At 46.4% G+C, this 144,179-nt stretch overlaps 1 protein-coding gene across 1 annotated transcript; it reads right to left on the bottom strand.

Moving 5' to 3' along the window:
• Window positions 1-46,360: 46,360 nt before the first annotated feature.
• LOC119167337 (uncharacterized) lies at window positions 46,361-120,110 on the bottom strand. Its single transcript, XM_037418801.2, has 5 exons — window positions 119,984-120,110; window positions 101,146-101,285; window positions 100,993-101,084; window positions 88,410-88,499; window positions 46,361-46,660 (listed from the first exon to the last, which is right to left on the bottom strand). The coding sequence occupies exons 1-5, from the start codon at window positions 120,095-120,097 to the stop codon at window positions 46,518-46,520; spliced, it is 579 nt and encodes a 192-aa protein (XP_037274698.1). The 5' UTR covers window positions 120,098-120,110; the 3' UTR covers window positions 46,361-46,517.
• Between the last annotated feature and the right edge of the window lie 24,069 nt (window positions 120,111-144,179).

Here is a 144,179-nt window from a genome sequence, read left to right as displayed (position 1 = left end):
TTTAAGGAGCTTAGCCCCTAAAAACGCGTGGTGTCTGCGTCGCCGTCCAACGCTTGCTGATGACGGTAGAAGAAGGCTGAGTTGTGGATGACGGCGAGGACGTCGTAGTTTTAGTGGGGACGACGGACGCACGCGTTGTAGGAAGAGGGCGGCCTTCGAGGTTATGCCGCCGGTACCGGTGAGCGCATCTCGCAAACAGCGCCTCCTCATGATCATCGTGCTACTGCCAGGGCTGCTACCGTGTTTCAATGCTTGGTGGCAAGTCACTGTGACGTCAGTTGTGGCCATGACGACAGCTGCCATAATAACTGCTGTCAGGGCGGGCAGCGCGGCTCGGTTGCGGCATGTTTCCCGCGACAGTTGATGTAGCGAAGGTGTTGTGCTTCCCAAGATCCAGAGGCGTGCTTGGCGCTGCAGTGCACGCACCGTTCGTCTCGCGAGTAGGTGGTGGTTGCGTGCTCAAAGCGGCCGTAACACGAAGACTGCAAGGGCTGAAGCTGGCGAGGTCAAACAGGGCGCCTTTCCTTATAAAGCAGCATGCCCAGGGAGACGGTGGTCCCTGCGAAGGTGGGGTTGAAACAATTTCCTCTGCTGACACCAGACACAAGTGAAACTGGTGACCCAATGTTGTCGGCGAGGTCTTCGAACGGGATCGTCTGGTCCACTCCAAAAACCACGCCAACGCAGGTGTTCAGGCCCAGTTGCTTGGCCCGAACCTGGATCTAGCAGATCATCCCAAACTGGATTAGGGTGGCCATATCAGTAGTGGGGTGGGTGTCAACCGTGACTAGGTTGCACCGAAAGTTCACCCGCACACGTTGGGTGGCTGGTAACTCCGAGAGGAAGGTGGCAATCACATCCTTCAATGCAGCAAGGAAGTTAACCTTCTTTTTGATGGGCTGTTAGATTATGGTGGCCGCACGTCCACTCGGTATTAAGTCGCCAACGAAGTGGAGACGGTCGGGGCGCGGAGATGTGTTTGAAGGCACGCGCGCACTGGGGGTGGGCACCGATTGCTCAGCAACCACTGGGCTGCAGAGGCGAGAGGAGCTTATGGTGCTGCGATAAGCAAAACCATTGTAGGAAGCCACGGCCATGAAAGGAGACGAGGGAGCTCCAGTTAGCACCTTCGCTTTGCTCGAATCGGGGGAGAAAGTGGCAGTGTGATGTTCACTTTCCTCTTGGGGATGGGTTTTCCTTTTGGAGCGTGCAGGCATGTAAAGCAGCATGTCCCGCTTCACCGTGTCCCCGGCTTTCTTGGTCGTCTTCTCGGTTGGCTGCGTGTTGCCTGAGTGTGTTCTTGTGCGAGTGCGTTGGGTGGCTGAATGAATCTTTCTTTCCTTCTTAATATTTGATTTTTTACCCATTTCTTTTATGCTCATTACACCATCCCTGTGTCGACCTGTTGAGGTGCCATCGAAAGACCTGATTGTGCCGGCTGCTGCTGAGTTGGCATCAATGTCGATGCCGAAGCTGCCACTATGGCGTCCTGGGGTGGCGTTTATTTTTCAGTTGCCTCTCTGAGTCGCCATTTGTAGCCCTTAAAAAGACTGCGCGGTAAGAACACGGAGCGAGGATAAGGGTAAGGACGGGATTGCAAAAGCACGCATTCTTCTTCGTTGAAATCTCACTCGGCTCCCTTTGCAGCCGTGCCCATGATCGCGACGATCACGACGGCCGCTTCCTCGACGCCGCTGGCCCCTGCCGGCCTCTCGTCGACCACTCTGATAAACACGCTTCTTAGGGCAATTCTAGGTGTCATACCGATGCTACCAGTGGGCAGTCCGGCGAGGCTATTTTATGCTGCAGCCTTGGTATTAGCCCCCTAAAACGGTTTGACCATCGGGAACGAATGTAACTATTTAGTGAGCTTCGAGGTCCCCACTATTCTTGCCAACGTTAAAACGTGTGCATCACTGTGTCCCCGGCTTTCTTGGTCGTCTTCTCGGTTGGCTGCGTGTTGCCTGAGTGTGTTCTTGTGTGAGTGCGTTGGGTGGCTGAATGCATCTTTCTTTCCTTCTTAATATTTGATTTTCTTACCCATTTATTTTATGCCCACTACCCCATCCCTGTGTCGACCTGTTGAGGTGTCATCGAAAGACCTGACCACTACGGACAGCCCTCTCTCCTTCTTTTCCTCATCATAATCACTTAGAGAAAGAGATGCGCAAGGAATATGTCCATTTTCATTGGTTGTGTGTCACTAGAAAACTAACCTCCCGTAAGAATTTTCTGCATGACGATAGAAATTTTGATTGGGCCCAGAGAAGACGCAGCGTAGACGTCTTGCCACCAGGTTAGTGTCACGTCGGGACCACCAGACCGGGCTTGGCGGCCCATTCACACACACGAATGGGCTTCGGTCATGGAGATAAGAGATGTGCAACAGCGGTGCGCACCTGTCTTCGATTAAAGTGGAGCCGATGAATTCTTTCATATCATGCCGCCAATGTTGATAGACAACCTAAGCTTCGCACAGACTAGGCAGTAATAGGCCGAATATTGCTTTCTTTAGAAAAGAATTGAATATGCCACGGTATATAGCGTCGAGAGTTGCTATTCCGGGAATTCACATACTTAAGCGAATTTCGCAGAGGTGTGGCTGCTACTCGCTTTTTGTCCTAATCTTTTAGGCACATCGTGCCAATCATTCAAACCAGTAAACACTTCGCCACATTTTTAGGTTGGTATGCAAGACCATGTTGATCGAACGCCAGCTTCTCGGATACTACAACGAAACACAAAGTAGCAAAACTACAGAATTGACCTTGTCCTCTATGTACTAGTAAACGTCTCGCCAGGCTGCTGGGCTCGGTGGCGCAGCGCGCTGGTCAGCGCGGAGCTTGCCGTCCTCTGGTTGGCCGAACATTTCAGTCACGAGAGTCTTAAAGGAGGACCATTTGGCGATGACGGTTTCGCGGTTGGTAAACGAAAGCTTAGCTACGTCTGCCAAGTAAAAGATAACGTAGGCAAGCTTAGAGTCGTCGTCCCACATGTTGCTGGCACTTACGCGTTTGTACAAGGAGAGCCAGTCATCGACGTCTTGCTCGCCACTGCCGCTGAAGATTGGTGTGTCGCGTTGGCGAGTAGGGCTGGGGCAGGTAGACGGGACAGCCGATGGTACTGGCTGGGCTGAGGTGGGCTGGTTGACGACTGCGTCAGTCATCATTCGCGGTGGTCTCTCGGGCAACTTGCGAGAGTGGAGCTCCAGGTCTGCTTGGGGATTTCAGCAGCCTCCACCAAATATGATGACGTTTAACGAACCTGAGAAGTCGCAACGAGGTCGCAAAAAAATGACCGTACGACAAGCCGGGAAAAGGCGGCCCAGGTTCTCGTGCAATCAGAGCACGGGGTTTTTCGTTCTCTTTGGAAGGCGCATACGCGTTAGTGCGTATGCTCCACTACACTGTTAGAAACAGCGTGCCTAAAAGACTTTTGATCATTTTCTCTGCGTCATCAAAAACAACGTTTTCCGAACTCCAAGCGCATCTGGGTAAACATTACACAGATCCACTCCTCAGAATGTGATACAAAGCACGTCATGTACCGACTGTCCGAAATTGAAGCCAAAAACTTCAAGCATCAAACAAGTCTCTTCTGTATGGCAGACATCACGCATCAGAATAGGAGACCCCACAATCAACCGGTTCACTTATAGCTTTCACGTTGGAAGGCATAGCATTTCTCAGGCAGATGAAGCACAATGAAGATGCAGCAGGGGTACAACGCATGCGCACGTGGAAGCGTGCTTGGAAAGCGTCAATAGAGGATAATGAAAACGAAATCCCAATATAGCATAAAAATCAAAACGCGCCATGTTTTTTTCCAATGAAGGATAAGTAGTCAGGTAAATGTTGAGCATGAACTGCAATTTTTAAGAGAGTTGTACACGTTTAACTTGCGAGGCAGCATATGGAGCTTTTGTTTCTGTGCGCTTACATTCAATCATACGGTTCATACCTCTACAAATCACGTCACTGTAATATTTGTCTTGCATAGCTGACACGTGTTGTTGGAAATTTCAATAAATAGATAGAGTTTTGTTTGTTTAGTTTTATTAGTGTTGAGGTTCTTAATTTTATGTGTTGATGTAGCGTAGTGCTTTAGAAATCCTTGTATATGCAGTGACTACGGCAATAACGATACAGTGGCTTTACAGGACATAAAGTACCATTGCAAGAGTGTAACACGAAATATAGAGAATATGGCTGAGCGTTCTTTACACCATGCCTTGAAAGCCACAAAAAGTAATTTGAAATCGGAGTATGAACTAGCATAGGTGCCAACATTGACGCATGATTTAATAAAAAAAATTGTTTCGTTTGGTACATGTCTTTTTTTTAGCTTTCTAAGACTATTACATGTGTTATGGTGCAGTTGACAAAGCCATTAGCTCTAAAGGCTTGACCTTATATATAGAAAATCGTATACGTCAGTGCTACAGAGTGCCAAATTTATTGTAAAAATTGACTAGGAAAAAAGGCACTTTTGCGAAATATGAATACAAGTCTATTAATCAAGAAAACTAAGGAATATTGTTGCCTAACTATAACGTATTAAGGATAAACGTCATGCCAAAAGGTATTCGTTGGGCCTTCCAATTGAGATCGCCAACTTAGAAGACCACTCTGTGACAAGTGAAAGCAAACCTGTGATGGTGTGCTTAGAAAATGGCTGTTTGCTGTGTCGTGGAACACTTCTGAAATGCTCAAGCGTTTGGCTGTTCCCAGGGCACCATAAACAGCGTTACTTTCTTCGAGACAGTGCCATTGGCAAATAAAGTAAGCTAGAATACTTATGCCGTGCAAGTCATAATTTGCCTGCGCAGTATAAGCGGTGTAGGAAACTTGCTCTTCAATCACTGGTCGAGACAAGAAACTGGAGGAGTAAAGAATGGTCGTATTATATTCAGAAATGTTTGCATAATATTGCATTTGAACTTGAATTCCACTTTTAGTTTCGATCGGAGGTGTAAATTATATACATCCACACATTACTCCGTCAAACATTTCTCATTTCAATTGTAGGCCTTGCGTAAATTATGCTATGATATATTTATTTAGTTCTCAAACAGCTCAACTGCCATTAGCACATCATTAGGAATTCAACAATCTTTGTACATCTCATGTAATATAGCATACTATTAAAATATATTTTACATATTGTGCGCAGTTTTATCCGGAGATAGTTTCATTACATTGAAGATACCACAATAATGGTTTCCGTACGAGTAGAGTAGTCGGACGGTAGATTCGAAAGCTGAGTTTGAAAAAACGGAAAAGTATTTTAGCACGCTAAGCCATTTTTCGCCACGTGATGGTGTTTACACAAATGTGCATGAATAAAATACAATTTGCTTTTAAGGCTTATTTTAAAAGGGTATAAAGTTGACTTTCACTGTTTCGAAGACAGTTTAAGGCGTGCTTTGTTAAAAATGCAGTACAATTTTCCTGCATACTAAATTTAAACTTGTTGAGTTTCTGTGTATTTCGATGGTTTATCATAGCCAACAATTTCTAAGATAAGTGAAACGAAAACCCAGCAACGTAATGAAGGAAACAGGTGGAAACAAGCAATGTGGGCTCTAAAGTATTGCATAGGTTGGAAACGAAGCACAGTGAAGCAAAAAATTGTACTAACAAATAGATTAGGTTTTAGAAAACTATATATAGATATAAGGAATGACAACTAAACAGTATGCCACAGTATTTTCTATTAGGTGAGTGGTACTGTTTGTACATAGTTTTTGTACAAAGAGGAACATCGTTTCTACACAACTAAATAAATGACAGATCAGAAAAATAAAATCTATGAGGTCATTCAAATTGCTGATTTGTGAAGCACACGAGGGTAAAAGCAAAGCAATTCTTCCACTTTTTCAGTCTTCGTAAGTAGCAATTCTCATGAGCACCTTTGATAACCATAGCATAGTAGCCTTGTCATTTCCTCGAAAGAAGTTGTGCTCAATGGGGAAGGCAGCACAGTACAGTGGCTACAAGCAGGAGCTTTTTTTCCGCCCAACTATCTTTCTACTGTTCATGATTCAGTCTATAATTAAGATTGTCTGCAAGCGCACACTAGAAAGCCCTTGATGATGCAACATATGTAGAAGTGACTATGTATGCAGCACAGCTTTCAGATATTGACATTCTTCGTCACACACGCTATGTATCTTCGTGTGCAGTGACTGAAGCATAGAATCGCCACCATTCTATCACACGTCGCTTGCCATCGCACTTTGGCTGCTCTTCTTCTAAACTTCAGCTGACGGAGTCATAATAGACAAATTCGCTAAGTCACAAAACTACTTGTTGTTTTCGAAAAAAAAAAACAACTGCACTACAAAGCTCTAGTTAATCATTAGTGCCATTCTTACATGTTTTTGTGTATGTGTGGTAGCCGAAAGCAGTATTAAAAAAGTTTGCCCGTATCTACAAGTTACACTGTGAATGTCGTCAAAAGACGATAGTCTTGCGTCTGGAGAGAGTGAACAAACGTTTATTTGAGGTTCTGCGCAAGAAAATTGGTGAATGGTATTCTGAAGGCGCTGCGTTAGAGTGCCTCGAGCGTTTACCGCAGGCGAACAAGCGCATCTAGGATGAATGGATGGATGCATTCATATAGCTGTACCCTTTATATCGGGCGGTGGCTAACGCCACCAGGCCGTAATACTTAGTGAACCAAAAACTATATTTATTTCTTTTTTCTTTAAATAGTTAGGTTGAGGACTCGTACTTTGCAATAAAGGATTTAATTTTCACTCCTGCCTTGGCTTTAGCCACTAATCAGATAACCTCTTTCTAGGTAATTCTACCCACTTAGTCTATTTTGCCCTCCCTGTCCAAAACCCCAGTGCTTTGAAAAACTCTGCGCCCTCATCCTGAACCATAAGGTGAAGCCCTTTGCACAACATTATCGAGTGTTCGGCAGTTTCCTCTTACTCTCCACACGCACTGCATACCGTTTCTACCCCTTCGTATTTGGCCCGATATGTCTTGGTTCGCAATACTCCCGTCCTGCCCTGAAACAGTAGAGAACTACCCCGAGTAATATTGTAGATCCTTTCCTTAGAAGTTTCCTGCTTAAATTTCGATAGAACTCTAGTGCGGACGTCCTAATGATGCTAATTCTCCACAAATCGGTCTCAGCTTCCTTCACCTTATTCTTAACCGATAATTCTTTTTGGTTTGGCCCTTTGCTGTTTTCCAAGTATTTACCAGTAAGTTTTCTGGTTCACTTCCTCCATTTTACATCGACATTATTCATGTACAAGTAGGTGGCTCCCTTTCTAGCCCAACGCTCTTCCCCATTTCTCTCAATCGCTTCTCAAATTTCATCTTGCTTGTATAGCTTTCCTGCCCTCAAATGATGTCTATTCCATGTCACCTTGTACTCCCCGATTTGGTGTATTGCCGTGAGCTCCTAAGGCAAGCCTACCTATTTCCACGTTGCTTAATTTCTAATCTTGCTTGAACTTCTGATCTCATGCACAAGACCGCATTGCCAAACGTCAGACCAGGAACCATGACCCCTTTTCATATTCCTCTCACAACATCATACCTAGTGTAATTCCACAGTGCCCTGTTTTTCATCACCGCTGCATTCCTGTTACGTTCAGTCGTCACGTATCTTTCGTGTTCGCTTAGGTACTCGGCCCCATTGCTTATCCATACGCCCAGATATTTGTATTTATTCGTTATCTCTAGCGTGTTATAGGCACGTTATACACAAGCGCCATCTGGCAGTTATCTTCGAAAATGAAGGCGCACGCTACCACGGAGAAAGATGCGCGCCAGTGACGGAGGTGATAAGGTGTAGAATGCAAAGCGACGGGCAGGTGCCACCACCGTGCCGCCGTAGCAAAGCATTGGAAACACCTTCTTGAGCATCGCGTGGCACTGTCTGCGCAGCGCGTTAAACGCTACAGTACTTAGAGTTGATTGTGTGTGCCTCTTCTAGTATAAAGGTAGACATACAAAACGTAGACATGTTGTTATGGCGCCTCAGATATACGCAATATTTGCTTTTTTAATTGACAATCCCACGACTATGAACACTAAAACTCAAACAATATTGGTGGGCACTGTGGATGGGGTTGGCCGTTTGGTGCCGTTTGGGGTGTCGTTAGGGTGGACAAACAGACAATGGTACAGACAGACAGACAGACAGACAGACAGACAGACCAAAATTTTTTCGTCGAAGGTTCCCAAGAAAGACTATCGTCTTTAAAATATTAGCAGATCCTACCTACTGTAATAATTCTTGGTATGTGGGGCAGATTTCATGCCAAGATCATTATGTTGAGATGTATCACTTACCTGCGTCGTCTAATCACGTGACGGAATACTAAATTTCATGCATGTGAAGCTAGTGAAACGGCCGCGATCCCGCTATGAGCATAGCATATAGTCATGTTTTGCATAACACGCCTGTAATGATTACCATGCTTGGACGTGTCATTTTTCTTTTTTGTGTATTCACGTCACGTTATACCTAATTTTCTTTATGTGGAGCTAGCGAAAAGGCCGCGAGCACGCTATGAGCGTAGCATGTAGTCACGTTTCACGTGAGACGCATACCATACTTATCATGCTTGGACGTGTCATTTGTCCTCGTCGTCCATTCACTTCAAGTAATACGAAATTTGGTATACGTGACGCTAGTGAAAAAAAAACTGCGAGTGCGCTCTGAGCATGGTGTGCAATCTTGTGATAAAAAAATCATAACATACATGTCATGATTCTTAATTTAGGGTCTGTCACTTATGTTTGCTATGCAGTCATGTCATCCTATACCAGTTTTGCAAAAGTTCACGCGAAGGAAAGCACCGCAAGTGTAGCAAGACAATAAGATGTAAATCATGACATTCACGACATATATATCATGTTATAGTAAAAAAACAGTGCTTGTCTCACAGTCATGGTATGCTGTACCAATTTTGGTATCGATACCATTATCCAGATGGCCAGGAGAGCTAAAAGTCGTAAGCGGCTGGGTAGATAGGTAGATACGCGCAAAGTGACCGAAGCTTGTTAAGAAATTCTTCGCATATAAAAGCTGGATGACATGGTACTGAAACGCAGATTTTTTTTCTGTTAAATTACTCATCTAGTAAACTATGGTTATTGAAAAGGCAGATATTTGGCAGATAGGCAGATATTTGGCAGACAGGCAGATGGCAGACAGGCAGACAGGCAGATATTTGAAAGTTCAACTGCAAGGGCGCATTAACAAATTTCGTTTTGTGGCGATTGAAAAAAAAAGCATGCGGCCTGTATCTACCTGTAGTGTACGTATTTAGTATAATATGGGGAGGTGCCGACAGGTTCATTATGGTGCGCTTTGCAGTATACAAAAAAAAAGAACTCAAACTTGCGGTGTAGTTTTGGAGTGGCACACATCTTTTTTTTTTTTCCTGAAGACTGTCTTTCTTGCAGTGTATGAATTGTGCTTATATTTGCGCACTATCTGCAAAAGACCTCGTTGAAATTTCGCACTCATGTCTTCACTTTATTTTCTTGTGTCTAGTTCTGCGGAGACTATTCCGAACAAACGACCAATCGAAATGCATTATTTCTGTCTCTTTAAAAGATTCACCGAATGAAGATGGCTTGCGTGGCAAATACACAGGCCCTATGCGTCCCGTGACTTATACTGGAGTCTGTAAAAGACTTTTCTGCTGCTTTCAATCTTTCTTTTTTTACCTTTATACAAGTAATTAGGAGCAACTTAAGACCTTTCACAGGGTAGTAGTTGTTTACTTTGTAACAAAAAACAACAAAAAAAACAAGTGCTTTTACTTCTACCCATCTAGCTTGAACCAGACTACAGCAGAAAGGCATTCGATTTGCAGAGTGGAGATGTCTATTGTGCCCCGCTACCTCCTCTGCAGATTCGCTATTGAGCGAAGAATTTGAAGGCAAACACTTCCGACGACCTAACACTTATATAGCACTGCACCTGTCCGCTAACCTTTGGCCACGTGCTGCTATTTTGGTTGAAAAAAATATCAGTGTCACAAGTGCGTGTGCTTGCTGCAGTGCCCCTGCCTTTTGCAATAAAAAAACCAGTGTAGTTGCCCTCTCCTTTTCAACAACAAAGCTGTTCTTGGTCGAGTTTCTCATGGCAGGGATCCGTTTTAACGCGCTTGTGTGCATCACAAGCAGGTATGCACGAGACATTGGGTAAGCCCGATTTTTTCTACTCGTTCACTAAAAATGAAGGAAGTCACCTCAAGAAAGGTGTATGAGCCACAGAAATATTTGTGACATATAAGACAACTCTCATCATCATAAATGTGTACACACCAGAAAAATTGAGTATATCCGGCTCGAGATTCCCATCCCAGATAAGAAATCAAAACAAGTCGGTCATGTTACGCTCGCTACAGACTTACTCATACCCCAGCCCCTGGGGTATGAAGCATACCGACTCACACTACGACGGACACCAGGTGTGTGAACAGTGTCATGACAGTTTGAATTTTAAGGATATGTTATGTAGTGGCGCATCGAGTGACACCTACGCCACGAAGAAAGAACTGTGGACTAAAATGTTAAAAAGTTCTTGTATAGCATTGAGAGGTTCGAGCTCTCCTGGACAGCCACGAGGCGCTAAAAAGATTCAGGCTCTCTGCCCGAACGTGGAAGACGCCCTCTACACCTGGCACCTTGTTGAGTGTCCTGTACACCTGGTTGTTGAGCGCCCTCTACACCTGGCGCCTTGTTGAGTGTCCTGATGGAGGTCAGTGGAGAGGCGTCGACTGTAGCAACAATCGACGTCTCTCCTTTGACCTCCATCGCAGCACTTTGCCCGTCTTCATCGTATGTCCACGTCAGGCGTGAGTTCTTCTTCTTTCTGCGCAATTCCCTAGCACCTGCCCAGTCAGAAGCATTATTGGCGCTTTAAGCTATACAGAAGACCTCCTTGGATAGCTGTGCCATGACACTTAGCCAGACTCCCGTGGCTGTGCATCACACTGAAACCGATGATTCGGGTGTTAGGTGCCTTCGGCCATATTGTGTCTCACATTGGAAAGGAAACTTGTTGAAGAACAAGTTGACGATATGCTATCACGCAAAATAATACGGCAATCTTCCAATTCCTCGGCTTCTCCGGTCATCTTAGTGGGAAAAAGGATGGTTTCTTTTGTTGCTGCGTTTTATCGTGCGCTAATAAGGATCACGCGCAAAGATCTATATTTTAGGCCTCGATTTGATGACGCCTTCGACACAATACAAGGAGCAAATTATTTTTCCAGCCTTGACCTACGATAGGGGTATTGGCGAATCCCCATGAATGAGGCTGACAAAGAAAAAACCGCCTTTGCTACGCCGAATGAACTGTACAAATCTTTTGTAATGCCATTTGGCCTGTGGAACCCTCCGGCAACATTGTAGCGCATGATAGATACGGCTCGTCGTGGCCTAAATTGGAAGACCTGCCTTTGTTACTAAGACGATATTGTTGTGTTTTCGCCTACCTTTACCCAACACTTTGAACGATTCGATGAAGTAGATAAATTCAAATAGGTACCAAAAGGTGCATGTTTGACAGCAAAAGTATAAAAGTCCTCGGTCACGTCGTTTCCAATGACGGAGTCTGGCCAGATCCCGACAAGATAGCCGCTGTACTGTAGATTTATCGGCCTTCCACCCAGATGACGTGCAGGTTTCTTGGCCAGGCGTTCTACTTTCGTAACTTTATACGCAACTTCGCGACAATAGCGGCTTCCTAAAGAACTTCCCAACGAATGCAATTTCGCATTTAAGTCCTTAAGCATTCATTCCCTAACCACTGCTTCACCACTTTGACGAGAGAGTGCCTACTATCCTCCCCACTGAGGCATGCGCTCAAGGTATCGGAGCTGTACTCAAGGTATCGGAGCTGTACCGCATCTAAAGAGCAGGTTGTGTCATACGTCAAATGGACTCTGTCGGCAGCGGAGAAGAACCACACGATCACGGAGCAAGAGCACCTGGCTATTGTCTGGTTGATACAGGAATTCCACCCTTACCTCTACAGTCGGCACTTCACTATCGTCACAGGCCATCACGCACTGTGTTGGCTGCTCTCGATGAAGAATATCAAAACGTCTAGGGCGTTGGGTGCTGCGTTTGCAAGTATATGACTCTACCATCCAATATAAGTCTGGAAAATGCCATTATATTGCCGGCACGCAGTCCAGACGCCCACTTTCACTTTCTCTTGACAATACACCCTTCGCCTCACATCCTAAGAGCTCCGAAATCTCACCTGCCTCACGACAGCTTTCGATCACCTCACTGGACCAAATTTAACCTTCTTCGCGAACCGATTTTTGTTCACTTCAGTGGGCCGACTCCTGCTGTCCAACTTTCGTTCACTACATTCGCATTATCACTAAACATCCAACAGCCACTTCAGACACCAGCTTCAACAATTTCACCTCGACAACGGTGTGCTCGAATGCTATACTTATCATCCCATGGTTAACAAGTGGGTACCAGTACTTCCCCACTGCCTTCGTCTTTGCATTTTAGAAGCATTTCAAGATAACATTGCTGCTGGTCATCTAGGTTTGCGGAAGACCTACAACCGCATCAGAACCCGTTGTTTCTGGCCTGGCTTGTCAACGTCGGTATGCAAATATGACGGCTAGTAAGTGTCATGTTAGCACAGTAAGCGATCCACGTCTACACCCGCCGGTTTTCTGCAGCCTCTTCCCTGCCCAACAACGCCCTTTGAGTTTGTCGGAATCGACTTGTATGGTACCTTGCCGTTGACGTCACCGTTCGATCGTTACTGCAGTTTACCATTTGAAAAGATACGGTGAGGCTGCGTCTCTTCAGTCCGGTACAGCTACAGAAGTCGCCGACTTTTTCTTGCAGTCCATCGTCTTGCGCCACGGAGCTCCACGCGTTCTTCTGAGCGACCGGGCCGAAGTCTTCATTTCGCACGTCCTCGAGAAAGTCCTACGGGCCTGTAGAACGACACATAAAACCACTTCTATGTACCATCCACAGGCGAACGGCCTTACTGAGTGCTTTAACTGAACGCTCTCTAACATGGTCTATATGTACCTGCGCACAGATCGAAAACTGGGCAATATTTTACCGTCTAACACGTTCACATATCATACCACAACACATTGATCTACCGGCTCTAGCCCGTTCTTTCTTGTGTATGGATGATCTACATCCTCAGACTTCGACATGGCATTCTTCTTTGCACAACCTCCGTCCAGTACTTCCCTACCAGAAGAGTTTGCAACTTGAGTCGCGCAATGCCATAAATCGCTCGGCGCAATACGGAAGCCACTCGAGAAGAACGAAAACGTCACTGCGATAGCAAAAGACGTGACGTCACCTTTTATTCCGGAGATAAGGCCTTACTATGGAGACTTACTCGAGCTTAGGGTATCTGGGAAACATTTCGTCGCTGGTACGTTGGGCCATACCCTGTTCTATGGCAAAGTTTCCCAGTGAACTATCTCGTGACCCTGCTTCAGCCCGTCACTGACCACCGTCGTCGCAGCACGAAAATTTTTCACGTATCACGCAAGAAGCCTTTTATTACACGTTCAGCTTATCTTTGAGCTCTGGCAAGGCTGGCCGCTTAGAAGAAGGGGAGATTAGTGTAAGCACATTTACCGCACTTCATCGTTCTCACTTGTTTATAACAATCATCATCGTGATTGGGCTCTTATGTTGGTGTTCTAAGCCGATGCAATCATCGCGAATTGAACTTTCTTTCTTGTTGGTCCTGCCTGGTGAAGTCTTCTTGCCTCTTTCAATATATATATATATATATATATATATATATATATATATATATATATATATATATATATATATATATATATATTTATATATACTTTTTTGGTCCCGACAACCAATTTCCACCTCACAATGTGTATATATATATATATATATATATATATATATATATATATATATATAGTCTAGTAGATCCTCCGTGAGCTGTCACAACGTGGTTTATTTCGACGTTTCGGCCTAGAGTCTGGCCTTCATCTTTTTGAAGGCCTAGAGTCTGGCCTTCATCTTTTTTTTTATTCCTGATGAAGGCCAGACTCTAGGCCGAAACGTCGAAATAAACCACGTTGTGACAGCTCACGGAGGATCTACTAGACTATATGCAACGCTACGGCCACTCAACCACCATGCCTGCCTATATATATATATATATATTATGAAGTCTTGGTTTGGAGTACCTTTTATTAGGCCCGAGGAATCGGCAGCCGACAGCTACGATGAATGAGCCAAGATGATGATGCTACGCGACAACGATGAGGATGCATGAGCAACACATGATAATGATGATAATGTGCTGGTGGAGAGGATGCGTATACTAAATGCCCACACCAATCACCCCACCCCCCCCCCCCCGTGAAAGTGGCCAGCCTGGCCGCGGCAAGTCAAGGGGACAAAGAACGTCGCAAGAAGGGCTTCATACGGGAGACATAGACGACCTCTGTAGTTCAAAAATGGCGATCTGCTGGGGCTACGAGTGGCGTCACGCGATAATTCACTGGTGAAGTTTCTTCAAGAACTGTGTACGGCCCGATAAACCAAGGCCTAAATTTGTCACACATATCAGGTGTGCGAACAGGCGTCAAAAGGAGCACTTCGTCTCCAGGTTGGAAGGATACAGCACGATGCGATTCATCACAACTAGCTTTCTGTCTTGCTGGCGGGCTTCAGTGTATATACGAGCACGTTGGCGCCACTGTGCGAGTCGTGAAACGTATTCCTCTGAAGAAGATGGACATGAATTTGCTTGGCAGGTAAAGAAAGAGACGTCCAGGAAAGAAGTAGGGGAGCGTCCATAAACTAGGTAAAATGGCGAGTAGCCGGTTGTCCGCTGAATGGCCGTATTGCAGGCGAAAGTGACGAGTGGTAGAACAACGTCCGAGTTTTTGTGGTCTGGTTGATTATAGGTGGCGATCATGTCAGCAAGAGTGCGGTGGAATCGCTCAGTGAGGCCGTTAGTCTGGGCTTGATAACTAGAGGCAGTCTTGTGAGTTGTGCCGAAGGCGTGAAGAAGTTCATTACCTAGTTGTGAAATGAAGGCCCTTCCACGGTCCCTGAGTAACACACGTGGAGCACCATGACGCAGTATAATCGCTCGGAGGATGAAATCGGCAATCTCAGAAGCTGAACCAGTAGTAACGGATGCCGTCTCGGCGTAGCGCGTCAAATGGCCAACGGCTGTTACTATCCACCGGTTTCCATCAGCACTGACTGGGAGGGGGCCATAAAGATTGACGCCTACAGCTTCGAATGGTGTGGCTGGGCTCGGAAGACGCTGTTGTGTACCGGCGGGAGCAGATGTTGGTAGTTTTCTACATTGACAGGTAGTGCAGGACCCGACGTACCAAGCTACACTAGTGTTAATGCCTGGCCAATAAAACCGACTTCGAAAGTGATCGTAGGTTTTATGGTAACCAAGGTGACCAGCAGTCGGATGGTCATGAAGCGCTCTGAGGACTTCGGACCGAAGCGATCGGGGTAGAACGGGAACCCAGCGTTGACCATCAGGATGGTAAATTTTGCGGTACAGCACCGAATGGTCCAGCTTAAATTGCGAGAGTTGGCGACAAAGCCTTGCATTAGGTGGACGGGAACTGCCGGTGAGGTAGCCTTTATTACGTCGACAGTATGGGTCAGCGAACTGTCGAGAAGAAAAATCGTGGGGGTCGTCTGAAAGGAGCTGGTCCATAGAGGCGAGAGAGGAAACGGCCGTAGACGTGGACTCCGAGGGCGTGTTGTGCAAATTGATTGCGGAAACCCCGAGTAGAGTCGCTGGTAGTGGGCGGCGAAAAAGAGCGTCGGCGTCACTATGCTTCCTGCCACACTTGTATACGATCTCAAAATCATATTCTTAAAGGCGTAGAATCCAGCGTCCGAGGCGTCCCAACAAGTTCTTGAGTGTCGAAAGCCAACATAAAGCGTTGTGGTCGGTCACAATGGTGAAATGGCGGCCATGCAGATATGGACGAAATTTTTGTACTGACCAAACGTTGACGAGGCACTCCTTCTCGGTGATCGTGTAGTTCCTCTCGGCTGCGGAGAGGACGCGGCTGGCGTATGCGATGACTTGGTTTCGCGAAGAGTTGTCGCGTTGCAGGAGCACGGCTTCTAAACTTATTAAGTAGCTTATGAAGTGGTGTGGCTATGGAGGCAAAGTTTTGTATGAATCGCCGAAAGTAAGAGGCGAGACCAAAGAAACATCGCAAATCTTTCAGTTTGTCAGGGCGAGGGAAGCGAAGCACTGCAGCAGTTTTATCAGGGTCTGGACGAATTCCGTCCTTGCTCACAACATTACCGAGTACCTTGATAGATCTGCTGGCGAAATGGCACTTTTTGGTGTTAGTTTGAAGACCAGCGCCCGTAAGACAAGTCAGGACCTCGTCCAAGCGTTGCAGATGTTGAGGAAACGTCGAATAAACGACAACAATATCATCGAGGTAACATAGGCAAGTCTTACATTGCAGGCCACGCAGCACGGTGTCATTCATGCGCTCAAAAGTTGCGGGCGCATTGCATAGGCCGAACGGCAAAACATTGACATTGAATTTGTATAGGCCGTCCGGGGTGGCAAACGCAGTTTTTTCTTCATCATCTTTGTGCATGGGAATTTGCCAATAGCTGGAAAGCAAGTCGAGGCTCGAAAAGTATTCAGCACCCTGTGAGGAGTCTAGGGCGTCGTTGATGCGTGGCATGGGGTATATGTCCTTCCTAGTGATCTTAATGAGTGCTCGTTAATCGACACAAAATCGTACGGAACCGTCTTTTTTACGCACCAGAACGATGGGCGACGACCAAGGACTGGTTGAGGGTCGAATTATCTCCGGTTCGAGCATATCGTCTACGTTTTCTTCGATGATTTTTCGTTCGGCTAGAGAGACGTGGTACGGACGGCGGTGCACAATGGATGTTCCGTCGGTATGAATACGATGTGCTGTAGCAGTTGTCTGGCCCAGGGTGGATGAATGAACGTCAAAGGAGTTTCCATGCTTTTCCAACAAATCAAGCAGCTGCTGCTTCTGTGAGTCTGTCAGGTCTTTGTTGATGGCTGCTGTAGAGGCCGAGGAAGCAGCATGATTTGCAGAATGGCCTTTAGAGGACACAGGGGTAAGGGGCTCAATGCACACAGGCTGCAGATCAGCAACGCAGGCGACAGCAGTGCCCCGTGACAGTAAAAGTTTATCTTGTGTGGTGTTGGTAGCAGCGAGGGCAGTTGATCCATTGTTGAAGCGAGCCACACCTGATGCGAAATCTATGCCTTCATTAAGGCAACGCGGTGACGGAGTGACCAAAATGTCACCAGAGTCGACGTCGTTGGACAAAACTGTAACTAATTGATGTTCATTTGGTGGTAAATCGATGGCTACTGCAGCGATGAGTTGAAGTGGCTTGTAGGTTTCGTCGTTGAGCAAGTGGTGCGTGTCAGTAAGATGGATGACACGTTGTGCACAGCAAATAGCCGCAGAAGCAGAGGAAAAAAATTCGCAGCCTAAAATGAGTTCATGGAAGCACGGTGATAGCACAGAAAATTCTATATGATGAAGAATTTCGTCGATTAGTACACGGGCAGTACAGAGAGCGGAAGGGCGAATCATTGTTTCCTGGGCTGTAGGCAGTGTCGGTCCATCATAAGGCGTCGTGACTTTTCGAAGACGGGCACACAAATCAGCACGAATAACAGAAAACGCAGCCCCAGTGTCCACCAAAGCATCAACGTCCACTCCCTCAACTGTGACCGCAATCATATTGTAGGGGCGCGCTGGAGGAATGGGAGTCATGTGTTGGAATGCAGTTTGTCCTCCAAAAACTGCATCGCTTAGTTTTCCGGACGCCGATCAGAAGTAAGGGAAGCAGGCTGAAGAGGAGAAGGAGAGCGACGGTAAGGCGACGGTGAACGGCGTCGGGTTGATCGGTGACTACTGCGCAGTTCACCCGATGCTGGCGGAGATGGAGACCGATGCGGCGGTGACGAATAACGGCAGCCCTGGTACAAGGCTCCTGCGGTATAATCCCGTTCGCGTATGTCATACCCTCGGCGCTCATCTTGCTGGCGCTTGCGGCAAAAGCGTGCAATGTGACCACGATATCCGCAATAATAGCACGTAGGCCGAGTCGATCGATAAGGAGGGTAGTAGCTTGCGTTAACTGCACCGGGAGAGAGAGCAGTCAGAGGGACAGATGATGGCTCAGGCGGTGGTGATGAAAAGCTTGTGGGTGGTGCGGCAGCAACCGACGCGCACGTTCTTGGCGGGGACGTCGAGCTGACGGTGCCTGGTGGTGCGGCGGTGGTGTGCGGAAACGATGGGAGAGTACGAGAGACAGTGGGCTGCAGGTTGGCCATGTGGGTCATGGACGTGAGCTCCTCCCTGATGACATCCCGCAATGACGTTGAATAAGACTGGATGGGACACACTGAAGGTTGCGTAAATCCCATTGATTCTAATTCTTCGCGTATAATCGCCCTTATCGTGTCTCGCAGGTTTGGATCAGTCGTAATACGGGCCGCGTCACTGTCCGGATGTAGGCGTATACACTCAAGTTCTTCGAGGCGCTGGCATGTCGTCGCAACGTCAGCAACGGTAGCCGGATTCTGAATGGCAAGGGCATTGAAAGCGACGGTTGCAATTCCCTTAAGAAGCTGGCGCACTTTGTCTGATTCTGTCATTGGTGTGTCAACCCAGCGGCAAAGTGAAAGAACATCCTCGTTGTAGGATGTATACGACTCCCCGATGTGCTGTTTCCGAGTCGCGAGAGCTTTCTTTCCGAGAACCGAACGAACAGCCGGAGTGCCAAAGGAATGGCAAAGCTGATTTTTGAAGGCTGACCAGTCAGGGATGTCGATTAAGTGGTTGAGGAACCACGTCTTCGCGACACCCGTGAGGTAGAATGACACGTGAGCAAATTTGTAGGTGTTATCTCACCGGTTAGCAGCGCCGACACGTTCAAAATTGTCAAGCCATTCTTCCACATCTTCCCCGCGCATACCAGCGAAGGGATGGGGCTCACGCTGGAGGCTGTTGATGACGTGAGAAGGTGCGGCATGCGGTGGTGGAGTGGGAACGGCTGCGGAACCGGCCTCATGTTGGTGCGACATATTTCCGAACACCTGGCCCAAGCGGCGACCTGAACGTAGCTCCAGGGGGTAGAGTGGGCGAGAGGATGGCGGGGGATCTAACAGCACGCTCCACCACGTACGAAGTCTTGATTTGTATTACCTTTTGTTAGGCCCGAGGAACCGGCAGCCGACAGCTACGATGAATGAGCCAAGATGATGATGCTACGCGACAACGATGAGCATGCATGAGCCACACATGATAATGATGATAATGTGCCGGTGAAGAGTATGCGTATACTAAATGCCCACAATATATATACATTGTGAGTGCAGTCACCAACACTTCTTTATCGATTGGACGTGTCATCATCATTTGTATAATTTCCTCATCTGTAGGTATCATCAGTGTGTGCCAGCTCGAGGTCTTCCTCATTAGTGGTGGACGGTGCTTCTTTATCCCCAAGTCCTCTCGCACGTTACCACTGGAGCTCCGCTCGGGTCGTCGTCTACTAGCACCTGCCATGGCAGTGCAAGACAATCCTGGTCCATCATACACCACCAGCCCAGTGCAGCCTCCACCGTCGACCCTGGCCATCCACAGCCACCAGAACGATCCGCCAGTATTCTCGGGTCTCAACGAGGATGACGTTGAAGAATGGCTGCGCACCTACGACCTCGTCGATGAGTTGGAAAGGTTGGATACTTTTCACAAGTTACGTACGGCCCGTTTCTACCTAACTGATGTTGCCAAAACCTGGTTTTGGAACCACCTCCAAGATCTTCCCGACTGGGACACGTTCGCACGGCAGCTCCGTCAGATTTTCGGTTCCCCCAGTGTTCGCGCTCAAGCAGCAACGAAGAAGCTTGCTGAACGCATTCAGCTGGCGGGTAAATCATACACCTGGTACATTGAGGATGTTCTTGCCTTGTGCAAGCGAGTAAATTCAGCTATGCCTCAAAGCGACCAAATACACCATATTATCAAAGGCACAAATACTGTCGCATTCAACGCCCTTGCGTCGCAAACCCCACCACAACTCAAGGTGTCATCACCATTTGCCAGAGACTAGAAGAACTTCAGTCTCTTCGCCTTTGCCGTGATGCCTCGGACATTAATCTTTCTGCGACCCTCGACATCCGTGCCCTGGTCTACGACATTGTTCGTGAGGAGCTTCATGGGCGCTGGTCTTTCTGCGCTCCACGATCTATTTTGACCTCAGCTCCAACCAACTTGTGGGACATCATTAGGCAAGAGACTGCATCTGCGTCACATCCACCTTGTTCCGTCGAACCTAGACTTCGTCAGGTACCAACGTACGCAGAAGACGCTGCACTCTAAACACCCACCACTGTCCCTACAGCTACACTAGGTGGCCATGTACCTGTGGCGTCAGTGTCACCACCGATGCGTCCACAGCCATATTACGCCATGACGCATCCTCAACGCCCAATCTGTTATTATTGCGGCTATAGGAGTCATATGTCTTGCTTTTGCCGAAGGCGCCAACAGGACGGGCAACGTGGCTAAGCTCTAAAGGAACACGGACGCTTCAGTCCACTCACGAACTACCAGCGCACGCCCTACTGGTCTTCTTTTCAGCATTCACCCTCTCCAGTTTACAGTAGTGGTCTACTTTTTTTCATTTCATTTCATTTTCATTTCATTTCACCTTATTTTCAAGTCCAACATGATCGATCAAGAAACTGTTTGGACCTATAGCCAAAGGCTAGAATGGAGTCCAATGATGCAATAAAAATGGCACAGTATCCAAACGATAGCACAAGGCAACAATAGCACAAGTAGCAAAACAATAGAACAAGGCATTGAACCAGGATACAAGATGCTAAACGTTCCGGATATTGTAAAGAAGGCTATGCATTGTACAGACATATATATTCAGATACTTGAGCTTGGGTAAGAAAACAGAAACATGTAATTTTTATACACAAACAAAAGAAAGGCAATGAGTAATATCAACTACGCAGTAAACTTTCAATGGACGTCGTGGTACTTATATACAAGGATTGAACGATTTTGTTATTAATAAAGGGGTTACAGAGACACTAAAAGGATCCCAAAGGAAGTGTTTTTTTTTACTTTTAGAGGAAAGTTAACAGCCGAATTTACATCCTGGTGCAATCTATTCCAGACTTTGGTACTGACGAACTGCAGACACCGTTCTCCATAGACGTTGTTCGTGAGAGGAAGGTTAAAATTACCTTCCGGCGTGTGTCTGAACTCCCGTGTGTCTCGCCACCTCGAGGCGTATTAGGCATTACGTTTTCAGAACACATGAATTGGACCGATCACGTTGAACTAATCTCAAAATGGTTGTCATCTGCCGCTGGTGTGCTGTCTTGCTGTCGGCATTTTTTTCCCTGAGAAGGTAAAGTTGTAAATATATTACGCCTTGTTTGAATCGCATCGTCACTATTGTGCGCTTGTTTGGGCCACCACTACGAAAGCTAATATTCGTACACTTCGTCAACTTCAAAAAACGCGCGCTTCGACAAAAAGCCAATGTACCCTATTTTCATCCCAGCTTGCAACTTTTTCAAAAACACAATATAATACGTGCAACAAATTTTTACGAATACCGACTTTTATATTCATTTTGTTTCGGCTGCAACAATATCAAATCCTTCTTAAAACATACGTCACGACTCGAATACAAAAAAGTGACTCGCGCACTCGTAGCCAAGACAGGTGGTTAGTACCATTCAGACGCACAAACTATCTTATGCAGTCACTACGACATAGCCTACGTTTGTTGTTAAATAATGTGGAAGGGGAAAGATTTATTCCAAATACTTTGACTCGCATAAGAATTAGAGGATATTTTTGTAAAGCGGAATGAACATATAAAAGACATCGTTATTACATTTTCGCATTTTCTGTTGTGTTATCTACTTCACGCTCAGTGTTTAAATATAAAAAGTATCATCATATTGTGCATCATAGTCACATTTCTTGCAGTGCTTTTCTTAGTGTTGTAAATGCTATTGTTTCTGATGTATTACAATGTATTGTCACATTTATTCTCACATATGTATTACATTTGTATGTTATTTTTAAGTACCATGCGTTCGTAGGAAATCACTAGCGTTATTCAACGTGTTGCTAATTTCTAGTTTCAATTTAAATGGTGTACTACATTTGGATATATGCTAAACATCTGTATGTATGCTAGTTTTAGTGTTACTGCTGCCATGTGAGGGACTTCAGGCACATTCAAGCTGCACTGTACAGCTTTTCGCCTGAAGGACCCCCAACAATTTCATTAGAAAATAAAAGCATTTCTGATTCTGACTTTGATACAGTGAAAATTTATTGTGGAACGATCCCTTTGGTGGGGTGGATGGTGGGAGCTCCTCATCCGAACGACAAAACAAGCTTTGAAGCGCACTTTAAGGCGTAGCAGCCTTAATAGAGAAGGCCTCACGACAACATTATGCGAAGTTGAAGCCGTAATTATCAGCAGACCACTGTCCTACCTCAAAGACGACCCCAATGAATGGCTGCCTTTATCTCCAGCGTACTTTCTGCTCGGAAAGCGAGCCGTCACCATGCCGTAGCCGGGTGCCACAGCACAGCGCTCACGCTGAGCTACAACGATGAGTGGAGTACCGGAAGCGGATCAATTGGAGCTTTGGCGAAGATTAAAAAGTGCCTACTTACTTCAGCTGCGATCAGCACTCGGCCACCCGGAACAAGGTTCCTCACCAATTCACATAGGTGACTTCGTGATGGTGCACGAAGACAACACTTCTCCGACGTTCTGCAAACTCGGGTGAGTGACGTCACTGCATCCCGGGCGAGACGGGGTAGCTAGAGCATGCTCCGTACGTCTGGCTACAGGCCACTTGGTAAACCGGCCGGTGAGAAACTGTATTTCATGAAAGCCACAAAATAAATGAGGAACGTCTTGTTTTCTCCCCCTCAGAGGATGTTGAAAATAGACTAGTGGGTAGTATACTCTTCGTGGTAGGTACTGGTACGAGTGGAAGAGAATGACGAAGTGGGTTTCGGAGCGAACCCTTGATTCAGTAATGACGTGTCCAGCCATAAGATCACGGGTGCTAGTTTTTAACAGAGCTAACATAGGCAGATATTCCATTTAAGACCTCGCAGGACACTGTTGATCATTCTTTCAAACTTAGGAGGCGCTTTGCACAGTCCGAAAGGCATCACAGTGGACTCATACAAGCCATCAGGTGTGACAGAAGTGGGTTTGGGGAGATCAGCTTTGGTCATTGGTACCTGCCAGTAGCCTGACCGCAAGTCTAATGAGGAAAATAATTCAGCACCTTGTAAGCAGCCAAGAGCATCGTCAATGCAAGGCAGTGGGTAAACATCTTCAGTGTGATATGCTTTAATCTCCAAAAATCGACGCAGAACCGAATAGGCCTACATTTTTTGTGACGAGTACCACTGGAGAAACCTATGGGCTCTGCGAAGGTCGAATAACGCCTCAGCGGATCTCGTCGTGCACGTAATCTGCAATAGCCCGACGTTGTGTAGAGGACTCGCGATAGGGTCGTTGCCGCAGTGGGGAGTGAGAGCCAGTGTCGATGTGGTGTTCAACTGTACATGCTCGGCCTAGTGATGCTTGTACAGCGTAGAAAGAAGGGTGGAAGTGCTGAAACACTGTAAGGAGCTGCGATCGCTTCAAAGACGTCAGAGCATCGGCGATGAACGGGCTGATTAGATCCGTAGACGCTGTATCAGGCACGGAGAGGACACCCAGTTTACACACGGCTGTTGAAGATACCTAATCAGGGACGGAGACGATTAATGCAGAGACGATCACCTCGATGTTATCAGGGCACTCAAGACGAAGCAATGGCAGCGGTGTCGAAAGAAGATTGTGTATGGACATTGGGCCAAAACCTCCGGCGAAATAAACAGCAGCAAAAGGCAATGAAAGGGTTATTCGGGTAACAAACTTTTGAGACATCATGAAGAAGACGTTTCAGTCAGATATGGCACTGCACGATGCCTCTACGAATGCCAAAGAGCACGGTTGGATATGGGTGTCTTCCTCCGCAATAAGTTTAGCGGCAGAATAACTGTCGACGAACGTAAAGTTGGTGAGGGAGTGAAATTCAACCTCCGCTCGAGCACAGTCGTTTGGCCGCCTGCCGTACTCTAGGTCTATCAACTCTTCGTGAACGGCCTTCGCTCTAATGAGTGCATCATGTTTGTATCAGCAGGTTTTAGGGTTCCCACTGAATTCGAGAAAAACCTTCTCCGACACAAAATCAAAATGTCATTTGGGTCTCGCGCATGCGCAGAGGCTTCAACGCTAATCAGGTGGAGCCCCCGAAAAACTGCAACCCCTATTGTGAAACAGCATACTGGCAGGCGACTGTGTTCAGCAGCAGTGAGAAAACAGCGCCCATACTAACCAGCATCCTTCGCTCTTTTCGTCCGTCTGTTCCTGCGATCGTTTGTGCGGCCGTACCTCTGTCTGTCTGTTCATCCATCCGTCTGTGCGTGCGCCCCACTGCCTGTCTATGCGTCCGTCAGACCCTACGTCTATCTGTATTTCCGTCCGTTTATCTAGAGAACACTCCAAGTACAGCATTTTACATCTTCTCATTATGCATTCATCTTATACAAGTGCCGCCATCCAGCGGACATTGTAAGGACCGCTCGTTTGGGTATGTGCCACTGGTGGCTACTACACCATCGGAAGATGGACAGACCTCCACCCTGAAAGGCTTTCTCCCAAACATTGACAAAGAGCACACTGATGAAGATGTTAGCGATAGTATGCAAACGCAACGTGAAATTGACAGCTTTAGAAAAGAATTAATAACAAAACTTCGATCACTTAAGAAGAGCATACGGTGCTACAGCCATTTTTTGACAGCGTGACCAAGATGGGAAAAGACATAGAAGTAATGGTGCAGATTCGATTTCCTTAGAGCGGGAAGCTCTTCGAAGTTGTTTAGGTGTGCCAAAATTCACAGCTAACAATGTTTTGTATCAAGAAGCTTGGATACCCACCCTTGCTTGCAGATTCCGTAATTTAACAGTCAATACCTATTTAAAATTTTCTGAATCCACTTTAAGAAGGTGACAGTTTGTATTCTTTTCCGAGCCTGGTGTCTTTTTCAATGAGCGCTGGTCTTGTGTATATAAACCCCAAGTGTTAATGGTTCAAACACTTCTAGATGCTTTAAATGCTATTATATTCGAGACCACATCATCTGACAAACCAATTGGCCAAGTGCAAATATAATTTGACGATATTTTCCCCATGAATGCTAAACACTTGCCCTTTTAATATTTGATTGGCTTATTAGAAGAACACCTGTCTCAATTAGGTAATAATATAGTAATTGGAACGGAAGGATCTATGAGTGGCGAGGAAGCAGATGTGCGTATTTTTCTCTTTTTTTATTTTGGCACTTTTCATTACGCCTCCCAGATTGCACACCAATATTTCAAGTGGAATTAACGACCGTTATACTCGCTTTTCGTAAACATCCTGCGACGCATTCGACCGCTGTGATAGTGAGTGCCTGGTATTTCGTGTGTTCATTTTTAATATTGTCGTCGGCATCCGCAGTGTTACACGACATGGGCAACGAAAGAGCATCATAGACGATGAAGACGATGAAAGCGACCGTGCTCGTGTTGTTGTTGCTACTGTTATTCCATCTTGGCTGCAGCTGCCTCTGACTCTTCCTGTATATTTTGTAAGTATATTTATTTCATTCAGTCTGTCACCCCCGTGACATTTGGTTGTGGTGCTGGGCACAACACTATATAACGGAGCTCCGCAGTGGCCGACGCTTGGATTTTTCCACCATGGCAAACCAGGCACCGACTCCCACCAAGGTGACTACAACAACAACTGTTGTCCTTCCGTGGCTAAAAGATCCTGGTACGTTCTGTGGCACAGATGATGTCGACATCGAAGAATGGTTGCCGTTGTACGAACGTACAAGTACGAATTACCGCTGGGATGAAACTCTTATGTTAGCCAATATCCTGTTCTACTTGAAAGGAACAGCAAAAGTGTGGTTCGAGAACCACGAAGATGAAATAGGAAGCTGGGATGCGTACAATGAAAAGATGCGCGCCCTTTTCGGCAAGTCTGTGGATAGAAAGGCAGCGGCCAAGAAGGAGTTGGCATCTCGTGCGCAAACGTCATCAGAGTCTTACGTGTCTTACATACAGGACGTGCTTGCCCTTTGCCGAAAAGTGGACAGCGGTATGGAAGAAACCGAAAAAGTAGCTCACATATTGAAAGGCATTGCAGATGATGCATTCAACCTTCTCATATGCAAGAACTGCAACGCGGTCGATGCCATCATCGAGGAGTGACAGCGTTTTGAGGCCGCAAAAAGTCGACGTATCGCCCATAATTTCACTCGACTACCAAACACAGCAGCAACCTGGTCGTGGAAAGACAGGCCTACACTACAGACGCCGTTAACTGCAGACCACGTGACCAAGATCATCAGACGTGAACTTGAACCGCTGTCTCCTGCGTCCACGTGCTCCCATGCCTGTGACTATAGCCCTGAGATGGTGCCACTGGTACATGCCATTGTGCGACAAAAGCTTTCCGTTGCTGGACTGGCCTCCGAGTGCACTACAGCTCCCTCTCAGCCAATCAACCATCGTCGACCCCCTGTTTTGTATGTCCAAAGCCAAAACCTTCCAGCGCGCCCTCGCAATCCAGCCGAGTGGAGGACAGCTGACGATCGCCCGATTTGTTTCAACTGCCACGTATCGGACACGTGGCCCGCCATTGTAACACTCGGTGGTATTGGCATCAGGCATCCTATGGGTACCCCCATCGGCCAGAGAGGGATCATGGACGCTTTCAAACTTACCGGGAGTCACCTCAGGCCACCAGTGAAGAGGTTTCTTCTATGCCGCCATATCGTCATCGCTCTCCATCTCCGCATGCTCACCAGTCCTGTTCACTGCTCTCCCGTTGCTCATCGTCTCGCTCGCCCCAATTTCGACGACCAACGTCGCCGACTGACCACCTGCCGCGGAAAAACTAGATGATGCAGCTCCCGGAGGTGATGCTGCATCGACCACTTGCCCGCCAAATCCTCTGACCATGCTGCCGACTTGACGCAACCTTATTGACGTTGAAGTAGATGACACACCCACTGTTGCACTTGTGGACACAGGGGCTCACATATCAGTGATGAATTCAGAACTTTGTTGCCGCCTTAGGAAAGTTTTAACGCCACCTACAGTGCCACTCACCCAGGTCACCGACGGCGGCACGTTTCCAGTGCTTGGAATGTGCTCCACGCGTATAAGTGTGGCTGATCGCTCCACGACAGTGCTATTTGCTGGGCTCGAGAAATGTTCCCATGAACTTATCTTTGGCATGGGCTTTTTATCTGCCCGCTCTGCCCTTATCGATTGTGGAACCGGCATGCTTCAACTTGATTTACCGTGTTACCATGACGACCCAACACCAGTTCAACCCCGTCTGTGTTCTGTAGATAACGTTCGCCTAGCACCTCAAGCCGTTACTTACGTGAACCTGAGCTCTGTCCCTCCTCTTCCCAATGGTGACTACATGTTGACACCTATTGCTGACGTTGTGCTGGCCAAAAATGTTGCCGTGCCTCACACACTTTTGACAGTCACGGCAAATGCAGTATCTCTTCTGATTCTAAACTTCAGCTGGTGCGCTCAAGTTATCCCAGATGGTATGACTTTGGCAAAAGTTTTTTCTATAGATGCTACCATTTCGGCGTTCGTTGTCGAATCTTCTTCGTCCTCTGCTCCGTTTTCATCCTCGAAGAGCGCAGCGGATGCCACCATTGACAAGATGATCGCTCCGGACCTTCTTTCAGCACAGACAGCTGACATCCGGCAGCTGCTGAAATCCTACCACGACATCTTTGATTTTGATAACCGCTCTTTGGGTCAGACATCCTTTGTAACTCATAAGATTAATACTGGAGACGCCAGCCTCTTCCGACGACGTCCTTATCACGTGTCTAATGCTGAGCGACAAGTTATCTAGCACGAAGTTGAAGAAATGCTCACAAAAGACGTCATCGATCCTTCCTGCAGTCCATGGCCACCGCCGGTCGTGCTAGTCCAGAAGAAGGATGGCAGCTGGCGCTTCTGCGTAGACTACCTTCACTTAAACAAAGTAACACGTAAGGACGTGTACCCACTGCCGCGGATTGACGATGCTCTCGACTGCCTACATGGGTCTGCCTACTGTTAATCTATCGACCTGCGATCGGGATACTAGCAGATTTCTCTCGATCATCGAGAGCGTGAGAAAACCGCATTAATCACAACGGACGGACTTTTCCAGTTCAAGGTTATGCCATTCAGATTGTGTATTGCGCCAGCTACATTTGAAAGGATGATGGACTCTCTCCTGCGTGGATACAAATAAACCACGTGCCTGTGCTATCTCGATGACGTCATTGTATTTTCACCTACAATCGAAAGCCACCCTAGCCACCTAACGGCTGTTCTTGAGGTTTTCCGGAAAGCAGGACTTCAGCTCAACTCTTCCAAATGTCCCTTTGGCCGCCGGAAAATCACTGTGCTGGGCCAACTTGTCAGTGCTCGAGGCGTGCAACCTGGCCCTGACAAAGTTCGAGTTGTCAAAGATTTTTCCATACCACGTTCCGCAAAAGATGTACGGAGGTTCACGCGCCTTTGTTCTTACTTTCGACGTTTTGTGAAGAATTTAGCTGACATTGCCCGACCACTTACGGAGCTGCTGAAGAAGGACATGCCTTCTTTTTGGGGTACTGACCAAGCAACTGCCTTCAGCACCCTTACAACATTACTTACTTCCCCACCCATCTTGGCCCATTTCGACCCGTCAGCCCATACTGAGATTCGTACCGATGCCAGCGGACATGGAATTGGTGCTGTTCTTGCCCAGCGGCAACGAGGACAGGATCGCGTCATTGCTTATGCCAGTCGCCTCCTTTCTCCTTCGGAAAGCAAGTTTTCCATAACAGAGCGTGAGTGCCTCGCACTAGTCTGGGCAGTCGGAAAATTTTGATCATACTTATTTGGCCGCACCTTTTCGGTGATTACAGATCACCATGCCTTGTGCTGGCTGTCGTCCCTTAAAGATCCAACAGGACGACGTGGCCGTTGGGCCTTCAAACTACAAGAATACAGCTTCGACGTGGCATACAAATCGGGCCTATTGCACCAGGATGCCGACTGTCTATACCGTCACCTCATGGACCCACCTGACCTTTCAGCACATGATTCTGACCCTTGTGTCTTCGCCATGTCAGCTTTCACCGACATACGCAAGGAACAGCTCAGCGATGTCCACTTGCGGTCTATCATGCCGAGTCTACGCTTGCCCCACGTACACCCGTCGCTACACTTGTTCGTTCTACGCGATAGCATTCTTTACCGACGCAACACCAGCGCTGAAGGACCAGAGCTACTACTCGTAGTTCCTGCGACACTCCGTTCCGCTGTACTTAAACAGCTTCACGACGCCCCAACCGCGGGACATCTTGGGGTCACGCTCACGCACAATCGCGTACGGCGTAGATTCTTCTGGCTAGGCCTTTGCCATTCTGTGTGCCGATACGTTGCTGTATGTGAGTCCTGCCTGCGCTCTAAACATTCCACATTGCCATCAGCTGGTCCGCTCCAACCAAAGACATACCCACCGTTTCCTTCTACCGCGTCGGTCTTGATCTTGTTAGACCATTTCCTACTTCTCTCACGGGAAACAAGTGGATAGCCGTAGCCACTGATTACGCCACAAGATACGCTATCACACGAGCGCTACCGACAAGCTGTGCCCATGACGTCACGGACTTCTTGCTTCATGCCGTAATTTTTCACCATGGCGCTCTCCGACAGCTGCTGACTGATCGTGGTCGCTCATTTCTTTCAAAAGTAGTAAGTGACATCCTTCGCTCGTGTTCGACCCGTCACAAGCTCACTACGGCCAATCACACACAAACGAATGGCCTTACCGAGCGCCTAAATCGAACATGGACAAAAATGCTCTTCATGTACGTTTCCAAAGATCACCTTGATTGGGATAGTACTTTGCCTTATGTGACATTCGCGTACAATTCGTCACGCCACTACATCGCTGGCTTCCCCTTCTATTTATTGTTCGGCCGCCATGCAGCATTACCCTTCGAGACTCTTCTCCCATCAACTACGCAAACGGTTACAGAGTACGCCCGGGATGCCACTGCTCGGGCTCAAGTGGCCCACCAAATTGCACGGGAACGTCTTCTTGGCTCGCAGCTCTCTCAGAAGGCCCGCTACGATAGCCATCACACAGTAGTTTCTTTCTCTTCAGGTTCATTGGTCCTTCTCTAGACACATCCCGCCACGTTGGCCTCTCTTCGAAGCTCTTGTCTGGCTACTCGGGGTCTTACAAGGTTTTAGCCGGCTTACCGATATCACATACGAGATTGCTCCATTGGCAGTCAGTCATCGTCGTCCGCACCCGCTACTGACGTCGTACACGTGACCCGCCTCAAACCATACATATCCCCATATGATCATACTCTTCTTTCGGCGCCGAGACGGCGCTGCCAGCAGCATGGGGTTATATGTTACACGACATCGGCAACGAAGGAGCATCATAGTCGACGAAGACGATGAAAGCGACCGTGCTCGTGTTGTTGTTGCTGCTGTTCTTCCATCTTGGCTGCAGCTGCCTCTGACACTCCCTGTATATTTTGTAAATATATTTATTTCATTCAGTCTCTCACCTCCGTGATAGCAGTACAAGAAACTTTTAAACGATTAATCCCAGCAAACATTCGTCTAGTGCGAAAGATAAGGGCACCAGTTCATCGTAGTATACTTATAAAGGAGATGGCGGATTCACTCGCGCGAGCATCTTTTGATCTTCTGATTGTGCCAATCATGCCTCCTACAGCTTAAGTAACGGCAGCGAGGTTTAGAAAACCTTCCCTTCTTGAAGACTCATAAAAAATTACGATACCGAATCCAGATTTCTCGCACTTTCGCTTCGCATAGAATAATAAATAGTGTCCGACGCGTAAATTCAGTCTCTATAACAAAATTACGTTGCCATGCACCACCTCCTAATTTCCACCTAAACAGGTCCGGTCTGGTGCCATCCCCTGTTTGCTCAAGCTGTAACGAACCTGAACATGTTGGTCATTTTCATATCACATGTCACAGTTTCAAAAATAAAAAAATCGCTTTGAAATTTTATTCTATAAAGTAAGAATATGACTTAATACTCCTAATATTTTGTCTTTTGGGGCCGTTTCATTGGGACACAGCGACAGGAACATATGTAGGGCTCTCTGCGAATTCCTATATAACACAAGAAGATTACCTTGCTGAGCCATTGATTACCTCTTGATTTTTACTAGCTAATCTACCATTTATTACTTAGCTGTTACACTGCAATGATTTAACCTTCAGAAGAATTTCTTATAACGATTACACCTCAGATATTAAACAAATTCTGTTATTTCTCTCCACCACCGCTTTTTTACATTGCGCCAAATTGATTTCACAGTCAAAACAAAGTAATCTTATTCCCCTAGTCTAAAAACCTAAAGGTATTGACGTGCATTAACCACCGGCTTCTTGGCCAATCCCACTTAGTGGGTGAGAACCGCAAAAGAAAGGAACAAGCAAGCAAGCAAGGAGCTAAGGTTTATAAATAAGAAAGTAAAGGATTAGAATGGGAATTTGGCTGGTGCTAATTGACGATTTAGAGTATTGTTCTTGCTAGAATAATGCAGATATCGAGGGCGTTCCTGTATAAGTATCTAGGTGTACATGACATGGTCTGAAAATCGGGTCAGCCCTTTTGCTGAAGCATTATATAAAGGCAATATCAGCAGTTGTCACCGTGTCTTCACCACTAAGCCGAACAAACTATACATTATTGTACGCTTTTTCAGTCGCGAGAAGCGAAATTTTTTTCTGGTGAAGGATTGAAAGTTGCATTCTAACTGGTGTCTTTCTCGGCAGGCGTTCTACAAAACGTTTATTTGTTAATGGACACCTGACGCATAAGCACAAGTACCTAGACTCTGCACTAGGCCAGCGTGATACAACAGTACCACGATATTATCTTGGAGCTCAGGTTTTCAAACTGAGTTCCGCGAAACCCGGGAACTCCAGTGACGGACATCATGTCACTGTTCCAAGAGTGGCCTGAACGAATGCAGCTCAATTCTAATTGATCATCATCAACCTATCTCTTTGTTTAGACGAACAAACTTCAATTTCTTATTCGAGGTAATCTTGCCACCGCACACCTCATTTGCACAAAGGGTGCCTTCGGGTAGCGAAAGACCTACGTAGTAGCAGCCCTAAAGACTTGCCTTGTAGGGCGTGCGATCAAACTTGCACAATTAGCGGGACCGTTGTGGACGTATGCATGCAAAGCTGGTATTAGCTGATGCTCCTCAGGTTCAAACCAGTTCAAGCAAAATTATTGGGCACCTCATGCTCTATGCTTAGCTCAAGGTAGCTCACTGTTCATATCGCACTGTTTGGAGACATGGTAATTTGCTGCTACTCTATGTCTGTTTTATGATCAAAACTGTCAACCAATGCATTTATAAGCATAGCAGACGTTGCTTCACGCCAGCCGTGGCCTCTACAATCATTCACGCTCAGCTTTTCGACTGGTACCAGTCGACGGCTATTTTGCTGTGTGACTGGGATGTTTTTTTTTCTTTTTGCAACAAAGAAAACTAACTCTCTGTTCATCTAACCGTTCGTTTGCATGAACACAATGATCATGGTTCCGTGATTTTATGGTACCGTGATTGTAGATAAAAACAGAAATAAAATCCCAAGGGAGGATATAAAATCAGAGAAGATTTCTAGATTAGAGCTCAACTACAGTCCCTGAAAAAAAAATTTGAGTATCGCATCTATTTTCCGCGCGCCGACGCCGCCGTAAAACCACAGTAATTGGATTCTTTGTGTCACGTGACCTTCCCTCGCCACATTCCTTTCAAGCACGTTGGGCGCCCCCACGCAGAGGCGTTTCTTTCGCTGTTGAACTACGAGCATTGCGGACGGATCTCAACGTGCCAGTTACGTATTTTGGACGGATTATCAGCAAGCATACGTGCCAGAACCGTGCCTGGCTGTGGCGTCTGCGGGTGCAGCAACATAACGGAGTCTGGGAGGGCATATTTTTGCATTCCGGCCGGAAAAAACTACCAGCAACGACGCTGCACAGAGGTAAGTTGGTGAAGTCTCAAAGTAGCGTTATAAGTCGGACGAGGTGGTGATAATAATTTTGCTCTCCAGATAAGAATAACAGATAGGTGAGATAAATGGTACAACAGCTCGTGTGTGTTCGCTTGTGCAATTGCGTCTTAGCACTGTTGTATGAAAGATGCGGTGGTTTGCTGGGCATGCTCTAATGACGTTGGAGTATTTACCCGTTCTGTTAGAGCGTGGCTTGTTCTAGCGATTGCGTGCTACGCTCATACCAACAGAGATTTATTGTGTGAAGCGTTTAACCAGCCGGCATTGACAACATGACAAGCCTCTGAATAATGCGCCCGAAACACAACTGAGAGTGCGCATGAAAGAGGAGTGATTTGAAATTTACGCGATCGCATTGCGGGTATTTATTGCATAAATTTGTGGCGATGATTACCCGGCCGAGAATGGCGAAAAAGTGCCACTAGTGTTAATGTGTCTGCCGACTGCGTTTCGGGAAAGTTGGTTTAGTTGTAAATACAAAGTTTGAATGGAAAGGTGCCAGTGGTTTCCTGCTTTTTCGTCAACAAGTTTTCGCCTTTATATTCCACCCTATAAGACCGAATAAATGTGGACGGCCTTTAGCATAAATTTATTTTGACTGAAGGTGCCTAGTTCATTTTTATAGTGTTGCTTCAACTGTGCTGTTGTTTCTCTCAATGTTGTACAACACAACTCGGGGCCCCCCTTTTCTATGCCTGTCTTTTCATCTTAGATAGCACCCTTTTATCCTGTTTTGCATTTGAAACTAGGAAATAGTGAGAAAGCATACATAAAAATGCCTCTGATAATTTAAAAACGTGGTTGTGGCCCCAACAATAAAAAGTGATATGTTCAAGATTTTGGCAGCAACTATATTTCCTATTCAATGATTTCTCATGTCTATTAAAGCATTTTCAAACAATAGGCCAATGTAACGTCAATCTCATTTTTTTCCTGGCGGACAATCGACAAGACCACTTCCTTTCGGATGATTTTAAGAAACCAAGAGTGGATGGTAAAAAGAAGTTGAAGTGGACCGCAGTGCCAAGCATTTTCCAGCATAGACCACAGAAAACACCCAGAACGCCTCCATTTTATCGTTCGTTCTTAGAACCAGGATGCCAGCAACCAATTCCACATTACCCAGACAAAACACTTGAAGCGCCACGATTTACAGACAACCAAGGTGCACCTCAGAACCCAGAGAAAACCCGCATTGCGAGGGAAAACCTGCGAGCTCAGAAGGCAATGACGAGTCCTGTGTGGATGGAGGCACAGCGATGGAATGCTCTGTAGCAGGTACCTTATGTAATTGCGCAGTTGGAGGCTAATTGGATGAATGAAAGCATTAACGAAGTGAAATCCTTCTGAATAGTGTTTGAGTCTTGATCTGTGGCTTTCATTTTATGGAACTAGAGTTACCAGTGAAGACTACACCTGCGTACGAAGATACAAGTTCTCTGCTGCAAAACCAGTCTACTCTAGAGATTTGCCAGATGAAAAATATGCATGTCCTCTGCATTCGCTGGCGATATTTCTTAACATTTCGTTCTCATTTTTTCATGGTAATACACCGCGGAAACCGGAGATATCGAAAGAACGTGAGCTTGGGCATGTTGGTATTCCATCTTAACAACAATAGCGCACTGCAAGGACAGGAACACAGATACACGTTGTGTCCACATTTTATCTTTGTGTTCCTGTCCCTGCTGTGCGCTAAAGTTGTTAAGTCGGAGAAATCGAATGAAGTCTGAGTCTCACATCTACAAAAACTCTAGTTTGCTATGCTCACTGATGCTTTAAATCTGCATTCAGTAATTGCGTTTCAAGTTGTTTTAAGCATTCAGCCAAATGGCTATGGGGCATTCCTTGTGCAAGAGTTCCCACAGCTTCCAGGTTTTGACGCCTTTGTCAAGCTCTAAGGAATTATTTGTAGTAGTTTTCTTTGCTGAAGCAGCAATCTTTGCACAATCCGTGTTATTTCTTTGTCCGCGTTCTTTGTTTGCGCCAACAACATTGCAGCGAGCACAACAACGTAGAGAATCATTCAACCAGTTGGTTGAACAACACCTATAGCAGTTGTGTGTGCTAACGGCTCTATCTTTTGAGTATCAGTTCTCTCTATTGTCAGTGTAAAGTTACAAATAGAAATTGGTTGTTACTTTTTTATCCAATGTTTGAATGGTTTTTGTTACGTCCACGCACAAATCAATTGGTTCAGTTCAATATTTTTGTTGAAGCACTTTTTTAGATTTGTAAAGCCATCACATTGGTCATGATGCACGTAGCCTTGAATATCTGTTAAGTGCTCTTCTTAATGCTGCCTGTTTACAGCTTTTAGATTCTTGAATGTTTTTAGTGTTAGAACTAATGTCAAGAATTAAACTGTATTTTGCAGCAGAATATGACAGAATGAACGAGTCTTAATCAGTGCAAGAAAGCAAAATGACGGTAGGGAGCAATTTTGCAGACAATGGCCTGTTTAATGAGCTTTAGGTCTTAAAGCGGCAGCTCAATTTGGAGCAGAAGAAATGAGCACAAGCCAAAAAAGAGCGCAGAAGCCTGAAAGAGTCATTTAGGAAGATCTTTTCCGATGATCAACTGCGTTATCATGGTAAAGGAACTATGAGGGGATCTGCATGGAGTGATAGTACAGAGCAGGAATCATTAAACGTTTGACTTGCTTACGGATCGAGAGGATACGAATACCTCCGTGACAATGAATGACCACTGCTTGCAGAAATAATGCTCCAGAAGAACATTGAAAACATCAATTTCTCACCAGGTACGTGCCCTATTTTTTGTACAAGGAACAGTAAAAAAAACAGTCAATCACCATTACAGCAATTTATGGCACGCCTTCTTCAAGTAACCAAAAACCGCGAATAACACACTACCGGGAATTAGGTTGAAAGATGATACGTAGCTCAGTACGAAAAATATCAGAAGTGCCTATATTATGCCACAATTTAGGGACGAAGTTCCTTAAGGCGTGGGTCTGTCCATCCTCGGCGTATGTATGTAGCCACCTCTAGTTTGTAATAGAATCCGTTTGCTGTTGTATGTATGTAGCCACCCCTAGTTTGTAATAGAATCCGTTCGCTGTTGGCGCACGCTCAGAGTTGCCCGATGGATAAGACTGCAGAGTGGCGAGTGCGCAAAGCGGCAGCAGCACGTGCTCGCAGACAGAATCCCGATGTGCGAGCCCGCGAGGCTGAAGCGCTCCGTGAAGCTCCGCAACGCCGCCGCCGAGATCTGCCGTACGAGAGCGGGAGGCCGAAGCGTGTCGTCTGGCTTCGCGACGCCGCCGCCAAGATCCCAGCGTTCGAGAACGAGAGGCCCAAGCGTCACGGCAACGGCGCGATGACCCTGCCGTACGCGAAGCGGCATGGCTGTGGCGCGAAGAGGATCTCCAAAACGTCAAAGAACGGGAACCGGCGAGAAAGCGCGCGTATCGGCAGGCCAACCCCGATGCAGTCAGAGCTCATTAGGCGTCTGCAAAATGCATCAGGCGAGCTCAGCCCCAAGGTGCCGACGCACGGTTTAAGCGAGACTTTCTAGACGTTACGTTTGGACACAGTTGCAGTGTGTGCGACAGATTGCGGTTCTCAAACAGTCTAGTCACAATATGTTCCATCAAGAACGACAAGGCTCGGGCCGATGCAATCGCCGTGCTGCAGCGCGAGTATATTTACACACACAGTGTTTCTCACGTCTTTCTTGATGATGTATTGGGTGAACTTTCACTGAAGAGTCACGGTTTTACGGATGATTTCCCCTCAGGAGCTTCGCCTACTCGTAATCATTCACCCAGTGGATATGCTGTGATTTTTTTCAAGACCTCTTTATTCACCTAAAGGGGCCCTGTAATGCTTTTCATATGCATCCTGCAGCACTGGAGTGTCTGTCGTGCTGAATCCTGAGATGGGTGCAAAAATAATGATCAGAATTGGTGCATGAGAATGGAAGTTAATAGTGCAGTGTAATCGTGAACTTTTTGTTGTTGCAAATACCAAGATGCAAAACTGGTTTTGTACTAGTGGTGACGAGGCAGCGCATCACTGTCTGAGTGTTCACATAGTATTAGGTTAATTCGATTGGATTCAGCATGTCCAAGAACCGTGGGTGGTCAAAATTTCCAGAGCACTCTACTACGGCAAGCCTTATCATATCATTGTTTTGGCATGTAAAACCCTGGCAGTTATTTTATTATTATTAATATTATTGGACTTGCTTCTGGCACAGTTTTGGTGTTGTTTCATTTGGTCCCAAAGCTCTTCATGCATGCCTCTCATTAAAACTGTATGGCAAGTTGACAACATGACAACAGTATGCACAATTCTAGGAATACTTGAGGATGTGTTTTTTGCATTTGCGGCAAAGTTGCAACATTCAAGTCAGAAGATCGGTACGCTGTCATAATGCTTGATTATATGCAGTTCACCCCAGGCCTCAATTAAGGCTGTACTACAAGTTCTGTCATTGGTAAGTGTTCATGCGGGTTCGGTTTTTTGCAGTATGACCTTGGTGTAAAGGCGCAATGCTTACAATGTGTGAAACTTAAGCTAAATTTAATGAACAACATTTTTTTCAGCTCGGCATAAAGTGTGTTCTGAAGCTGGCTTCTTTCGTAAGCTGTAAAACCGATAGCTCACTTTCTATTCTAAATGCTACATGGTGATATGTATATAAAAATGTCCGCTAAAAGCATGTAGACTATTTGTTTTCAAGTGCAAAAGACAAGTTGCCCTGGTAGGGGCTGAACCTGTACCCTTCAGATAATGCGTCTTGTTTTGTTACTAAATGACAGCTAAGTAACGCCTTACAAGTAATTATTAGTTCTATTTAGGCATTACCTGAATCAAAAAAGAATTTCTGCATTCTCCATTTATTATATCTATTCTATTCATTGTATACTGAAAATTAAAATGCTGTTTACAAATATATACTTGCGCGCTACTTTTGCTTGTGCCCAACATCGCCGGGTTCTGCATCCTTATCAGAGCATAATATGTCCATGCTGCCGAAACGATCGCCTGGACCCTCAACTACAAGCTCCACTGTGCTGCCTCCAGGAGCGCTCACTACGGCAAGCCTCCACAACAATCCGGTGACAACCATGCCACAGGCCGGTTCTATCCTAGCGGCGACCCCAAAAGCGTAACCAGTGCTTCGGCGTTCTACCAAACAACGCGAGCCAGTGCAACGGTTCCATTTTTAAAAGAGAAGTGTTGCGAAATGAACTCTCTCACTTCTACGTACCCCCTTTCCCCCCTTCGTGTTTCTGTCGATGGCTGAAGCGATAGCCTTTTCCGACCCCTTTTCTCCCTCTCCCTGCTTCGTAGATGAAACTACAATAGAAGCTAGCGCGGGGAATAAACGTTCATCTCGTTACCTCTTGTCTGCGGTTGTCTGCGTATGCTTACCGTGGCTGAGAGGCCAGCTATGTAACAGGTACCGAATGGCAAAAGATGTGGTACGCCATCAACAGAAACCTCGAAGTGGTGGCCAAGCTATGATACCCACAGTAGTGAAATGAACATCAGCAAATCCGGCGCGGGTCAACGACAAAACTGAGTTTCCGTCTCTACCGACACGTCAATCAGATCCAGCTTCTTTCACACGAAGTGCTCAGAAGCGTACACCTGGCCAGTCGAATGTGTCATGGGCTCCAACTTCTTGTAATAGACCACGTGAGTGCAGCGCTCGACAAGACAATGGGAACATATACTCATTGCTATCTGCACTTGTCGACACTGTGCGCAGGTTCCCCACTCCGATGTCCTCCCCGGTAGCTAAGTCTATTTTGACACTGCTTGATTTTCTGTCTCCTGTTCTGGCACAACGGCGTTAACGGCCCAGCCACCCAGTCTGAAGAACATTAGAGAAAAGGCAGACACATTTCAATGGAATGCCTGCAGTCTCCGCCACTGTCTTTCGGACTTCAGACAATTTCTACACAACCACCACTTTCCGGTAATTGCCATCTCAGAGTCCCAAGTGCGCACCGGCATACGTCTTTCGGGATACACAATCACAGTCTCATCAACAAGAACAGATGTCAGTAGAGCTCTTTTAGTTGTTCGCAAGAAGTAAACTTTCAATGTTCACCACATATCAGCTGACGCATCCAATGAATATGCAGCAGTGACAGTGAACATGGACACTTTGGTATTTACGGCGATTGCGGCATACATACCAACTCAAACCACATTCAACGTGTACAGACTGTAGGACATAATAGATCGAACACCTGGACCTCAGATACTAACAGGGGAGTTCAATGCACAATACCTAGGCTGGGCCGGCAAGAGGACTTCAGTGCGTGGTATACGTCTTTTCGGCATGGCTCATCGAAACAATTTGCTGATTAATAATGATGGGTAGCCAACCGTCTTTAGAAACGACCGACGCAGCGCCCTCGACGTCTCCATAATCTCCGCCTGCCTCATGTTTACGGTGACGTGGTTTGCTGATATCGAAAGTCATAGGAGTGACCACGTGCCCACCTACATCTCATTGGGCTATCCTACACTAAACACAAAGCGAAGGAGGATTCGGTGCACTGACTGGAAAGCATATAACGTTGCAGTCGAGGAGGCAGAGCCATCTGAACTGACGTATGAAGAATTCGTGACTACTCTGACTCGAGCAAACTAAAGCAGCACCAAGCAGCTAGAACCAACTCAAACTCGCTCAATGGTCGATGTGGAGTATGAGAGGCCGTGGGCTATTCGTCGCCGATCTGAAAGACGTGCTCGTAAGAAATTGTCTGCAGATGACATTCGTGAGGCCAGGCGAATACGAAAGCGAATTAAACGCCAACTGGACAAGCTAGATAAGAGGCAATGGCGGCTCTTCTGTTAAAAACTAGACCTAAAAAAGCCGCGGTCAAGAATATGGAGTATTGTTTGTAGCCTGCAAACCCACCGACCCAACTGCATCCATTCAGCTCAGCTGCTTTGTCTCGTAACAGCAACGAGTGGCGGAGGCTTTCTGCTCTAAGATCACTATAGCGGCTCTAGCAACGTTACTTTGTACATCGCGACAAGTTTCAAGGCAGCCAAGCACCACTGAGGTAGATGAACCCTTTACTATCATGGAACCTCTTGGTGCTTTGGCAATGATGAACAAGGCGTCATATTCTGGACTTGATTGCGTCAGCCACGCTGCGTTAACCCATTAGGCAACTAGGCAAAGATGCGTTTACTTGCCATATTCAATGTCATCTGGGAAAGTGGCCGTTTTGAACCTTTCTGGAAACGAGCCCGTGTTATTCTTATTTAAAGCCTGGCAAGACCCCCACAGAGCTCAACTCCTATTGGCCCATTGCTCTTCTCAGCTGCGTAGAAAACCTCAGGGAGAAGATGGTGTCGATATGCCTGGAGTGGTTGCTTATGAACAAGAATGCTTACCCCCAGCAAATGCCTGGATTTAGAATAGGACTAAACAGCATTGACAATGTAAGTAATCTCATAAACTGCGTAAAGTGGAACAAAGCAACCGGCATCATCACTATCAGTGTATTCCTCGACGTCAAAAGAGCGTTTCATAACGCGAGCATCTTTCGCCTACTAACAGGCTATGCCGGTAGCTGTATCGTTAATGCTATGTTACAAATGTATACCCCTCTATGCGAAGGTCTCCTACATTACAGCATTCCTGCGATGCATGGAATTTCTCCAACGAACATACCGGCACGGACTGGAGTCCAGGCACAAGCCCTGAGGATGTGCCTTGGCCTACGAAAAAACACATCAAGCATCGGAACCCTTGCTGAAATTAGGCGCCTTTAAGATCCTGTTTTTCTGCAGCAGGTGTTTCTTCGAGTCCACTTGCATTATTCCAACAGAGCACCGGATCATCCTCCTGCTTCAGACAGTAGTCCTGTGCGGAGCCTCCGCCCGCTATACTATCAGAGAGCATCAATGCATGCAGAACCATCCTGGAAATCTTCTTCGTGGACCATAGTCACCTTGGTGTCTGGGTTCAAGAGCAAAAGACGCACACCCGAACCAGCACTCAGACATTTCACGCTAGAGCATTTGGAAAACTGCTACAGAGCTCACCGTCTTAGGCGTCTGGATTCCATCTGCCAAAGTTACCATCTCTGCCACTCTTAGCCACTGCACCTCACCTACAGCCATTGAACAGGCTGCACGGCGGGCAGCCAATAATTACACCATTGACCAAACAGCCGAGTCCTGGGTCATCTTCAGTGATTCAAGAGCAGCGCTGCAGTCGCTGAAATCTCCATGCACACAGGACCAACTTCTCATGGACATCAATCGCCTATGGAAAAAAGCCTGTGACCTCCATCATCGCATTATTCTGCAGTGGAAAGCTGCCCACTGCGGAATACAAGGCAACGTCCGGGCTGATGACGCTGCCAAAGCAGGACATGACACTTCAGCAGAAATCAGCCAGACACCTTTCTCGAGGCAAGAGGCAGCAACGCTAGTGTCGGCACACCCCTAGCGCCTCCAGCGATCCCACTGGACAGACCCTAAGCAAGAGTATGGGCCTCTGTGCAAGATTGATTCATCGTGTGACTTCAGGATGCAGCGAAATCTCAACAGGCAAAATGAAACGTGTTCACACCGCATCCGAATAAACATTGCATATACGAACTACTCCAGGAACAAAATTGGACTGTCCGACTCAGCATTTTGTGCCCAATGTAACGTCATTGAAGACATCAATTATGTCCTCTGTGAGTGTACGAAATACGCATCAGAGAGGCAGTCTCCGAAGATGCGCTTAAAAATGCAACAGGACACAAATTTGGAGTTAAAAAATATTCTAGGCCCATGGCAGAACACCTCCTGTGCGTTAGACTCAACAAAAGCACTATCGACGTTCTTATGGGCCGCAGGCTTGAACTAAAAGTTGTAAATGGTGCAGTGCGTGTGAGTGACTTTATGTGTTATGTGGCTGTTATGCGTGTATTTAACTGTAGGTGTTGTGTATTTATCATTGTATATATCACTGCCATCACGTCGGAACTCTTGTACCCTGTCAGGTGAAAAACCAGGCAAACCTCTCCAGATTCCCAATAAAATAATTCTCTCTCTCTCGAAGATGAGCACGCAACCTCATTTTGCATTTCAAACAATACCTACAATATATATTACCCCTATAAAGTGGGAAAAATTGCACAAATTTATAGCTTGAGTCTACATAAATTGCTTGCGAGCTAGGCAGCGTGACATAAAAATAAAGTTGTTGCGTCGACTCTTCTGCAGGCAGCTGTCGCCAACGTACACTACGCGTATACGTTTACGCCCAAAATAATAAAGTTCTCTGACCTGCCTTTCTTCTCGAGTCACCGCCACCACAGTGCCATAAATCTGCAAAGCGAGCCATACCCGTTGCATGTTTACCAGCTTTCAATTTTCGGAAGTGTTATGTGCTAAATAAATATTCAACTAAGAGCTTCCAAAACAACTCTCCATGAGGACACCGACATGAACCAGTGGGCGAATTTATATAGCTCTCTTTTGAACGGTGCGTTTCAGATGTCTGGAGCACAATCGCCCGCAAGGACCGAAAGCGCAAAACTGAGTACCCTAGTCACCGGTTGCCGGAGGCCTTGATGCATACATGAAAGCGTGGTTTGGCTGTTTGTGACTCATGGTTGTTTACAGGCTTGCAGCTCGGGGCCGCCGAACTGAAGCTGAAGGGGTGTGTGGCGAAAAGGAAAAGCAGCGACTATGGTGGGGATGAGAAGGTTGAAAGCAATAAAAAGCGAACTTTCAACAGGGCTAACGTCTGTGTGTAAGGTCACTTGACGTGGATAAGGAACATTCTAGTGCTTCATACGCTTCACTTAAGGAGACGTGAGCTTTTCAGTCAACCTAATAAGTTGAATAACAAGTTCAAAAAACACTAAAACAGCGTACACTCCCCGTTATACCGATATGTATCATACGAAAGCCTAATAGGGGCCTGAATCAGGCCCGGCCCGAGTCCAACGCTCAAGGGCCAGACCCCAGCCCAGGCCCGATCCAACAATGGCTTACCTGGCGCGGCGTGGACCGCAGGCCGGGCCGAATTCCGGCTATGGGGCGGGCGCGGGCTGGTGCAGTGCTCTACTCCATATTTTGAATAAGTCTCGCTAGCCTCCACAGCCTTGCACCTGATGTATGGTATGAAACTCGGTATAGTAGCTTCTCAGAATTCTCACATATACATGGGTACTGCGTCTCGCGTGCGCTACATACATCGTTTCTCGCTTTTTTGTTGTGATAATTATTGAGCCACTCTCGGTTGGATTTTGTGGCCTGCGTCAGCGTCGGCGTCGACGTAGGCGTCACTCACCATATATGTATACAAATAGGTATTTATGAAAATGCAAGAAAGAAAAAAAATCCAGAAAAAGACCGCAGCGCGTAGAATCGAAATGCGATGCGTTAACCACTAGTTACCGAGAAGCACGTCTTTTAACGTGCACACGAGAAGCTGTTCACATCTACCACTTAACGCTGGTGATGGGCATCTCGACGCGGAACTATTTTGTTTTCAGTATTACCAGCAAGACGGCGCAATGAGCGCGCAGCGGCGCGCACCCTCACATCCCACGCCTACTTAGCCTCGCGGAAGGAGTGGGTGGTCGTAAAGCTCATGAACGCACCCTCGCGCACCCTTATCTCATGGTTGGGAGCATCTTATGTCTTGGCTCTCCTTAAGTATTCACAGTAACAATTTTGTTATAGTTATCGGGCGCACAAAGATCACTGCAATCGTTGCAGGCTCCTTTTGCAAAAAGAGCACGCTTTTCAGACACTGCGAAGTAACAGCTGAGACGTTTATTCGCGTTTATCTGTACCTCTGAGTACGCTTCGTGCGTTATTTGTTTGTGAGAAACGCGTCGCACATTCCTATCTGTTTGCCATTCTGCACGTGACGTTCCAATTTGTTGCTACCGCGTTTACTGCTTCGCCTTTTGCAACAAAGCTGTGACTTTTGTTAACACGAAAGTATTTTACGCTGGTTTCCACCAAAACTTTAATGACGTACTGTGGTTACGGGAATATGTTATAGAAATACTTAGCGTCGAACCCACTACGCCACCCGAAAACTTTGGAAGTGCTATAACAACGCGCCTTTCATCTCCTTCACAGTGCTTTTTTGCAGGGTCGCTGACAAGAAACGGAAAAATGAAGTTATACATGGCTGCGACGATTATTTCTGCGAACGCACCACTGCTAATATCATCCCGTTCAGCCTCTTTCCAATGGAACTTTATATTCTCAACGTTTAGACTAATCGCGAGGCTGTGTCTTTAACCCAAATCTCACTCATAACACTCATCCATATTTAAATACAGGTATCTGATGCTCTACTGGTTGTCGCATTGCGTTTCACGCTCGTCCTCTGAAAAATCACGGCCGCGCTGCAGGGAACACACGGCGTGCGTCGCCTTTCTCTTTGCTTTCACGGCTCATCGGAGGAGAGTGTACCGAGTAGCAGTGTCTTTTAAGCGCATGTTACCGATACGTTTGCATGCGATGCACCATGCGTGGTGTCCAGATATATGTTAGGAACTGAGGCTACCACAAAGGTTAAACTGCGATCATAAGCGTCACCCATTAGAACGGAAACGCACTGTTGTAGGTGCCAAGGTCAGTGGGTGCACACTAAGTGATGGTAGTATTTGTACTAGCCTTTATACAGGAGGTTTCAAGAAATATGTCGAAAGCCCCGCCACGGTGGTCTAGTGGCTAAGATACTCGGCTACTAACCCGCAGGTCACGGGATCGAATACCGGCTGCGGCGGCTGCATCTCCGAAGGAGACAGAAATGTTGTAGGCCCGTGTGCTCAGATTGGGGCGCACGTTAAAGAACTCCAGGTGGCAGAAATTTCCGGAGCCCTCCACTATGGCGTCTCTCATAATCATATGGTGGTTTTGGGACTTTAACCCTGCATATCGATCAGAAGTGTATCCAAGGTTGTGTAAAAATCAGCAAAAACTGCTATTTGCATGCTGTCTTTACAGTTGCTTTTTTGTGGCGGCAGTCACCTTAAGAAGGTTGAAAACGTAATATGGAATTGTAATTAGGAATGGTAATTAACTTATTATTTGTGTAGTTCAACACTCAGGTTAAAGAAAGAATTGAAGTCTTTGATACGAAAACCCCATTGGCACCTTCGGATTGCAGAAAGCGACCAGTAGGAATAACAACGAAGTGATGCGAGTCTTCTAAATCCTGCAACTAAACCAAAACCAATGGACCGAAAAGCTTGGCAAGCCCACGACTACAATAACGTCAATGTTCAAAACAGTGGTCACAAAAGTGCAGTTCTTTCTCGTTTGATAGCAAATGTGCGTAATGCATGCTGTAGTTGTGAAAGCAGCCCGCACACCCACACAATGAAGTTGGTTGATGGTTGATATAACAACGCTCTCTCGTTTGAGTGGCGCTCTTTCGCATTTCGGTTTCGTTTAGGCGCAGTCTTGAGAAGAATTTTATTATTTCGCAGTTATTGCTACAGACCGGGCCGCTTTTCCGAAATCTCAAACAGCAATCGGTTCTTCGCATGAAGGAGTTCAGTTCTCCTTCATGAAGTATTTTATTTCAAACCTAACTTTATTATGTAAAAAGTTCATTATCTTAGGTTTTCTAATTACGATTAGAAATGATATATTGAACTTTCTGAAGATGCCTGCCCCCACACGAAAAAGCAACAGTGAAGACATCGATGAAATAGCACATTTGCCTGATATTTAAGTATATTGGACACATTTATTAAAACACCCTGTATATCAACGCACTCGAAATATTAAACGATGTCTGTAACGCACGTTGCACTTTCGTGTTATACCGATTCTTATGACAAATTCACCAGCCGTGTTCTTTTGTCAGCGCTGTCAACACAGTGTTCTCATTCTTGACATTGTGATTCAACGTGACAGCACAGCCCAGATTCTTTTCATTCATTGCCAAACAGCGCAAGTATAGTTTAAACCAGCAAGTAAACGACGAATTTTTTTTCATTCATTGTAAATATTCAGTTTAAGTAATCGTTTTGGCCAAGCTATCGTGATGAAGAATGGGAACTTGCACTGCGCATAACGTTTATTGGTTCACTGCTGTGTTTATAGAACATTGTTGACATTCACCTTTGTAAAAATTTAGCACATGTACCAAGACATGGCTATGTTTATGTTGTTGATTACTGTGCTGTCAATTTTGTGGCTCTAAGCAAAATCTCATTTCAACCTTGGCGAGCCTGTAGACAGGTTTTGTTATTCAGCGTTGTAACAGTGGAGTTTAGCGTTACCTTAAGATATTCGCTCATACAATCTTTGTCTACGCTTCCAACCATCGACGTTTTCACACGAAGTTCCATGTACATGCCTGAAAAAAAATTTAATGCCTCATGAAGTTTATTAGAATCATCACATAGAATATACTCTTACTTGTTTCACACGAACAGCAATTTTTCTCAATTCAATGATACTGAACACCTTCTATAGAATATCTGCAAACATTCAGATACATTTCGGCCCAGCATGCTGTGTTTTAACCATCGCTTTCGTTTTACCGCCGGTTGCTTACATTTACTGCACGCAAGTTCGTTAAGTTTACGAACTGTAATTGTAAATGCGGACCACTGTGCATTTCTCTATTTGGCTACGTGGGCATGTTTTGAGCAGCGTGTATTTTCTGCACGAGGCAATCACTCAGCTACAAACTCTATGACATGCCACTCTATACAGACAAAGGCACGTGTATCAAACGTAAGTGTAACACGCTGTTTACAAAACTATTTCATCAAAGTTGATTGTCCGCTAGTTTGTTTTTTCTGTCATTTTTAAATAACTAGCGAAGAGAGTTTTTTTAGGTTCTCATCGGGTTCTGTGGGTTGAATGAGCACTATGAAAAAATGAGAAAATTTTATTACACTAAGCTAGGCTTTACTATTCTGTATAACCATGCGCTACAGGCGCGACTACACTATACACATATAGTGGCACATTTTCTAAATGTATTTGAGGCTGTTTTCGTGAAACGTCTCATCGGCATTATTGAGGATATCATTTTACAGCACACTCCAATAATGGTATTACTTTCATGCTAAGGCAAACTACTTCAACCAAGACTTCCATCCGAGTCTGTTTTTCGTTTTTTTTTCAGTAAGCGTTGACTGTATAGCCTCAGGAATCGGCAGTGCATTGTTTCTCCTCTCATCTCAGCACCTCATTTACGTCACCGCAGAATGGCTGTGCCAAAACATAGAAGCAAACAACGCCACAAAGCGCGTAATGGTGATTTACGCGCACCACCATTGAAGAGTTAGCTCACTTCAAATGTTTTTATGGATGTTTTCAGCGCATACGCCAACCATGTCGGTGACATCTTCGATCTTCTTGGGGTATTTGTAAAAAGCTCTACGCTGTGGTTTTTATATTCGCATGTCATTCTTGCACAGGTACTCAAATAGAAGTTTTTGAATACATCACCGGAAGCAACAAGCTCTGCAACAGAATCAGTCAACAAAGAACAACGTGTCTACAATTCGGACCCTAGTGCAGCCATCCGACTGAGAAGTCCGAGATGCATGGCCATCTAATCGACTCCAACGGCCTTTTTTGTAGATGAACTTTTCAAGGCACTCGACAAAGAAGGTTGAGAAAAGCGAGTGTAGTTTTTCTTCCTTTCTAGTAGTTTCAACGTGCTATAAGCGTGAACATGAGCTACCAACGTAACCAAGCTTACACGCTTCAAAGTTATTTTCATAAACACTGTGGTTTTGCTTCACAAAATGACGCTCATTCTCAAATGCTGCTACAATTTTCAATTACACTCCCACTGCCTACAAATAGCACTAGCCGCTCGATTGGTTGACATTATACTGTTTAGGTGCACTGTCATCGGGATGTGTTGGAGAGAAATAACCGACGTCAAAGGACAAAGAATAAGGTCGCTTCTATGTTGGTGATGGCAGACTTGGTCAAGTGAGGGTTTCGGAAGGGAGAAAGTTCGATGGTTTAAGCGGGCTAATTGCTTGAGCTCACGAAAAGTTACACCCACTCCTTCGAGTATCCCGAATAGAGCCAGTCTGGGCCGGCCATATCAAACCTGGCACCAATATATTAGTGGTCTCATTTCTGTTGCTTCCTGAAGGTACCAGCAACACCGAAATACACAATAAATGGTAAGAAATTTACGAATATATGACCCCGGCAAATATCAATGTCATGGAAACTCCAGTGATTTGAAGTGCGTGGCTGAAATAGCGTCTGTAACGTGGTTATTCAGAAAATAAGACGCAATGCCCGGCGCTCGCCCTTCAAGGTTGGGAATGTCGCTAGCTGAGCTGACCGCGTGTGACCCAGACCTCCAGTCGTGGAAGCTCTTCTGGTTCTGAAGACTCGCATTTCTGATTCGCCCTGTTTTTGGGTCAGGTGTTCGGCCGGCAAGTGCTCGTTCTGTTGAGGCTCAGCCAGATTCTCGCCCTATCCTTGTCTGGGCAGACGCATGGAGTCAATGTCACCGCCTCTCCTAGCACCGGGCCTTCTTTCTGATTGCTACCTGGACCTACCAACAGCGTCCTCGTGGGGCTGACGTGCTGTCCACGTGCCACTGTGTCTACATTATGCCGCTGGACCGTACAAAATTTACAACAGGCTAAATGTACTCAATTGCGTGTGAATCTGTAACGTGTTCATAAATTTCCTTGTGTGCTCCTTATGTTTCAGCGCAAGCAGCACGAATACAAGATGGAAGGTACGGATGCATGGTGCTACAAGCAGCTATATGTACAGAAGAAAGAGCAATGACGTCAAAATCACCTTCGCACCAAAACATCGATTCAGGGCGACAGCGTCACAATCCCCGCGACAAGAACGCTATTTTCTTTTGAGACAGCAAAGCAGATCGGAAGCTCAAACACTTTTTTCTTGCCTTAATTTTGAACTGGTGTACAGCTTGCTTAATAATGTGATCTGATTTTTTTTGCGATTACACAAGTTTCATGAAAAACGGCCTTATAGCAACAGCACTCACATTGTGCAGCTAGAACACCAGTAGTTTTTAGTTTGCTAACGTTGTTAGAACGTCCTATGTTCACATTACCGCGTCTGTATCCTCACGGCGTCGTCCTTGTGTTTCACAGGGTTCAAGTCACGTCATCATCACACCTACTTAGTTATCTAAAGCCCATGCCATTTACAACATTCTCTGTATAAGTGTACGTAAGCTATTGTATAAGCAACACCTAGTACGTGACAAGGTAGGTTGAGAACACCTTAGTGGGATACATCCATTATTAGGAGGGCCTTAAAAAGTAAAACTTCAAACAAAATATTGCAGTGTCTCCAGGTAACTTAGTTTACGTTCTAAAATTCTATCTTTATACCTTGTAGAGCTTTCGAGCTTCGAATAATAGATAAAAAAGAGAGAGCGCATTAGGACCTTGTTTGCATCGCCTTCTCAAATGTTAGCCTGGTTTTGCTTAACAGTGGACACCAATACATGCCGCGGAAAAAGGGACGTCTGTCAACTTGTGAACTGGCCCTTTCGTCCACTGTTTTGGCACGTACAGTTGCGAAGTGTCTATTAATACATAATAATTTGTTTTGTGGGAGAGGTATGCCCACTGTGCCTTCAAAAGGGGAAATGCACACCAGTGCAGCTGAACACACGCATGTTCATATTCATAATTAGCAAATTTATTGAGATTAGTATCAGGGTGTCTTCAAAACAAACCACAATTGATATGTTTTCACAGCTGCTACGATCCCGCGCTGCTGCAACAAAATACTGCATATATGAACAAGCTTTTGCGCACTATATAAAGATCATATAGTGTTTCTTTAAATCAATTTACCTTGGACGTGCTTCTGGGCAGAGAGGAATGATTCCCTCACACAAGCACTCTGTCTTTCACTCGAGCCAAGGTTATAATCAAAGCCTAGTGTACAGCTACACTATAGAACTACAAGCCTTTAGAAAGCCATGTCATGCAGCGCAGTTTCTCAAATCAAACTTAACCGCTTTTTGGCGCTGGGTTCCCAGCCATCCTACTGTCATCTGTAACTTAAAAGCTGTTACACATACAAAAAAGACCTCAATACTGAGGCTTCGCGCTAATATATTGGCCGCAAAGGAACTATATTCATACCCTTTGCGCATGACGTTTCCCGTCGGTTGAAAAAAAGTTGGCTGAACAGTTAGCATGGAAGAATGATTTCAGCGCCGGCGAAGCTATAGCGGCTTTGCTAAGCAGACCCTACCCTATAACCGTGCACCACTAATCAACCAATCACTACACATTGTGTGTGTCTTGTGTTGAGGGGTTAATTACTCAATAAAACTCTTGTCGTAAGAGGTGCGTAGGACTAAAGGGGTGCTCCCTTCTTGAAAAAACAAAAGAGCACCAATACAATGTGCTAAAAGCAATCCAGGAGCACCTTAGAATATAATGGCACCACTGTGGAGAGAGAAATAATTGAAAAGAGACAGAGACGTTAACCTGGTATACTAACTGGTCGGCTTCCCAGTGCAGAGATGGGGAAAAGGGTAGAAAAGAGAGTAGATGGAAAAATGAAACATAGCAAGAAAAAATGCGCATGTAAAACATGCAGGATCTTTTGATCGGAGTCTTTTAAAAAGAACGGTTGAACGCAAAAAGTGCAGCAGTGCCTTCACAGTCTTCTTCTCTGACGTAAGGTTCTATCGGCGGCACAGGAGCCCTCCTTTAGGAGTCAGGCTGTTCAGTCGATCGAGTGTATTGCCGTGCGACTGTCTCTAGGAGCAGTACGGTGTGCATTCGCACGGAATATGCTAAGTTTTTTCGACATTGCCACAATTATTGCAACTGTGGATTGTGTCTGTTCATGTTCGGCTAAGTTAGATGATAGTGTAGCCTTGAATAAGTACTCGTAAGAAACTAAGTGATAAATTGTAAAAGCACATTTTATATCACGGGTTTCAATTGTGTTCAATCATTTTCAATAGTTTCCAAATCATGCTCACGTCCGGACATGCACAAGACACAATTTGATGCAGTTCAACGAACCTTCAAAAGTGTGGTAAACAAACATACATTTGCAGAAGTTTATGCCACTCCAGAACAGGATCAAAAGTCTTTACAACACTACGCACTTTGCCTGCCTCTCCTCGGAAAACAGATTTTTTTGAGCGAGGTGGCTCAGCATGTCTGAATTGTGTGCTCCTCCATAGTGAAAAAAAGGCGCAATAAAGAGAATAAATCATATGGCACATTATTGTTAAGGGTCTTTTTGAATTGTAGGAGCATAACACAAAGAGCTGTAATAGAAATTTTTTTTGATCGCTCTCTTAAGAATGTTGCGGAAATGACACGCAGCACAGTGGTGAATAAAACAATGCTCGATGATTTGAGGCTCGTTGCAAAGTCTGCAATATAGAGACCAGGACAGACGCATGGAGTCAACAAAGAAGGTACATGTACAGGACATGTATATATATATTTTTTCATCAAGCCGCGTCTTTACAGGTATTGTGGAGGTGTGTAGCTTAAATAAAAATGTTTTTGCTGCTGGCGGTAGACACGTCTTGTGCCAACGAACTAAAACCTCTTGAACAGGTCGAGATCCATATTGCTGTCGGTAAACAGGTTCAGGAAAAGGGGTGCTGATAAGCGCAGCAGTAAGTGTCATTCTATCTACACTGTATACATATTCTAAAGTGAATATGGCTTTATAAACTACATGGCCTCAACAATCTCTTTCAAGAAACCCCACAATTGCGAGATTTCAGCCACTCTTGTCGTGACAAAAAGGGAGGGGTAAGCAAGTTAGTTCGGGGTAACAGCTAAACGAAACGGGTGACACACACATTTAAGATAAAAAAATCACACCAGGAGTTGTCGTAAAAACAAATGCACAAGACTAAGCATCCTCCCCTCCTTCTGAAGCGGAAGAAAAATGTTGTCTCTTCGTATGGCTTCCCATGAAGAACTCCAAATGAAGCAGCCAAATATCTTGTGAAATGCCTTGATATGCATGCGAGAGCCATGCAATACTTGTAGTGTGTAGACAAGCTTTGGTGCAAGAAAGACGTTGTGTACTTTAGCTCTCGAAAGAGCGGTAAGATCACGTTCCTTGCAAGTTAACACCATTCGACGAATGGTGGTTACTGATTAAGTGATTTGTGGAGTTTAACGTCTCAAAACCACCGTATGATTATGAGAGACGGCGTAGTGGAGGGCTCCAGAAATTTTGACCACCTGGGGTTTTTTTAACATGCACCCAAATCTGAGTACACGGGCCTAAAACATTTCCGCCTCCATCGAAATTTCGGCCGCCACAGCTGGGATTTCATCCCACAACCTGCGGGTCAGCAGCTGAGTACCTTAGCCACTAGACCACCATTGCGGGGCTGGATGGTGGTTATGGCAGAGGTCCGATGAGGGCCACTATTACGGTGGTTATCAAGATGCACATAAAAATAACGAGCTGGAGCTTCATTGCCACGAATATTTGCAAAAACCGATGAGTTAGTGTCCATGTGTCCAGCCAGAATCCTCTGGTTTCATAAAAATTTAAATTAGCTAGAAAATTTCACAAAAAACGTGTAGTAGTGTTTACTGTTTCCTGAATACTCTTTTAATCCATACAGAGGAAGATAATTTCATCTGCCTAGGCTAGGGCTTTGATTTCCTCGGCTTCATAACTATTTCGTGTAATAGCCCAATTAAGCAGTAAACTTAAACAAAGTGGTTCAAAGTGTACTGCAAAAAGTAATGGCTAAAGTAGACACCCCTGACGCACTGATGAATTTACCTCTAATATACCTGAAAGCTTGCGATTCACAATTAATTCTGTTATGCACTGTTTATACCATAGTGATACGCTCTTGTACAGCATATCTTCTAACTGAACATTTCTGAGCAGTCAAACCAATAAGTCATGTTGCAGCTCATCAAAAGCCTCAGCAAGGTCAATATGACAAAGACCTACCTGATTCATACTATCGTCAATGCACTGAAGGACTTAACGCGCTCCATGATTATTCGTCTGTATGAAGCGACCTCTGATTCTACATGTTTGACGGGTGCCTACAGATTTAGTATTCACTGTTTTCGACCTGTTCTCAAGGGCTGCCGCAGCCGAGCACCTTATAATCAATGTTACATAAAATAGGCTATATCCCGTTATCCTTTTTAAAACGTCACTGTCGGTACTTTTCGCGATGAAAGTAGTGTGGTTCTATTTAAAGAAAGGAGAAAGTTCCCCAAGTTCATAGGCTTTTCTAAAAAGTGTCTCGAGAAAAGGAATGCGAAGTTCTTTATATGTTTTGTAAAATTCCACGCTAAGGCTGTCTGGGCCTGCAGGTTTGTTTCTTTGTAAAGTTATGAGTGTAATCTCAATTCATTTCTTAGTTATGAGTCTAATAATAGTGACCCGATAATCTTCCTGTGAACATAGCAATAAAGCAATAAATCTTAAAGCTTTTTCTTCATAGTCATCTGTAACCTCAGCCGTGGTGAACAGGCTTTTGTAATGATCTTTAAATGCGACTGGTATTTGCTGTGCCCCCAAGAGCTCTTTTTAGACGAATCACACGAGAATGAATTATTGTTCCTCTGTATGCTTCTGTATCATATTTATGTATTTGTGTTCGAACTATATTTATATCTCGGCTCTTGGCTTTGAAAAGCATGTAACGTATTAGGTAAATCACGAGGGTAACGTTTTTTTATTTTCTTTCTTTTGTGCTCGCTCACATGAGACACTAATGCCAAACATGAATTCTTAGGCCTACCATTGAAAAACAAGCTGACCTTCATACCGAGCATCAAGTATTCAAAAGCAAAATGCGTAAAAGTCACGATTGTTCTAAATGTGTTGTAACGTTCAACGTGGGGCAGTGACAGGCAGTGTCTCATGAATTTGTATATAAGCCTCAATCGCATCCACTTAAACTATGGGGCCATTGTTAATCAGTCTGCTACTCAAAGTGCTTTGAAGATGCTGGACCCTGTGCACCAATTGGGCATCCACCTTTTTACGGGTGATTTTCGCACTAGCCCAGTGGAAAGCCTGTCTGTAGAATCGAATGAGTGATCACTCCACTTAAAGAGATGTTACATATCCTTTGTGTACTACCTCAAAGGGAACGCAGACAAAAAAGAGCCCTCTCATTTCACAATTAATGATCGGTCTTATTCTGCCTTGTTTCATAGCCGTCCTTCGTTGAGGCAGCTCTACTCACTTCGTGTGAGAGGCCTCTTTGAGGAAACAGACGCTCTAGTGGCTAAGGTACTCGGCTGCTGACCCGCAGGGCGCGGGTTCGAATCCCGGCTACGGTGGCTGCATTTCCGATGGAGGCGGAAATGTTGTAGGCCCGTGTACTCAGATTTGGGTGCACGTTAAAGAACCCCAGGTGGTCTAAATTTCCGGAGCCCTCCACTACGGCGTCTCTCATAATCATGTAGTGGTTTTGGGACGTTAAACCCCACATATCAATCAATCAATCAATCAATGAGGAAACAGACGCGCCACTTCAAGAACGCTGTTTGATGGCTTCTGCTGCATATCTGCCGCCGTGGCAGTGGCAGCTTATAGACTGTCACATCTATTTTGTGGAAGTCACAAAGCGTGCGCTTGTTTCACACATCCACACATATTTTTATGAAGTCCCACACAAATACAGTTGTCCCGAATTCTACACCGATGCCTCAAAGACGAACACTTCTGTCTCGCACACCGTAGCCAGCCCAGCTTTTTCAGGTGCCGGTACTTTTCATGCTAACACAAGCATCTTTATTGCAGACGCTCATGTGATACTTGCGGCCGGTAAACACTTTAAACAAATAAAACTACAAAATGCAGTAATATACACACATTCCGTAAGCGTAGTAAAAGCCTTTAAAATCTTGAAAAAACAAAAGAAATTGTGTTCTTGTATCCTTTTACTCGAACCTATGCACAGTATACTGACTCAAACAGCATGTCTTAGTTTGCTGGGGGCCAGGACACCGCGAGATAGAAATAAACGAATTGGTGGACCACTTGGCTGCATCTGCCACGCCAACCAATGCCAATACGACATTGGCGATCCTTGCGTTGGACCTGAAACTACTCCTCAAACGAAAGCTCAGGGCTTTTCGGCAGCACATATAAAATACACACACACAAATAAACTGAATGTTACAAAGCCGCAACTCGGTCAGTGGCCAGCAGTATCTAAGTCACGCCGCACACAAGTTACACTACCACGGCTAAGGATAGGACACACATACACGTCACACTCATACCTTTTGTCTGATAACGATCCACCATTCTTTGAGATGTGGTGGAGCACGAACAGTGCTTCACATTTTAATTGAATGTAAAGAATTACACACCCTTAGGAACAAGTCTTGCCATTACGGTACCAACAACAAATACCATTCCACCCTGCACTGTTCATCGGAAGGGAACCACATTTCGAACTCGAGTCATTGCTGTCATTTTTAAGACAGGTGCAAGTTTTTTTTGAAGTGATTTACCCAGGAAACTTGTAGCATGACCTCTGAAGAGAGGTCACTGCTGTGGTTATTACAAAAAACAGCTCATGCCTCCCGACCCTTGTATACAAGGGCGTTCAAGAAACATTTGTGCTAATGCCACTTGTCACCTTAGCTTCATTATCACAATCCCTCGCCACCAATTTTCACCAGACACCTTTGACATCAGTGTTATAATTTTATTACTGCTATGTTTTACCCACCACAATGCGTGAAACTCTAAGGCCCTTATACAGCCACCTTCCATAAACATTGCCCACAACCCTTGTCTCAAAAATTGCCGCTCTGTGGCCATCATATGGCCCTTGTGCCATAAAGCATCACACATAAGCATCATATTTTTCTTTGAACATTCCCTATTGAGCAGATGTTAGCAAATGCCGATATTGAGTTATCGCTAATAGCAATAATTTGACCATTTCAACAAAACATTCCTCATAAATAAGCCGTATGTTTAGCTTCCATATTTCCCTATTAGGCACAATCAAGCGGAGTATTCTAGGGCCCCATGAAGCGGGCACTCAAAAATGGTCTGTGAAAATAATATGCTTGTCATCATAGCTGTGAACGTGTGACCTTGGACATGTGTAGGCATAACACGATCGAGCTAAGCATGACAGACGCCCTGTAAATGCGTAAACCTTAATGAGGTGGGTGCATGCTCACTCACATATATCAGATTATGGTTATTATTTATTTGTTTCAATAAAGCAGCGCGTGCATAGCAACGCCTTTTTAAGTATAATTTATCTATAGAGTCACAAATGCAATTGAAATCTTCTAACATAATCAAATATCTATGAGTGTTTGGCAACGAAGCTAAGGACAAAACGTAAGTATTCCTTTCATTAACTTTTGAGGGAGCATATACACAAACAAATCTCCAATTTTCATAAAGAAAAGAGAAGTCGCAGTTAATATAACAGCCTTCCCCATCAATATGCAGTGACACCAAAGTGCGGCCCCGCTGCTTTCTAGCTAATAAAAAGCATCCAGCGGAAGCAGCACGTGCGTGGCTACTGTACAGATTGTAGTCTGCAAAAGTTTCCAGTGCATAGCTGAAATCTCGATCCGATGAAATCTGTTTCTTGCACTGCAACAACCTCAACGTCATGTCGCCTAGGCCCGCGGTTTAACTGCAGCTGATGCCTTCCATTTCTTAAGCCACGTACGTTCAGTTTCGCTACACATAGAGGAAAGGTAAGCAAAGTAGGCGTTTTGCTTACTTGAAGCTTTTGTTGATCCCCTTTTTCCACTGGCAAGTCTGTGGCTTTAACTCCCTTGCACTGTTTTGTGGCACCTTTTGAGTACGCTGGCACATGCGGTGCGTTCCTCTAAACATTTCCAAAGGACACAACACGCTGTCCACATGAAGACGCGTGTCTTGCTGCAGGTGACGCTGCCACTCTTCCTTCGTCACTATCCGTTGCAGGGAATCTCTTTGCCTGGCAGCTATCCATTGCCTCTTTTACAACTTCTTTATCAGAGGGATTTTCTGGATTTTTTTTCGAGCCACGTTCAATGACAGAGTCTTCTTCCCGAGTATCGTCTATTGTGCTTTTAGCAGTGCCGTCTTCACTGCTTGGCATGCGCTCCATGGCCAAGTGTTCATTATTTTTGATGGCACCCACTGCTTCTCCAGAAGCATCAAAGACCTCTGTTACGTCTATTAGATTGTCTGGATGAGGCTTTTCTGCTCTAGAGTGGCCTGAACGCAGCCTGATTGCATAAGTTGACACGAAAGCATCCGACAGGTGACCGAAGCGAAGGCACTGCAAGCACCTCGGTGTTTTGCACTGCCAACGATGGTATCCCACTTGCTTGCAACGGAGGCAGAGCAGAGGCCTACCAGGAATAAGCACTAGACACTGGTAATCAAAGATGGCCATATTGTGTGGCATTGGGCTGACAGTGACGGCATCCTTGAGCTCTGAAGCCACATTCCGGTTTGTTGTCATTCATTGCTCCACACCGGCATATCTCCATGTCTCTTTCTCTCTATGGACTTCACGAGGACATAAGCTTGACACGCCTCTTCTACCCGTGTAGTTTCCAAGTGATGTGGAAGCTATAGTAGCTTTTGCCTAATACCTTTGGTTTCCAGATCTATGCCCATGCATTTACGCCGTTTCACATGAAGCTCGCCGCGGGCAACAAATTTCGGCTTCGCAATCGAATTTGTGCAGGTAACCATCCATACGTGGCTCACTTGATACTGTCGTACACCTACTACGTCTGCAGTTTTGATTGGTATGTTGGGGTTAACGTCACAAAACCACCATATTGATATGCGAGACGCTGTGGTGAAGGGCTCCGGAAATTTCGACCACCTAGGGTTTTTTAACGTGCACCCCAATCTGAGCACACGGGTCTACAACATTAGTCAGCACTTCAAGCAGTAGTCAGCAGTAGTCAGCGCTTCAAGCTGAATGTCATGGAACTCTGGGGCGTGGTATGCTCTACCACTCAAATCCGCATGGAGGAAAACGAGATTGGAACGTTCTTATTGGTTGGTAGACACGGCAGTAAGATCTTGTAGCTTTGTCTTTCATCAGGAAACGGGGTCGATAATCATAGGCTGGTGGTCGGTACGCTATTCCCAGAAGAGGGCGTTAATACCACTTAAACACTTTTTTTAAACAGCGGAAGAACAAGCAGTCGTCGCACAATGCGAATAGCGTAACGACTGGGTCGTATAATGCTCATACCAATTACAAAAGCTCGTTTTTTGAGCTAAAAACTAGCGCATATTCACTTTAGGCATAGTTCTTTATAGTCGTCAGCCACTGCATGAACAATTGGCACAAAATCTCTCGCGATAGTTTGGCGGATACCACGCTTCTCAGAAGAATGACAAAAATAGGATAGCGAATGCTCACCTACTGCCTTACAATTTTTATTATTAATGCTGTAGTAGGGACCAAGCATCTGTGCTGGCACAGTTACGTAATCAGTGTTTAGAAAGGCATGAGATTGTCACGGTTTGAGGAGATACGTGAGAATAACGACGATAAAGTGCTGAGGGCAATGTTCACGGACTGCAGCAGCGCTTTACGCATCTGCTTGTCATTATATTCATCGCGTATACTTTATTTCACATAACGTCATTAGTGGAAGGTGTGGGGTACAACTCGCTACACAGCCTTAGGAGCTGGATCTTCGCAGTGAACGGCACAATGCAGCTACCACGACGATTGACCAGGCTACTCAAGATCAACAAGATTCGTCAGCCCCGCTGCTGATAGATGTGGTACGACTTCGTGACCCAGGCCCATTCAACGGCACAAGTGGCATTAATGTCGATGACAGGCTGGTTCTGTATGAGCGTGTCAGCAGCAGCAACCATTGACATCAGATGCTTATGTTGGCGAACATCATGTTCTACTTGCATGGCACGGCAAAAGTCTGGCACGAGATGCGTCAAGAAAAGTTAACCAGCTGGGACGTCTGTAAGCAGAAATTACGCTTTTTATTTAGGAAACTCATTGGACGACAAGTGGCTGCAAAGAAAGAGCTTGCGACTCGTGCGTGCTCAGACATCCACAGAGCCGTACATCGCGGACATCTTGGACGTGTTGGCTTTGTGCCGCAAGGTCGACAAGGACATGCTTGAGGAGGACAAAGTCGTACACATCCTAAAAGAAACTGTGTATGACGCGTTCAATTTCCTGCTGTGGAAAGACTGCTCGACGGTAGGTAGAGTCGCTCATCGAATCAAGTCGTCGCTTCGAACAGGCGAAAAGTAGTCGCATCGTTCACCGTTTCGACCACCTTTTTAACACTGGAACTACGTCCTCCAGCGAAAATTTGCCCACACAACATCAACCACCAGCGCCGGAAAACTTCACCAGAAACGTCTGTAGAGAACTCGAGGATATGGCACCCGCTACGTCTATTGTCAGTGCTCCAGGACACAACCTCGCTGCTGTTTCAAAAATAAAGGCCGTGGTTTGCCAAGAGATCGCGAATATGAGCATTTCGCCACCTCAACAAAATGCCCCTGCTACTTCCAGCTCGGCTCCTCCAGTCGTTGTGGCTGCTACTCTGATTACCCCCTGACCCGCGTAGCAACCTTCTTGCAGTTCTAGTTGATGATTTAGCTGTAAGTGCTCTTATTGATACTGGTGCAGAAATATCTGTGATAAGCTAAGACCTCCACCGACGCCTCTAAAAAGTGTTGACGCCTGCAAATGCACCTACTGTTCATACAGCGGATGGAAGTACTCCTTATGTGCTTGGAATGTGCACTGCGCGATTAACGATCTCTAAGCATTAAACTTCAGTCCCGTTTGCTGTACTGGAAAATTGCCCTCATGAACTCAACCTTTGACTCGACTTTCTGACTTCGCACACTACGCTCATTGACTGTTCTGAAAGTCTCCTTCGGCTCGAACTCCCATCCTTCTCGGAGACTGTCCCTATCAGCCCACCTCATCTACGCTCTCTCAATTTCCTCTAACTTCCACCGCAAGCCCCAGTCCAATTCCAACTCTCGCCACCCCCTCCAGTACCCGATGGTGGCTATGTTGCTGCCGCAATTTCTGACGTGTCCATGACATGTAATGTCACGCTCCCCAACACGGTGGTTACCGTTAAAAACAACCGAACTTCATTTCCAGTCCTCCATTTCGGCTTCTTGGCGCAAGGAAGTCCCCACGGCATGTCACTTGCGCATCTGACACCACTGGTAGACCACACAGTTACCGCTCTAACGAATGATTCTTCACCCAATGTTTCGTCAACGTCGCTCTCATCACGTTTTTGTTTCGACCTTTCCCGAAAATGATATCCGACAAGCTCACATCTGAACAAGTCTCTGCTCTCTCGGCCGCGTTCTCGCTCCTTATCAGGACATTTTTGACTTCGGCACCCGTAATTTGGACCATTTATTCGTGGTAACCCAACGCATCGGTACCGGTGATGCTCGACCCATTCGCCGACAGCCCTACCGTGTGTCAGCCTCGGAGCGTGCTATTATACAGCAGAAAGTAGATAAAATGCTTCACAAGTCATCTCCCCCATTCTTCCTTCATAAGTCACTCATCTAGTCCCTGCTCCCCATCCGTTGTACTTGTTGAAAAAAGGACAATAGCGGGAGATTCTGTGTTGACTACTGCCATCTCAACCATATTACCAAGGAACTTGTCTATCCTCTACCGCGCGTTGATGATGCACTAGATTATCTACATGGTGCCAAATATTTCTCTTCAAAAGACCTTCGCTCAGCCTACTGGCAGATCGCTGAGGACGACAAAGATAGAGATAAGACGGCCTTCGTGACTCCTGTTGAACTTTATCAGTTCAAAACGATGTCTTTTGGATTATGTATTGCCCCCACGAGGTTTGAGTGCATGATGGGCTCTTTCCTTCGAGGCATGAAGTGGAGCACCTGCATGTGATATCTTGACGATTTCATTGTTTTTTTCGACTACTTTCGCAAGCCATCTTACCGTCTGTCCACAGTGTTTGATGTTTCTCGACGTGCCAACCTGCAACTTAACTTGTCCAAATGGCACCTTGGGTAACACCAAATCTGCGTACTCGGCCATCTTGTTAACGCTGCGAGACTACAACCAGACCCTGCGAAAGTCCGAGCACTTCGTGACTTCCCCACATGCCGCTGAGCCAAGGACGTCCGAAGTTTTCTGGGACTGTGCTCCTACTTTCGTTATATTGTCGAGAATTTCGCTGAAGTAGCCCGCCTTCTAACCTGCCTCCACGAGTGCTTAGCTCTAATGTGAGCCATTGCGAAATTGCGACCATACCTGTGTGGAAGACAATTCGGGTTTATTACGTACCACCATGGGCTTTACTGGCTCTCCTCACTCAAAGACTCTATGGAACGCCGTGGTTGCTTGGTCGCTGGGGGTGGCGCTAACAAGAGTACAGTTTTTTCATATCCTATAAATCCGGACCAATTCACAAGGATGCCGACTGCTTGTCCCGTTACCCAGTCGATCCCCCTGAGATGATGGAAGGTGGACAAGAAGCCCTCGTTCTCTCAAATACAGCCTTCACCAACATAGCTGCGGAACAACGCCGCGACACCTCTTTGCGTCGTATTGTCAATGGTCTGCGACCACTCACCCTGACTTCTCTTTACAGAAGTTCGTTCTTCACAACGACATCTCGCACCGCTACAACACCCGCCCAGATGGTGCTGAGCTTTAGCGCGTTGTTCCTGCACATCTTCGCTGAGACGTTTTGGCCCAGCTTCATGATGCACCTACCGCTTGGCACCTAGAGGGGTCACGCACGTATGACCGCGTTCGCCGACGATTATTTTGACCTGACCTCTACCGTTCTGTGCGACAGTACGTTGCGGCGTGCGACCTCTGCCAGTGCCGCAAAACACTTGCACTGGGACCTGCTGGTACCCTCCAGCCCATTGAAAAACCAGATGAGCCATTTTTCCGAGTCAGCCATGACCTTCTAGAACCTTTTACAGCGTCAGCTACTGGTAATAAGTGGATTCCCATTGCTACCAACTATGCAACGTGGTAGGCCATTACACGACCTCTCCCCACCAGTAGCGTTACTGACGTAGCCGATTTCATTCTTTATGCCATCATTCTGCGTCAAGGTGCTCCTCGTCAGTTGATCACTGACCGTGGCCGCTGTTTTCTATCTAAACTAGATGACGAGCTCTTGTGATCTTGCTTTACCCAGCACAAGTTCACTACAGCGTGCCATCCACAAACCAATGGCCTCACCAAACGCCTCAAACGTACCCTGACAAATATGTTAGCGATGTAGGTCTCCAAGGAGCACAAAGATTGAGACATCCACTTACCTTTTATTACCCTCGCATACAACTCTTCAAGTCATGATACAGCTAAATTTTCATTTCACCTTTTAAATGCAAAGCATTTGTTAGCGAACTTCGGCAACTTTGAGCGTATTCATTTATCTATCTAGCCGCTTACGTTTGGGTGCACTCGTGGTAACCCCCTTAACTTGGTGTGAACCAAAATTAGCAGGGAAGGGTAAGAAGGTTTGAAGAATATGACGCGCTAGTGAAGATATGAATAATGTCACAATCCTGTCGCGTACGTCATCAAACACTTCCCGCAAGAGAATAGCACATAGTTAGCGGCGGGCATGTGGCGCTTGTTTTCGGTTATGTGTCACAGGTGATTGATACTTAGTATCTACCCGTGAAAGACGTGAACGCGCTTGGGCAATTCTAACGCACGGTTAAGAAATACCCGACATTGGTAGCGTTCACCCGACGAATGCGAAGAATGAATGTTAGAGTCCCAGCTGTAATTGATCCCAAGCATTCTGCGTGGCAATGAAAGATTTTACCACAGAGCTACGCCAGGTCCCAGAAAAGTTCTCAAATATATGCTAATCCCCGCGGCACACCGATAGTGGTTGCAATGCTGCCTTCGTATATTTATAAACATTACGTATGTACACCTTGGATACAGCCGTCACGTCGGGTTAGCGCCTATTGTGGTTAGTTGCCATGCGCTGAAGTTGATTTATGTAACAGTGTCCGGGGCCAGGATCGTCGAGAGAATGAGCACTTCATATCAGCTTTTGGTGTTGCTAATACGCATGTTCTAGTTGGCATTGTTGGGCAAGTGTAAACAACTGGTTTTATAAAAATCTGCAACTCATGAACATATGTCTGTGCGTGCAACCATTGTACAAATCTCTAGCGTAACTTCATGACATTGCGCTCAATGAAAAATTGCAACATGGTCACCTTTCCTGCGCATGCTTCGCATAACGTCGATTCTCAAGTATGTGGGATCTGTCGATTTTTTACCTACTTTTCGGTTAGGACCCGCCTTTACCAAAAAATACCCTGCTCCATTCTGATACTTCATCGACTGCCTATGCTCGTGAATCCCCAGCCCGTGCTGACATCGCCCGTCAAGTCGCGTGACATCGTTTATGTGCCTCGCAGCCTAACCAAAAAAGTGCTTATGATCGCCGGCACCACTACGTATAGTACTCCCCGGGGTCAATAGTTTGGGTGTGGTTACCATCACGACGTGTCGGTCTCTGCGAAAAACTCATGTCCTGTTACGTTGGCCTTTACCGCGTCATACACGAGATCACCAGCGTGACCTATGAGATTGCTCCACTCCATACCCCGTCAGCAACAGCTTCAGTACCAACCGATATAGTGCACGTCTCGCGACTTAAATCATAATACTCTCGCTCCGAGGATTGATTGCACCGGGATGGTGCTTCTGCCGCCAGTGGGTAATGTCAGGGGCTGATTAGATAGCTGAGAATGACGACGAGGAAGTGCTGAGGGGAACGTGCACGGACTGCAGTAGCGTTGTACGCATTTGCTCACCAATATACTCATCGCGTATACTTTATTCTCCGTTACAATATTTATGCTGTAGTGGGCATCAAGCAAGTTTGCTTGGAGCAGTTACCCGAATGAGTGTTAAGAAGAGGTTCTGGAAGGCCGCTCCTCTAGGTTTCGCTGTGACTGTGCTGCGCCTGCTGCGGAGGCCTGGGGTTTTTTTTTAGCTTTGTGCACTAGACTCATTCAGGCGTGGCGACGAGTCATCGGGCTGTCAAGCCAGGCTTTCACTATATCTGGAAATAGCGTTGAAACCAATACGATGAGTTAGTTGGTTTTAAGTCATGAGAAAATATTTTTGGAGGTCGTCTCTCATGAAGAACTACGACAATTTTTGCTTCGTTATTTTTAAATTCATGGTGGTGTTGCACTCGGCGTACTTCACAAGGAACTACACATTGCTAGTTATGCTTACTTAGGCTAATTAAACGTTTCAAGAAACGACCCGAACCAGGCACTTGAACCGGCCCCACCACAACCGCTATGTAACAGAACGACCCATGCTCAATGGAGCAAGGAAAGAGACCCTAAATTGTCGTTTCCGCTGCGAGTGCCATTACCCCTTCAGACCGAGCGACTATAGAAAGGCCACCTTATAACGGCTGGCCAGGCATGCGCACACCAGCAGGCGCCACGTCGCTAGATTGCACTTGGATGAATTCTGCCACAAAGTTTCTGTATACGCTCCCTATCGGAGGACAGTCGCACATAGTTCCGCCACCTTGCCTGGCTAGCAACCATAGTTATGCGTCGAAGCCACACTCTGTTATAGCAACAACTTGCCTGTCACTGACAGACGAGGTGTGTCGCCGATCGCAAGGCGACGTGCCTGCCATGTCGATGACCGGCGACAAAAGAAGGAAGAACTGTTTTGCGGACTATGCCAATGGGAGTTGCAGCGTTGGCAATAAACCACTATCACCCACCCAACCCCTTATCACTAGTTAGCACGCCAGTGGCGATGTACTCGGCTCTCAATCGTGTCTCATGTGGTTTCAGACTATTAAAGACCATGTATCAAGGAATAAAAAATTCAGTTCGTGTTGCCACTACGTTGCGTCAGTGCAGTGGCGACGACGATGGGATCGAGGCCGCCGGAGTTTGACGAGGCAGCGTACAGCTGGGATGCTTACCGGGTGCATCTCGAGGCCTACTTTGAAGGCAATGATATCACGGACTCCTCAAAGCGTCGGGCACTCTTGGTAGCCTCATTCAGTGACAGCGTGGTTCGAGCCATTCAGGGACGATGCCCGTCGACGCCCGTGAACAGCCTAACGTACGAAGACATCTCAAAGGGGTTGGAAGAATACTACAAGCTGCAAGTGAACGAGACTGTGGCAAGTCACGCATGTTTTGTGTGGAGGCAAGGAGACAACGAGACGGCCAAAGATTTTGTCGCCGACTTGCGACGTCTTGCAAAAGACTGCAACTTCGGCAGCTTTTTGGACAGAATGTTACGAGACAAGATAGTGTGCGGCATACGGGATGATGAAGCCAGGCGGTTTCTGCTGACCCAAATTAAGCTGACTGTGCAGGAAGCTGAGGAATTCGCCAAGTCGTCAGAAACAGCTGACCATAGCGTCCGGTCCATGAAAGATGTAATTGGCGAGAACGACACGGGTAGCGTGCACCTGGTTCAAAGGCGTCGTAGAAGCGGACAAAAAAGAGGCAGCGGGTACGACACAGGCGCACCGTGGCAGTCGTGCTGGAGGCGTGGCACCAACCACTCAGAACACGAATGTCATCATGTCGGAAAGGTGTGCCACAAGTGCGGCACTAAATGATACTTGGATAGGATGTGCCAGCGCAGGCGCAGTGGCCGGCAGGGATCGCACGCGCTCTGAGAGCTCTCGGGCGGAGAGGACATTAGGGAGAAAATGCTTTTCGCCCTATATGCCCAGAACAACGTTCACCAGCTAGATACACGCCCCATCGAATGGAGCCTTGTCTGGCAGCAGGACACTGCGGATGCTGATCTACACTGGTTCATCAGTTAGCATGATTTCAGAAAAAGTCTTCAGGAAAAACCGTAATTGGTGGCCAAGACTAGAATAAACGCCACTTCGGCTATCCTGCTTCCTCGGTCAACTTCCAGTGGTCGGCAGAGTCGTCATGAGCGTCGAATACGACAAGACACGAGTGAATAGTTCGCTTGTTGTAGTGGAGTGTGATGGTCCACTATTGTGCGGCCGAAACACCATTCAGGCTTTCCGTGAAGCGGGTGTGTCACTTTTAGAAGAAAGGGCTCTTCCGAGCTTCTACGCGCTGCAGTCGGAAGTTGACTTAAAAGGGCTGCTGGAAGAGTTCTCAGACCTATTTCAAGATCGGTTGAGTTGTTACAAAGGTCCGCCTATCAAGCTGTACAAGAAAGAAGGGGTCATGCCTCAGTTTTTGAAGGCCCGCCCGGTGCCCTTCGCGCTTCGCAAAGCATTCTCGGCAGAAATCGAGAGCCTCGTGCAGCAAGGTGTCCTAACTCTGGTGAGTGTTTCCGAATGGGCTGCTCCCATCGTACCAGTGAAGAAAAAAATGGAGACATTAGATTGCGCGGTGATTTGAAGCTCACCGTAAATCCGGCCACTCACCTGGAACAATACCCTTTCCCTAAGGTGGATGATATTTTTGCTGCGCTTTACGGGGGAGAAGTCTTCACTACACTGCATTTGAGCAATGCCTATAACCAGCTCCCGCTCGATGAAGAAGCGAAGACGATGACTGTCATCAATACGCACCAAGGCTTGTACTCGTACAACCGCCTAGCCTTCGGCATCTCGTAAGCTCCCGCATTGTTCCAGTGGCGCATTGAGTCATTATTCCGGGACTTGCCAAGGGTACGTGTATACCTAGACGACATCATAATCGCCAAGAAAGAACGGGACGCTGGCACACTTCAAGTTTTCAAGAGACTTTGTGACAATGGCCTCCAACTGAACAAAGCTAAATGTCAGTTTCGTGAAAAAAAATGCAGTTTCTCGGGCAAAAGATTGATGCAACCGGCCTTCACCCACTGCGGGACAACCTCGAAACCGTAAAGCTGCTCCAAGGCCAGTATCGGTAAGCCAACTCGTCATTTCTGGGGCTTATAACCTATTACTCAAAAATTTTGCCGAATTTGGCCACGACCTTGGCTCCGCTCTATCGCTCACAGGGCAAGGGAAAATGCTGGCATAGGGGAAAAAGAGCATCAAAGAGCTTTCGAAGGAGCGAAGCGCGCCTTGTTAAAGGCGAATTTTCTGGTTTACTACAATCCGCAGAAAGAGTTGCGACTGGAGTGTAATGCTTCATCAGATGGCTTAGGGGCAGTATTATCGCATCGCATTTATGGCGTGGATCGCCCGATAACTTTTCATTCAAGAACGGTGACGCCAGCCGAAGGCAATTATTCTCAAATAGAGAAAGAAGCGCTGGCCTTGGTGTTTGGAATTTGCAAATTCGGCGATTTCTTGTTGGGGAACCGTTTCACGCTGTTGACAGATCATAAGCCACTCACCGCGCTTTCCTACCCCAACAAGCCCATCCCGCAGATGGCGGTGGCTCGAATTCAGCGTTGGGCGCTTGTTCTCTCAGCTTACCAGTACAATCTAGAGTACCGCAAGGGAACCCAAAACGGTAACGCAGATGCCCTCAGTCGCTTGCCTTTGCCACGAGACCATGAACGTGGAAGTCAAGAAGTGACAGAATACGTACTGTATACGCAGGCTCTGGACGCAAGTGCACTTCCGTCTAACCAAATGATTACTTTGACCCAGGAGGACAGCACACATTGGCAAATCCGGGAGTGGATCGAGCAGGGCTGGCCATCACGTCTTACAGGGCGGCGGCGGCGGCAGCGGCAGCGGCACTGGCAGCAGCAGTGGCGGCAGCGGAAGCCGCAGCGGCAGCAGCGGCAGCAGTGGCAGCAGCAGCGGCAGCGGCAGCAGCGACAGCGGCGGCGGCAGTGGCGGCGGCAGCAGCAGCAGCGGCAGCAGCGGCGGCAGCAGGAGCAGCAGCGGCAGCAGCGGCAGCAGCCGCGGCAGCAGGAGCGGCAGCGGCAGCGGCGGCAGCGGCAGCAGCAGCAGCAGCGCTGGCAGCAGCGGCGGCAGCAGCGGCGGCTGCAGGAGCAGCAGCGGCAGCAGCGGCAGCAGCCGTGGCAGCAGGAGCGGCAGCGGTGGCGGCGGCAGCGACAGCAGCGGCAGCAGCAGCAGCAGCAGCAGCGGCGGCGGCGGCGGCGGCGGCGGCAGCAGCAGCAGCAACAGCCGTAATCCACGCGCCGACATGAACTTGTCGTGAGCCATAGCCTCGTTTACTAAGGTCATCGTGCGGTCGCGCCAGAGGCAGCCCGTCAGTGCCTACTCAACGAGCTGCACAACACGCACCCAGGTGTTGGGGCCTTGAAAAGGCTCGCTCGCAAGCTGTTCTGGTGCCCAGGATTATACAAAGATATTGAAAAGTTGCTGCAAAACTGTCCTCAGTGTGTGCAAGGGTGGTCCATGCTGGCGGTGCATGTGGCATCACCTTGGTCTAAGACAGGGAAGCGGTGATTCCGAGTGTTCACATGGATTTTGCAGGTCCTGTTGATGGGTACCTAATTTTTGTCCTAGTTGACGCCGAAACAAAGTAGATGAAAGCAGTGCCGCTAAAACAGCTACCACAGACACAACTATTCACTTGCTCAAGGAAATTTTGGCTCGTTTTGGTATCCCACAGCTTGTGGTTTCTTACAATGGCCTCAAGTTTTCGAGTGCGACGATGCCAGAGTTCATGCGTGAAAATAGCATTCGCCATGTCCGGACGGCGCCGTACCACTCTCCATCAAATGGACTAGTGAAGCGAGCAGTACGAACAATAAAAGAGGGCCTCAAGAAAAACAAGCACGGCACATTGCATGCAAAATTGTCTCGTCTTCTGTTCCGTTACAGATCTACGCATCTCGAGAGTGACAAATCACCAGCTCAACTGCTGCTGGGATTCGAGCCCCGGACAAGGATGTCCGCCCACTTTCCAGTAGGGGCAGTGCCTGCTGGAAAGCGGCGTTTTTCAGTAAATCCGGTTATGGAGGCGTAACTTTGTGCCAATAACATGTGCCGCCGTAGACCACGTGAAATTGCGTCAGCTATGGAGAACAAGAAATTGACAAACATGTCATATAAATCCTCCGAGATTCCAGAAGTAGAACCATCGCGCCTCGCTAAGCCTAGAAAATTGAATATTTTAGCGTGTTTTTTCAAAAATGGCGCGGAATGAACACATATACTTTGCTGCTGAACCTTAAAGACATGAATCATATGAAAGTACCAGTTCGTACCTAACCAGGTCACACGACAATGACATGATCAGATCGAGGTGGACAGCACCCGCTTGCAGTGGCGCAGCGATTATTCCTAGTTGTTACGCTTCATTTTACGCGAACCCCTTTGGGCCCAAATGCAAGACCACGGACAGCGTGCGAACGCTCCCGGGCCTGTAAACGTATCGGGGGTAGAGGCGCAGAAGTGTATGCCCAGACGCCGAGGAACCTGAGACGCTGCTGCCGCGAAGGTCGTCATGTGCTGTGTGCGAGAACGCGGTGAGCTCATGGCTCATTCGCACCTGGCTCTTGAGTGTGGGAACGCCGGTGGTGTGATCCGTGGCGCGATCAGTCGCGTGATCGGTGGCGTGACCAGTGGCGTGGTAGGTGGTGCGCACACAAGGTGATCCATATTTGGTCATGTCTGGAGGCGCCTGACGTCACACAAGCAACTGGAACCCTTTAAAAACGCGCAGGGAGAGACTGGGTGGAGCAGTCTGGATTGGGACTCTGCCGGAACTCTGCTCCTCGGCTTCTTACCTTTGTTTGTAAACTTGAAATTCCACTTTGGTCTAACTGTGTAGTATTAAACTCTTTTGATTTGCTGTTCTGCGCCGTCTCGCCGGTACTTCCCTTCTCGTCGGTCCTGATGCAAGTTACGAGCACAACCTGCTAACGGCGGCGGTCAAGAGACACCCCATAACAACTGGTGGCAGCGGTGGGATGCTGCAGTCATTTCGACGACTCGAGGGCTGAGCTGCGACACGGATCCACGAGCCGTCTCGTCTGCCAGGCCGCAACCAGATGCAGTGTTTGCGAGGGTCTACGCGGAATTCTTGGCTGTTGAGTGGTGAGTGCGGGGCTTTGTCTGCTGAGTTTTGCCAGGCTTTTTCAGTGGGAAAGCGTAACTGGTAATTCGAACTATTGTTGTCGCCAAAGTGGGCTGCGGCAAGATAGTTGTGTACAGTAGGAAAGGTCGCACTAAACACAGCCATGAATTTGAAGTTGCTGCGTAAAGCGGAGTTATTACAGCTTGCAAAGGAGTTGCGTTTGGATGTTTCTGACGCACTCCGGAAACCAGATTTGATCGAGGCTATTAGTGCTCTGGAGGCTGAGGAAGATGAGCTGACGGAATGCCTTGAGATAATTCGAGAAAGGGAAGCCGCAAAAAGACAGGCAGAGGAGCGTAGAGAACAGCAAGAGAAAGAGCGTGAGGAAAGGAAGCTCGAATTAAAACGACTCGAGTTTCAACGTTCGAGAGAGCGCGAGGAACGCGATCACGCGCTCGAGTTAAAGCGACTCGAGGTTGAAATAGAGCGCGTGCGAACGGCAGGGCAGAGAAGCGAGGCAAACAGTGCAGGGGTGCACATATCGCTCAAAATGACAGAACTAATTCGCCCTTATAAACTCGGAGAGGACATTGGGTTGTTCTTGGTGAACTTTGAGCGGACGTGTGAGAAGCAGGGGTTCTCCCGTGAGTCGTGGCCACAGCGCTTGCTCACACTTTTACCTGGCGAGGCAGCAGAAGTAATCGCTCGTTTATCCACTGAGGAGGTCGACGATTACGATAAAGTAAAATCCAGTTTGCTTAGGAAGTACAGGCTGTCCGCGGAGGCATTCCGGCGGAAATTCCGTGAATTGGAGAAAGGAAGGAGTGAGTCATACACTGAATTTGCCTATAAACTGAAGTCAAACATGGTGGAATGGCTAAAGGATGAGAAGGCCTACGGTGACCACGCAAAGGTTATTGAGTGTTTTTTACTAAAGCAATTCTACAACCGGTTACCAGAGAACATTAGGCATTGGGTGCAAGACAGGCCAGATGTTAGCTCTGTAGCCAGAGCCGCAGAGCTAGCAGAGGAATTCGTCACACGTCGGGCTCGCGAAGGCAGTGACAGTGGTCGAAAAGGGGGTCCCGATTTTAGGTTCAAGCCAAAGAGAGGGCCTGTGAAAACGAAAGAAGAGCCTGAAATTGGGAATGCCCGAACCGTAAATACGTCGGAGTCGGAACGGAACACCGAACCTGCGTTAGAACAGCAAAGGAAGCTAGAAGCGAGGAAACCGTTCCTTTGCTATAACTGCCATAAACGCGGTCACATTGCGGCGCACAGTAAGAAACCAAAAGTTGTGTTTCTATCCATCAGTGGTAGGGACGAGAATATCGAGCTTCTCGAACCTTACATGCGCGACCTTGAAGTGAACGGGAAGCCATGCCGCGTACTGCGCGATTCTGCGGCTACGATGGACGTAGTTCACAGCTCGTACGTTGAAGCGCAAATGTTCACGGGTGAGTGTGCTTGGATCAAGCAGGCTGTAGAGTCGTGTAGTGCATGCCTTCCCGTCGCAAAGGTAACTATCAAAGGTCCTTTCGGCACGCTCGAGACGGAAGCTGCCGTGTCGCCGGCACTCCCTCCGCAATACCCTTACCTGTTTTCGAATAGATCTGACAAGATGCTGCGCGAGAGAGGGCAGCTGTTTGGGGAGGCAAATGTGATGGCGCTAACGCGTTCGAAAGCACGGGAACTCGCTGCGAAGGCAGTTGCCGAGTCTCCTTTAGCTGAAATCGGCCTGACGCAGGACTCCCCAGCAGAGATCGAACTTGCGCCAGCGTTACAACAGCAGGGGGTCCCATCCGTGGAGGATGAAGCTACGGCACGGGCACCATCAGAAATAATGGAAGAGCATTCCAGAGATTTACTTGTAGCGCCTACGTCGGAAAGCTTACAGCGACTGTTATTGGTAGACAGCATGGCCTTGAGGAATCAACAAGATAAAGACCCGAGCTTGCGAAACATCCAGAGCAGGGTAAATGAAAAGATAGCCCCGAAAAACATAAGTTATTATGAGAAGGATGGCATACTGTACAGGATGTATGTTGACAAAAGGGGTGTAATGTTTGATCAGCTGGTCGTGCCTCAAGCTTATCGAGAGGATTTACTGCGCTTGTCGCATGGAAGTTCTTGGGCAGGTCATTTAGGCGTCAAGAAAACGAAGGGACGGTTGTTGCAGGAGTATGATTGGCCAGGCTGTTTCCGCGACGCAGAGCGATTTGTAAGGACATGCGACACGTGTCAGCGTGTAGGTAAGCCGGGTGACAAGTCGAGGGCGCCGATGAAGCTGGTGCCTATCATCACAGAGCCGTTTCGGCGGCTCGTAGTGGACACTGTAGGCCCACTGCCGGCGACATCGTCGGGGTACCGCCACGTGCTGACCGCGATATGCCCAGCGACTAAGTTCCCCGAAGCGGTTCCACTTAAAGAACTTAGCTCTGTGGAAATAGTTAACGCGCTCCTTTCCATATTCGCACGAGTTGGCTTTCCCGCCGAAATACAGTCGGATCAAGGCTCTGTGTTTACTAGTGCTCTTACCACTACGTTTTTGGAAAGGTGCGGAGTAAAACTAATTCATAGTTCAGTCTACCACCCTCAGTCTAACTCCGTGGAGAAGCTCCACTCCGTTCTGAAGCGAGTGTTGAGGGCGTTATGCTACGAAAGGAAGACGGACTGGGAGCTATGTTTGCCAGCTACCATGTTCGCGTTAAGCACTGCCCCGCATGAAGCAACGGGGTTTTCGCCAGCCGAGCTCGTGTACGGCCGCTCGTTGCGATCTCCTCTTCGCTTGCTTCGAGAATCGTGGGAAGGCCGAGCCGAAGACCCAGTAGTGCTCGAGTACGTTTTGAAGCTACTGGAGCGTTTAAGAAGCGCTCAACGGCTATCAGAGCAAGCCATGGCAAAAGCGCAACATAGGTCAAAGGTGTACTATGACCGCACAGCCAGAACCCGTCGATTCGATGTCGGGGACAAAGTTATGATACTGCGACCGTCGCAGAAAAACAAGTTAGAAGTGCAGTGGGAAGGTCCCACCAACGTAGTTGAAAAGCTTTCTGACACAAACTACGTGATACGCCTGCCCGGAAAGCGAAAGATACAGCAAGTGTATCATTGCAATCTGCTTAAGCCATACCGAGAACGGGAAGCAGTGGTATGCATGATGGTGAACATCCCCGAGGAGATTCCAGTTGAACTTCCGGGGCTTGCATCAGTCATAAACGGTGAGGATGGTGAACCACTAATCAAAGAATTAATATCGAAAGCGCAGTTAGAGCCGGAGCAAAAGATCGAGCTCCAGGATCTTCTGAAAGAATTTCAGGACTTATTTGTAGATAGGCCTGGAAGAACCTCAGTTGTTACTCATGACATCGAGCTGACATCCTCAGAACCCGTGCGTAGCAAAGCTTACCGAGTGTCACCGTGCCAACGAGAGATTATGGATTCCGAGGTGAAGAAGATGTTGGAATTAGGCGTGATCGAGCCTTGTGAGAGCGATTACACTTCGCCCTTAATCTTAGTTGAGGTGCCGGGAAAAGATCCACGCCCTTGCGTGGATTATCGCAAGCTAAACTCGATCACCAAAGATCAGATCTACCCTATACCAAACATTGAAGAGCGCATTGAGAGGGTTAGTGGAGCTCGATATATTTCCACGCTGGATCTCGTTCGAGGCTACTGGCAGGTTCCTGTAACCGAAAGGGCTGACCGATATGCAGCGTTCATATTGCCGTTGGGAACGTTCCGCCCTAAGGTATTAAGCTTCGGTTTGAAAAATGCACCATACTGTTTTTCAAGCCTTATGGACAAGGTGTTACGAGGACTAGGGGAATTCGCTTTACCCTACTTAGACGATGTGGCGATATATTCGTCCTCTTGGTCGGAACACATGCAACATCTGCGAGTGGTTCTAACGCGTTTGCGTGAAGCGGGACTAACTGTGAAGGCACCTAAATGCCAACTCGCTCGAGCTGAGGTGATCTACCTAGGTCACATAATCGGACAAGGACGCCTCCGACCTTCTGAGCTCAAGGTGGCTGCCATACGCGATTTCCCGCAACCACGCTCAAAGACAGATATCCACTCATTTCTGGGGGTTGCAGGTTACTATCAACGTTACATCCCGAGATATTCGGAAATAGCTAGCGCTTTAACTGACGCGCTCCGGAAAACTGAGCCACAAACTGTCATCTGGGATGACCGTAAAGAGGAGGCTTTCAAAGCATTAAAAGCCGCCTTAACAAGTACACCTGTGCTGAAATCACCTGATTATTCGAAAGAGTTCATAGTTCAGTGTGATGCTAGTGAGCGAGACATGGGAGTAGTGTTGTGCCAACGAGGAGAGGACGGTGAACACCCAGTTCTTTATGCCAGTCGTAAGCTGACTGTGCGAGAACAAGCGTATAGCGCAACCGAGAAAGAATGCGCGTGTCTTGTATGGGCAGTGCAAAAAGTTGTCGTGCTACCTTGCAGGCTCGAGGTTCATAATAGAGACAGACCACTGTCCTCTCAGATGGCTGCAGTCCACTTCTTCCAAAAATGGTCGCCTCCTGCGCTGGAGCCTTGTTTTGCAGCAGTATTCATACGAAATACGGTACAATAAGGGGAGTCTCAATGGCAATGCCGATGGCTTAAGCCGAAGCCTCTAGGTCATGAATTGGCCTCGATTGTTTTTCTTCCTGACATAGGTTTTCGTGTTATTATTTCTTCCGTAGTTTTGGAAGACCTGTGCGTCATTAGGTGGGCAACGAAATTAGGGGTGTGTTTAGTACTATGTACGAGTAATAAGATTGAGACTTTTGTGTTTAAGGTAAGCCTGGCGGGACTCAGTGGATACGTGTCTCGCGCTTGCTTCTTCAGTGGCTTTGTTATCCTGTGTTTTCCCGTGGATTGTTTGTTCAGTCGACCGGCTCTACCATGGCGAGGATCTTGCCCTCCCAGAGAGAGGACTTCGTTGTCATCTGGCATCTCTTTGGACACCACGTCGGTTCCAAACTCTTGGCAGGAACGCCGGAAGAACCTGTGGTTTCCCTTCTTGCTGATGAAAGACCTGAAGCGGTGGGGTGTGACGATTTCACCACCCGGAGCTGCCTGGCGACCAGCCCCACCGACGAGCCCCTGCGGGGTCGCCCCGGAAAGGAGCTCATACCATTGTCTTTGGCCACTTTTGACTGTCGCCATTTGCTGGATTCCATCGTATGGTTTGCCTCCAGCCTCCGGCGAACCTCGACAACATCAGGGAAATCTGGCGGAACTACCTTACGAGACGGAACAGGGCCTAGAGCCAGGTATCACGTACCGTGCTCCAGGTTAAGAAGGCTACGAGTTTCGACGACTGATCCCTGTTGACAGTGGATGCTGTCCCCTGCCATTCGGGATCTCCATCCGCGAGGGGGCAGTCTGTTACGCTTCATTTTACGCGAACCCCTTTGGGCCCAAATGCAAGACCACGGACAGCGTGCGAACGCTCCCGGGCCTGTAAACGTATCGGGGGTAGAGGCGCAGAAGTGTATGCCCAGACGCCGAGGAACCTGAGACGCTGCTGCCACGAAGGTCGTCATGTTCTGTGCGCGAGAACGCGGTGAGCTCATGGCTCATTCGCACCTGGCTCTTGAGTGTGGGAACGCCGGTGGTGTGATCCGTGGCGCGATCAGTCGCGTGATCGGTGGCGTGACCAGTGGCTTGGTAGGTGGTGCGAACACAAGGTGATCCATATTTGGTCATGTCTGGAGGCGCCTGACGTCACACAAGCGTCTGGAACCCTTTAAAAACGCGCAGGGAGAGACTGGGTGGAGCAGTCTGGATTGGGACTCTGCCGGAACTCTGCTCCTCGGCTTCTTACCTTTGTTTGTAAACTTGAAATTCCACTTTGGTCTAACTGTGTGGTATTAAACTCTTTTGATTTGCTGTTCTGCGCCGTCTCGCCGGTACTTCCCTTCTCGTCGGTCCTGATGCAAGTTACGAGCACAACCTGCTGACGGCGGCGGTCAAGAGACACCCCATAACAGAGTGCGACCTGTTCATCAGCTTTTCTAGCTGCGTTTGCTGCATTGGCAAACAGATGCACAACGCTGCTACCTAAAGGCAGCATACAGAGTAACTCTATTCTGCCACGTCATGAAGGAAGAATAGACTGAGGAGAGCCATCACTCTCGGTGAACATTTGGTGAAGCCGGAAGTCAGCCATATTGACAAGGCAGATTATAATATGATGGAAAGGTGGGCGAGTTGCTAATTCATAACTTTTCAGTGAGCTGAACTCAGATCATATCTTATTCAGACGTGATTAGTGAAGTAGAAGGTAAGCCTCCCCCTCTGGCTCAAAAACCACATGCGCTGCACAGCACGCGTGTCGCCGCAGTCCGAAACCACGATCCTGGCCTGTACAACCTGGCCCAGCACGATACCGTTGGCAAAATTATGTCGCCCGAGTGACTTACAGGCTTGCTGAAAATGGAGCAAGCAGAAGAGAACCCGTGCTAGACGCACTTACTATGGCTAACGTAGTGTCAACGCTTTCGCAACATTTATTTATACCCTGAACAGACAACACGACTGGAAAGGCGCTACCATTAATAGTTACATTACGTTTTTCACACGGCCGAGGCTGCGACCGGTGACCATGTCCGTGATTCATGTAATATTTCACCGGCATCAGTGTTGTGGAATCGTGGTGACCGTGTTCATGGGGTTCAAGAGAAATGGTGGAACATCAACACGGTAGTTCTATCGCCAAGGCTACAGTGCTAGGGTTCGAGCGTATATTAAGCGAAATAGAAAACGTGTTCTATTACACATAATAAAATTGTTACTGTACACAAATCGAAAACGAATCTACCCATGTGAGCCTCATAGTGTCTGGCGGGGCGCAAATGTGTTATTTGTAGTCACAAGCAGGAGCACTACACAACCGTCACTGACCCTGAAGGCCTTCGCCGTAATTGTGTTTTGTCATGGTGCCGAAGCCCAACTTCGCTTAGCATTTTATGCGACACATGGTACATGAATATACGCGCTTGTTCTACGGACTGTTCTAACCGAGTGGCTAACAATATATATAGCAGGCCTCGCATACCACCTCCGTTCACTGATAAACCAGCTACACTGCACAAAACTTAACCATAGCAAAGCCGCCATTGCGCCCAATGAAAATGGCCGCCTCTACGTCATTTCCACTACACTTTTCCCGTACCGTAACACTTGGGCACGCCCTCTCCTTTTGTTGCTTCCTTCGCATGTCACCTGATTGTGTGGTCTGCACAGTTTTGATGACGTCTGTACATGCGTGTCGCAGGCCGAACGCTGGCGGCCCGCGGGCGAAGCAGCCACCAATTCTCGCGTCTCTCCATGCCAGTCTCCGGTATAGGGGCAGTGGTAGTTTGCCGCTAAGTACTCTTACGCGGCGATGGCGTAGTAGTTAGAGCATCCGCCTGGCATGCAAGAGGTCCGTGGTTCAAATCCCGGTACCGCGCAGTTTCCAACCGGATTAAAAAAAATCCGCGTGTTGATGGAACTACATTAAGAGGCCTGGGGTGCGGCCTCACCGGAAAACACCACCGAGAACGCACTCCCTCACCAGAGAAGGATTGGCCACCCTGCTGCAGTATCTGGCCACTACCTCCCACATGCTTACGTCAAATAACTCACGGCCCTCAGTCCCCAGCAGCTGCGAAGCAACCGACCACGGTGGCGGTCAGATCTGCAACGCAGCAGAGGGTGCTAAGAATCTCTGGATCCGGACAGGCCGCCATTGGAACCTGAACTTGGCAACGTTTAACGCTAGAACCTTATCTAGTGAGGGAAGTCTAGCTGTACTATTCGAGGAGCTAGATGATGTTAAATGGGATATAAGTGGGCTCAGTGAGGTTAGGAGGACAGATGAGGCCTATACGGTGCTACAGAATGGGCACGTCCTTTGCTACAGGGGCTTGGTAGACAGAAGAGCACTGGGAGTTGGGTTCCTAATTCACAGAAACATAGCTGGCAACATAGAGAAATACTATAGCATTAATGAAAGGGTGGTAGGTATCGTAATTAAACTGAATAAAAGATCCAAGGTGAAGGTAGTACAAGCTTACGCGCCTACATCCAGTCATGATGACGCTTCAGTTGAAAGCTTCTATGAAGACGTGGAATCGGCAATGAGTAAGGTAAAAACACAGTATACTATAGTGATGGGCAACTTTAATGCAAAGGTAGGGAAGAAGCAGGCTGGAAACCAGGCAGTAGGAGATTATGGCATCGGTACTAGAAACGCCAGAGGAGAGCTACTAGTAGAATTCGCAGAACGCAATTATTTATGGATTTTAAATACGTTCTACCGAAAACGTGAAAACCGCAAGTGAACATGGAGGAGCCCTAATGACGAAAATAAGAACGAAATAGACTTTACAATGAAATCACACCCTGGAATCGTGCAGGATGTGGAAGTGATTGGCAAGGTACGATGCAGTGACCATAGAATGGTACGGTCTCGAATTCGCCTAGACTTGAAGAAGGAACGACAGGAACTGATACGCAAGAAGCCAATCAATCAGCTAGCACTGAGAGGGAAAGTACAGGAATTCAGAGTGTCGCTGAAGAACAGGTACTCGGCTCTTAGTGAGGAAACCAACCTTAGCGTAGATACAATGAATGATAATCTGACGAGTATCATTACGGAGTGTGCAGTGGAAGTTGGAGGCAGGGTAGTTAGACAGAACACTGGCAAGCTTTCCCAGGAAACGAAGAACCTAATTAGGAAGCGTCAAATCATGAAAGTGTCAAGTACAACAGACAAAATAGAACTGGCAGAGCTTTCGAAGTTGATTAATAGACGTAAGGTATGCGATGTAAGAAGGTATAACAGGGAGAGAATTGAACACGCTCTGAAAAACGGAGGAAGTGTGACAGCATTGAAGAGGAAACTTGGAATAGGCAAACGTCGGATGTATGCACTAAGAGACAAAGAAGGCAAAATAACTACCAGTATGGATAGGATAGTTAAAATAGCGCAGGAGTTTTACAGAGATCTGTACAGTAGCCGAGACAACCACGACCTTAATACTATAAGAACTAGCAGTAACCCAGATTACACCCCAACAGTAATGATAGAAGAAGTCAGAAAAGCTTTGCAGAGCATGCAAAGGGGCGAAGCTGCTGGTGAGGATCAGGTAACATCAGATCTGCTGAAAGATGGAGGACAGATTGTGTTAGAAAAAATAGCCACCCTGTTTACGAGGTGGCTCCTGACGGGAAGAGTACCAGAGTCTTGGAAGAACGCTAACATCATCTTAATACATAAGAAAGGAGATGACAAGGACTTGAAGAATTACAGGCCGATCAGCTTGCTCTCTGTAGTATACAAGCTATTTACAAAGGTAATTGCTAACAGAGTAAAGAAAACATTAGAATTCAATCAACCAAAGGAACAAGCAGGATTTCGAACAGGCTACTCAACAATTGACCACATTCATACTATCAATCAGGTAATAGAGAAATGCTCAGAGTATAACCAACCACTATACATAGCCTTCATAGATTACGAGAAGGCGTTTGATTCAGTAGAAATGTCAGCCGTCATGCAAACACTGCGGAATCAGGGCGTAGATGAAGTATATATAAGCATTCTGGAAAAAATCTACAGGGGATCAACTGCTACCATAGTGCTTCATAAAGAAAGCAACAGAATTTCAATAAAGAAGGGTGTAAGGCAAGGGGACACAATCTCCCCAATGCTATTTACCGCGTGCTTACAGTAGGTTTTCAGAAGCCTAGAATGGGAACAGTTAGGGATAAGAGTTAATGAAGAATACCTTAGTAACTTGCGCTTTGCCGATGACATTGCATTGCTGAGTAACTCGGGGGACGAATTGCAACTCATGATTACGGAGTTAGACAAGGAGAGCAGAAAGGTGTGTCTTAAAATTAATCTGCAGAAAACGAAAGTAATCTACAACAACCTCGGAAAGAAGCAGCGCTTCGAGATAGGTAATAGTGCACTTGAAGTTGTAAAAGACTATGTCTACTTAGGGCAGGTAATAACCGCAGAGCCAAACCACGAGATTGAAGTAACTAGAAGAATAAGAATGGGGTGGAGCACATTCGGCAAGCACTCTCAAACTATGACAGGTAGATTGCCACTATCCCTCAAGGGGAAGGTATATAACAGCTGTATCTTGCTAGTACTTAGCTACGGAGCAGAAACCTGAAGACTTACAAAGAGGGTTCAGCTTAAATTGAGGACGACGCAGCGAGCAATGGAAAGAAAAATGGTAGGTGTAACCTTAAGAGACAAGAAGAGAGCAGAGTGGATTAGGCAACAAACGGGGGTTAAGGATATCATAGCTGAAATCAAGAAGAAATGAACATGGCCAGGGCATGTCGCGCGTAGACAGGATAACCGCTGGTCATTAAGGGTAACTGACTGGATTCCCATAAAAGGGAAGCGGGTTAGGGGGATACAAAAGGTTAGGTGGGCAGATGAGATTAAGAAGTTTGCGGGTATAAATTGGCAGCAGCAAGCACAGGACCGGGTTAACTGGCGGAACATGGGAGAGGCCTTTGTCCAGCAGTGGACGTAGTCAGGCTGATGATGATGATGATGATGATGATGATGATGATGACTCGTATTTTAGGGCGGGCCGTTGTTAGCATCAGCCGCAGTCGTAGCCGAGAGTAGTCCGACTTGGCTACCGCCTTGGAGACTATGGTGTCACTGTGGTGTGCTTCTTTCGCGGCGTCAGCCACATCTGAGAGGGCTTGTTGGCGGTGGCTCTTTGGACGGAGAGAGTGGATACGCATTAGCGGCATTTTTATGCTTTTTTTCGTTGCGCCCGCTCTCACGACAAACCGTCGGTGCTGAATTTCGCGCTGCTGCTGGAAACTGGCGACGCGAGCTTAGTTAGATGCTTCTTTCGCTCTGATTTTTACCAAACTTGTCTGAATCTCCGTCAGCGTGATTTAACGCGTTCACCTGAAAAGCAACAACAATTATATGGGACAAACAGGTAGATGCCTAAACAAAACAGTGAGAGCACCACTATGCATGCGGACAGATCAGCGTGCCACAAATTATGGTCTCTCACAGCAAATAGCGCTGATGAAGCGCTTCGCTATATCAAAACGTGGCCTCTTTCCACATGAAAACACAGTAGAAGAGGGAAAGAGTTAAGGCCTATATAAAGGCATCTGAATAATTCGGCCTATGCGTAAGCACTGCAAATTTTTCGCCAAGCAAAGCAGAAATTCAATTCTTGGTGAGCCGTTCCAGCCGTTGCAAAGACGGGGAGGGAATCTGAGGAGCGCTGCGCAGCATTGGCCTGCGCCCAATATTTTAAAACAATACCACTTTTCTAGTTTTGTTTGTCACATTTTGTGTACATACTTTCACGTCATTACTCGTTCTCTTTCACATTCTCGTGGGATGGCCCAAAATGGCCCCTAATGAAAGGTGTGCAGATTGTAGCCTGCGCCCACGTGTACCGGTTGAGAGTGTTTTTGCTGTGCGTTGGTCAGTATCCTCTTGTTACACGCAATCGGGCCAACATTCTGCTGTATATATCCGAAGATTTATCCATCGATTTCATGAAGGCGCTCACGTGGCGGTAGATGCGGCTCGTTCACTGCCTTAAGCGGTCATTTTTATCTCAAGGTATTGGCAGTGCGTGTGCGTGTAGCCGGCTTCTCAGCAGTGGTGCAAATAAGGCAGGGGCGGGAGGTACACCAAAGGCCAGTCTTTCTCGGTGGGATGTGCTTGTTGGCTAGAGGGAAGGGGGAGAGATAGCGTCGTTGGTGGTGGTGGTATCTCACGTTGGGACTGGACTGATGTGGCATGTTTAAGTTGCACCGAAGGGGAAAAATGAAAATAGACTGCACTCAAATAGCTAACCAGTTACACCTTCAACTGTCCTGGCCGAGCACTGCCAAGGGGCTGCTGGATTTGCTTGCGTGCAACGTCAGCAATCGACGCCATTTATGGGCACCAAAAACATCCAATAAAGTTGTCTGAGACAAGGGTATGACCAGCTGCACTGTCTGGTATTAAATAAATCAGTAAAATAAATAAAGTCCGATAGTTTTCATCACACGAGGTGCGGTAAGAGGGGATTAACCATTGTCCCGTCTTAACATTCGTTGATTATGATGGCGGTGCCTCAGGTGGCCGCTCGAAATTCTTGGACCCGGTGGCATCTTCAGCTTGCCAGACGGCCCAAAGTTGATCGGCCAGCTCATCGCTGGTGAGTGCCGCCTCCCAGCGGCAGCGCAGCTCATGCCACCGATGCGCAACAGTCACCGAAGCGCCATTTATTCGCCACGTGCACCTTTCGAATATGTTAACAATCCTCGTTGCTGCGGAGACAAATTTCGAAGAGATCTGATCGTATATTTGAGCTGAATTTTAGGGACCTGAATTGAGATCCGCAGGCAATCCACGGTTTCATGGGCAGGTGCAAGACGACTATTGTAGGAGAAAGAGCAGTCATCATTTTGGCTGTTCTCATCATCATTTTGGTTCTTGTGCTGTTGTGTATGAAGGGTCTGTGCTCAGCTGGTTGCTCTTGCTGCCTTCACGAAAGAATGGCTCTTTTTAGCCACATTTTCCTTCCTGGGCTTAGTTATGAATTTACAAGCGCGGGTGGAACATTAAAAAGGTCGTACCTACACCAGATACCGTTTGGCTACTACGGTGAAGAATGCAATCACAGCCAATGAAGGCGAAACTTTTTAGGGGATAAACTTGTGACCAGGATATGAATGATATTCAAAATAGAAAAAGGCTCGGTGCATTAAGTGGCTGAATGATCTGGTCAACGGTAAGGTGCATTGTACTGAATACATGTAGCCTGCCGGCAAGAATATGTGTTATGGTTGGCCACCAGGATAGTTGGCGTAGAGCCTCGTTCGCAAATGGCAAAATCACAGGTATTGTGCCCACTATTCAGTTAAGCCTCCTGCAAAGCAGTGTTTACAAGTGAAATGGCCAGTTTCATGCTCCCCCCCCACACACACATACACACACACGCACACGCACACACACACACACGCGCGCGCGCGCACACGCACACGCACACACACACGCACGCACGCACGCACACACACATACACACGCACGCGCGCGCGCGCAAGAATGCGCAGAATTTTCCCAACAGATGAAATTTAGCGGATATGCTGTAATATTTCGCAAACAATGCTGTAAGGCACCACAGATGAACTTGATAAGAAAAAAGGTGACGCTCCAGCTTTCTTGAAGACTGGGCTTCATCTTGTACGCCTGCCTGTTTATTCGTAGTAAACATATTTACTGCGGATAAACTGACAGACATACAAGATGGAGCACAGTCTGCACGAAAGCTGAAACTTCACGTTCTTCCTCATTTGGTTCAATAGTGGTGCCCCGTAGAACTACGTTCACTGTTTTGCAATATTAGTTTCGCATAAAAAATATTCTAACAGTCATTACGAACGTAAATGTACGTATGATGCGTTGTGTACACTGTATCGTGCTGGGTCATGCTGACCATGACTCATGATGCGCACTCCGGTGCGCACCGACCGATTATGCCTAATATAAGCGGCGACAATAAACCCGGCAAGGCATTGCTGCATCCTGCTTCATCGGTGACCGTCTCAGTCTTTGATCAGCCTACCTGGGTCTGATACATGGTGTCAGAAGTGGGATCGACGGCGGATGCTACCACATCGCTTCGCCGGTGCCGACAATCATGGAACTACTGAAGCCACCGGACCGACTATGCCTGACAGGAAATGTTCAGAAGAACTGGCAGCTTTTTAAACAAAAGTTCGAATTGTTTCTACAAGCAACAGAGCCAGCTACACGACTGACAGAAGCTGCTAGAACAGCCAGGCTCCTGACTGCTGCTGGGGACGACGCTTTAGAAGTCTTCAATAACTTTACATTCGCAGAAGGCGAGAACAAGCAAGACTACCAGACTGTGGTAAAGAAATTTGAAGAGTACTGTGCAGAGCAGCAAAACGAAGTCTACGAAAGATATGTCTTCAGGACAAGGACGCAAGATGAAGCTGAACCAGTGGAACATTTCATAAGAGACCTGCGCAAGCAAGCAAGGTATTGCAACTTCGGTCCGCTTGCTGACTCGATGATACGCGACCAAATCGTATTTGGCTCCTGGAACACTAAACTGAGAGAAAAGATGCTACGCGAGAAGGACTTGACGCTCCAGAAGGCCGAACAAATCTGCAAAGCAGCAGAGCTCGCGAACAAGCAAAACGAAGCATGGCAAGGTAACGAAGCAAGAGTGGACGCCACCGAAAACCTTACCTACATCGCACCCAAGGCCGGAAAGCTCCTGTCCAGTGCTGCAAGTGCAATCGAAGACATGAGCCTAGGAAATGTCCCGCCTTTGGCAAAATATGCCGCGCCTGCGCAGGCCGAAATCATTTTGCGGTTTGTTGCAGAAAGTATGAGGTCGACGAAGTACAAGAGGGAAAGGAAGACTTTGCAATCTTGGACGTCACCGTGTGCGGAATCCAGAAAACAGATTGGATTGTTAAGGCCCAAGTTGGACAGCAAGAAGTTGCATTCAAAGTAGACACTGGTTCCCAAGCCAATTTATTACCACTGTCAGTGTACAAAAGATTCCGAACGAATCCACCCCTCAGGGCAAGTAATTCCGTTTTACGATCCTATAGCGGAAACGCTATCATGCACTACGGAGTGACAACTCAGGTGATTACGATCAACGAGCGTCGGTGCCTTGCAGATTTCTTCGTTGTGAAGCGGGGCCAGAGTATATCAGGTCTCGAACTGGCTGAATCTCTAGCACTTGTCTCCAGGGTGGTTGATTTCGTAACCACTGAAGGGATGACTCCAATGACGCAACGGTCTCTCCCAACGACGCAGAAATTCAGCCACCTCTTCGAAGGCACTGGGTGCGTGAAGCGGCAATATCGTATGGTACTACATGACGATGCGGTTCCAGTGATCCATGCAGCGCGACGCGTTCCTTTGGCCTTACGGGAACCCCTACAGAAAGAGCTGGTGCGCATGGAACAGGCGAACATCATCTGCAAGGTGGACGAACCAACTGATTGGGTAAGCCCGCTTGTTATTGTAAGAAAAAAAGACGGTAGCCTCAGGGTATGCATGGATCCAAGAAGCGTAAACGCATGCTTGAAACGCGAACACTACCAGATGCCACAACGCGAAGACATTGAGGCGGAGCTGTCTGGTGCGAATTTCTTCAGTCGACTAGACGCTAACGCAGGGTTTCACCAAATTCCCCTTGATGAACCTACCTCAAAGATATGCACGTTCGCCACGCCGTTCGGGCGCTACCGATTTCTTAGACTTCCATTTGGCATTGCATCTGCCCCCGAAGTCTTCCAGAAAACACTGAGCGAGATTTTTGACCATTTACCCGGAGTTAGAGTGTACATTGATGACATTCTCGTGTGGGGAGCAACGAAGCAAGAGCATGACAGTCGCCTTCAAGCCGCTCTATGCGCAGCCCAACGCGCAGGGCTAACATTCAACAGGGCGAAGTGCCAGTTTGGAGTGCAGAAGATAGTTTTCTTGGGCGATGTTATCAGCTCAGCAGGAATTCGTCCAAATGCAGCTCTTGTAGACTGTTTGAGCAAAATGCCCGTACCAACTGAAAAACTTGCCGTACAACGTATGCTTGGAGTAATAAACTATTTTGGAAAATATGTGCCAACTCTCGCTGATAGAACGAAGCTTCTTCGAAGCCTGATACGGAAGGACACCGTATTTGACTGGACCGAAAAACACGCTCAGGAATGGCACGCAGTCTGCGAAGCGCTGCGCACTGCCCCGCTCCTCGCTATATTCGACCCCGCGAAAGAGACAAAGATAACGGCAGACGCATCTAAGGATGGCATAGGGGCCGCACTGCTCCAGCGACACTCCAGTGGCTGGCGTCCTATCGCCTACGCGTCACGAGCCATGACCGACGTTGAAAAGCGTTATTCTCAAATAGAGAAAGAAGCGATGGGTATAGCATACGGTTGCGAGAAGTTCCACCAGTTTGTGTACGGTAGGAAAATTGTGATCGACACCGATCACAAACCGTTGCTAGCCATTTCGTCCAAAGATATCGGGAACATGCCCCCAAGACTTCAAAGATTTTTTCTGCGCTTATTAATATACGACTATGTTCTACAGTTTGTTCCAGGCAAAGAATTGGTCCTTGCTGACATGCTCTCAAGGGCCACACCGTCAGAGCGTGAAGACACAGTGGATTTTGGCGACATTCAAGTACACGCAGTGGCCGTTTTGTCATCTTTAGTGAGTGAAAGAACGAAACAGCTTTTGTCTCAGGAAACATCTAACGACCCGGAGCTACGTGCGGTAGTAGAAAGCTTGTCGTTAAACAAAGACTTCGAAGGAACACTCAAGCCGTTCGCCTCTGAACTTTCAGTTGTCGACGGAATTCTTCTGAAGGGCTGTAAAGTAGTTATACCAAAGAAACTGCGTCCAGAAACCCTAAGCCGCATTCACGAGGGCCATCTGGGTTTAAATAAGTGCAAAGCTAGGGCACGGCGTCTAGTATTTTGGCCTGGTTTGAACTCTGACATTGCTGACGTTGTACGGAATTGTGCTGTCTGTAAAACCTATGCGTACAAACAACCGGACGAGCCCCTCTTGCTACGAACCCCTCCTGATCACCCTTGGTACCGAGTGGGCGTAGATCTTTTTTGTTATGCTGGAGCCACGTACCTTGCTGTTTTTGATGCCTATTCCAATTTTCCAGAAGTTGAAAAACTCGAGGAGACATCGGCAACTGCGGTTATCGACAAGCTGGCAGCCATCTTTGCAAGGTATGGAATACCGATGGAAGTCTGCACAGACAACGGCCCCCAGTTCGCAAGTCACCAATTCGCCACGTTCTCCAGACGGTACGATTTCAAACATATAACTTCGAGCCCAATGTTTCCACGTTCCAACGGGCTAGCAGAAAAGGGTGTCCAAATTATAAAGCGGCTGCTTAAGAAGACTGGGACCACACATGAAGATTTTTGGCTTGGGTTACTTGGTTACCGCTCTGCTCCCTTGCAGGATGGCCGGTCGCCGGCGGAACTTCTGCAGGGCAGGCCTATACGCACTAGGATCCCCGACTTCAACCTGCAGCCCAAGAGTCCTGTAAAAAAGCGCCAGCAGACGTCGTCTGGACGACCGCTGAGACCACTCCTACCGGGAGACGTGGTTCGCGTGAAAGGCCAGGCTTGGTCTCAAAAGGCTAAGGTATTGGGAAAAGTAGCCCCGAGGTCCTACAACGTCGCAACAGGAGAGGGGAGAACGCTGCGGCGTAACCGCCAACAGCTGCTGGCAACCTCGGAGCCATTTACGTACTCCAGCGACAGTGACACTGACGTCGGAGATGATGACGCAGAAGAGCCTCCACATCAGAGCCCGCCTCGCGTGACTTCGCCGGCACCTAGAAGATCCGCGCGCATTAGGGAGGAACCAAGACGTTTAGCATACGGCCCCAACTTTGCTCAAATAGTTTAGCGGCTAGTTCCGGCGGAATACTGTTGAATTTGTGTTTTTCTCGCATTGCACTTCTTTTTTACGCCTTGTTAAAAAAAAAGGATGGGAGATGTATCGTGCTGGGTCATGCTGACCATGACTCATGATGCGCACTCCGGTGCGCACCGACCGATTATGCCTAATATAAGCGGCGACAATAAACCCGGCAAGGCATTGCTGCATCCTGCTTCATCGGTGACCGTCTTAGTCTTTCATCGGTGACCGTCTCACTGCACTAACACTGTCAACGCACAGTGTCTTTAAGGCTGCCTTCTTGCATCTTAACAAGCAATACTAGAAGGCTCGCTTAAGAAATGTAGGTGTGCGTTTTGCAAGCGTTATTTAAACGTTGAAGCGATTCTAAGTATGGTGGCGTTACGTCCAAAATTCATATGATCTGTTACATATGCAGCAGTGGAAGGCGTCAGAAACTTCAAAAACCAAGAGCTCTTAATATACAGCTGAACATAAACGCACATGTTCCCAGAGTTTTGCGTCTGTCGAAGTGTGGCAGTCGCAAACTGGATTAGATCCTTGCACTTTTAGGTCAGTTCTAAAGTCTACTTCGGAAGAAAATAGAAGTTCATTTCGTAATGGTGGTTTGGAACACAATGGTTACTTGTGCAACGTCAAAACATATCAAAACGTAGGCAAGTTCAATTTCTTTTTTGCGTACCTTGTTCCGTCCACGGGTATACGAAAAAGATGCCGCAGGTATTATTGCCAAACGATTTCGAAAGTTCTTCGATAGATTTGTTCGTGCCTCCTTAAATTGAACAGAAAGACACAAGAATTACATACAAATAGGCTGTAATGCAATTAGTTCGCGTTTATCTTCTTTTGATTAGCTTACGTTAAACTTCGGTTAAGCGAAAAAAACTTCAGCTGGTTTAGGAACCAATTCGTAGTACTGGTTTTCTGAAGAAAGCCTTCTACTTAGCGTGGCGCACAATGCTCTTTATTGAAGTGTCAGGAACGGGAACATTTACGCAAAACTACTGAAGCAGATGTATTTGCACGATTAGTGGATATATACTTAAAAATTTACAACTTCATTCTCTAGCTACCAATGAGATCGCAATTCAAGTTAGTCTTTTCAGTAATCTTGCAATCTCTTCTGTCTGTGCTCCTTTTTTTAAAAAAGCACTTTAGATGGGTACAGGAAAAAAAGTGACTTTTCTATAATAAATACGCACAACTAATAATCGATGAAACTACAAATGAAGAATAATATTAGCAGTGACACAAGTACCCTGTCTCGCATATAGGTTTTAGCGCAGAATGACATCTTCATAAATATACAGGCTTTCAGATACCTAGAAATGCAACAACAACATGTTCAACGACAAAATCCTAGTGCTTATTTTTCAAACACGAATTATTTGTTTGCTCACCAAAAGTACTTGCATGGTTTCTGTCTGCCTGTAAAGTTGGGCACAAATCCGGGCCCGAACCAGAAATTAACGACAGGTTTATGCGGGCTGACGTTTTATTATATCAGGCCCAGGCCGTGCTCGGGCTAGATTGACTTTGATGGATGGGTCATGCCAGGTGCAAAGCTCAAAATACAGGCGTCTTGCCAGAACTTGTTTCCACCTTACAGAGCCTTCTCTGAAAGCGCACACCCTTCTCTTTTTCGACTCTGTTTTCTTTAACTACTAGGAGAGAGGATGAAATCACACATGATGATATCTGTGTTTATGATACACAAAGTTATCCCATTTCCTATATCTCATGTACTAAACTTCAGGAAGAACGAACATTCCGGCTACCAGTGCAAGCACCCAAAGGACAATAAGTTGGGCAGAATATGTGACGGAGGACTACCGCACTTCACAGAAGCCAGAATTATTTGAGAGCTTATTTTTAAACGGCTAGTAATTGCTTTATACGAAGTGACTGCCATACGTTTTTGCTTTGTTGTTTCACGTTGATGTGTTCATATGTTGTTTTTCACATTATTGGTTAAGGACATGTCTATCAGCAGACCTTCATAGTGCCAGGCGGGACCGGGCTGGGCTAGGGCTTTTATTTTCTTACGTCGGGCCCAGCCGGGCAGACTCGGTCTCCGGCGGGCCTTCGACGAGGTCAGTATGCGTGGGCAGGGCTTTGGCTCTCAAATTCCACCCGTGAACAGCAATATCTGTCAGTCTACCAAGTATTTAGGTGGCTTGCGCCTCTAATGTGGTCTTCTCGTTTATTTGGTATATGCTAAACTTAGCGTAGGACCACTTTTGACATATATGTATGACATGCGATTTAGGATGTGACCTGATATACCTGTTGGGCGAATAAAATGAAATTGTTAGGCATACGTGACACAATCTCACCTGCACACATTTGAAAATCACTGAAGGTACAAATAGCAAGCTTAAAACAACACCTAGCGTGAATGAAACATACCAATACGTAGGCTTTTTTGTAGGACGTGCATTTCGATGACGGAACAAACAATATTGCAACGTAGCTTGTACCTAAGGCATATAACAATCAACGCTGCTTACGTTTTCACTTTTTGTAGGTTACATCTGCGTTATCAGATAAAATTAGCGGCCCTTTAGAGGTCTTTGTTATCAACCTGTTTGTTAAAATTATAGCCCGCTAAGACGCTAATATTCCTCGAAATACTTAGCTGAACGTTCGGAATACCAGAAATCAATTCGCGAAATCAGTGGGTTCTGTAAGAAATTCACATTGACTTATTTCGTATTTTGTCAAACTTTTCACTTTTAACTGTCCCTATAATCCGTAGTCATTAAATGAGTGTTGTTGCAGTATGACAGGATTTATTTTTTTGCCTTCATGTTTTGACGCACTGCGATATAAGACACAGACCAGAAAAATGAGAAACATTGCAGGGTTTCCGCAAGGCCCTACGTTTTTTTTTTGTTTTATTGTGATAGCAATTAAATGGACACTCTAGGGCCAGATTTCGCTTCTGGCGTTGGCGTCGATGAAATGCACCGAATATGTATCAATATCTATATAAATGAAAACGCAAGGGAGAAAAATACTCAGAAAAAAGACTCCGGCGCGCAGAATCGAACGTGGGACCTCCACGCCTTGAATGCGAGGCCTGTCACCACTGAGCCACCGAGAGGTACCCCCGAGAGGTACCACCGAGAGGTAACCACTATGCTTTCAATTCACAGGTCTCTGCTCCTTATTCCTTGTTTACTAAGGAAAATAATGATCCATATTTGCTTGTGTTCCCATGGTCAAGAGTTTTATGTGAAACCGCTCGTGAGTGTTTTTCATAGCATTATTATCATAAAAACGAAGTCGTTATGAAAATCCCATGTTGACACGCGTGATAGCCGTGTAAACTTGTACCGCGCAGTATTACTGTGATATAACATGTACTGTTAGACATGTATACATGGCGCATGCAAATTGTTTTCATTGCATTTTCTAGCAGAGGAGCACGCGTGATTTGCCTGACTTCTGATGAAGTATGTTGTGCGTAGTTCATAATTACTGGTGATGAATTCATGCAATAAAGAAAAAAAAACTGGAAATGTGGCCACACATACTGTTTTTTTAAACACCTGCTATAGAGCACCTGCTTGCCGCGCAAACAGCTTCGGTTCGATACTCACTGAGACCCAAAATCTTTCATCATTATTTTTATTTGCATCTTTTCAATTTTTTTCTTCACGAACAAGCTGACTTATTTCGACTCCCAACAAACGATGCCGGCGCTGAGATGAGAATTTATGTAAAACGAGCTGTCTAACTCTATGGCACCAATAACTATATTTCAGTGAAGCCCCGGGCACTCGCCATCGAAACCACAACTTCACTACTCTGGAGGTCCCTATTTGCGCTTACAGGTGATTGTTGTTTTGCGTTCGCAGAATTTCAGCGTTAGAAAAAAAATAATTAGCGCCGAGTAGGTGTGCCGGCGTTCTTATATGTCAGCTCTTGGGTAGTTGTTACAAGACTACATAACGCTGAAGAAGCAAGAGAGACCACTAAAAACACGACGTGATTCTGGGATGTGGAGCGCGCCCTCGCTTTCTATCTCGGCTTACGCTTGGCGTCGTGTGAATATATCTCAACACTCACCTCGTTTCCCTACGTTCTCTCCCGTAACATTTTGGTGGAAGGTGCTTGGTAGCAAAGCACGACGGAGCTTTGCAGCGAACGCCTAGTTCCCGCTTCCAACATGTCTACCGACAGGGATGCCCATGCACCAACGGCGCCACTGTGGTCATTGTGACCACTCCACCCCACATCCTGGCAACTTTTCGGACACTGACGGCTAGGACGTCGATGAGTGGCTTCAACTCTACGAGCTCGTGAATGAAAATCACAAGTGGGACCCAACCATGGTGCTGGTAAACTGTATCTTTTAGTTGAAATGAACGGCCAAGGCGTGGTTCAACAGCAACGTGAAAGAGCTCATCAGCTGGGACATGTCTAGGACGAAGTTGCGTGAGTTGTCCAGCCAATCTGCCGTGTGCAAGCAGGCCGCTGAGAAAGAGCATGGTACTCATGTCCTGACATTCACGGAGTCTTACCTGGCCTACATTCAAGATGTCTTGACCCTCCGCCTTAAGGTTGATACCGTTATGACTGAAGCCGACAAGGTAGCGCAAGCACTGAAGGGCATCGCTTATGATGCCTTTCACCTCCTTGTATTTTTCATGTTTTCAAGTTTCAAGTTTTAATCAACAACAATGTCAGTTTACAGAAAAGTACGTACAGGATTGGTAATACACACAAAGAGCCCCAAAGTTAGAAACTCTCAGGGGGGCTCCCATATATTATGTTAACGGGAGAAGACACAAAATATACAACATTCAATTGTTACGGTATCTTCAGTAAGAAAAAAAAGCACAGTGCGAAAAAACGAAAATAGAAACTACATATATGTTTCGCAAGGCAAAAAATGAAAACTTTGAGGAACAAACAAGCGCAAGGTATAATACAAAACGTAAGGACAATATAACATGTTCTAATTGTTATCGCTACTTTAAAGGCAGTTGCTAAGATGAAGATAACTGTTGCAAAAATATTTCTTTACTTGGTTTTTGAATGCATGTTCTGTGGTAGATGATTTTATTACGTAAGAAAGGAAATTCCATAGCTTGATTCCCGTAAATGTAGTGATGAACGTGCCGCAGTTTGTGCGAACTTTAGGCAGAAGGCCGTTTTCAAGCTCAGAAAACCTAGTAATAATATTCTTTACAAAGCTTTCCACGACACTGCCATCTATATGCACATTACTACGAAAAAGCTTATTGATGACAACTGATAACTTCAGCTTAAAGAGGTGACAAAGAATATTTATTTTTAAATTCTGATGAAGTGGCGTTGCATTGGTAAGAAATGGCTGAAAGTCATAAGTCGAAATGCTTGATTCTGTAGGCGTTGTAGTTGGTTGAGGTGGGTCGAATATGTGTTACCCCAGGCTGATACGCAATAAGATAAATGGCTGTGAATATGTGCGTTATAAAGGTACTGGATTATGTGTGGCTGAAAATATGAACGAGGTTTGATTATGGCGCGTATTCCAAAGGTTATCTTGGGAGTGAGTGACTGCGCGTGAAGATTGAATTTCATATGGCGGTCAAGAACAACACCAAGAAACGTTGTACCGTCGGACATGAGAATTAAATTATCGTCCACAAGCACAGATTTAGATTTTGAAAGGACGTTCGGGAAGGAATGAAAAACCATAAAAGCGGTTTTTGATGGATAAATTCGTAAGATGTTCATTCGACACCAGGAACCTATATTATGCAGATCCAAGTTAATGTTTTGTTTTAGCTTATCCACATTATTAGCATAAGTAAAAAAAGGTCGTGTCATCTGCATACAAGATACAGTCTGTAGAAGTCAAAACATTAGGTAGATCAATAATAAATAGCAAAATTAGCAGTGGGCCAAGGATCGAGCCCTGAGGAACACCTTGATTTACTTTCTTAGCTGCTGTAACTTTACCGTCAATCTGGACAACTTGAGTGCGATTGAACAGATAATTAGAGATAAATTGAAGTGCAGGGCCAGTTATGCCATACGATTCAAGTTTATGTATAAGAGTTTTGTGATTAATTGTGTCAAAAGCTTTCTTTTAAATCTATGAATGCGCCACCGACTACGAAGCCTTTGTCGATTGCCCTTTTTATTTTATCGGTGAGTGTTAGAAGCGCAAGCTCAGTAGAATAGCCAGGCCGAAAGCCGTACCGTTTATATGTCAACAGATCAAACTTTGTCAGGTAGGATATTAATCTTGTATGCATAAGACGCTCAATCAATTTTTGCTGAAACATAGAATACAAATGGGCCTATAATTACTCAGAAGTTCGCGATCACCTTTTTTGTGAACAGGTGTTATTCTACCAAATTTTAGGGAATCGAAAAATATTTGTGCTTTAAACATCCTGCTAACAATATCTGCAATGACAGGAGATAGCTCACTAGACTAACTTCATGTGAGATGGATGAACAGAGTCAAGATTAGGTCCCGTGGACTTTAGCGAAGTTATAACACAAAGAACTTCCTCTGCACTCGTAGGTCGCAAGAAGAAAGAATAAGGCTGGCAAGGTAATGTTGGTATTGGGGAATTTCTCAGAGATTCTCAGGTACTGCTAAAATACTCGCTAAATGCATTGGCGATATCAGTTGGATGGCTGTACGTTTCTATTTCAATTCGATTTTTTGTTATCTACTCAAGATATTTATTATGTAGGAATTAGTTTGAGACCTTCCAGTTGCGCCTCGTATCATTGCTATTGTCCAAAGTTTTTCTGAAAATATTCTCGTTTTGCCCATTGGATTGCGGCTGCAACCGTGTTGGAATATTTCTTGAAACGAATTTTAAGTTCAGAGTTAAATGGCTCACAAGTTACTCTTTTGTGATGTGGTTCTTCTTCAAGATCATGGAAGTAGCGCCCTTGTAACCCAAGGTTTTCTGGGATTACTAAAATGATGAGCTATGATATGTACCATGATGCATTCGTCAATCATTGTGTAACTGTAGTCAAAAATAGCTGATAAGCCTTTTCAGCGCAGCATTCATTTATTACGACGGTTCAATCAATTGACTGTACCATAGATACGAATTTTTGAGAATTAAAAGATATCCTCTCTTTGTTTTTCTTACACTTCTCATTTTCTGTACCCAAATTCAGGAATATAGAGTAATGATTTGTCATGCTGTGCTCAATGGCTTCTTCTGTATTGTCTGTAGCAAAACTGGGTAATATGTGGTCAATTAACATATTAGACCCTGCTATGTCACATCTGGTAGGAGTGGTTATTGAAGATTCAAAACCGTAGCCATGTAAACACTCGAGATAATCAGAATATGACTAATTAGTAGAGTCGATAATGTTTACGTTGATGTCTCGATAGTAGATGATATTTTTGTTTTCGTTCGTAATAATGTGCAACAACTTATGGAACGGAAAACAGAACTCAGACTGTGAAGATGCTGGCGAATGATAAATGCACCCTAATACTGTGTTTCGGCCATTGCTTGAGCAAACACTCTTGTCAAATTTTATCTATACAGATTCACAGAACATATTAGAAAACGTAAGGTCATTGCGGCGTTTGTATGACAATGACGATTTATTAAAAACCGCGGATCCACCGCCCCGTGGTGTAGCGCGATAGTGGTACTCGGCATTGTACCCTGATAGTGCATGCAAGATTTGGTCGTCCGGCGACAATAACGTTTAAGAAAAACAAAATAAATGAGAAATTTTGAATAATTAAAGAAAGAAATGCAATGACAGTGTTGTAATTTTTACGTAGGCTGCAAATATTAAAATGTGTCAATGATAGCTTTGGGTTTTTATCACTGCAATGTTTTTTCAGAGTTTGTCAAGAAAAGATTGTTGTGTAGGTTTAGAATCCGAAACAGTAAACAGCAGTTCTCGTAGGCTAGGAGAACACGACAAGGTCACCCGTACTAGAAATACAGTAGACGCGACTATCGTCCGTCCTTCTGGCCTTAATTATGCAGTGATCAGTCCAGAGATGTTTCAAGCCTTTAGCTTTTTTCAGTTCAAGTGCCTGTGCAAACAGCCGTTTCATTTCTTGCGTGAGATGATCATTTGCATAGAAGGGCTTTTCATTGTTTTGGGAAAACCCAACGGCCACAGTCGTCAAGCGACCCTTGCTTACCTTTTTCAAGAATTCCGTCTTTTTATAGCGGCACCTGTTCATTCCTCGTAGCCATTGTAGTATGCAACAAGTATAACATATTCACCTCCATGGTCGTGCTGGTGAGAAGTTTCTTCTGTGCGTTGTTGAACAATAAAAAATAGTGCCCAGTGTACATGCCAATGGCTGCTAATGGGCAACGAGAGACAGGAGCATTCGGCTTTTAATTAACACGCGCGCTGTGATTCCCATTAGCAGCCATTGGCATGTACATTGAGCACTATCTGACAAGAAAAAATTGCTACGTTATACTCGCTGGGTGTAACCTCCTTACTTTCAGAAAGGTTTAGCAAGCGTTGAGCCGTAGTGCCATGAATACAATGAACTAGTATATACCATGAATGAACTCGAGGTGGTTAAAGGTGGGAAGTGAATACGAAGCGCAAGCCGTAAGAAAGTAAAAGCCGAATTCTCCTGTCTCTCATTTCGCATTAGCAGCCATTGGCATGTACATTGAGCACTGTCTGACAGAAAAAGGTTGCTACGTTATACTCGCTGGGCGTAACCTCCTTGGTTTTGGAAAGGTTTAGCGAGCGTTGGGCAGCAGTGAATTGAATACAGTTAACTAGTATATACCATGAACTCGAGGTGGTTAAAGGTGGGAAGTAGACCCGAAGCGCAAGCCGTAAGAAATTGTGCATGTGCCACCTCTCGGTTAGTGCTTGGAATGTCCACTGGATGGCAGTGCTTCTGTAAGTAGACCCGAAGTGCAAGCCGTAAGGAAGTATGCATGTGCCACCTCTCGTTTAGTCCTTGAAATGTCTGCTGGATGGCGGTGCTTCTGTATGGGGAATATAAGATGAAAAGATGTGAGATGATGAATTTGGACAGTTGAATAGATTGACGAACGGACACACAGACAGATAGATGCAAGGATGAACGCATGAACGGACTCAGGGGCGGATGCATGTACGAACGCAGGGACGGACGTAAGCAAGAACGAATGTGTGGACGAATGCTTCGCCCCACTTTCCATCATTCACTTCGTGGATATGCTGCCATTTTTTTTTCGGGAGCAGAAGCGCACGATAACGATCGTGTCTTTTTTGGCTGGCATACGATGCACAGTATCAAGATCCTCAGGTGCAATCTTGCATCACCCATTGACTGAACAACTGCCAGACAGCTTTCACCTTTTGTTGCAGGGACGCCTTTTATTTTTACATTATTCAGGCGGGTGTACTGTTCAAGCTCAGAAACCCTTCATATCAGTTGCTTATTTTGAACTTTCAAAGCCTTGTTTTCAGCATCGAGGTCAGAATTCAGCTTCTTAACACTCTCGACAAGCTCGTTGACCATACTAAGGCTGTTGCGCATCGCCGCGACCTCAGCGCGTAAACACTCAATTTCTTTTGCCAACTCGGCGTTCATCGGCATTCTGTACAACAGCACGCGATTGGGCAACAGCGGCAACGATATTCACGGAACAAAAGAAGAAGTATAGTTGGGTGAATAAATCAAACCAACCTGTGACAAAAATAGCAGTAGATTAGTGACTTGTTCGCGACCGCTACCGCTGCTGCCAATTGTGATTCAGCGCCAGCGATGCTTGCTTATATGCGGGAACTTGGCCGGTAGAGGGCAGATGCAGCACACCACAGCCCCAATCACTGTTGTGACGAAACGGTCCGCTGGCAATACACGTGCAGTGACGATATCTTTTCTTTGCTTCGGCTCGTAAACAGTTCCGCATAAACTGTTCTGTGACGAAAGTAGCAGCAGATTAGTGACTTGTTCACGACCGCAACCACTGCTGCCAATTTAAAGGCTGTTTGGCAGTTCAAGATGTCATTAAGCAGTGCTGACGCTTTAAAGAGCCTGAAAGCCTTCGCTATTCCCACCGCTTCACTCGTCTTCTTAACACCGCTGCAACGTCAACTTCTGAGGACCTCCGTTTCGAGAGCTAGCCATATCCACCCTGTGCTGACATTACGAGAGTCGTTCGACAAGAAATCGAAGCGACGTCACCAGCACCTTTGAGGATCCTGACGCCAAACGATCCTCCGCCCACCTAATTCCTCATACAGAGCGTCGCCAAAAACGGCAAATGCGGGCCCTCAGACGATCTGTTCTGTGAAACAAACCGAAGTCTGTCCACATACCTTGACCACCTGTCAGCACGTAAACGAGATCCACGTAAACGAGATCCAAACGCATGTAGGACGCCTGACGACAAGCGATCTCGCTTCGAACCTACGACCTTCGTAGATTCGATTCCTGCTCACAGTTGGTAATTTTTTCATCCACTTTTTTTTGCTCTTATTTACATTCTATTGGTTTTAATAACTTCCCCTGTACATTCCTTGGCATTACTGTCTGTTAGATCTCATTATTATTGTGTTAAAACACGGAAAAACGAGCCCTTAGGTATACACTTCTTTCCCTTATTAAATATATATATATATATATATATATATATATATATATATATATATATATTTCTTGAAAGTCTTCCTCGATTCGGGTCGAGTTATAAGTCACCAGAAGAAGCGAACAAGCAAACGAAAAACGATGCTTTATTGCCAACGTTACGGCCGGGGACTGGCCTTCGTCAGGGAAGACGTATGCCCTGACGAAGGCCGGTCCCCGGCCATAACGTTGGCAATAAAGCATCGTTTTTCGTTTGCTCGTTCGCTTCTTCTGGTGACTATATATATATATATATATATATATATATATATATATATATATATATATATATATATATATATATATATATATATATATAAGCGGTATATGATGGCAACGAATAAAGACCGCTGAGAAAAAACTAAATATTACTTAACCTCATAAAGTGCTGCGGAATAAAACCCTCCACTCCTGGCTTATCGCACACTGTCTACTGTCAGCCACGCCCCCTGTTTGAGACGGTCTGCACAGCCGCTGCGCTGAATCTGCCTACCGCGTCAATCCAGCTCCAGCAAAAAAAACTGGGGAGGATCGAAGGATTGAGGAAGTGGATTTTAGTATCTCTAACTTTTAGAACTGGGGAAGGTCGCAGGACGTAGAACACCTTTAGTTGACACGCAAGTGGCAAATTTTTCGCTAGGAACAAAAGAAACCTATCTATGGCACTACATTACAGGTCAAGTTGTAAGGCCTATAAGTACGAGGTGGCCGCTAAATTGGGCTACGGCGCATTGGCTCATGTGCTCACGTTGACGAGAGAGCATTTCCATAGTCAACGCATGCCGTTCGCTCGCTCTCGCTGCTCTGGGAGTGCTCAGGCGGTCATGAGGGAGACAAGACGGCTTCTCTTTTCCACGCAACAAATTTGATCGCCATTACCAGTCATGCAGCTAGAATTTTTTTTCAGGGGGAGGGAAGCACCACCTTAATTTTGGGAGAGGAATCATTTTGAAACGACCATTTTTTTGCTTCCAACGCTACGCTGAAAGAAATTTCAAGGCGTGCGCATGCCTGATGTGCCACGCCCTAGCTATGCCCCTGGCCACGACAGTGGCAGTCAGCAGCAGCAGTAGACGACGAAGATGCACTTCAACACTCCTGGACACGAAGACAACTAAAATTTTTTCTTCCTGAAAAAGTAAAACAAAACAAACCGATGGAGACTAGACAGAAACGGCTACAACGAGAAAGCGCACATGGCGGCAGTTTGGGTTCAAGTTTGAGAAAGTATGAAGGTCACTGTATGCTGCAGTGGCCGTGTTCGGTAAAGGACTTAAAAGGAAACGCCCAGCTTGTCTTTTGTCAGACAAAGGAACATGAACGTCGTTGATAGCGTCATTCGAGCAGCTCTTTGCGAACTTTGCTTCTAAGCGCGTGATGGCGAAAGACATCAGTATACGGTTCATATATGTGCTGTGCTCTCACCGTTTTCTTAATTTAGGATGAGGCACGGCACCTAAGTACCTTCACTCCTGGGAATGACCCTATTTGCTTAAACCAGCGTTTTTGCATATATGTGCAAGAGTTGATTCAAATAAGTTAGCTGCAAGCCTTTCTTCATACAACATGGTAATTCCTTGTGGTGATATGCTCTTCCTTCGTCCTTGAGGGGAAACTGTTTACTGCTTAATGTCTGCAGAAATTTCGCGTGGTTCTGGGTGGTTCATCATGTATTATACCCGGATAAAAGGTTTCATTTCAACGTGAAAATAGTTATACCACCGAATATTGATGTGTGAAGTCTTCATCTCTTATCTGAGACTGTCGTCTTAGACATCGCCAGTCAGTAGTAAAAAACATAATTGCTGTCACGTTTTCTGTTTCTTAGACCCATTTACACAGTGAGCAGCGCGTGCACATTCCACAGGCAAGGGCATTTGTAAAAGTCGTGTCTATCTTGCATGTGCAGTGCTGTGAGTCACAATAATTTAACCTCGATATCTCAGAGCCCACATATGCTGAGAAAAGTGTGTACGCAGATTTGTGTTGTTAACATGGTTTTGATTATCTTTTACACATGAACATGTGCGCTTGCTGCTGTTGGGAAGGAGTACATTATCAAATATTCGGTGAGTGAGTGTCTGACTGAGACGATTCTGATGTCAGTTTGTTTCTTTCTTTGTATGTATTTCATCTGCAAAATCACTTTTCATACCACAAGGTTCTAAATTTTAGGCGGAACATACAAGAAAATTTGATCAGAGAATGCAAAATACGTTGTCCAATATCACTTTTGCTGGTCCAATACGACGATGAAATCCCAACCATAGTGCACAAAGGTCAGTAATCGATCAAAGATGCGTCGATACTTCTGCAATGAGCTCGATTCAGTAAAAACTCATTCATATATTTTCATTGTCGGAATGTTGAGGCTCAAGCTGTTTCATAATTATTTGAATTTTGCCTCGCACACAGGTTCCTTTTTTATATTGGTAGTAGCAATGTCGTTAACGACGCTACATGACAGCAATAATCGTATTAAACATATTTTATCTAGCTTCAAAATTCTGTAACCACTTGTCATACAGATCTCCAAAGTGGGCGAAAAGTATGATAAACAAGCGTGAGTAAATACACTGTCGATTAGCATGTAGTTGTGAAAATTGCATGAAATTGCGTAATTGGACCAATTTAAAAGAAGGTTTTTTCTCTGACTTCCTAATTCAATTACCTTGCTGCAAGGTCACGAGCATTCCGTTATATGGTGGATCTTTCCTAGTCTTGTCCATGTTCATAAAGGTTCCTAGTAGGTCTTCGTATGGCCTGCGTGAGAATCATTGAACTTAGCCCCATATATCTAAATAAAGCCATTGCTCAAACTTACGGGTCGTGGTCTTCGCCATAGTACCTCCGGAAATCTGTATAATCAGGAGTTGTATTGTTTACGTAGTCAATTTTAGAATAACGAGCAGTTACGTCCATTGTCGTTTTTAATGTGCATATCACTGATCTATTGCTATAAAACTGAAAAAGAAAGAAAACCACCTTAAACCATAACTCAGAACTCTACGTCTTGAAGACCTTGGACGTCAAGACGCCATGTTTATGCTTCTTTAGAAAGGCGTTTTAAAGTGCTCAGTTGTAAGCACTGAACCACTTTTTCGCAGTTGACGCAAGAAGGAACACGAGCAATGCGCTTTTTGCATTTCACCACATATTGCGCGTAGACGAGTCGGTCAAAGCAGCGAGGACAGAAACGACCATATTCCAATGGACAAACTTGACGAGTTTGAAAGACTAGCCCCCACCTGCTAGCAACCACAAAAAAATGAGAAGAACGCTGTAGTGCTCGTAGTCATTGTGTGAATAACCTCCTCGAAAATGTGAGAAGTATATTCAAGAATGGACAAAATTTTACGTCGCTACAAGATTGTCCAAACAAAGTGGATATCAAGCGGGAATGAATAGAATTTATATACGTATTTGAATACCTACAATGCTCGTGTTGGGCAATCAGTATAGGGGGGAGATAACATTCAAATACATATTTAAAAACATATACATAAAAGCAACGCATTTGAGAACAACAAAGAGATAATAACGAGAATAAAGAGTTGTTGTTACTTTTTTTATGCATGGGCTTTAACATGTGGTATAAGAGATTCGTTGAAGCACCCCACTAGGTGATTGCTACAACGAGCTGCGAAGCATCTGCCCTATTGTTCCCTCTTTGGGTGCGCAAGCCGTAAGAGTGTGCGCGTGAGTCGCTCCTTCAGTACGACCGCGCATAGACTCCCCTAAATCACGGCCGGGCTAGACTGCACGCGCGCGCTTCCGGCTTTCCTTACGGCCTTCTCACCCGTCGCGAATGCAATGGGAGAGTTTCTGAGCACTTTTCGCCACCCGTCGCCGGTAAGGGAGCTGCAACCCTGACGACTAAAAGCACTTCTTGTACTTGATGAGCAGGTTACTGAGCTGTTCTTGTTTATGCGTCTAAAGACTTGGATTAGCATTGAAAGCTGGTTGAAGGGCTTGAGTAGTCTGTGTAGATTTCGCAGAAATGGTAAGAGCGAAAGCGTTGGTGGTTTCTAATATCTCTTCGATGTAGGCAAATGTCATGGCTTTGCTCACGTGCTTGTACTCGTTGCTGAAGTTAGTGAGCATCACTTTGGCGTTCCCTCGTCGCAGCACAGCTATTCCTTTTGCGACGCAACGCAGTTCTTCAAATCAAATCAAATCAAATCAATCAAACTTTATTTCAGGAATGCATACATTTACATGACTAAAATTCTACAGTACAGAGGAGGTCCCGAAGTTAGAAAACTGTCGGGGAGACCTCCGTTAGAGAATAAGTCAAGTGCAATAACAATGCAGCAAGCAGTGAAAAACACTGTGTACGAATTAAACAAAGAATGGTTAAAATTTCATAACAACAAGGCAAGAAAATTTCTGTGTAACAGCAAGTGGTATAGTGAGTAAAAGAAATACTAAAATTAGGAGTAAGGCACGACGGAAGAGTTTAGAAAACACGTTTTGTGATTAGGTACTCTTTAAACATATTGCGAAACGAATAAAATGTGGGACATAACTTTATTTCAAGTGGTATGTTGTTCTATACGGATACACCTGTAAATTTAAGAGTTAGTTTTTCATTATTGCTACGCACTTTAGGGAGAAGGAAATTGTGACAGGCTGAAAACCTGGTGTTATTAGTATTGACAAGATGTTGTGTGGATAGCCCTGAAACACATAGACCATGATAAATGAGGCGGTACATCAATATAGCTAACTTTAGAGTGAATAAAAGAATAATTGGAAGCACGGAAAAATAAATAAAGAGTGGCGTAGAAGGCGAATAAAATGGAGCGAAATCGATCAGACGTAGTGCCCGTTTCTGAAGATGTAGAAGGGGCTCCAGGTGACTGGTATATGTATTATCCCAGGATGAAATGCAATAGGAAAGATGGCTACGAATATATGCACAGTATAATGATAAAATAATGCGTGACTGAAAATAAGGGTGGGCTTTAATGAGAACATGAATGCCAAAAGAAGCTTTTTTTAATATTGAGAGTACATGATAGTTATATTTCAAATGCTTGTCTAGTATTACGCCTAAGAACTTCACATGATCCGATACAGAAATAATATGGTTGTTAAGAGATACGGAAACTGGTGAGGGAAATGTGTTCTGTGCGGCTGAAAACACCACAAATGTAGTTTTAGAGTGATTCATATAAAGATCATTGTTAACACATCATTGATAAATTTTACAGAGATCGGAGTTTAAGCTACTTTCAAGTTCAGCAGTTGTTTTGTGGGATGTAAAAATAGTAGTGTCATCGGCGTAAAGAAGACAGTTAGTATGGTTAAGGGAACTAGGTAGGTCGTTAATAAAAAGTAGGAATAGAAGAGGGCCTAAGAATGAACCTTGAGGGACGCCCATGGTAACTGGCTTAGCAGATGACGCAATGTTATTGACATAATCTACCTGTGAGCGATTTGTTAAGTTGTAGTGCCATCATCAACATCATCATTTTTTCCATCACCGCGCCGCGTCTCTCGCGCAGCTGGCGCGAGCTCGAGCTGCGCGAGGGGGAGAACGAGCTGACACGCCTGGCGTGGCGGACGCTGGTAGCCGACGTGGCTCCGCTTCAGGCCTGCAATGAAGTGGCGAGATCGGCACGGCCCCGTCGGCCGCCTTCGACGTCTTCTCACGTCTCCTCTTCTCTCGCCGCTACATTGGTGACCCGGAGAACACGCCCTTCGCCGAGCGGCCCGCGGCCATGTTCCCGCAACTCTGCCCGCCAGTGCCACCGTTCCAATCGACCTACCCCGAGGTATGGTTCATGCAGCTCGATGCCGTTCTGGCGATCAATGGCGTCACGGACCAGCTGCAGATGCACGCCATTCTTCTCGACGCCCTCCCGGTAGAGTTGCGCCATCTCGCTGCCACTTCAAGCACCAGCCCGCAGCCTTACGATGCCCTCTGCACTGCGGTGCTCGCCCGCAGCGGCAACACATACCGTCCGCTTCCGTTTACCTGCACCAGGCAGGTTTCCCCGGCGTCGCAGAGCAAGGTACGCACGCAAGCGCACGCAGAGCAAGCGACGGCACGTGACACCGTGGCCCTCGCCATTTCCGCGACCACCAGCTCAGACGTCTCGGCCTCCTCCTCGCCGCAGCTGCTGGTCAGCTCCTCGACGGTGCCCCCGGCCGCTCCGCCACCTGCCACTGGTGCCAGCAATGGCCTGCCGGGTGCCTCGCCACATTCCACTCCCACCTCCCCGGCCAGCAGCCGACCACCCTCGGCGTCCCCGCTCCCCGCCCCTGTCCCTGTCTCTGTTTCATGGTCTACGACGGGCCCCAGCGCCGCGTCTTCGCGAAGCCAGAGCCTGCCCTCATCGTCGGCGTCGACACCGGCAACCACCAAAGCAACTGCCACCGTCGCCCCTCTGCCCGTGGCGCCGCAGCAGGCACCTGCGTCGAGACCCGGCGTCGCACAGGTGGTTTCGGCCAGCCCCAGTCCTCGCACCTCTGGTGCCCCCCGGCTCATCCAGCCGAAACAGCCACAGATCCTGCCCAAGCTGTCGAGCGGCAGCGCGAACATGACGACGCCTTCGGCAGCGGCGACCACCTGGTCCCAGTCTCCCCGGGCGGCCCAGCACAAGGCCACACCGCGGCCCGCGCCTGTACTGGCGCCGCAGCCTGCGACCACGGTGCAGCGCGGAGCCGCGATGGGGCTCAACACGGGGAGTCCGCTGCTCATCGGGAACACCGCGGCAGCGCAGCCGGGCATGTTTCCGGCTGGACCTGCGCACGGCACTTTCCTGCTGAACCAGTACATTCCGGGCCTGGGCCACAGCCCGATTCTGATACAAGGCACACTGGGGCAGACCCAGAGCTCTCTGGGACAGATACAGGGGGTCCAGCTAGCCCTGCGGCCACCCCATGCCACGGGCCTGACCCTGGGACCTCAGACGGGGCCCAGGCCCCATGGGGAACATCCAGGACCGCCTGGCACCCCGACGCTTGTCATTCCACAGAACCTGGGGCCAAGGCCCAACATCTTTCTGGCACTGCCACGCATGATGTCGCCCCCCTCGTTTGCCATAGTCCCGGGACAGCCACTGACGCTGCAACAGCTGCAGGCCATGCTGCCCACGCAGACCATGCTGGCCCAGCCCACACTGGGTGCGTTCCAGACAGACCAGCACCAATCCCTGGTGCAGATACCGACGTTCGCCCAGCCGCAGATACTGGCCTTCGCTTCATTTTCCGGTGGGTTTTCGTCATCGCAGACGTGGTTCAACCGCTCATCGGCTCGGACTTCCTCTCATACTTCGATTTGGACGTCAGCGTGCGGCGGCGCCGCCTCATAGATGGTAAGACTCGTCTCTCCATCTCGGGAGTCCTGTCCGACATCGCTCCAATGGCCATCCGCATGCTGATACCTTCCTCACCGTTAGAAAAAATCTTGGCGAGTTTTCCGGAGTTAACTAAACCGTGCAACCTTACTCAGCCACCTAAACATACGGTGACACACCACATCGTCACCCGGGGTCCACCGGCAGCCGCTCGACCACGCCGCCTGTGCGGAGACCACCTAGCTATTGCTAAACGGGAGTTTGACCACATGCTGCAGCTCGGCATTATCCGCCCGTCCTCAAGCGCTTGGGCTTCCCCGCTGCATTTGGTGCCAAAGCGTGATCCTGGTGACTGGCGTCCTTGTGGGGACTATCGAGCGTTGAACGCCAAGACTGTCCACGACAGCTATCCTCTACCTCACATCCAGGATTTTACATCGCGCCTCGACAGCTGCACAATTTTCAGCAAAGTGGACCTTGTTAAGGCGTACCACCAGATTCCTGTCGAGCCCGCCGACATACCTAAGACCGCCATCACGACGCCCTTTGGGTTGTTTGAATACGTGCGGATGCCTTTTGGACTCCGCAATTCGGCTCAAACTTTCCAGCGGTTCATTTCTGAGGTCACACGGGGTCTTCCTACTGTGTTTGCGTACCTTGACGATGTCCTCATCGCCAGCCGCACACCTGAAGATCATGAGCACCATCTACGCGCTCTGTTCCAACGTCTTCAGCAGTACGGCCTCGTTGTGAACGCCTCTAAGTGTACTTTCGGCGCATCTGAGCTCGAGTTCTTGGGCCATCACATACCATCCAAAGGAATACGCCCTCTCCGGTCCCACGTTAAAGCAATTCAGGATTATCCTCAGCCTACAACACTGCGCCAATTACGCCAATTCCTGGGGCTTGTGAATTTTTCCAGGCGCTTCATACCACACTGTGCCGAACTACTACGACCGCTCACCGACCTCCTTCGGTCGACCGCCGGCCCGTCCTCCGCCATTCCTTGGTCGTCAGAGGCCCAGGCCGCCTTTGCTGCTGCTAAGCAAGCGGTCGCTAACGCCGAGCTTCTTATTCATCCACGCAGCGACGCCCCTACTCGGTTGATGGTGGACGCATCCAGCGTGGCCGTCGGAGCCGTCTTACAGCAGTGCATTAACTCCGAGTGGAGACCCTTGTCGTTTTACTCTCGGAAGCTACTTCCTGCTGAGACCCGCTACAGCGTCTTTGGCCGGGAACTACTAGCCATCTACGCTGCAATACAGCACTTTCGGCATTTCCTGGAAGGATGCTCGTTTTACGTGCTGACTGACCATAAGCCACTGGCGTATGTTTTCCGCACTAACTCATCCAAGTACGTGCCCCGTGAACTCCGCCATCTGGCTTATATATCGGAGTTCACGACTGACATCCGCCACGTGAAAGGAGCTGACAACACCGCCGCAGATGCCCTTTCTCGTATAGCCGCGGTTGACTCTCCACCGCCAATCATCGACTGGGCCTCATTCTCCTCGGCACAGCGGGATGATAGAGAGCTTGCCGCTTTTCGGGAGAACCCCCGTTCTCTCCGACTACGCCTGGTGCCTCATCCATTATCATCTGAGCGCTTGTGGTGCGATGTCTCAGCTGACCTTCCCCGCCCTTTCGTTCCCGCTTCATTACGACGCACCGTTTTCCACTCCTTACACGACATCTGTCACCCTGGCATTCGGGCTACTCAGCGTCTTCTCGACCAGCGCTATGTCTGGCCCGGAATCAACGGTGATGTGCGCGCTTGGACACGCATGTGCCTGCCCTGCCAGATGACAAAGGTCTCCCGTCATACTAAGACGCCGCCCCAACCTTTCCTTCTACCCGGCCGTCGTTTCGACCATGTTCATCTAGACATTGTGGGCCCTCTACCAGTGTCTCAGGGGTACCGTTATATATTGACCATGGTCGATCGCTTCACACGCTGGCCAGAGGCTGTTCCAATTCAAGATATCACAGCCGAAACAGTTGCCCGCGTTTTCATTTCTACGTGGGTATCCCGTTTTGGCTGTCCTGGCACCGTGACAACAGACCGTGGACGTCAGTTTGAGTCCTCGCTGTTTACTTGCCTTAATCGCATCCTCCGAGCCAGACATTGCCGTACCACGGCTTATCATCCCTGCGCCAACGGCATGGTGGAACGCCTTCGCCGACAACTGAAGACTGCCTTGACTACCCGCCTCAATAGAGCCACCTGGGTTGATGCCTTGCCACTGGTGCTCTTAGGTTTACGAGCTGTCATCCGGGCAGACCTGCAGTGCTCAACAGTAGAGCTGGTGTATGGCACTTCTCTACGGCTTCCGGGAGACTTCTTCACGTCAACGAAGCTACCAGACCAGCCACAGCAATTCCTACAACGCCTCCTCGACTGCGTTCAAGACCTCCGGCCCACTCCACCCAGACCTTCCGAACACAAGACCATATTCGTCCACCCTGATCTGGCCACTGCAACACATGTTTTCGTGCGCCACGACGCGGTCAGACCACCTTTGACACCAGCCTACGACGGACCATTCCGCGTCCTTCACCGTACCCCCAAAACTGCCACTCTACTTCAGAACGGTCGTGAAGAGACAGTCAGCTTGGACCGACTCAAGCCGGCGTACCTGGAGACAGCCCTAGAAAGCCTCTCATCTACGACTGATCTTCCGTTGGAACACCACAAACGGCATGTCACATTCCGACTTCCAGTCTACACGGGGGGCCCTGTAGCGCCCTCGTTCGGGCGGCGCGCAAACCGGAGAGCGCGCGATGGCGAGAGAAGAAAATAAAGAAGGCGCTAGGCCGTGGCACGTGAAGCCACGGCTCGCGTTCCTGGCTGGCATCGGTTATCGTTCAGGCGTGTCTTTCTTTCGCTCCTGTGGCATAAGCCTACAAAGTAATTGCGAATGAACTGCAAAGCGGGACCCACAATTCCGAAAGATTCAAGTTTACACAGAAGGATCCGGTGGTTAATTGTGTCGAAAGCCTTCGTGAGGTCAATAAAAACTGCCCCAGTAAGTAATCCATCGTCTATGGCTTGTTTAATTCGGTCAGTAAAGCTGAGCAAGGCAAGCTCTGTCGAGTAGTCAGGTCGAAAACCAAATTGGTGGGGAGAGAGTAGGTTCAATTTAAGCAGATAGCACATCAAACGCAAGTAAAAAGCTTTTCGATTACTTTGCTAAAGAAAGGAAGTACACAAATCGGACGGTAATTATTAGTTGACAAACGATCGCCCTTTTTAAAAACAGGTGTTATCTTTCCTACCATTAAAGCATCAGGAAATGCACCTGCTTTGAACAATTTGTTAATTATTTCAGCTAAAATAGGAGACAGTTCACGTGCCACGAGCTTTATCTTAGACGGGTGAATGGAATCCAAGCCTGGCCCTTTGGTTTTAAAAGATGACATGATTTGAAAGACTTCTGCAGATGTAGGACGTAAGTAAAAAGACAGAGGTGAACGAGATAGAATGGGAAAATGAAGGTCGACTAGTGAATCGGGGGAAATTGATGCAAAAGTATCACTGAAAGCATTAGCGATATCGAGTGGTTCGGTAAGAGAACGTCCATCAACCGTTATTTTTGATAAGCATGTGGTCTCGCTGCTGTTCAAGAATTTTTTTATTAGCTGCCAGTTTTTCCTAGTATCATTACCGTTCTTATCTATTTGTTTTTCATAATACTCGCGTTTGGCCCTCTTGAGCAGCATTAAAAGTTGATTTGAATATCTTTTTAAGCGCGTTTTTAGAGAGCTGTTTGAAGGCTGAGATTTTAATTTTTTTCGCATGTTTTCCTTTTTAGATATGAAATGCAAGAGACCAGGAGTTATCCATGGGTTTCTAGGCGTGCGAAACCAATGTACGACGGTACTTGTGGCTGTGCATTTTGCAATGAATGCGCTTATTTTTGCCGAAAATTCATTAAACGCTTCCTCGCCACATTCATCTTGTGAAACAAAGTCCCAGTCAGCATTACGCACTGTCTCAACAAATTCCGCTGAGTTGAATACTGTCTTGGTATTATGCTTTTTTTTATGGGAATGCAAGCATCAAGACAGAAAAATACAGGATAGTGGTCGGTGAATAAATAGTCAATAACCCCGGACTTCGAATCAGCAAAGATATTAGACAGTACATGGTCGATTAAAGTGTTAGACCCATTAATATCACATCTAGTCGGGGAGTGAATCAGAGATTGTAGGCCAAAACTAAGAAAACAGCGAACATATTCCAAGCAAACTGGAGTGTTAGTATCAAGGATATTTATGTTTACGTCACCGCAAATAATAATGTTTTGGTTTTCCAGGGTTAGAATAGCAAGGATTCTTTCAAGCTGCACGCAAAACTTGGAATTCGAGGATGAGGGAAAACGGTCGATGGATGCAATGACTGTATGACGATTGTTAAATGGCAGAGCAGAAGATTCTACTTCAAGCCAAACAGACTCACACTTAATGTTGTCAAAAAACAGATTCTGACGGCGTTTGTATGGTATTGATGAAGCTATTAGGACTGCAGATCCGCCACCACGATTTGTAACACGGTGACAATATTCGGATTCATATCCTCGCAAAGCATACAGATGCCCTTCGTCTGCCGACAGCCACGTTTCTGATAGGCAGATTACAAAAAATGAGTGTTCGACAATGGAAAGGAAGGCTACAAGGTCGTCATAATGCCCTCGAAGGCTACGAGTGTTAAAATGCACGAGCGAGAACGCGGGTGTTTGCTCAAAAAGATGTTTTGCTTCCCCGCAAGAGAGCATATTAGAAGCCATAATGAAACCAAAAGTGTTCCTTAATCAGTCGGCAGGCCTACGATATGATTGTAAGGTCATCCGTGTCAGCGATGCGGTGCACTTTACTGTTGTCGGTTTTCCTAGCCTTGATAATACCGTTGTCTGTCCAGAGGTATTTCCAGTTTTTTTCTTTCTTTAGGGTCAGAGCCTGCGCGAACAGTCGTTTTTTCTTCTGGAATGAGGTGGTCATTGATAAAAATGGGCTCGTCTTTTTGAGATTGAAATCCAATGTTGGAAGTGTTTAAACGTGCCTTCCGTGCTTTTACACTGAATTCGGCCCTCTTGGCTCTTCGGCCCTCTTGGCTCGTTTCGGCCGTCTTGGCTCGTGAAAGCGACCATTACCTTCAACAGTTAATGGTCGCTTTCATTGAAACCTTGCATGTCTGTTGATGGCGCCAGAAATACTAACGCGGGAGCCTGAAAGAATAAACTTGGTCTACCATTTTAGTGAAGGCTTGCCTTCTTCACAGCATGTGCGGCGGCACTGCTTTTCTGAGGATAATGTTATCGACTTTTTTCTCAGGTCGATGGTGGCCTAATGAAGACATCTCTCGGGTATGGCATCTGTCGAGCAATGCTGCAGTATGCTGAAGCTTTCAAGATAAATCTGACGGTTATTGGCAACTCTGGCTGTGTATACTTCTGTCGGCATAAATAGGTGGCCTCCAGCTGTACGGATTTCAGGGCCCTCTCAAGAAGCCGAAATTTCTTTAACTTTGCGGCAAATGTTCCACTGATGACGGAATAGCTAGATCAGGAGTTGTTGACAGCTGTCACGCTGTGGCCATCGATGAGGACGTTTATGTCGCCAGTTCATTGCGTCGCGATGCAGTTAGGTCATTGTGTTGGATCTCAGCTGCCTCAGTGGGTACCTCTGCTTGGACGATGCGTCATCAAGTATTCTTCTGGTCACGAAGTTTCCACGCCGGCACTACGTTGACGTTGCAGCTGGTTCTTGAGGTTTCGTCTCGGCGTCATCGTCAGCGACGGAGGATCGTTGGTAGTTCATCGTACAGCAACCGCACATCTATTGGTTGCTCCCTTTAGTTTTCCAAATATGGGCTAGGCGACCGGCCCCTTCCTGTGCCGGTGTTTGGCCGGTGGTGGGACGACATGTATACCTAAACATCAGCTCACTGGTGTAACGTTGGTGACACCATCATATACTCAGAGACATTTGACAATCAAATACGACACCTCGAGGCCCTTTTGAAAGTTTCTAAAAAGGAGAACGTAAAAATAATAAGAAAATGTGACCACTTCCCAAATCCAACATTGAATACTTGGACCACGAAATTTCACAAGCAATAGGGACACCTAAACAAGGTAGCTTAGTAAGAATACTCAAGTTTCTGACGCCCAGACAAAAGAAATATCTGGAGCGTTTGCCGGGTCCAGTAAACACTTACCGTCAGTACATCTCTCATTTCATCAATACCACTTTTCCCCTCATGAAACTGCTCCACAAAGGAAGCAAGTGATCTTGGATAAAAGCATTGGGGTAGGCTTCCCGGGAAAATAAGGGGCGGATAATTGAAGCCACAGTGATTCATTGTACGAACCATCTAGCCCATGTACTGTGTAGTGTGGCGCGTCAGGCTGAGGCATTGGTGCAGTGCTGAAGCAGCCTGACGATAAAGACAATAAACACCCTGTTCCCCACTATTCTCGCAAAACTAATTTTGCACGAGGTCTATTGCGTTGTTACAGAAACAGAATACCTTGCCATTATAGTTGTCATTGATAAATAGCATTGCTACCTTCATAGAAAACGGTTCACTGCAGTAAGCAACCACCCTGCAGTGACTGAAAAATGAGAATCTTAAGGTCATCTCCTCCAGTGGTCATTGAAACTATTGGTTTATGAAATAAACATCAAACATCAAAAGTACGTACGCATCGTCGAAGCAGACACACTCTCCATTGCTCCAGTATTTAAATTTCTGCCTCGTGACGAACTCCAACGATGCCCCAAAGAGCGCCCAAAGTGCGCGTATTCATTAAATGAACAATGCAGTCATCGTCAAAGCAAAAACACTACAGAAGATCTATGTGCCTCATGAACTACGTCCAACCTTCTTCAAAAACACAGATAATTCTTCTGGCCATGCAAGAGTGAAGAAGACACTGCCACTCTTGTATTCGCAATATTCTTGGCCGAATATGGTAACCAATGTTGCCACCTATTTTCGACATTGAAATACACGCCAGAGACGCAAGAGCATAAAAACAAAGCATAAGACACTTGAATAACTGTTTCCTGCAGAAGAGCCTTTTGATCTTTTTTGAATGGATACCACTAGAGGAGTTTCTACATTGTTATGCCTGCGAGTCTACAGCGAACGTACATGCCTCTGAAAAAGGCAATCTGTGTCAAGGCCAGCATGTGAGCCCGCCTGACGCGATGAACAACTCAACGGCGTCATCACGCGATGGTGCCTTTCTGCCGCGCACGCACAGTGAGTCACCTCAGCAAGCAAGCCGGTCGTGTAAACAACCGGCGCCTTCCTGTCTGGCGAGTCTGACGCAGTGCGTGGCGACGTCACTCGTCCTTGGGTGCAGCCACGTGCAGCGCAGCGGCTCCAGATTTGATGAGAATATCGCGGCCCAGTGCCGACCCCATTGGAGGATTCTGACCTCACGACCAGTGGCGCTGCTGGTTGGACATCTGGTTACTCAAAGAATCCTCCCGGTGCATATAAAAGAGACCTGCGGCGTATCGCGAGCAGTAGACCTATGTGTTAGAGAGGAGAGCTCGGCTTTCGGGTCTCTAAGCTGTCAGCCCCAGTGCCGAATTTTTAACGCCTCTGTATATATGCTGTACATAAACCCCGTTTACTCACCATCGTCTCGTACGCTCGTCTATCAGTTCTGCGCAGAAGCAGTAGCGAGCTGAGAAACCTACGCTACCAAACGGCTGGTGACCGTGTCGGCGCAGATCAGAGCAGTGGCGCCTTCGGGACCTTGTTGGCGTAGCCGTCTTTTGTAACAGTGGTGGCAGCGGTGGGAATCGTGGCGCCCTTCGTACCGTCGTTGAAGGCGCGCTTCGTAACAGTGGTTGGCAGCTGTGGCATCGGCCGGCATCAGCGACATCGATGCGGTGAGTGCCTGATGTTTTCCCCTCAGTTAACCAGACTACTCTAGCTGAGGTTATAGTAGTTTAGAGAAGGGCTGTGTGAAGCATTAGAGTGAGCTTTGATAGTTTGAAGCCAAGTCGAAGCGCTTTGAAACCAAAGTTAATGCGGAGGGTGTAAACACGGGAGTGTTACACATTGTTTGCGCGTCTTGCTAGTTGACTTATAGTGGGTACGGCAAGTAAATTTTCAACAGGGGCAAACAGCAAGAGGCTAGTGTGAAGAATGGAGAACCTTATAGTGAAGGAACTCATCGAAATTTGTGAGGAACCCAGCATTACTTTTGGCCATGTGAAACGAAAGCAAGCGATCCTTGAGATCATGAGGGATGAAGGTGTGTCGGCTGAGGAAGTCAATGAGGCCTGGGAGGATATCAAAGCACGCCGCGAGGAGGCTGAAAGGCGACAATTTCACGAACGTGAAGAAGCTGAAACGCGAGAAGTTCGCGAACGAGAAGAAGCTGAAAGGCGAGAAGTTCGTGAACGTGAAGAAGCTGAAAGGCGAGAACGCCGTGAGGAGGCCGAGAGGCAGGAGCACCTTGAGTTGAAACGAATAGAATTGGCAATCCTACAGTGTTCACAGGCGCCTAGCGTAGCTTCCGCGACAGTTCAGGTCAGCGGTCAGAGAATTCGCGAGCAACTGCCATCGTTCGTAGAAGGTGAGGACAAGGCGAAGTATCTCGTCAAGTTGGAACACGTCTTTAAGCGAAATACTTTAGAGTGGTCTCTTTGGGCGCAGAACCTGTTGGATCTTGTTCCCGGCGAAGTGTCCGACGCAATAACTTGCTTGTCGAGAAAAGCGTTTGAGAGCTATGACGGGGTTAAGGAAGTGCTCTTGAGACGTTATAAGTTGTCACCCGAGGCTATCAGGCAAAGGTTCCGGTATGCTAAAAAGGGGAATGAGTCAGACGTTGACTTCTTGTTTCGTCTTATAGCCGATTTAATTGAATGAATCAAGGATGAAGGTGTTTATGACGATTGCGATAAAGTGGTGGAATGCATTGCAATGGAGCAATTCTACCGCTGCATTGAGGAGGATGTGAAGCTTTGGCTGCAGGACAAACTTGGTGAAGTATAGCTAAACAAGGCAGCAGAATTAGCTGAGGAGTATCATACTCGCCGAAAGTTGCATAGCAGGGCAGTGCGCGTTGAAAAGGATGAAAGGAAAGAGGGCTTTTCAACGAAACCTCATCAACAGAAACCCGCTCCGCACCGTAATTTCAAGAAGGACCTGTCTCTTACGAAGGACACTGTAGGGGAAGGACAAACGAAAGTGGATAAATTGAGTGAGGTTCCTAAACAACGCACTGATACCACACAGGCGTTTGAATCACGAAAGCCGCTAATCTGCTACAACTGCAAAAAGGAAGGGCACATTGCGATAAACTGTAAGCAAAAGTTTGCTTTTGCAGCAATCCGAGAATCGGAAAAGAACATGCGGTTGTTAGAGCCGTATATCCAAAAAATTATTGTGAATGGGAAAACGTGTCGAGCACTTCGTGACTCAGTGGTCAACCATGGACTTTGTCCATCCTTCATTGGTGTCTGCGGATGACTTTACAGGAGAATGCGCGTGGATCAGGCAAGTCCCCGAGGAGCAGAGTGCTTGCTTACCAATCGCTATAGTTGTCAATAAAGGCCCGTTCGGTAAGCTTCGCACCGAAGCGGCTGGGTCTGTCGCGCTTCCCGATAGTTTTCCTTATCTTTTCTCTAGCAACTCCGAGCAGCTTCTCAAAGAGCAGACTAAACCGTTCTTCTCCAACTTAGCGTACATGGCCCTCACGCGATCGCAAGCGCGCAAGCTTTCGCAGGAGCTTGATCTTGTTCAATGTGGTGAACTATAAAGTGACTTTGGCGGTGGGTCGACGGAACGTCAGAGAGGAAATTCTCCGTGTGTTATGCGAGCAGTCACTCGAGCGGCCCATCGCTGAAGCGACTGGCACGGTTTCCGTAGCAGGGGGAGACGACATGGCGCAATTGATTCAGAGCGAGAGGGGTGCAACGCTCTCGCCTGTAGGGAAAAGTTGGAGTAAGCTGTCGAGGGTGTATCGAGAAATGCTCATTCGAGAGCAGTGTCAGGACCTCTCGATAAAAGCGCTAATGGAAAGCGTAAACTTGGGAAGAAAGCAAAACAATGTTTGTTTTTTGAGGAAGCAGGGCTTTTGTATCGGAGCTACACAAATGCGCAAGGTCGCAAGTATGAGCAGCTCTTGGTGCCACAAAAGTATCGTCGCTAACTATTAAAACTGGCGCATGAAAACGCATGGGCAGGGAATCTTGGCATAAAAAAGACCAAGGCTAGAGTTTCCCTCGAATTTTATGGGCCGAAATGCTGGAAAGATATTGAAGAATTTGTACGCTCATGCGACACTTGTCAAAGAGCGGGGAAATCCGCGGACAAGTGGAAGGCACCCATAAGGCTTTCTGATACCAATTATGAAGTAAAATTATGAAGGCGGCCAAACAAAATTTACCACAGTAACTTGACCTTCAACGTCAAGTGGTCGTAAATCTTCTTTTGAATGCTTCAGAGGAAGAGAGAGCAGAAATTTTCACCACTAGTGATGTAATCGAAGGGGGATCGGAAGTAGTTTTGGAGCAGTTGAACCTAGAGCCTAGGTTAAGTGAAGTCCAGAAGCAGGACATGAAAAGGAATGTTTCTTTTTCTGAGAAACCTGGACTTCCATATTGTAGTTACACAGATGTGCAACGTCGCAAGTACGAGCAGCCCTTAGTACCGCATAGGTATCATCGCCTAAAAGTGGCTGGTTACTCAGGTGGAGCATGATACTCCCACAGCACAACTTTGACGTTCACAACAAACAAAGGAAGGCCAAACACTAATGCAGATGCATTGAGCCGTGTGTGTTAGTACATTCTCCACCTTTCGGTCTCTCGCTGGCGATTCGTGGTAAAATTTTGTCCTCAATCCGGCCTTAGCTGAGCGCTCTCGTCCAGAGTGATCTCAACTAGCCAACTTTATGTTATATTCTACTTCGTTAAGTTATTATACGTGTAAAAATTGAGTTGTCCTTTTAAAAGTCTTGTGTCCCACATGTGCCACTTGATGTAGAGGGAACGAACTTCCGATGGACACGTAGGTAGGTGCATGTTGTGCTATACATTGTCTGGTGTTCTGTCGGGTGACCGAGGGCACTTGCTTGTGTCGTGTGTTGTCTGTTGTCGAACCGTTCTTGACAAGTTGCAGAACCATCAAGAAGTGCTGAGACCAAAGATGGTCAGAAGAGACGAGCGAATCTGGCGGACAAGTTGTGGCGACAAGCCAGTGGAGCTGGGGTCCGTCCTCAAGAATGGGATATGTTCCCGGAACGGAGTCTGCAGCTGCATTCTCCCCATGGCCCTGGAGGCGAACCTGGAGAGACCTGGCGAAAGGGCGCGCCTGACATCTGAGCCACGTGAAAGCAGCTCGTGTTTCCGGCGCATTGTCTGGCGGCGGGGGTGCTGTTATGCCTGCGAGTCCACAGCGAACGTCCATGCCTCTGAAAAAGGCAATCTGTGTCAAGACCAGCACGCGGGCCCGCCTGACGCGATGAACAACTCAACGGCGTAATCACGCAACGGTGCTTTTCTGCCGCGCACGCACAGTGAGTCACCTCAGCCAGCGAGCCGCCGCCTTCCTGTCTGGCGAGTCTGACGCATTGCGTGGCGACGTCACTCGTCCTTGGGTGCAGCCTCGTGCAGCGCAGCGGCTTCAGATTTGATGAGAATGACGCAGCCCAGCGGCGACCCCATTGGAGGATTCTGACCTCACGACCAGCGGCGCTTCTGGTTGGACATTTGGTTACTCAAAGAATCCTCCCGGTGCATATAAAAAAAGCCCTGTGGCGCGTCACGAGCAGTAGACCTATGTGTTAGAGAGGAGAGCTCGGCTCTTCGGGTCTCTAAGCCTTCAGCCCCAGTGCCGAATTTGTAACGCCTCTGTATATATGCTGTACATAAACCATGTTTAACTCACCGTAGTCTCATACGCTCGTCTATCAGCTCTGCGCAGAAGCAGTTGTGAGCTGAGAAACCTACGCTACCAAACGGCTGGTGACCGTGTCGGTGAAGATCAGAGCAATGGCGCCTTCGGGACCATGTTGGCGTCGCCGTCTTTCGTAACAACATAGAACATAGCAAAAAGGTTTACCAACTTCGTCACTGATATTGTCACTCACTACGTATGGGTGTTCGCTTATAAAAGTAAAAACAGTTACGCTTACATTTCATGCTTAAAAAGGAATTTCGCTTATGAAAATCCCGGGAAGTTCCTTTTTTACAGAAGAAAAGGATTTGCATAATGAGCTCTTTACCAGTTTCTAAAACATAACTAAATACACAAACACTTCACGTCGTTTCATCATCCTTACTGCAATGATCAGAATGCGTAGACAAACCAGATCACAGTAACTAGACTTAAGTGCAGAATAAAAGACGAGCCACACAATTGTCACGCTACGCTGGTGCCAGAGGTAATTGATGATTACAACACCCATAAAGTTCTTGGCCATGCACCGTGCCTCGTTATGTACAGAATTCCAGCTTATCAACTTTATTTACACAGTAAGAACAAATGGTGCAAGAAGTGCTGAAAGCTTGCCTTAATTATTCTACCTCACACCACAATAAGAGCAAGTCATCTATCGTAACAAATGTTTTCTGATTGAGTTCTAAGTCGTAGATTTTGTCCTTTACTAGACACTCTGGCATCCCAACATTATGAGTTTGAGCTGCGTAATGGAAGGTTCCTAACAGGTTTTATACATGGTTTTACCGGAGAACTAGAGATCAATCGTTCCGTATTGCCATTAGTTATACTTCTACACTGTTTAGCAAACTGCGGCATTGTTTTGTGCCTTCTGAATAGTGCTTTTTCTAGGGAAGGGGAAAGAGCGTAACGTCTTTCGTAACGTCTTAGAAGTAGCCGACAAAGGAGTGTGCATGCGTTAAAATAATTGGTTGGCTCAAACATCTCTATTGTCTCTATTGTCACTCTGTCTCTGTCTGAATAATATATATATATTTATATATATATATATATATATATATATATATATATATATATATATATATATATATATATATATATATATATATATGCATGCGGTGTGTGTGTGTGTATGTGTGTTAGACGCTATGATGAGTTGGAGAGGTGGCCTGGCTCCCGGCTCATACTACCTAACTTTCACTCAAATCTTATTTCTTTTTGTCTGCTTCTAGTGGCTATCCTGCGCAAGTTCTTGTTACGTAAGAAGTAAACAAGGAAGAAGTAATAAAATATTAAAAGTATGACGTATGAGCCGGGCCGCGTCTCCCAGTCATCATAGCGGCACATATATATATCTCGGAGGTAGCTGATCAGTTCACAAAACAGGAAGGTGGAACTCACCAATTGACAAAAGTGTCAAATTTAGAGTGCTATTCCGTGAAGTCAGGGAAACTTCGAATCTGCCGACGTTTCGAGCCAAAAATTTTAAAATTGACGGAGGCAAAAGTGCATATTAAGGTGGTTGATGGAGATCACTGAGCTAGGCTAAGCTCGCAAGGTCAGAAATCTGATTTCGCACCAACTTTTCTTTTTTTTTGAAAAGAAGTTTCAAAGAGTTAACAGTAGGCCAGACGACCTACGATAAGTGTGAACTTGAGAACTGATAGGCTGTCATGTGTTCTTATACAGGGCCAAGAAAGTGCGACAGTGCGATATATAAGGAAAGGAAGTGGATACCTAAGAGCTCGTTTTTCCGTGTTTTGACACAATAATAATGAAATCTAAAAGTCAATAATGCCAAGGAAAGTAAAGGGGTGGTTATTAGAAGAAATTGTAAGGTAAGTGTGAAGAAAGAAAAGAAAGTGGGTGAAAAGATAACTTGCCGTGGGTGGGATATATATATATATATATATATATCCCACCCATATATATATATATATATATATATATATATATATATATATATATATATATATATATATATATATATCATGAGACCACGTCCGGTACGGCAGTAACCAGGTTATATCTTTAATCAAGGTGCATGAGCCAATAAGACCCAGCCCACGTGACATACGGTGATGATCACTACAATGGTTTTGTCATACAGATGAAGATGAAGTACATAGTCAGCACTGACTATATATATATATATATATATATATATATATATATATATATATATATATATATAGCAACACATCGGTGGAGCGATTTGAGAGATTTATATCATAGGAAAATAAAGTCAGACTGCCACTTTGTTGGATAAGAGTGGTCGCGTAATCGTAATTTACTTCAGAACCCTCCAACTTCCTGCAGGCATAGTAAAATCAGAAGCAAAGTAGCAGTTATATTCAGTTAACGGACATACATTATTTGTTGTTGTTTTAAGGGTGATTAAAACAACCAAAATTTCAAGCACTTACTAGAGATATATCGACAACGTCTCTCCACAAACTGAGCGCCGGTCCAGATATCGACAATGCAATCAGAATCATCATTATAATTTGCATTGCTACCATTATTTTTCCTCTGGCCATATCGAACAAGACCTGTGACTTGTAGTAAGCGCGAAAAATCAAAATTTGTTTCGTTTTATATCAGAAGTAACAAAAACCCCATTCATTTCTAATACTGTTCACACAGGTGTTCAACTGGGCAATTGAAACTCCATGTATTGGCCAAGTGGAAAAGTCTACAAACAAAAATGACTATGAATACAATATACTGCGTTGTTGCAAGGACATGTATGTAGGTGCTGCTCGGGCACTTCATCGTGTAGCACAAAACAATTGAAAGGTAGGATTATATAGACAAAACAAAAAGTCAACATTTTAAAGCCGATTCTTAATCCTTATGTTTTATTATGAAGTTCACAATTCACTGTGATGATTTGATTGTTTGATATGTAGGTTTTAACGTCCCAAAACCACAATATGATTATGAGAGACGCCGTAGTGAAGGGCTCCGGAAATTTCGACTACTTGGGGTTCCTTAACGTGCGCTCGAATCTGAACACATGGGCCTACAGCATTTCCTCTTCCATCGGAAAGTCTGCCGCCGCAGCCGGGATTTGATCTCGCAACCTGCGGGTCAGCAGATGAGTATCTTAGGCACTAGACCACGGCAGTGGGGCACAGTTCACTCTGTTCCGCTGTAAATTCGTTTCCTAGATATCAATAAAAATACTAGAGTTTTCATCAAGCCTGATTTAGAAAAGTTTTCTCACAAGTGAAACTTGAAAACTAAAAAAAAACCTATAGGCCGAGATTTCAAACTTGTTCAATGCTGACTGCAATATAGGTGCCACTCCAAAAAAAAAAAAAGAACCGTCTTGGCAAAGCCGTGTCCTATAATGGCCTTCCGCATTATTTTTATTACGCGTACGCATAAGCTACGATGCGCCTAGAGAATTCTTGGACTTGTCGGCAAAAATATATTTGCGAATTTGTTGCTTTCTTTGTCCTGTTGCACTACCATAAAAAAAACTACCTTTGTTCTTGCTTTCAAGCATTTTCCTTAACTTCCATCTCTTCTTGTGTATATATTTCTGCATTAGGTGCCTGTCATCATTGCAGCAGCTTGTATGCTTGCGCTTGTGCAAGGCTGGAAAGGTACACCTACAATAGCACATATTTACTTTTAACTTGCACATAGAAAGTACTGGTTCTGCGCACAATAATGAACACGTGAGTGCTGCTCACGTGACACTCGCTGTATTTGTTTACATATGTTTCAAGGCACGTAGGTTCCTGCCGCCTTCTGTATTTTCTTTGGACTTGAGGGGCAACATACATAAAGAGATAATTGATGCGCTGAACTAGTTACAATAACCGAAAACAGTGCCTTGCGGTGTACTTGTATTGAATTGTGTATGTTTGTGCATGTGTGCGTGTGCGCGTGAGTGTGTGTTTGTGCATGTGTACTTGCATGCGAGCGAACATTCGTATTCTCATCTCACTGCAGCCCAGAGCATGGAAAGCAGAAGAAAGAGTGGTGTCGTGAGCCGCCGCTATGAGCAGCTCTTGCAATGCACGAGTTGTAAGGACAAGAGGCTTCTATAAAAGGAAATTCTCAAGATGCATCTTCATTATGAAATAATGCGTAATAATTTTAACACAACTTGTTCATTGAAGCACAGCTTGATTACGGAGGCCCCCAACAGACGCGAGCACGATGTTCGCAAAGCAGTAGCCTGCCGCCTCAGTAGCCTCTAACTGCGGAAAGCTAGCCTTCATCAAGGTTCGAAAAGCTAGTGTGCGTAGTTATACTTGAATGAGTGAGTGATTGTTATTAATTAAACACATCATCTTGAAAAAAAATATGCAAAAGCTTTGTAGTGTCATAATTAAGAGTCAGTACGGGTTCCGTATAGAAACCTACATAACAATAACCGTGACGAATAAACTGAAGAGTAATTAATGCAGACAATAAAAGATAACACCTGCGTGCAAGAAAGAACATTTTGCTTTTAGCAAGGAGGAAGCGATTTAAACTGACACTGAGAAAAAAACTGACGTTATTGTTGCAGAATATTCTCTTAGAGTGGGCCAGACTATCGAAGAGGACGATGTTGGGACAGGCACGTGCTAGAAATGGACAACTTGGGCTCCATGACGAATAAACGGGTCGCCTCCGCCTACCGTTCGCGGACCGGTTATTTGTTACAGTTATATTGGAGCAAACACAAATATTGTGGCGTACAGTGGGCATATAGATTAGAAAAGGAAACCTTTATGTGCTGTTATTTTTGCAACACAAGTTCGAGCTTCACGCGCAAGGGAATCAGCTTTTCCATTGCCAACGATTCTAATGTTTGATGCAATCCATTGAAAGTACTCATTAAAGCTCTTGCCGATAAGGTGCTGAGTGAGTGCCAGAGAATGCCTTGTGAACTTTTCTTGAAGTAGGTCTTGATGTAGTCGCTGTAATGTTGACTCTGAGTCCATCAAACTACTACAGTTTGAGAAAAAACGTATACCAACTTTCGGTAAGCCGTGGTAAATGGCGGGCTTTCTAGGGTAGTGAAGGACACAACGCGATCCAGGCGGCCTGACTATGACATGCCCAAGGAGGGTATTCAGAAAGCCGCTGCGCAACTATCCATCTGTCTGCACACCAATTCATCCGGCTGAATATGTAGGTGACCACGGTACATGGTGTTTAACACCAGAAACTTTGCTTTGTATGTTGGAACGGTGCGTTTCGTCACCAGTTTAGGAACCCTGCAGTTACAGAGAATGTCCAAGAAATACCATGGCGGGCTGGTAGGGTTACGTTTGGGCGAATTGAAATCTAAATGTCGAAATATATCAGTGCCCCATGGAAAGTACCAGTTCTTGCTATTAGCCGTAGAAGCAGTGCCGTGCCCGCGGAGGATTCGCCCAGTCTTTATAACTGCGTGATAAAAATCTGAGACGCCAAAAAGCGAAGTGGCAGAGTCGAGGCATCATTACTGATTTTCTTGTTTGACGCCGCCTTAGGAAGATACATAGCGAAGCGAAGACCCTTTCTGTGTACTGCCTGTAAGGATTCGAACCAACTCGGTGATAATGATATCAGCAGCAGTTGGTAAAGAAAGTTTTTAATACGCGCGCGATACGTGGACACAGACAGTAACAATGCGGAAAACCACTTACTACCAACTGAAAGTTTAATCAGTAAACAGTGAAATCTATACTGACAGATGAAACATTTCACCAGTTGGTACTAAACGCTTGTCCGTATCTCTCCTGTCTTTGTCTGCCTATCATGTTCGTGCTTAAAACCATAATGAATTACCAACTCGCCCAACCAACTATTTTGACAAGCTGGTAAAGAATGCGGCTTGTTGTATGAGGGCATCATTCAGCATAAGCATCGACTTATAATCATTGCTCTCGCGTACACCTGCCATGCGGTGAGGAGAAACGCACACCTGCGGCACAACCAATAGACTTTTTTCATCCACACTAGCGCTGCCAAAGGGCGCGCAAGCACTTATGGAAAAAACTTGTAAAGTTGGTATGCCGCATGCGAGCCTCACGCTTCAAATATCAGTTTGCACCGTGCCAGCACTTATCAGATCTAGTGAACTCGGCAATGTGTGATTTATTACACGTGATTCACTCACAAACTTCAGTGTTTAGGTGCGATAGCCTGTCTACGATTCGCACTTGTCCTCCTGTTCAACCAGCCTAGTGGCTCAGAAACGTCAGCTAATTATTATTATCTTTTAGCATCAGTGCACCTTCACCTTAAATAAAAAAACCAGTACAACTTGGTTGCCTAAAAGGTTCAAGCACTGTCCATAAATTAACGGATGCATTAGGATTCGGTGTCATTCGACGCTCTTTTCGACTAAATGATGCGCGCCTGGTATATTCAAATTCTGCTTTAGCAGTATGCACCACTTCGTAAAGTAAAATACACTGACTAGATCACTGCGCGCTGCTCGCAGGATATGCATCTGCAAACTTCTCTTGGCAGTGTAACTGTAAGTTGGAATAAGCCCTACCGGGCGAAAGGAAAGAAGTTGGACCAGGCAATAGCCACTTCGGAAACGCCCACTCACGACAGAAAGGTTATCGGACGTGTTAACAAGCATTGATAAGAAAATGGGGCGGCACTGCGCATGCCAAAAAGAGATACAAAAAGACTAAGAACCGAGGCCCGTGCTTGCAGTTGAATAATAAAAGTGAAGTTTCTTTCGTTTTAGCGATAGCTAAGGTAATTGACTTAAACAAGGAGCGGTGTTCCTCGTGATATGTCTACAAGATTAATCGCGTGGTCTGGTTAGGTTGACTGTGCAAGATTACCAGGCCTTTAGGTATGAAATTGAATTTGCATGACTGAAAATGTGAGGTGAGATGAGATGACTTCATTAAATGAATTTTGATGCTCTCAGGCGCACTTGCTGATACATCAACCTGTATTACTGACGTATATATGTGAACACAAGAAGAATTTGGTCAGCAACTCTTGCTAAAGTTTTTAAAGAACAATTGACATGCCTCTCATAGTACTTTGTTCTGGCCACTACAGATCCATGCGACATTTTGCGTTCTATGTAAGAAATGTGACCAAGCATGTGGTGCGGAAAACACAACTACACTCCTTTCGCTTCCCGACTTCCTTTCAGACAGTGCAAAACTTATGCATATAATAACTGCAGTATTTCTCGTTTCTTTGCGGGTGAAATTCGTCTGAATCGTACTTTGTTCGTCGTGCGAATGAGCTGTTCCCAAAGCAATGCAACATGATATAGGCAGGACACCACGCCTTCTTGCCGCTGGAACGTGTTATTCTTGTGATGTGCCCAATTATTTCACTGTTTTTTTTTTCGTCGAGCGTAAGGGCGGTATGATTATTCCTCACTGAACAAGTTTTGAATGAGCAGACGCAAAATTAAATAGTGGTATCACTTAATGCGGAATATACTGCCAGCAAATATGCTCCGCAGAGAATCTTAAGCATCTTGAAATGAACCGCAAATCGTTAGAGTAAGGAATCTCGCACAGGAATTCTAGTTTAATTCCTTCGTCTTTGAGCGTGTTTAAAATTGTTTACTTTTTTTTAATTTCAGCACGTGATATTCACATAAAAACAAGAAAAAATCTATAGCTCTAATACTTCTCTGCAGTCTATTGTTGACGGCCCAATCAAACAGCAATGCGTGGTACTGAATCGTTCGTTACCGCGAAAAAATGATTGTTTTACATATGTTTCGGAAAGATAGTTTTTTCTAGTTGGAAAAATGTTCCAGCATGCATTGCAGCATTCCAAATTTTGCACAATGAAATGTCTTTTCCAAAAAAATGTACATTGTAGAGCTATAAAACTATGTTTGAATAAATAAAAAGTGAAAAGTGCACAGTGTGTGTTCACAAGCTGATAAGCATGGCAGTAATACATTATACATCGTAAGAAAGAGGATGCATGCCGGCCCATGCAGAGGCAGCAGCATCGAGCGTGCAGCAGAGGCTCGAGCACGTGAACTGCGGCTGGTGCATTACCTTACTAACCGGAACTGGCACACTAACTAGGACTTAGTTCTCCCTTTCTTTACATACGTCTATAATACGGCAACGCAAGCTAACACAGGTTTCTCCCCTTTTTACCTTCTCTACGGCCAACACCCCTCTCACACCACTGACACCATTCTGCCCTATCGACTGAACCCGTCTGAGTGCCTACCGATCATGGACGCCGCCAGACACGCAGAGGAATGTCACCAGTTAGCTCGTCGCTTTTCCTCCGATGACCGAAACCGGCAAAAAGGAATTCATGATTCCCAGACCTCAACTCCCGTTTTTCTTCTGGATGCCCTTGTGTGGCTGTCAGTGCCACATCGCACACGTGGGCTCTCTTCCAAACTGCTGCCAAAGTATGATGGGCCATATCGTATTCTCGAACAGAATTCTGCAATAAATTACCTCATTGAGCCTATTACTCCACCGTCAGACTTGCAACGTCGCAACCATGAGGTTGTACACGTCCAGAGACTCAATTCATACGATCGTTCTACGCCGCCTGTACAGGACTAAGACACTAGGACGGCTCCTATTTTTTCCGTGGGGCCATTGTAAACAAGAGGAAGTACTCCGGCCCAGAGGCAGCAACATGAAGCTTGGAGCAGAGGCTTGAGCTTATGAATTGAGGCTGGTGCATCGCCTTACTAGCAAAAACCTTTCCGCTCAATAAATCACCTTTATAATATGCAAAAATATTCAAAACAAAGAAAATTAGGAATATAAATTTTGTAGATAAATGACCAACGAACGGTATAAAAATAATGAACGTTGTACAAAAAAGATTCTTTTCATATAGATAAAGAAAATCAGGACCGAGTTCGCTGCTTCGTTGCTCGTGCCATGCGGTGAAGCATTGCATCAATTTTGGTGAGACACAAGTGTACTTGTACACTTTTTCTCAGTAAATATTTGTCGTGTCGATAAGAGTCTCCTGGTGTTCCAATATGGGTAGATGAATACCAGTGATGTGAATAATCTCTCTGCAAATGATATCTCCGAAGAGCTTCATTATTTCATCTAGCGTCACCTCTTTTCATGGGCCACCTTAAACCGAATAGGTTGGTGTTTCAATATATGCATCCGAGATATTTCTTTACATTTTCGCGCATGGTGTATTGAAAAAAGGATAATATCGCGCGCAGTTCTAAACCGTTTCCCACTGCTCCGTAGTCAAGACCAAGATGTGCTTCGAGGGCCCTATTGTTGTTAGGAGAAGCTCTGTAGCCAGCGCCAGCTCACCGCGTCCCAGCGAAGTGTGGACTACGCACGTAACTAGAGTAGCCATAAGATTGTGTGTAAAGATCAGAAGCTATACGCACTTTCAGTGGAGGAAACAGCTCGAGGATATAAACAAAACTAGCCCATGAACAGCTACAGATGTATCAGGCTGACGCAAAACATCATAGCCATAAAACTTGAAGCGGAGGTGCTGTCATCCTCGAATGCTAAGCACGCCGTCTCTCAATTCAGGCATAATTCAGATAAGGTCGCAAGACAGTGTCGAGCAGCGCATGTGTTTTTCAGCGCTGATGTGCACCCATGCGCGCGTGACGACGACATCATAGGAGCGACTAGTGACACTAGATGCGACCCTGTGTCTGATATAACGATGTAGGCAAAACCAAAGCTGCTGCGAATTGTCATAGAAAGAAGGCCATCTCAACACTTCAAACACGCGGCCGACCTTCGCAAATATTTTTTTGTAGAACAAATTTTTTCTGACTCCTGGGAACAGCTGTTTATTGAATAAATGGCATATATTTCTGGCTATCATTACAACTAAACATAGTCAAATTGCGAAGCTGACACTTTAATTCGATATTTGGCTTGCCCAGAATCTTTACATTAAAGAACTTTGATGTTAATGTAGAATAATTATAAGAGGCTCGCACTTCTGGCACGTTTGCCAGTCTAGTGCACTTTTCCAACTGTACAAGCACATTGGTTCGCACAAAGGTCTGTTAAAAAGCACCTTGTTGCCGAAACGGGGAAATTCAAATCGATTTTGCAAATTGAGTGGCTGGACTAACTACTAGAAAGTGCTGGGTGCACCAGAAACAAAATTAACTGGCCAATATTGATAGTCTAAAAGTGTCCATGACCGGTGGTCGATTTAAATAGGCATGGTAACGAAAGAGTTAAAAGATATAGTGGTTTAAGAGCAGTATGTTTATCGTTATTAGCGTTTCAGCACACATGACAGCAAACATCGTATTAAACATATTTTATCTAGCTTCAAAATTCTGTAAGCAATTGTCATACAGATCTCCAAAGTGGGCGAAAAGTATGATAAAAAAGCGTGAGTAAATAAACTGTCGATTAGCATGTAGTTGTGAAAATAGCATGAAATTACGTAATTGAACCAATTTAAAAGAAGGTTTTTTTCTCTGTCTTTCTAATTCAATTACCTTGCTGCAAGGTCACGAGCATTCCGTTATATGGTGGATCTTTCCTAGTCTTGTCCATGTTCATAAAGTTTCCCAGTGGGTCTTCGTATGGCCTGCGTGAGAATCATTGAACTTAGCCCCATATATCAAAATAAAGCCATTGCTCAAACTTACGGGTCGTGGTCTTCGCCATAGACCCTCCGGAAATCTGTATGATCAGGAGTTGTATTGTTTACGTAGTCAATTTTAGAATAACGAGCAGTTACGTCCATTGTCGTTTTCAATGTGCATATCACTGATCTATTGCTATAAAACTGAAAAAGAAAGAAAACCACCTTAAACCATAACTCAGAACTCTACGTCTTGAAGACCTTGGACGTCAAGACGCAATGTTTATGCTTCTTTAGAAAGGCGTTTTAAAGTGCTCAGTTGTAAGCACTGAACCACTTTTTCGCAGTTGACGGAAGAAGGAACACGAGCAATGCGCTTTTTGCATTTCACCACATATTGCGCGTAGACGAGTCGGTCAAAGCGAGGACAGAAACGATCACATTCCAATGGACAAACTTGACGAGTTTGAAACACCAGCCCCCACCTGCTAGCAACCACAAAAAATTGAGAAGAACGCTGTAGTGCTCGTAGTCATTGTGTGAATAACCTCCTCGAAAATGTGAGAAGTATATTCAAGAATGCACAAAATTTTACGTCGCTACAAGATTGTCCAAACAAAGTGGACATCAAGCGGGAATGAATCAATTTTATATAATTATTTGAATACCTAAAACGCTCGTGTAGGGCATTAGTATAGGGGGGAGATAACATTCAAATACATATTTAAAAACATATACATAAAGCAACGCATTTGAGAACAACAAAGAGATAATAACGAGAATAAAGAGTTGTTACTTTTTTATGCATGGGCTTTAACATGGGGTATAAGAGATTCGTTGAAGCACCCCACTAGGCGATTGCTACAACGAGCTGCGAAGCATCTGCCCTATTGTTCCCTCTTTGGGTGCGTAAGCCGTAAGAGAGTGCGCGTGAGTCGCTCCTTCAGTACGACCGCGCATAGACTCCCCTAAATCACGGCCGGGCTAGACTGCACGCGCGCGCTTCCGGCTTTCATTACGGCCTTCTCACTTGTCGCGAATGCAATGGGAGAGTTTCTGAGCACTTTTCGCCACCCGTCGCCAGTAAGGGCGCTGCAACCCTGACCACTAAAAGCACTTCTTGTACTTGATGAGCTGGTTTCTGAGCTGTTCTTGTTTATGCGTCTAAAGGCTTGGATTAACATTGAAAGCTGGTTGAAGGGCTTGAGTAGTCTGTGTAGATTTCGCAGAAATGGTAAAAGCGAAAGCGTTGCTGGTTTCTAATATCTCTTCAATGTAGGCAAATGTCATGGCTTTGCTCACGTGCTTGTACTCGTTAGTGAAGTTATTGAGCATCACTTTGGCGTTCTCTCGTCGCAGCACAGCTATTCCTTTTGCGACGCAACGCAGTTCATCAACAGGTAATGGTCGCTTTCATTGAAACCTTGCATGTCTGTTGATGGCGACAGAAATACTAACGCGGGAGCCTGAAAGAATAAACTTGGTCTACCATTTTAGTGAAGGCTTGCCTTCTTCACAGCATGTGCGGCGGCACTGCTTTTCTGAGGATAATGTTAACGACTTTGCCGTCAGGTCGATGGTGGCTTAATGAAGACATCTCTCGGGTATGGCATCTGTCGAGCAATGCTGCAGTACGATGAAGCTTTCAAGATAAATCTGACGATTATTGGCAACTCTGGCTGTGCATACTTCTGCCGGCATAAATAGGTGGCCTCCAGCTGTACGGATTTCAGGGCCCTCTCAAGCAGGCCGAAATTTCTTCAACTTTGCGGCAAATGTTCCACTGATGACGGAATAGCTGGATCAGGTGTTGTTGACAGCTGTCACGCTGTGGCCATCGATGAGGACGTTTATGTCGCCAGTTCATTGCGTCGCGATGCAGTTAGGTCGTTGTGTCGGATCTCAGCTGCCTCGGTTGGTACCTCTGCTTTGACGATGCGTCGTCAAGTATTCTTCTTGTCACGAAGTTTCCACGCCGGCACTACGTTGACGTTGCAGCTGGTTCCTGAGGTTTCGTCGCGGCGTCATCGTCAGCGACGGAGGATCGTTGGTAGATCAATCTACAGCAACCGCACCTCTATCGGTTGCTCTCTTTAGTTGTACAAGTATGGGTTGGGCGACCGGCCCCTTCGTGTTCCGGTGTACGGCCGGCGGTGGGACGACATGTATACCTAAACATCAGCGCACTGGTGTAACGTTGATGACACCATCATATACTCAGAGACATTTGACAATCAATTACGACACCTCGAGGCCCTTTTGAAAGTTTCCAAAAAGGAGAACGTAAAAATAATGTGCAAGTGTGACCACTTCCAAAATCCACTATTGAATACTTGGACCACGAATAGAAAGCGCTGGGTGCACCTGAAACAAAATTAACTGGTCAATATTGATGGTCTAAAAGTGTCCATGACCGGTGGTCGATTTAAACAGGCATGGTAAGGAAAAAGGTAAAAGATAAAATGATTTATTAGCAGTATGTTTATCGTTATTATCGTTTCGGCACACATTCCTCAAGGTAGCCTGTTTTGCCCGACTCTATCGATAGGCAACAGCTCGCATGCCGCTCAATTCCTACATTCTATCTACGCTCATCCAGTAATAACTACACCACCTGCGTTATTTATTTCACATTTCATGCGTAGAAACACACAGAGGTGCTATTGGACCCTATTCAACAAGCGGCGGCATGTTAATTCACTGTAAGGAGTGCGCTTTTGTGCCACATTTTGAACACAAATGCGTTTTTTATATTGTGACAGAAATTTGTTAACAAGTTTGATTGTTGAACCAGCAGAAATGACACGGGACGACATTGAGTGTGTCAGTGCAGCTTCTATCTCGCTCACGCGGAAAGAACTTTGCTTTTTTGGGTGGTGTGATTGATAATACTGGATGAGTAATGTACGGCACTGCACATTCGCTTTTCATTGTTCTATGTCTTACTTTTATTTTCTTTCACGCCTTCATATACTCTGACACGTGCTATAAAGCTTTAGTTGAAGTCAAGTGCTTGTGTGTCGCGTTCTCGTGCGAAATTTGTGCGCTTCCTCCCTAGGCTTCCTACCAAGATGTTCTTTTTTTTTCGTGTTCGTACAGCGCCAGTGAGCAGCGGGTGGAGGAAAAGCCGTTTTTTTTTCGATGTACCAACCTTTTCCATTGTGCTACGCACACCCGTGGGGTGTTGTGGGATTGCTTGCAAAAAGGTCAATTGAATGGCGTCCGAAGTTCAGCGGCAGTGTGTTGACTTCCTCCGTACCATCGGGAAGAGCATTGAGGCAGATTTCTCCGCTTATAGAAACAAGGCAAGTGTGGACAAGGGACCTTCAATGATTGAAATCGCACCCTAAGCTATCCGGGCCAAACATTTCTGTTGGTACTCTGAGATCCAGATGAAGATGTGATCAGCATACATGAATATTTTAACTGCCTTCAGAGCTACTTTCACAGCACCAGGAAGGCTGGCGATGGCACCATTGAAAAGCAAGAGAGTTAAACACTATTTTTTCCGGATGCCGAGGGAAATTCTTTGCTCATTGGTAATGACTTTTTCTTGCTTCACCCGCCTACGTTGGTCTGCAAGAAATTGATGCACAAAACGAAGAGAATTTCCGGACACACCCATTGCATGCAGTCTATTGGCGATGCCTGTTTGAAGAACACAGTCATATGCTTTCGCAATATTCATGAAGACAGCAAGTGTCGAGAGGCCGCTGACACGGTGGTGCTCAATGTGACCCAGCAGCTCGAAGACTGTCTTGGGTGCTCAAACGTGGACGCAATTTCTTCATACATGCTGTTCATCTTCTTTTTTAAGGTACCAAGCTAATCATGTACATTTTTTATTTTTATGTATTTATTCAATACTGCAGACTCGACGTCCAAGCAGGGTGGTAATACACATACAAATAAAATAATTGCGAAAAGAAACAATAAAGGGCGAAGAAGGTTGTTTGGTAGGCTAGTTAATTCATCACATGTATTAGTAAGACAGTTCTATTCACATATGGTTCTTGGAAAGTACGAATACTTCAGTAGGTCTGTGCGAGCGAAATATGAGATCAAGGTCTTTGGGTGGTGGCGTCGGGTGGTCCGGCTACTAAGGGGTGTCAAATACGGGGATGGGTCTAGAGCTATTTTTTGTTCAAAAGTTGATCTAAAAAGATAATGAAAAATAAAAATAAAAAGATAAAAAGAGAATCTTTTTATCAACTTCCGCATGACATTAGCGATGCCAGTCGATATGAGCCGATATGAGGCGATGCGTGCTGGATTATTTCTGGCCTTCAAAACTGGTGTCATTCACGCTGTCTTCCATACAAATAGGATCTCTCGCGTGCTCCACGCGTGGTTAAACGTGAATTCGATTGTATGAAAGATTTGTCAGCATCTCATAGCTCATCATATGGGTAGTCACTGGGCAGCCTCCTAATTTGCTAAGCGCGATATACAGCCCTCAAAAAGTGAATGGTGTATTTATCAGGCCGAATATTTGAAGTGGCAGAGGTGTAACAACTCCTGCTGGTCCTCCAGATGTGTATACGTCTACGAAATCTTTCCGAAGGATTTGAAAATATATTTCTTGTTTCAAAGGAATTGCTTCGAATGACCTGTTGAAGTATATCAATCCAGAAAGACTATTAGAAACTTGAGATAATTGGGTAAGCCAAGATTCCTGCCCGATGTCCAATAAGCTGACTACTTGAAAAGCAAGTGTTGTAATTATGCTGCAGATGTGATGTCACCCTCAAACTTGTTGATTGTTCCTTCTATATTTCCTGTTGTTCTGATTACATAAGGTTGTTGAGTATGGGCACTTCATTTTATTTCGTAGGTATTTTGGCCTACCTCAGGGGGCGTCTGACATTTTCTTAAACAAGGTAACATTTTTTTCTTTCAAACAAAACAGTTGTGAGTTTGCCGCCATGATGTCCATATCTTTCATATCCGTTGGCGTGTTGCGCAAAAAAGTCATACAGTACATAGTTAGTTCTCTTCATACTCACGACCACTCCAGAATCATGGCATAACTGCCCAGTTTTTTAGAACTATACTTTCTTTAGCTTAAAATGATGGTATCTCATCATTGCATCATTAGGACCTGTAAACTTAAACAATATTAAACATCCCAATCTATTCAAATGTAATGACCAGGCAAATACTTGAAGTAGATAGAAAATCACCCATGGAAATGAATAGGGTGATTGTGTTTCATGATACGATTTCATAGCGATGTTCTCGTTCTTGCAGACTTCATGTCTTAAGGCTTTATGCCAGGGATCAGCGGCCAATCGTTATGTTGTAATAGGATTACGTCTACATGGCACCAAACAGGCAAAAAGAATGTACCACACTCGCCGCCATAGCAACAGGTTGCTTTTACTGACGTTCCCTTTTTAAATACACATATATAGTCTATAATGTGCACGGGGTAATAACGGTCACCATACCTTTGTGGTAGAGCATCAGGTGCGTTAGCCAAAGGTCGCAGGTTCGGATGCGGCTGACGCCCCGCCGCGGTAGTCTAGTGGCTAAGGTACGTGGCTGCTGACCCGCAGGTCGCTTGATTGAATCCCGGCTGCGGCGCCTGCCCTTCTGATGGAAGTGGAAATGTTGTAGGCCCGTGTGCACAGATTCGAGTGCACGGTAATAAACCCCAGGTGGTCAAAAATGTCGGAGCCCTCCACTACGGCGTCTCTCATAATCATATTGTGGTTTTGGGACGATAAACTCCCCATATCAATCTATTATTCAGATGCGGCTGGTGCAAGTTATCGTTGCGCCCACCTTCGTCACATCTACATTTACAATATCCTGTATGCTTTCCTAGCATTATTGTCTGTTAGTACTCATTCGTTTTGTGCGTTACAATAGAAACGAGCCCTTAAGCTTCCATTGTCCTTCATTGCATGGCGGGTGTCTTGTTCTGGCAGATTTGGTGCCTTTGTTTGGTATGCAAGCGATTATTGGTCAGCTGCCATCTTGTAATATGACGACGCACTATGTGAGACCGCAAGAATGGCGTTTCTTACTTGCCGCCACATGAACAGGTAGCACTGACTGACGCTCCCACGTCTAAATTAACATATATACCCTATAGGGTGGATTGGGGGATTAACATTTGCTGCAGGTTTATGGTCAAGCAAATTGTTGCTCAAACATAAAGCCTCAGAGATAAGAAATGACGAAGCTCTTTAAAGTAAGAAAAGAAAAGTAGAAACTTTAGGCATAATGAAGGAAAAAAAGAGATAAAGTTGCAATGTACACACACCGAGTCTAAGCTGACGAATTGAAACATGCCCCACAAGTTGTCCAGCTATAACGTTTGCGAAAATTAACTGTCACTGGTGGCGTTGATGGTGGCGGTAGTTTGATGGGTTGAGGCGGCGGACGCTGGCGGCATCTCCGCAACTGGAGTCACGCGCTGACCAGAACGTCGGCGCTTGGCGGAAGACGAGGTAGCCCTTGCCCTCGCAAGAACTGTGGCTGCTTACCGATGCTGGCTCATTCCGAGGAGCTGATACCTACCCGGAAGGTTCCGCTCTCCACGGGCGGTTCGGGATCGGAGTTGGAGCCCGGACACCTAAGATGTGACCTTGAACAATCATGGCCAAAACTCTGGGAGGCCGCGTATTTCCCAGTACACTTGGGGCAGCTGGAGCGTCCTGGCCTTGCCTGACTTCGCACGTTTGGGTCAGGAACCCTACACTTTAGTCGCACGACTCCCAGGATCTTCACTCCAGCCTGCTGGATCTCGTTCTGCCCTCGACTGGCCTTCGAGTGTCATCCCCTTCATCACCCTCGTGCCTTCGCCGCGCAACCTTTCGCGGCCCGCAGTTTCATGCGTGGCATTTCGCGCCGACGTCATCATCGTCTCTCCAACGCTAATTCAAGAAGCACCACTACTGTTGCCTCCGAGCACGTTGTACAAAACACCACGGTGCCACCACACTTAAAAGACACCACCACGTCACTATACTACACCACAATACGCCCCTTTTGGGAAAGTTTTTCTGCAAGAAAACTGCTGCTCAGTTCTTAGATGAAGTCACTCAAAACACACACAAACCCAGTAGGCCGAAAACCAAAATTGTGCAGTTGCATTATGTCGGCAGTTTGCTGCATTGAGATATAATCTCACCGTGCTGAAATAATTGCACCAGTGTATAATCACCGAATTCGGCTCATGTATTCCGCCCCGACATTTTCAGACCCTTTGATGTACTCATGAAATTCATATTGCCACGTTCCAGTTCTCGTGTTTTGTTATCGTCCCAAAACACTACACAATTCTCAGCGCAAACCGCGCCTGCAGTTTTCGAGAAGCTTCCGGACTGTAGTAAATAATTTCGATAAGATCACGCCCTTTCTGCAAACTGTACAGATTATTCTGGAACCTACGCCACCGCCAGCGATAACGCTAGAACATTCAACGGCAAGAGTATAAATGCCGACGCGCTTCGCCGCTTGTAAGTTGTTGATCGACGGCCGACGCCCCGTTCGCCGCTTACCTGGTGCCGGGATTCCCGCGACCAGGCACGCTGCCAGTCGTCGACCCCTTCTCATCGAGCATCAAGCAAACCCCTGGACAACCCCCTAGCTCTGTCCAGGCCTTCATGGTGAGCCAACGCCCGGGCACCACAGCGCAAGCTGTGGGAGCCAGGGCCAGGACAGAAGTGTGATGGCTTTCGCAGCGCCACCACCGAAAGCTCATTGCTTTAACTTCAGCGCTCCAGAGGGGAGCACCGTCAACGACATCATAGGTGTTCTCGAAGCAGTAACCGGCCCAGCCGGTATCAAGTCCCTCTAGCACATGGGAGGTGCAAAGTTCGGCGCCGCAGCCCCAAACGTCCATGCAACCACCAAGCTGAAGAGCCGGGGCGCCATTCTCTTGAATGGCGAATCAGTTCCACTAGTCAGCGTAGGTCCTGGAATAGTCCACGTCACAGCCTTCCGGGTACCGCTGTGGGTAGGCGACGCAGTCCTAGTGGCTGCTCTCTCCACCTACGGCAACGTGCAACATGTCCACGAGGCAGTGTTCAAGGGCCGCCCTAGGGTTGGCACAGGCGTACGGGTGGCGCGAGTGGAAATGAAAAGCCAAATACCGAACTTTCTGACAGTTCAAGGCTACAATGTCATGTGTGACCACCGGGGTGTCAAGAAAGTGTGCTCTAAGTGAAGGAATACTGGCCACATCGTCAAAAATTGTGCAACGCCTTGTTGCACGCGCTGCAACGTGTTTGGACATGCCACCGAGGGATGCGCAGAACCGTGCCGCCAGTGCTCGGGCTGCCATGCAACAGCTGACTGCGTACGTCCGAAGACCTTCGCAGCGGCCGCAGCAGCGGCAACCGAAGAACAAGCGTGCACCGACTTCACGCCCGCATTGCAAGATGATTATCCGGCGCTCGAGCGTGCGAGCGACACTGACACAAGCGACACTGACACCCATTCTGAACCACAAGACGCAGCAGACCTGCCTCCCCTGTCTGAGAATGCCTCGTCAACCCTGCACGCCCCGTCCGAGACCAGCGACTTATCGCCGGACGCCTATGAAGAACACAGCTCATCCAAAGCCGAAGCCCGAGTGCCCGTACTTAGCAGAAACCACAAGAGCTACAGCTCCGACACAGTTAGCACCCCCAGTAGCTCCAAGGCGCCGAGAGCTTCGATGGCACGCAGCACCCGTAGAACGGGACGTGCAGACGCTCCGGTGATCGGCCCAGACAAGACCACAATGGTGATTATGCCACTGACAACGACGAGCACCCGCGCCAGCAAGTACTTGGCTCAGAACAGCAAACTGAGCCTGTCAAACTCCATTTACCAGATTACAGGTGTGGCCTCCGGTGCGAGTATCGGTGCCAGCGCCATGAAAATAGGCCGTCGAGCCACCAAACGAGCCGACCCACTGACCACAGACTCTGAGGGCTCTACGGACAGTAGTAAGCCCTAAAAATTCGCTAATGCTCTGATGACGTCAGAGCATTTCTCTCTTTAGTCATGTTCACTCGTTGAGCGCTCGCCCCAGCCTCTGCACGGGGTTTTCCTGAAGTTTGCGCGCACTCGACCTTCTTCAAAATGGCTACGGTTCATTTTCTCTCCTTAAACGTCAGGGGTTTCAGACGCCAAGATAAGCAGAGAGAAGTCATGTACTTCGCAAGGTCACGTCATTTTGACATCCTCTTCTTACAGGAATGTAATTTTAGAACCCCTTTTGACGTGCAATACTTTTGTTCACATTTTGGAGTCGAAGCCTTTTTTTCGCTGACTGATTCAAAGATGTGCGGAGTCGGAGTTGTTTTCTTGACACCAGCGTTACGTCGAAGAGCACACTGTGTTTATGGTTTTGACGGCCGCACACTAGCAGTAGACTTTGACTTCCACGGCAGACGAGTAAGGGTGCTCGTAATATATGCCCCAGCTCAACGTGGGGGTACAGTCGATTTTTTCAATTCACACGACTCATTTATGTTTGACATCTACCCTACTTTCTTAGTGGGAGATTTTAACTGTGTTGAGGATCCCGACAGAGATGCGCGCGGACGCAGAGAAGGCAGACAATATAGCGGAGTTAGCGCATTGCGACAACTCTTCTGCAATTTCAAGCTCACGGATGCGTGGGTCGACACTCACGGAAATGACTGCGTTGCAACATGGCATCGGGGTCCCAACATGACCCGGCTAGACTCCTTCTATTTTCCAGAAGTGCTAGCCACTTTTGTCCTTAGTTGCGAGGTTCTACATTTCCCACCGGACGTTCCATGCATTACAGACCACTTTCCAGTGTCTGTAAAACTTTTCTTTGAACAATCCACTGCATTTAGAAACCATTATAAAATGGACACCACACTCGTGCACGACCAGGAAAGCGTAGCATTACTGCGCAATGCACTAGAACAAGCATGCAAAAGGCCGCCTGAACCCCGTAACTGGGACGCATTGAAACACAGTTGGCGCGCTGAGCTCATCAAAGCGGGGCGCGAAAGGAAAGCGTGCCTGACGACAGAGATAAACTACACGCTACAAAAAGCGTGCATTGTTCGCATAGGCGAGACACTGACGTTCGCAATGCACGACTATCTCGATCAGTTAAAGGCACGGTACGAACTTTTGCTACGTCTTAGTTCGCGCACGGCTGCGCACTCTTTTATCAACGGACGACCGGTTTCAGATCCAGCTGTTCTTTGAAGTGTTCGCAACAGCTCCTTGGGTGAACAAATGCATGTCCCTTTCGTTCAGTTGCTGAACGGCGAACAGTCTACATGAGCAGAAGACATAATGAGGGTCTTTGAAACACATTTTTCGAATCTTTTCAGGGCGGATAACGCAAACGACGAGAATTATATCACCATAGGTAATGAATTTTGCGAGGGAATTTCCCGCGTACCGGAGGAGCTCCACGATGGTCTGTGCAGCCCAGTGACGCTGGATGAGTTACGCATCATGCTTCAGCGCATGAACACAACTGCTGCCGCCGGCCCTGACGGGATACCTTTGAGTTTCTACAAAACCTTCCTTGAAACAATACAAGACCACCTTTTGACAATGCTAAATGGGCTTGTTGCTGACTGAATCAGACCGAATATGTTTCGTGAGAGCAGAGTTATACTCTTGCTTAAAATCGAGGGAGAGCCGTCCAATCCAAAGGCGTGGAGGCCCATTTCCCTACTTAACTCGGATATTCAGATATTGACAGCCATCCTTGAAAACCGCAAAACAATAATTTTACCGGAAATAGTAAGCGACATACAAACATGTTGTGTCCCAGGTCATACGATCTATTCCTCGCTTGCGCTGACTCGAGATTTATTTACGTACGCTACACGAACACAAATATCTGGCATTTTTGTTTCCTTGGATCAGGAAAAAGCATTTGATTGCGTAGAATGGAACAATCTCTTCGCTGTGCTTGAGTGTTATGGCTTCCCAGCATATTTATCCGACATCCTCCACTTACTTTACACAGACTTAGAAACGTCAATAGTAGTGAATGGTAATACATCTGAACCTATTTCAGTAATGAGGGGCATTCGACAAAGCTGTCCCCTCTTCGCAATTCTCTTTGTAATATGCATAGATTCATTATTGAAACAAATCCAGAAATGCACTTCGATACGCGGTTTCTCTCTTCAGGCTTGGGCGAAGTGGAAGTAGCGCCATACGCCGATGGCATCTCGTTGTTTATTTGGAACATAGATAGCTACAGAGCCTTTCTGCGAATATTCCATACGTATAGTTACCTGTCGGGAGCACGTCTTAAACCCGGAAAAAGCAAGGCATTGTGCTTTGCGATGCGCAGTGAAGAGTTCCCTGATGGCGTCCAAATTGTGCAAGGCGTTAAAGTCTTATGTGTAACTTTCCTTTCGACTGGTGAGGTAGCCCGCACCACATGGAAAGAAATCCTACACAAAGTGGACAGACACTTTGAAGTCGCCAGAACGTTTCAACTACCTTTTACTGAAAGAGCTTATCTAAATAAATCCAGCATAACAGCGCCACTGCTTTATGTACAGATATTCTGGAACCTACGCCAACGCCAGCGATAACGCTAGAACAATTGACGGCAAGAGTATAAATGCCGACGCGCTTTGCCGCTTGTCAGTAGTTGATCGACGGCCGACGCTCCGTTCGCCGCTATCAGTCCAAGACTGCTACTGTAATCGGACTTTCCGTTTACCGGGCACAGGTTCGCCAAAATAAACAGTTAAATTCCAACCCGAAGTCTCCTGTCTTCGGCCACGTCACGACCTCGTGACAATATGCCTGCAGGGCCATACTCCATCTCAAGACTCGGCTGTTGAGATGTTTTGCCTGCGACAAAAATTGCAAAGGTTGATGATCGGTGTGGACTACAAAAAGGGTTCCGTATAAATATATATGCCATTTTTCTGTTGGCCACACAGGAGCTAAACATTCGCGCTCTATAGCCGAGTACTTCTGTTCTCGAGGTAATAACTGTTTGCTAGCGTATGAGACAGGGTGTAACACCGAGTCATGGTCTTGCATAATGTCTGCGCCTATGCATGTATTGGAAGCATCACTGCGTAGTATGAAGGGTCGTTTGACATCCGGTGCCTTGACGATAGGTACTTGGGTGAGCGCCTTCTTGAGGACTTCAAAGGTAGCTTCCCTCTCGGTGTTCCAACTGTCCTTGTTGCTTTCTCTTTTCTTGGTCATTTCGGATAGGGGCTGAGCCTTCTCCGCGTAATGGGGTATCAAATCACAATAATACCCTGTCAGACCAAAGAAAGAGTGAAGTTGTTTCTTGTTCTCAGGTCGTGGAGCTTTTGCTATCTTCGAAATTGTGTCTTTCACCGGTTGAAGTATTCCTCCTTAAAGTCTATGGCCTAGGACAACCACAGACGTCACGCCGACTTCACACTTCTGGGGCTTCATCGTCAGTCCAGCCTCGTGCATCCTCCTCAACAGGTGCCGCAAGGTATCCCTATGTTCTCGCCATGTCGTAGTGGCGATGAGCACGTCATTGAGGTAGTGGGACGACATTTGTTATGCGCTGTAGAAGGCGTATCAATAATCGAGTAAAAACAGCAGATGCTATTTTGATTCCAAACAGCATGTACAATAAATGATAACGTCCTGATTGAATGGAAAATGCCGTTTTTGCTTTGGAACTCTTGTCCAGAGACACATGCCAGTACCCTTTAGTAAGGTTGAACTTTGAAAAGAACTTTCTAGTTCTAATCTCTGCAAATATGACATCTGTCCTTGGGATTGGATCGGTGTCGGAAATTAAGACATTGTTAATCCGACAAAAATTGATGCAAGCATGGTATCTTTTATCTGCTTTCTTAACCAGCACCAACGGTGAATTTTATGAAGAATCGGACCGTTCGATCACTCCAAGCTTGAGCATATCTTGCACCTCTTTCTCAATGACTTCTTTCATGAAAAAGGGCTGTGGATATTGTTGAGTGTGGATGGGCTCACAGGTGGTCACTTGAAGACGGCATTCCAATAAATGTGTTTTTCTCGGTCCTTCGGAAAAGACGTCTTCGTGACTTGCCAAGATCTCGCGAAGTTCGTTACACTGGCTTTCTTGAAGTTCTCGGCCAAGCTTAACCGCTTTAATACCAGAACTCGCAGTAGGCTTGAAGGTAGGTATTGGCGTATCGGTCTCTTCCTCCTCCACTACAATAAAGTTTGCCGACTGTGATGCGCTTTCAGGGTGACGATCTTCATAACACTTGAACATATTGATATGGAAGAGCTTAGTATTTTGCTCAATGTCGGAACAATAATCAAGGTTTTTTTTCTTGTGACCATAAACGGTCCCTTCCACTGCATCAGAAGCTTGTTCTCTGTATTGAAAGCAGTATGAGATCTCGATTACCTATGTTTAGTAGACTGTTTTTACTTTCTCGGTCATATTTCTTCTTCTGGGTCGCTTTGCCACGTGACAAGTTCTTTTGCCAATGATACGGTATTTACTGAACGATCTTTGAGGTCTAAGACATACGCGTAAGTGGTCTCTCCTTCTTCACGTATATGATCTCCCATTCATAACTCTTCGAGTATACTTAGTGGTCCACGAGCACGTCTGCCACACAACAACTCGAATGGTGAGAAGCCCATACTGGTCTGCGGTACTTCGTGGTACGCAAAAAGCAGAGGTACCAACAATCACTCTCATGACTTGAGTTCTTCTTGACTCAATTTCCGCAGCATTTGCTTCAACGTACTATTGAATCGCTCCACCACACCTTTACACATGGGATGGTGAGGCGTCGATCTGAGCTACCTAATGGCTAACAAATCGTTCACCTCTCAGTAGCTCCGATGTACAGCATGATGCCTGATCGCAGAGTATCTCGTTAGGGGACGCGATGCGAGAAAACATTTCGATTAGTCCCTCGGTGACAGTAGCGGAATCAATCGACGACAGAGCTACCGCGTCTGAGTTTCGAGTAGCGAAGTCTACCAGAGTCAGTATGTAGCGGTTCCCCATATGCGATGTGGGCTTTAACGGTCCTGTGATCTCCACCGCCACTCTTTTAAAAGGCGAGTCATTTAAAGACATGCGACGAAACGGGGCCTTTCCCACGTTGGTTTTAGGATAGGTGCGCTGGCATATGTCGCAAGAGAGTACATGTCTTTTCCCTGCCTTCTGAATGCCAGGCCAGTAGAATGCGCCCCAAACTCGGTCGATAGTCTTTTTCATTCCCTGATGCCCTGGCATCAACGTTTCATGAGCCAAAGCCAACACTTCACCACGCAATTATTGCGGTAGCACGACCTGTTGGATCATTTTGTCTGAGAGTCCCCGGTAGCAACGGTATAGGATTCCCTTTTATATCTTGAACGAGGGAGTTGCACATGATCCTCGGAACACTTGACCCACTTTTTTTCTACATGAATCTAAAGTTCTGTCTTCTTTTTGAGCTTTACTCACATCCTCTCTGGTCAAATTAAATCTCTTCATGTGAACCTTAGCTGATATTGACCGTTCTCAGCCCTTGACACCAACCACCAGAAAATCTGGCGAATCTTCTTCCTTCGTTCCTCTTCCACAAGAACGTTCCGATTTCGACTTGCTTTCCAAACTTCTCTCTTTATCATATCCTATAAGTTAACATATCCTTAACATTCTTTAACACATCCTATCAGTTGTCCAGCCATCATATTTGTGAAAATAACAGTCAGCGGTGGCGTTGATGGTGGCGGTGGCTTGGTGGGTTGAGGTGGCCAACGCTGGTGACATCTCCGCAATTCAAGTCACGCGCTGACCAGCTCGTGGACGCTTAGCGGAAGACGAGGTAGCCCTTGCCGTTGCAAGAACAGCGGCTGCTTACTGAAGCTGACTCATTCCGAGGAGCTGATTACCACCCGGAAGCTTCCACTCTTCATGGGTGGTTCAGCAATCGAGTTGAAGCCGGGACACCTGGGACGCGACCTTGAACACTAACGGCTTGAAGTCTGGAAGACCGCATACCTAAAAGTGCACCATGGGCAGCTGGAGCGTCCTGGCCTTGCCTGACTTCTCGCGTGCGGGTACGGAACCCAACACCGCAGTCACGCGACACCCTGGATCTTCACTCTAGCCTGCTCGATTTTGTTCTGCCCTCGACTTGTCGTCGAGTGTCCTCCTGTTCTTCGCCCTCGTACCTTCGCCTTACAACCTTTCGCGCAAACTTTCTCTTAATTTTGGCGGGCCACAGTTTCATGCATGAAGTTTCGCGCCGACGTCATCATCGTCTCTCCGCCGCTCAATCAAGAAGCACCGCTGCTTTCACCTCCGAGCACGTTGTACAAAACACCACGGTGCCACCACTCTTCACAGACACCACTACATCACTATACTACACCGCAAGCTACTATCGTAGCTCAGTTGTAGAAAAACATCGAACATGTCTTTCGAACATTACAGCTACGGATTTTCTCGGGGCCATGTTGTCTTTTCATCCACTTTTATTTCTTCACACTTGTGCTGCTATTACTTTTTACAACTTACCCTATACTTCGATTGATTGATTGTTATGTGAGGTATGACGTCTCAAAAGTGCCATATGGATATGAGAGATGCCATAGTGGAGGGCTCGGTATATTTCGACCACCTGGGGTTCTATCTATCTATCTATCTATCTATCTATCTATCTATCTATCTATCTATCTATCTATCTATCTATCTATCTATCTATCTATCTATCTATCTATCTATCTATCTATCTATCTATGCATCTATCTATCTATCTATCTATCCATCTATCCATCCATCTATCTATCTGTCTATCTATCTATCTATCTATCTATCTGTCTGTCTGTCTGTCTGTCTGTCTGTACATCCGTCCGAAATTAGTATGGCATAACATGACTATGTGACGAGCATAATTGACTAGTCAGAATATGAAATTCGTGACATTTATGTAATGATTGTCATGATATAAATTTCATGGTCTCGCTGCTCTTCGTTCAAATTACATGTTGCAAAACTGCTATGGTATGACATAACTGCATGGCGAACACAAGTAACAGACCCTTACATGAAGATTATGACATCCGTGTCATGTAACATCACTACATGTCACTATAATGATGTGCTCGCGGCCGTTTCGCTAGCTTCACAAATACGAAATTTGGCAATACGAAACGTGA

The sequence above is a fragment of the Rhipicephalus microplus genome, unplaced genomic scaffold (genome assembly GCF_043290135.1).
Source record: "Rhipicephalus microplus isolate Deutch F79 unplaced genomic scaffold, USDA_Rmic scaffold_42, whole genome shotgun sequence".
Taxonomy (NCBI): domain Eukaryota; kingdom Metazoa; phylum Arthropoda; class Arachnida; order Ixodida; family Ixodidae; genus Rhipicephalus; species Rhipicephalus microplus.
Note: the sequence above shows the minus strand (reverse complement) of the source record. Positions and strands in the feature narration are given on the sequence as shown.

Excerpts from the sequence above, each read along its gene's own strand:
- LOC119167337 (XM_037418801.2), bottom strand. The coding sequence starts at position 120,097 with ATGGCCAGAGGAAAAATAATGGTAGCAATGCAAATTATAATGATGATT. Across the intron at positions 101,085-101,145 it reads TATGGCGAAGACCACGACCC|GCCATACGAAGACCTACTAG; the intron begins GTAAGTTTGAGC and ends ATTCTCACGCAG. Across the intron at positions 88,500-100,992 it reads GCTCGTGACCTTGCAGCAAG|GAGGCACGAACAAATCTATC; the intron begins GTAATTGAATTA and ends GTTCAATTTAAG.